The 144,179-nt window shown below is 42.9% G+C and overlaps 1 protein-coding gene across 3 annotated transcripts; it reads right to left on the reverse strand.

The window, feature by feature from the left end:
* Positions 1–7,866: 7,866 nt before the first annotated feature.
* COG2 (component of oligomeric golgi complex 2) lies at positions 7,867–73,563 on the reverse strand. Of its 3 annotated transcripts, none has more exons than XM_066605330.1 (18): positions 73,447–73,563; positions 63,189–63,350; positions 56,630–56,689; positions 54,751–54,831; positions 49,530–49,627; positions 46,869–46,977; positions 45,648–45,827; positions 39,039–39,163; positions 34,973–35,099; positions 32,548–32,687; positions 30,581–30,642; positions 29,418–29,569; positions 26,916–27,110; positions 25,538–25,610; positions 15,705–15,847; positions 13,974–14,113; positions 12,289–12,466; positions 7,867–10,317 (listed from the first exon to the last, which is right to left on the reverse strand). In XM_066605330.1, the coding sequence occupies exons 1-18, from the start codon at positions 73,516–73,518 to the stop codon at positions 10,222–10,224; spliced, it is 2,193 nt and encodes a 730-aa protein (XP_066461427.1). In that variant the 5' UTR covers positions 73,519–73,563; the 3' UTR covers positions 7,867–10,221. The 3 variants fall into 3 exon arrangements, with proteins under 3 accessions (XP_066461427.1, XP_066461419.1, XP_066461435.1); XM_066605322.1 differs by having other exon boundaries at positions 56,624–56,689; XM_066605338.1 differs by lacking the exons at positions 56,630–56,689; positions 63,189–63,350; positions 73,447–73,563 and having other exon boundaries at positions 49,530–49,629; positions 54,752–54,831.
* Between the last annotated feature and the right edge of the window lie 70,616 nt (positions 73,564–144,179).

Here is a 144,179-nt window from a genome sequence, read left to right on the forward strand (position 1 = left end):
ATGACAGTTTGCTGGGAGGCCATGAAAGCATATATGAGGGGAGTATATATACAACAAATTACTCAGGCAAAAAATAGACATAGAGAAACGGGACAAAAGGCTGCAGGAAAGTCTGAAAGAGACTGAGGCAAAATTTGTAAAAGAGGGCATCATAGCAACACTAAATATATGGAAAAAGGCCCAAGAAGCACTCAATAAATATTCATTGGAGACAGCGGCCACCAAGAATGGGTTCCGAAAACAGTCATACTATGAGGAGGGGGAAAGAACGGGACATACGTAGCAGTTATAGCCCGAGCACACAATAGCTCTACCTATATTATAGAACTAAAAAATACACAGGGCAATATTGTCAGGGATACACCCTCCATAAGGGAGACTGCCCGGGAATTTTACTCCTCCCTGTACTCCTCCAGATTGGATAAATCAGCGGAACAGATTGAGGGGTATTAAGCAGGAATAACAACACATAAACTGACAGAAGAACAGAAGGAGTTTCTTGACGCACCACTGGATCTGGAAGACATGCAAGAGGCAGTAAAGGATATGCAAAACAACAAGGCCCCTGGGGAAGACGGCTTCCCGATAGATTATAAGCAGTACGCGGACATTTTGGTGCCGCGTCTCCTAGACACAGTGGTTGAGGCAGAGAAGCAAGGTGAATTACCGCAGACAATGAGAAAGGCAAAGATAACAATCTTACTAAAACCAGAAAAGGACCCCCTGTTGATGGACTCATATAGGCCAATCTCGCTATTGAATGCAGATGTTAAAATAATAGCTAAGGTCCTGGCAAATCGACTATCCAAGGTGGTATCCACTTTGGTGCACTCAGACCAGAGTGGGTTTAGACCGGCGAGATCAACGGCAGCGAATATCTGTAGATTATTTCTAAATTTGCAAATACCAGTAGATAACCCCGGAGATAGAATAATATGCTCCTTAGATGCGGCTAAGGCATTTGATAGTGTCGAGTGGCAATACCTGTGGAAAGTATTAGAAAAAATGGGATGTGGCCCAGCGTTTGTGCGTTTGGTAAAACTGCTATATACGGGGGTAGGGGCGGATGTGTTCATCAACGGGGGGTCCTCAGATGCGCTCCCACTGTACAGGGGAACAAGACAGGAGTGCCCGCTATCACCACTTCTGTTTGCTCTGGCAATAGAGCCCCTTGCATGCAGAATACGAGCCCATCAGGGAATAGTGGGCTTCCAAAGAGGAAATATGGAAGAAAAAATTGCTCTATACGCAGACGATATACTGCTATTTCTGGGGGATGCAAAAAAGTCTTTGGAAGTTACTATGCAAAGAATAACCCAAATACTAGAAGAAGGGGGAATGAAAACTTTCGAACAACTAAGACAGAATCACAATATACCCAACAGCGAATTTTATAGATATCTACGGCTTAGGCACGCCCTTCAAGCGGAAATGGGCACAGCGGAAGTAACAGTGACAACAAATATAGTAGCAGACATAATAGGAAATGCTAACACCACGGCTGGGAAAATATCACAATTATACTGCTATGTACAGGACACAGTGAACGCACGTAACCCGATTCTGACCAAAGCAAAATGGGAGGCAGACATTGGCCCTATTGAGGAGTCGCACTGGGAGGAAATCCTACAAATGATACCTAGATTATCTCTGAGCGAATCGCACAGACTGTCACAATTATTTCTCATAGAGTGTACCGTACTCCGGTTTTGTTACACAGTATAGGAATAAGAACCTCTCCTGTATGTGCGCGATGCAAGACCCACACGGCAGACCTAATCCATATGCTGTGGCGATGCCCAAAGCTGCACAGATATTGGGCTGAAATACGAGATACAATAAACACAGTATTTGGTATAGCCATGGATTTCACACCGTTTGTGTGTATATTAGGCTATACACAGGACCTAGCGTTAGATGAACACGAGAAACTGGCGGTAGCCAGACTGTTATTTCTGGCTAGAAAAACAATAACTCAGCACTGGTTGGATGAGGCCCCACCCACATTAAGCGAATTCAAAAGCAAAGTTAACCAGATCCTCTCATGGGAAAAAAATATATATGCCAAACGCAAGACCAGCCAAAAATATTATGACATATGGCTAAGATGGATACACGCCCAGAGCCAAATAGTGAGCTATGGAACAAATATATAGAGTGTGGTATGGAAAGCCGTGTGGGTCGGCATTTGCAAATCAAGGATCTAATTCAGGAACAGAGGGGTAGAAATAAAAAGACTCAAAAAAGAAGTCATGTGCCATAAACAAGGTTTATTAAACAAGAAAAAGACGAACAAAACAATGATTTAATGAAAATAAATCAGAATGGGCACTATGTAGAGGCAGGAAATGCGTAGTACGGAGGGAGAGAGAGAGACCAAATAACTGACAGAGATGTCTATCTGCCCACTGAATGCAACAAGATTAACTTTATCTGTACCAGAATGATGAAAGAAAGGAAAACAAGAAGAAGAATACTATGGATGTTAAAATGAACACTTACTGTGGAAACCCTCATTAACGGTTATTACGCAGTTAAAATACGAGATAGTCTCTAGATTTTCACATTCTTTTTATACTGCGGACTGAAAGTTGGGAGAGAGACCTTGGGGGGGGAAACAGTTATGTGCAATGATGTTGTGTGATATGCTTAAAGTATGGAAGGAAAAAGTTGAAAATGTTTAATGAAAAAAGCATTTAATAATAAAAAAAAAAAAAAAACTGGACAGAATCACAAGGGTGGAGGGACACTTGGGGAATACTGACCACAATATAATTAATTTCCAGTTGTCATTCAATAGGAAGCCTTATCAGGGAGGGACAAAACAACTAAACTTTAGTAAAGCAAAATTTGATCAGCTCAGAACTACTATCAGCAACATTAATTGGGACAACATCCTCAAAAATAATAGTACAGGTGACAAATGGGCGAAGCTTAAAAACATCCTAAGTACCTCATGTGAGCAATTCATACTAATTAAAAATAAAAGAATTACAAGTAGAAGGAAACCAATGTGACTCGACAAGAAGGGGCTATAAGCAAAAAAAGAAAGTGCTTTAACTACTAAAACAAGAAGGCAGTGAAGAAGTGCTAAAACATACAGGGAGAAAAACAAATTCTGAAAGGAAAAGATAAAAACTGCAAAGGAGGAGGCAGAAAGACTGATTACCAAAGAGAGGCATACACTCAAGGATTCTAAGGGAACTAAGTGATAGACAGACCGCTATTATATTTAGGGACACTATCGAGACCGGGGTTGTACCACTGGACTGGCGTGTTGCCAATATGGTTTCAATATACAAAAAGGGGTCAAGAAGGGAGCCTGGTAACTACAGGCGGGAAAGTCTTACTCCAATAATTGGAAAAATGTTTGAGGGTTTCTGAGAGTATTCTATCCTGGAATACCTCAAGGAAAACAACGGTATAACTCCTCATCAGCATGGGTTTACGATGGGTCGATCATGCCAGATCAATTTGATCAGCTTTTTCAATGAATTAAGTTCTAGGCTAGATCTGGGAGAGTCTATTGATCTTGTATATCTGGATTTTTCTAAAGCATTTAACACCGTGCCCCATAATCGGCTGATCTATAAATGAGACAACCTGGCCTGGAAGAAAACGTGTGTAGTTGGGTAAAGAACTGGCTCGGAGATAGAAAGCAGAGGGTGGTAATGAATGGTTTGTACTCGGATTGGGCCACTGTTGTTAGTGGGGTGCCAAAGTGTTCAGGATTAGGCCCCATTATATTCAATGTATTTATCAATTACCTGGGACTGCACTGTAAAATATCGATATTTGCAGACAATACAAAATTATACAAGATAATTATTACAATGGAGGACAATGTACTGCTGCAAATGGACCTAGATAAATTGGGGGCTTGGGTAGAAAAATGGCAAATGAAGTTCAATATTGATAAATGTAAGGTAATGCACATGGGCATGAGAAACGGATGTCACCAATATACACTAAATGATGTACTGTTAGGGAAAAGTGATACAGAAAGAGACCTGGGGGTACTAGTTGACTGTAGACTTAACTGGAGCAATCAATGCCAGTCAGCGGCTGCAAAAGGAAATAGTCTTGAGGGACATTAGCCCCTTAACGACACAGCCCTTTTCTTTCCATTTTCGTCTTTTCCTCCCCTTTTAAAAAATCATAACTCCTTTATTTATCCATCAACGTCGCTATATGAGGGCTTGTTTTTTGTGAGATGAATTGTATTTTTTAATGGTGCTATTTAATGTAACAATGTACTAAAAAATTCTGAAAAAATTCTAAGTGGAGTGAAATGAAAAAAAAAACCCCAACATTCCGCCATCTTTCAGTGCGTCTTGTTTATACGGCGCACAATCTGCAACAAAAGCGACATAAGTTCATTCTATGGGTCAGTATGATTGCTACGATACCAAACTTGTATCGTTTTTTTTGTTACTGTACTATTTTTTTTTTTTCAAAGACATTTAATTTTTTCTTATTATTTTCTGTGGTCATCTTGTGCACGCAATAACTTTTTATTTTTCCGTCGAGGTAGTTGAGCAAGGGCTCATTTTTGCGGGATGTCCTGTAGTTTCCGGAAAATGTTGCAGTGCTTGATTTATAAATGGAATGAGAGGACTGGAATACCCAGAGAGGCTAACAAAATTGGAATTATTCACCCTGAAAAAAAGATGATTAAGGGGCGACCAAATAACTATGTATAAATACATTAGGGGACAATACACGGATCCTTCCCATGATCTGTTTATTGAATGGTTGTGATTGGTTAATCCAGCGCCAGCTTTCATTGGCTGATGCGGCGCTGGATTAACAATCAGAGCATTAGCTTGCTGGAGGTGGGGTATTCAAGCCCCGCTTCCAGAAAGAAATGCTCTGTCGGTGTGAGGGAGGGCGAGGCAGCCTGCAGCAGCACCGCAGACCATCTCGAAGACCGGAACGCCAGCGGTAGGTGAGTATTAGACTTCCCCCCCGATTCTCAGCTTGCGAGCTTCTTAACTTACGAGCAGACTCGTAACCCAAGTTTTTGCTCCTAAATCAGAGCAAAAATTCAGGAGAGAGCCTGCTCGCAAGCTGAGGCATTCACAAGATGAGGTAACACTGTACATTGTAGAACATTAAAAATATATTTGATTTTTTTCATTACACCTAATCCCCAAAGTGCATTGGTAGTGCTAGACTAACAATGCACTATAGCAGTTCTCTGACTGGCCAGAGCTGCTCACATGAACAGTGCTGGAAATCAGAGAGCAGTGTGAAATGGGTATTTAAACTACAGCCAAAAAAAGGGCCTGGAGCCAGCGGATCATAGGGATTGAAGAGAACAGCTGCAGGTAATGCTCGTATACCCCCTCTGGTTCAGGGACAGAATTTTGGACTCACCATTTTCATCCTAAAAACATCCTATAGCAGCTTTGACTTTTCCTTTGACAAAGCCCCAAAATAACCTTTTTATTGCGTTTGGCCTCTCTTGCAAGCCTCATTCCATTATTAGGTTTAGTCTATCTGACATTTGACCTGCAGTTTCTGCACACAGTGTTATATTCTTTAGATATCCCCCGCCCCTCTTTTCCATTTGATAAACATATTTTTCTTCCTTTTTAGCATGTGTTTAAATTCTATGTTCATCCATCTTGGTTTCTTTAAATGCTTCCCATTCCTCCTCCTTTTAGGGATTGTTAATGATTGTGCTGAGAATCTCCTTTTGCTAAATTTCCCAACCTTCTTGGACATTTCTGCCCTTAAGAACATCCATCCATTGAATCCTTTCTACCCTCTTTCTAAGGGCTTATTCACAAAAGAGTATATCGGCCCCGTTTTCATGGCCGGACAATATACGCGACCATCTTAAGCATTGGATTCCAATGCATCAGTTCAGATGGCCGATTTTCGGGAGCATAAGAATGGTTGGCCGGAAAAGATAGCGCATACTGTGTGCAATCCATTCAGCCGTTTTTATGCCGTCCGGAAAAGATAGCTCTGGAACTATCTTCCGGCCGGAATACGTCAACTGGTCCCATAGACTCTTATGGGAGCTGCTGATAAATGGAGGTGGGAGCCCCTTGCTTGCTGTTGGCAAAGGGAGGGAGCAGGACAGGAGATTACCATACTAGCTCCCGCCCCATCTCACTGCAGACAGATGGCAAGGGGTGGAAGGAGGGCAGGAAGGGGGAGGGAGTTTAGCAGAGCTAAGCTCTCTCCCCGCCCAACAGTATCCCAGGCTCGTATATTTGCAGCATCCGGGCCATCTGAACGAGCGTATAAACGGGAGATACAGCCGTGACTTGGTCACGGCTGTTTCTCGTTCATGTGATTTTCGGCTGCGCTGCGGCCGTGACGCGAACGACTGAAAATCGCAGGGCCTGTGTGAAGGAGCCCTGAGTTTAGAAAAATCTGTCTTCCTGATATCCAACATTGAGGTCTGAGTCTTCTCAGGTCTTCCTCCCCTTGTTATCCAAAATTCAAGGATAGCATAATCACTGTCTCCTAAGGTCCTAGCCGCTCTTACTTCCTCAACCATTCCCTCCCTGTTGGTAATGGGCCTTTTACACAAGATGATTATCGTTCAAAGTTAGTTCAGACAAACAAAAATAAGAGTAAATTGTCCCGGGTAAATACAAAAAAAAAAATCTATATTCCGGGGTATAGTCAAGCAGTCCAGGTCCATATACGGGATATCACTTATGATATTCCGTTTTGAAGTCTTGACATTGGTTGCAATGGCCAAGTGGATAATCAACCAATTCAGCCAATGTAAATACAGACCAGTCAGGAGTAAGCAGATAATGTGTGAGGGGACTATCCAGCCTTTTGTTGTGTAAAAAAAAATACTTTGCCCAAAAAAACAACATTGCAGCCCATATCAAGTTTCCCTGAGACCATCTGAATGTTTCACAATGGTTTTGGGAAAACGATCTATAGACATATTAACATGAATGCACAATGCATTTATTGGAAGATGAGGAACACTGCACACCAACACCAAAACCTAAACCCCAAGCATGGTAGAGACATCATCATGTTTTGAGGCTGCTTTGCTGCCTTAGGGGCCTAGTCACCTTGAAATTGATGAAGAAATAAATTTGAAGGTGTTTCTAAGCATTTTACAGGAAAATGTAAGGGCAGCAGTCCATGACCTCAAGCTAAAGGTTTTTTTATGTTACACTGAAGGCCCCCTGTCCACGGGCGTTGCGGTATCCTGCGGAGAATCTCAGCCGCGGGAGCCGCCACCTGGAAGCAGGAGCCGGCAGACGGTTCTCCGCTGGTCAGCCTATCTGACAGATAGGCTGACCGCGAAGAATAGGGGCAATTCGCAGCATGATTCTCCGCTCGTGGATACGGGGCCGGCGCTTTCTATAACAAAGCTATGGAAAGCTTCAGCCCGCGTGATTCGCCAGCGATCGACCGCCCGCGAAATTACAGCCGTGGACAGGGGGCCTAACTAATGCTCTGCATTTTTTTTTGTTTTGGATGGCGTGGGGGTGTGGGGTGCTTGGTTTTATATATAGCAGGCCACTAAGGTACACTGCAATGGATTGGCATAATGAACCTTTTGTCCCTGCAGTTGACAGTCATGATAGGTCAATGTGTCACAGATCATGAGGGCTCTTCTTTCCATACTTCTTTTTTAGACCAACTTGTGACTGTCCACTGAACTCTGCTCAGACAGCTCCTATACATATTGTGCAGACATGGCAGCACCTTAAGCTTCTGTAAAGCTTTCACACAGTTTGGGGCAGCTCTAGTCCATCACTAGGCTCCCACAGTTCTGATCTCCATGTTGGCAGTGATGATAGAGGTGACACAGTTTTCTGGGCAGCAGGTGGCTTCTCAGTCTCAGAGAAAATGAAAACTGATCTGGCTCCATAGTAAGTGGAATAAAAATGCATCTTTATTGGAGACAATTAAAATCCAAAGAAAATTGATTTCATACATACGTTTCAGACAGAACAAACGTCCTTCATTGCACCGTTTCTAGACAACCACCATATTTAAAGCAATGAACCACCAATCAGATGTTATAGCACATCACAGCGGATAAAGAAAATCCCATCCCCGTCGTTCATATCCTAGAACACATTATTGACATTTCTGCTTGGAGTAGTCGCAACATCTCAATTAATGTATTTCTCTATTTCACGTGATTGTTGCCTGGCTATGCAGGATCCATGCTTTGGAGTAGGTGGATATGCCCAGGACTGCTGAGCTGGTTGCCCTTTCGCTTCTCTGTCTTTAACTTTGAACTCATTGGCAATCCCCTGGTACTTCCTGTACAGCGCTATAGCCCTCACCTCCTTTGGCACAAAAATGCAATTGGTGCCATTACAAAGGATAGGAGCAACATATAATGCATGCAAGTGGCTCCTATGTTTTGTAGTGCTCCGATCTCAAAGCTACGGCAAAGGTATAATTAGGTTATATTCAAACTAGCGCTCTTTTTTTAACTAATGTAGTTTTAATTAAAACGGAAATCAGAAAAGGGAAATTAAATGGAAAGCATCTGTAAGCTTTCCACTTACATTCGTTTTTCAGCATTTAGGTTCAAACCTCATCGAAAGAAACATTAACTTGCATTGAACCTACAACTCCAGCACTACAAGGCAGCAGTGCTAACAACTGAGCCATTGCACATGTTCTCTCATTGTCAGAGAAAGAGAAGAGCAATATGAATAAACACAAAGAGAACATAAAAACCAATACAGGCATCACGCTTGGTCAGCAATGCAAGGTAACAGTTCTAAGGACTAAGCACATACAAACAAACAGAACATACAAAGTCCATGCTGATGTTGTCTTTGGTCAACAGTGGTAATGACTAGGCTACTATGCTTTTTCTTTCCTCTCCTTTTTCTTCCTCCTCTTCCAGAAAAGGAGAAAGTGAAGGAGAAGGAGGTGAATGAGGAGGAGAATAATATCTTCTCCGGAGAAGGAAGAAGCTTGATGGCTGAGTGGCCAGCACTATTGCCATATAACACTGGAGTTCCAGGTTCATGTCTGACTATGGACAATATTTACATGAAAAATGTATGATGTATGTGCCCTTCTTTGATAAATCTGTCATCATTGCCATTAACTTTCATACTGGTTAAAATGATAGCACTTTTTTTTCTACTAAGGTCTGTATAGTGTAGGAATATAACAGTAGGGTATCATACAGGGTCTGTATAGAGTATGAATTAAACTTTTTTTTTCGCCCACTTGTATAAATTGTGACACAAGGTGCACACACCATTAGATTCTAATGCAAACAATGATAAATATGTCACACAGTAGATAAAACACTATTCGGGCATAAAATGGGACAAAAAACCCCGCAAACATACATTGGTAAATGTGGGCTAAAATGTCAGATTTCTCAGCAGGTATTTACTTATCTATTCACAGCACATGTCCACATATCACTGTAAAAAAGTGAAAATAACAAAAATGATTAAATTAAATTTATTTGTGCAATTTCCAAAAAGACTAGCATACAGATGAATATTTTATCACACACAAACATGAACCCAAAGGGGTTACAAATCAATTGTTTTATGATATCAACAGGATTTGCCACAACATATCTAACGGATGTGGATACCACTGCTGGGACTTACACCAATCCCTAGATTTAGGCTGCCCTCCCTACTGTTCCTGGCAGAGAGCGGACCACATATTCACAGTCACTATCAATTACAGTAAATGGGGATATATCCTCTAAACAGTAACAGATCATCATTCATGGTCCATTACATTAAGTTTACTTTCAAGAGTGCAACCAATATAACATCTGTGTACAGAAAAAAAAACTATACACTGTACAAGACTAATCCCTGCTGCTACAAACTGACAGCCAGTTTCAGACTAGCGTATTAGTGGGTGCATGTATGCTCCCATAATACAGATAAGTGACTCAGCCTGACCCGAAGTCAGAGCATCATGAACCAGGATACTCCGAGTTCTGGTCAGTTGACTCAGGGTTGGGCTGGGACACTCGTCTGTTTTACGGGTCCATAAATGTGTTTGTAATAATAATAATAATCTTTATTTGTATAGCGCCAACTTATTCCGCAGCGCTTAATGTTTGTAATACACTCATGTGAAAAAAGCCTTAAAGATCTCATTTGGTAATACAAATCATATCAGTCCTGTGATTAGAGACCCCAGAAAAATAGATAACCAGTTAAGTACCAGATAAAAAAATATGTAAACAGTTCATTGTAGTTTTGCATTTAAATATTTGCTTTATTCCATTATGATTTGCTCCCTGGCAGCTTGAATCAACTCTACAAGATCAGCAAAACCTTTTAAATCGTCTGTACGAAGTCCAAAATTCTGAATCTAAAATGGGAAAAACAGAGGAAAAATACAAGATTAACATGAATAGAAGTAAACCTTATAAAAAAAACGAAGCAATCAATGACACTTCCTATAACGCGAGGCAGCATATGTTTCTGCTGTGTATAGAAAAATACTGCAGCTGAAGAATGCTGTTATTTTTGCTGCTGGTTAACAGCGGTTACATGGGAAAAGAGATTAAGTCAAAGCATACCTAAACTATCTGATGAGTTTTCAGAATAGGTTGTTCTGTGTGTATGTGAGCAATAATGGTATTTCTGACCATTATATAACTAGCATTCTGCCTTTTTTAAGCAATTTTCCCCTTCTGTATGTGGTTTCTATTGTTCGTTTTCCCTGAACACAGCTCAACTAGGAATAAAGACTCGCTGCTATAATGTACCCATATACAGTGCACACACAGGAGGAGATCCTGCTCACCTATGTCTCACACACTTAAAAGCAGCAGCAACATGGAGAACATGTGATTAGTATGTGATTTGCCACACTGCGCTAGTAATAAAGAGACTTTATAGGAAGCAAGGAAGCCTTTGTCAGCATTGAGAGCAGATTTTCCAAATAGCTTGTCCACAGTGATGCGGTTCTCAAGCTTTGACTTTAAACCTTGGAAAAATTAGTCTTTTGTCTGAATGCATTTTTTGCAAGGTGATCACTCAGGCTTCATAACTTCATTTGAAAATGCCTTCTCCTACAAATGGAAGGCTTCCCTTGTGCCTCGTTTGCAAAAAGGGATGAATCCGTATTTCAAGTATTCATTTGAATGTTCATTTGGTGTCCACTAAGACTACAACTCCCAGAGAGCTACACAAGTGAAAGTTTGAAGCGGTTCCAGCCAATCAGTGGCATTATCAAATATAGCAGGTTAACCTATGCTTATGCTATAGGTTATCCAGTGTTATGAAGTGTGATTGATCTGTAGTAGAGTCATGGAGTTATAAAAGTCATACATTATATGATAAGAGGCGCACAGGCTGCACACAACTCCCATTACTTGTAAATGATTCATATGAAAATAATTGCCTCGGTTTTCACCGATTGTTTTCAAATGGATTATCGACGAAAACCGAAGTAGAAAAATGCAGTTACTAGACAAAAAAAAAAATCAACAAAGCAAACACAGAATGCCCCACTACCGCCTCCTTTATGTTCCAATGCCTCCTTGCTGTCCCTTTTTGTTCCACCACTTCCTTGAGAAGTAAAAACGCCCCCCAGGAGGCAATAATGCCCACATTGAGAACCACTGTTCTAGATCACTGAACAGCCGATATAGTTAAGAAAAGATGCGGCATGTATTTTTTTGCAGCAAAAATGTAGTAATGTAATATTTCCACGGTGCCCAATCATATTAACGGGCTACCATTAAATGCATGGCTTTGCCAATTCTTTCGACTCATTTAATTAATATTTGCCTAGAAAACAATTTTAATAAATTACCCCTGAACCGACCACTTCACCCTGTAGTGCCCACGTATGTATTTGAGTGACAATAAAAAAAAAAATGCTGAAAAAATATATTTATTTTTGTTCAAAATTATTTAATGTGATGAAGTGGATGAATAGAGTATTAGGAGGGCGCTCCTGACGGAATCCAATGCACAATACAAATACCGGAGTATAAAATGAGTTGAACTTACCCGGTGAATAGTGAGGCCTACAGAGACCCCACTATCCCCTCCATATCCAAGTAGGCTTATAACAAATTATATTTCTATACTGCAACAATAAATACCACGTCTTCACCAATCCAGGGGGGGCTAGGTCCGGAGAGCTGCTGATATTATGGGTCCTATTGTAAGATAGGACCCACTGTAAAAGGTGTAATGAAGGGTTGCACGTGAGTGCAAAAAAATGTATCAGCGCTTCTTACAGAGACTATGGTAGCAAAAAAAAAATAAATTTTTTTTATAATTTCATTATAATGTGATGAAGTGATGTAAAACATAATTTGCATACCTGATTAGCAAAATACTCCACATCCAGAGCTAACTGAAGCCTGATTTTGTTGTCATCGCTCATTCCACTGTTGGTAGTATTGCTAGACATTGTAGTTTTTCGTGCTTGCTTGAGTCTTTTCAGACTTTCCTCCATTCTTTTAACAGAATTGAGAACATCAGACACAGTCTCGTAATACCTGTAAAGCACAAGTGATCTATTGTCAGTTAATGCTGTCAGTACAGATAAAAGACTGTATAAACAAACAGTACATGTGATAAGGCCCATTTAGACACAACGATAATCGCTCAAAAGACATTGCTCAAGCGACTTTTAAGCGATCATCGTTGTGTCATTTACAGCGCAAGATGATCGCTCAAGATGAGCGATCACCTTGCGCTGCCAGATGGGGATGCAGAAGACAAGCGGGGTGTCTTCTGCATCTAGCTGTTCCCCCGCTCCGAGCGCCGGCTGTTATACAGCCGAGCGCTCCTAGCGGAGGATGCAGAATATAAGCGGGGTGTCCCCGCTTGTCTTTTGCATACAGCTGTTCCCCGCTGGGACCGCCTGGCTGTTATACAGCCGAGTGCTCCCAGTAGAGGATCCAGAAAACAAGCTGGACCGCTCTGTTCTTCATACCCAGCCCGTTATCAGGAAGCGGGATACAGCTGAAACAATAGTATCAGCTATATCCCACTGTGAATTCCTGATAAGGCCGATCGTCGTTTTTCAGCACACTGAAAGACAACGATGAGCGACGGGAGGACGAAAACTGCACGATTATCGCTTAAAAGATGGCTTTTGAGCAAATTTTGAGTGATAATCGTTGTGTCTAAATGGGCCTATAGACCTGTACATTCATAACTTACTGGAAGATTTGCCCCATCATAACTAAAGGCTTGTTTACAACCCTGAAGGATTAATTCTGTTCTAAAGTTCCTTTAAGCCTTTCTACCTAGTTGTTTGATTTTATGAATTAAATATCTACAAGCAGAAGGGGTAGAGGCAATGAGAAAAGCGTGAGTTCTTAGGTATGTTGAAGTCCTCAAAAGTAAAGGAAAAATAAAATCTCCTTTAGTTTGAGAAGGCCACTAGTCTCTTTACTGGGCTATTACAGTCCTATAGGGTATTAGTAATTACATTAACTGCTATGATATACCATAGGGGTAAAACACAATCAAAGAAAAGGAAGTAAAGAAATTATTGTCAACCATACCTTTGGAAAAAAATTATATGCATTAAAACTGAAGCAAATAATGTTGCGAAATCTGCAACAGTCTCATCTGCAAAACAAAGCCTGGGCCAGAAAATGAGTGGCAGAGGCAATTTCATGAGTCTAACGGCTTGTTCCCACAGGTATATGCAGGTTTCGATTGCATAAATACACTGCATATAATCGTAATTATCTACCTTTTTGGTCACTTCTGTGGGTTTTTGTGCGTGGAAATACGCTGTGACAGACTCTCACTTCTGTGGGACTGGTAGGTCAGGGGAACATTGTAACATCCAGCCAAGTGCAGATGGGCCTGGTTGATGATAGGCCAATGATGGGCCACAATAAGTCTCATCACAGTGAGTCGCTCAGAAATGTCGTTAGCTTCAGTTCTGGAGAAAGCCTGCTGCTTGATTGAACTCTCACATATGTACTTAAGTATTTGGTCACAAAATTGTTGTCTTACAAACATTTTATGTACTTGTGCACTCACTTGTGTATACATTCGGAGAGGGCTCCTTTCAGCCATTCTTGTCTGGTTTCTAATTTTACTTCATTTTTATATTGTTGTTGAAGTAGGCACAGAGGCTTAAGAGCATTGTCCACATAGGACGACGCTTTTGTAGGCACCTCCTGAGAAAACAATGATAACAATGTACATTTTTCGCACAATCACTACATTATATATATATATATATATATATATATATATATATATATATTTTTTTTTTTTCTTTTAAATTAACTTTTTTCAATGTTTTGAAGGAGATCTAGCAGAAGAAAATGAATACCACAGTGTGCAATAAAATCAATCTCTCTCGCTTATGTGTCGTGGATGAAAGCTATTCCTTATATATGCTGGATGGCCTGTGGTAGATTGAGGTTTGTATGCCATTCTAATGGTAAATACACGGCTCCCCTTCATACTTTGCTAGGAGTAAAGATGTCTCTTGTCCACGCGTAAGCAGTTTTTCCCCACCTATCTTGCAACTTAAGGTGTTTTGTCATCACAAGAAATAAAGCTCTTTTTGTGACACTTCCTTGACAAATTCTTATGGATGGATCGGCATATTCTGAATTAAGCCTGATGAAGGGGCATTACACAGCCTGTCACCATCTTTTTGCAGCCCTCCCCTTCCTGTTAAATTACAACCTGGAATTAAAAGGATTTTTTTTATGGGAAGTTTGATTTATTTAAGCAGACTGTCACCATCTTTCTGCAGCCCTCACTGAGAACACCATGATCACACTGCTTGCAGTGACATGTCCCATGTTTATTAGTAACAGCCAGACAGAGGACGAGTCTTGCATATTCATGAGCTACAGGCTAGCCACACCCACCTGTCCTCCAGCTAATGGTTGGCGGCTATCACTATGCAGGCTAATAAGCAGAGAGCTGTCAATCATTGGCTGGAGGGTAGAGTAAGTGTAGCTAGCCTGCAACTCATGAATATCCAGGTCCATGTCAAGTAGTCCTCTATGCATTTGCTGCTACCGATAAAAGGCAAGTTCCTCACAAACTCCTGCACAGATATATACAGCAGACCTATCACTCCAACCAGTGTGACTGTCTACTGTGTGCTGTCCTCAGATAGGGATGCAAAAAGATGGCGACAGAGGCTCTTTAACATTACTGAGATTTTTTCTGACTAACACGGTACCACGCTATTTTTGCTCTATATCAAGTATAGAAAATTCATAGAATTCATTTAAAACACAGTGTGTCAGTTTTCCATGAAAGCAGTTCTCGGGACAGTTCATAAAACTGTTTCTTAACAAAAAAAGGCAACATTTCCTATTCAGATTAGTGTTAGGACTCATACACACAGACAAGTCATATTTTACCGTTATGCCGTCACTTTATGAAATGTTGGACAACTTTAAGGTTACCATGCGCACTAAGTGTTGGTCCAACCCACCAATAAAGTGTATGCATATTTATGGTAGAGTTGGGACGAATAGCTGTTGGACAAAAGTTCGGATGACAGCTAAAGCGACCCTAAAAACATACCCTTCGCTTCCAAGTAAGATAATTCCTGAAAATAGTTACACAAGATGCTATTTCAATCCACCCATATTATTGTAATTTAACATTGATTGTAATTTAAAAAACACAAAAACGGTAAGAGATGCTCATGTTCCTTTTGAAATTTGTCGATTTGGAAAGTGATCCTTTCAGAGATCCTGGAAGTGTAACATTATACAAAAAAGCCGAGATACTAACTTTGTTGGTTCTTCTGTAAAGCCTAGGGACTTCCAGAACACTTTTAAAGTAAACCAAGCATGATTCTCCAAGGTCCACGGAGATTTTATTATTTATGGTTGACAGAGATGCTGATAAAGAACTGGATATGTCCTCCAGTGCTCCTAGAAACACAAATTACAAAAAGTGGTTCAGTATTTAACAGGTTAAATGAAATATTATTCTTCTACCAAAAATATCTATATTCTAGTTTACCAGTGAAGAAGGATGTTACAATCTATTTTGTAGCAGAACAAGAATTTATTGTAACTCATAGAAAGTAATGCTGCAATTCCATCCCCAGGTTAATGGGAACACTGCCCAATCATGGGGATCAGAGAAGTTATGTGGTAGCTCTATTGAAGAATGGTGTCTCCATGGATCAAACTTGTAGTTCCAGTATATCCCACAGAAGCTCGATTGGATTAAGATCTGGGTAATTTAGAATTCAAGTCAATGCCTTCAACCCTTCAGTGACCGACCTATTTTGAACCTTAAAGAGCAAGCAATGTTTTGCTTTCACATTGTTACGTTACAAGAGCCCTAACATTTCCATATGAGGCCTTTTCCCGGGAGACGAGTTGTATTGCTTAATGGTACCACTTTGTACATAGTTAAATTTTAAGTTTTTTTTGTGAGGGACGGGAGAAGGATAGAAAAAACAACTCAGTTTTTGTTTTTTTAGTTTTTATTTTACGGGGTTCACCATACAGTATAAATTAAATGCTACCTTTATTCTGCTGATCAATACAATTACGGTGATACCAAAATTATACTGATTTGTTTTCATAAAGTGTAATTACTTTTCTACAATGAAAAGACACAAAACAATTTTGTTGTGATGGTGGAAAGGACAGAAAATTAAGATAAAGTTCAATAATAAGATTTATTTAAAAAAAAAAAAAAAAAAAGACAAGACACAAAAAAATGTAATTTGCCTCACTATATTCCAAGACCCATAACTCACTAATAGAGTTATGTGAGTTATTGACTTTGCTGGATGAGTTGCAGATTCTATTGGTATCATTTTGGGACAATTGAGATTTTTTGATTGGCTTTCAACAAAGCAAAATAAAAAAAAAACCTGCTAAATGAAAAACGAATACTTTTTGGTATAACTTACCGTAAAATCTCTTTCTCGTCACGTTCATTGGGGGACAGAGCCAGACCATGGGATATAGCCACTGCCACTAGGTGACACTAAGCAAAAGTGTTAGCTCCTCCCACCAGGCTATATCACCCCTGCAGGCACTCAGCTAATTAGTTTGTATGCAAGCAGTAGGAACAGCCAGTGGGAGTACACAAATAATTATTTACACTTTAACGTAAACCAAGGAAAGACATACCAGTCTTCTGGATATATATCTCGTCATCTGTGACCCGAGACCAAAGGGCCCCGCCCTGCTACAAAGAAATTAATCCTTGGGAGGGTGCTGTGTCCCCCAATGAACGTGACGAGAAAGAGATTTTACGGTAAGTTATACCAAAAATATTCGTTTCCCATCCGTATCATTGGGGGACCCAGCCAGACCATGGGAAGTACAAAAGCAGTCCTGGAAATAAAAGGGTGGGAATTCCCAGAAAAAAAAGGTCCCAGTAGTCAGGGGGCTGCCGCCTGTAGAACCCTTCTACCCAGGGCAGCGTCCGCTGACGCATATGTATGGACCGTATAGAATTTTGCAAATGTATGCAGGGACGTCCAAGTGGCTGCCCTACATACCTATAATGTTGAGGCTCCATGCTGAACCGCCCAGGAAGCCCCCACCGCCCTTGTAGAGTGGGCCGTTATCCGGAATGTTTGCTAGTGAAAAAACGCATGAGATGTATACGGCGGTCTTCACACCAGCTGAAAAAAGCATCTCCATACGCGATAATAAATTCTCGATGATGTCGGCTTCCTGGCTTGGACCATAATTCGGATAACTGCTTCCGAGAATACCCGTTTTTTTTTTGTTTTCAATACCGTGTTGTCAACGGTCAGGCCGTCAAACGAAATGACTTTGGATTCGAGTGGAAGATTGGTCCTTGTGATAGTAGGTCCTCCCGTTCTAGGAGTGGCCACGGAGCGTCGGCCAACATTTCGATTATGTCTGGATACCTCGGCCAATCCGGAGCGACCAGGATTGCTGGTCCTCCTTCCCTCTTGATCTTCTTCAATATCCTCGGAATGAGTGGAAGAGGAGGAAACACGTATGGTAGTCTGAACCCTGCCCACGAGACCAGTAGGGCGTCCACTGAGGATCTCTTGAGCGTGCCACGAAAGGGAGAACCCTGTAATTTAGTCTGGAAGCCATCATATCCACGTCCGGGGTGCCCCAGCGCTGACATATCGCTTGAAAGACCTCCGGATGCAGCTGCCATTTGCCGGGGTCCACTGTCTTTCGACTGAGAAAATCTGCTACTCAGTTTTCTACCCCCGGGATGTGAACTGCCGATATAGACTGTAGATATTTCTCCGCCCAGCTGAGTATGCTGGATACCTCTGTCATTGTTCTCGCACTTCTTGTGCCCCCCTGCCGGTTGATGTATGCCACTGCCGTGGCATTGTCTGTCTGGACTTTCACATCCTTTCTGTTGAGCCGTGGATGGAAAAACTGCAGTGCTCGCCAGATGGCTCGCAGCTCCAAGACGTTTATCGGTAGCCTTGCCTCATCTTGTGACCACCTCCCCTGGGTGGAGTGTCCCTCCAAAGTTCCGCCCCAGCCGTAACAACTGGCCTCCGTGGTCAGTATCCTCCACTGTCCTGGAAACAGTGACCGACCCCCTTGGATTCTCCTGAGACTCGTCCACCATCTCAGGGCAAGGCGAACCTTTGGTGTTATGGAGATTCGCTGGTCTAACGTCCACTGCGACCTGTTCCAGTGTGCCAGAATGAAATGCTGGAACTCCCTGGAATGAAACTGTGCGAATGGTATGGCCTCGAAGGAGGCTACCATCATGCCCAGTACTCTCATGCAATACCTGATGGTCGTTTGCCTCCCCTGAAGTAGCGGGCGCACCTTGTTTACTAGTGTTACTGCTTTCGCTTGCGGCAGGCGAATCTGGTGCTTCTTGGTGTTGAACACCATCCCCAGTAATTCCAACTGTTGGGTTGGTACTAGACAGGATTTCTCGTGGTTTATGACCCAACCGAATTCCTCCAAAGTCTAAAGTGTGATTCTCAGGCTCTCTAGATTGCCTTCCTGGTCTGGAGCCTTCACCAGTATGTCATCCAGGTAAGGGATGGCTATCACCCCCCTTGTATGGAGTAGTGCCATTACCGCTGCCAGCACCTTAGTAAAGACTCTAGGGGCTGTCGAGAGCCCGAATGGCAGCGCTACAAATTGGTAATGGCTCCCCTGGACCTCGAAGCGTAAAAACTGCTGGTGAGAGTCGCGAATTGGAATATGCAGGTACGCATCCCTGATATCCACTGACGCCAGGAACTCCCCCGGTTCCATAGACGTTATTACCGACTTGAGGGACTCCATCTTGAAATGTCTTGCTTTGACGTAATGATTTAGCCTTCGTAAGTCGAGGACCAGTCTGACTCTGCCATCCTTCTTGGGAACTATGAAGAGATTCGAATAAAAACCCCTTCCGTGCTGACACCCTGGCACCGGCACCACTACTCCCTGCGCCAACAGTTGTTTTATTGCCTGGCGCAGCTGTGTTGCCTTTCCTGGGTCCTTCGGTATCCTGGATCTGATAAAATGTTCCCGTGGACATGTTGCAAATTCGATGGCGTACCCTCGTGAGACGACCTCCTGTACCCAGGCGTCGGTCACGCGGGCTAACCATACATTCTGGAACCCTAAGAGCCTGCCCCCCACCCTGTGAATAGCGGGTGGGGAAAGACCCTCAAACTGATACCCCCGTCCTTGCGCCCCTAGGTGCCTTGGAGCGAGCTCACCAGGCTGGCCTGGTCTTAACGGCAGGATTCTTTCTCTGCTCTGCTGGGGCCCTCTTAGACTGTGTCCTGATGTGGGCCGGGATGTAACCTGTCGAAAGGAATGAAAAACGGATTCCTTCCTAGGTGGCGCCATTCTTGCGCCCGTAACATCCTTAATTATATCGTCGAGTTTTGGGCCAAACAATCTCTTGTCTGACAGTGATGACACTGCGGACGCTTCCTTCTCCTCCAGACCGCTACTACCCCCCGAAAAACCTTGCGGAGGCTGATCTTGGTCTGCAGTTTGAGGTGTTGAGAAGCATGAGGCCAGTGAGGGATCCGATCTAACCGGCCTCCCTGTATGCCGAGACTGCTTAGAAGCTTCCCTGGACCTATGATACGTCCGGGATGCTTCCCTGGAACCAAGAGGAGCGTGAAAAGACTCTCTAGATTGCTGCGACCTAGAAGATCTGGACGACCTTCTGTACTGACAAGACCTGTGAGAAACCCCTTCAGAGCTGCGGGATCTCCGCCTTTTGCACGACCCTCCCCGAAAACGCTCCGGGGAAGACACCTCCGAATTGGATTCTAATCGGCGCAATATTGCAGCCGACGATCTGGCTAGTCCTGACACTGCTGCGGCCAGTGATCTAGCCCATTCAGGCTCAGTTACCTGCTCTACAGGGGAGGCGGGGGCACCGGGGTCCCTGGAGCTGATCGCACTGGGTTACAGGCTACACAGCGGAGTTCCGCCTGACCGCTTGGGAACTTAGCGTTGCATAACGTGCACGCATAGTATTTCGCCCTCCCCATAGCCTGACTGGAACCCTCTGGTCTAGGGTCAGACATGAAGCAATCCACACCTATAGATAACCGCAAGGGAGTGGTGGGAATAGGGGTAGGGTGTCTCCGTGTACTGCTGAGAGAGAGTACCCGCAGGGGGAAGCAAACACAGGGGAGAGCTGCCTTGGCTGGGCTTACCCCGTCCTGCTGTTGTCCTGGCCCAGCTGAAGCTTCTGGGTCCTGGCGGCCTTCTCTGTGGTAAACACGCTGGAAGCTGCCGCCGCTGGAGACTGGTGCTGCTGGCCGACGGGTGCTGCTGGCCGACGGGTGCTGCTGCCGCTGACTGGAGCTTGCTGATTGTAGAACAAGCTGCACTGCCAGGAAGTGCTTGCAGTTTGGAGAGAAAAAGCTGCCGCAGTAAGTGCCAATGGCAAGAAGTGGAGCTGCTCACTAGTTCCTTGTGTGACGCATCACAGGAAGTGCTAGGTGCACCACACTAATGCGTCCCCGCAGCCGGCGCCCCGCAGCTCACTCTGCAGCCTGCACCTTGTCCCACAGCAGTGATCCACTGCCCACGGCCGCAGCAGTCACCCACGGTCGCCCGCAACCATACATTCCTGTGGGCGAGCATCCACCCCCTCCCAGCCTTGGCCGGTAAGCACCCAGCCCCCCTTGTTCAGCAGTGTCTCTGTATAGAGAGGGGAGAGGGGGAGGGGGGAAGGGCATAACCCCATATGCACTGAACTAGGCAGAGGAGAGAGGGGGAGATAGGTAAAGAGAAGGAGTGAATGCACCTGAACTCCTTTCCCAGGACCTTCCAAGGTGGTGGGGGTCCTCTGAAGGGGTTCCTGGCAGCCGACCGCAGACTTGGAGGGAGGCTTGAAGTTCCGTTCCCTTCTCCCTGATACGCTCCCTTCTCTCCATCTGCGTTCCAGCAATGTTCCCCCCTGCGCTCGCCGTCCGAGAGGGGCGCTGCTCCAGAGGGGGAACCCTATTGCTGGCGGGCCAACGACGCCAATGCACATAGGCAGGGTCGTGCCACCTTTTCTTCGCTGGGTAGGGCGCCGCAGAGTGGTGGAGACACCATCTGCCTGCGCCCTCCCCGGGAGTACAGGAAAGCCAGGGAAAAGCCCCGACTCCCCGTATGCCTGCCATAAAGTCCTCCTGGACCTGACCTGTCTGCCTCCTTGCAGACACTAAGCTAAAAACTAATTAGCTGAGTGCCTGCAGGGGTGATATAGCCTGGTGGGAGGAGCTAACACTTTTGCTTAGTGTCGCCTCCTGGTGGCAGTGGCTATATCCCATGGTCTGGCTGGGTCCCCCAATGATACGGACGAGAAACAGCAATTTTGGCTTTTTTTATGGTATTAACTAGTGGTGTAATAGTATGCCAACTTTATTCTTTGAGTGAATAGGATTTGTAAAAGCCCATTCTCCACGCAATAAAATAACTAACCAGCACATACTCACCTCTCCCCCCTTTGACTGAGTAGAAAAAAGAGGTTCCCAGCAGCACAGCATATATCCTCACATAGAGCCAGGCAAAACAGTGTGCAAAAGCCAGTCAGGAAGCCTAAACCAGAGAGGCTCCAAGGGTGCAGTCAGGAATAAGGAAATAGTGACTGGCAGCATTCAGCAATGTAGAAAAATACAAGATTTATTTCCCCATTACAAAAATTACGGCAACGTTTCGGTCGTAATAGACCTTCCTCAAGGCTTGAGGAAGGTCTATTACGACCGAAACGTTGCCGTAATTTTTGTAATGGGGAAATAAATCTTGTATTTTTCTACATTGCTGAATGCTGCCAGTCACTATTTCCTTATTCCTGACTCTCCCCCCTTTGACGTCACGTTTATAGGCTGTCCCAGCCCATTTATGGGATGTCACAGGCTGCTGCAGCCAATGGCTGAGCTTAGTGATTGCTGAGCTCGGTCATTAGCTGGAGCTGCCTGTAATGTTCTGTAGACAGGCGACACTGTAGCCTGTAAACAAATGCCTGAACAAAGGGCCGTGCAGCGGCACGGGACATAATGGGGAGTAGGGAGAGGTGGTATAGGCTTGTTGGTTATTTTACTGTATAGGGAACAGGGTTTTAACAAAAAAAAGGAAAAAAAAACAACTACTCAGACAAGCTCTCTAACCTGCTAGTAAAGAAACAGCAAAGGATACATACAAGAAAGAGGGGATTGCAAGAATAAGTAAAGATCATAAAAGGGTAATGTGAAAAACTATACAAATGTTTATTAACAATAATGAACCAGATACTGTATAAACTCGAGTATAAGCCTAGTTTTTCAGCACATTTTTTTGTGCTGAAAAAGCCGCCCTTGGCTTATACTCGAGTCAGGGAAAGGTTAAAAAAACCTCCATACTCACCTCACAGCCGACATTTGTGTCTCCGGCAGCGGTGCTGCAGGCTGCTTGAATTCTTTCCGCTGTCATTCCCCACCGTCCTCCTTGCTCGGCTCTGTTATCCCCCGCTGTCAGCGCTGTGTAAGTAAGAGCTGTGATTGGATCGAGCGTCAGCCAATCACAGCCTGTGCTCGATCATTCACAGCCAATCAAGCTTTTAGAATTCTCCCCGCTGTCATCTCCCTGCTCGGCTTTCAAATCCCCTGCCGTCAGTGCTGTGTCAGCAAGCACTGTAATTGGATCGAGCGCCAGTTGTGATTGGCTGGCGCTCAATCCAATCACAGCACTTACTTACACAGTACTAAGCCAAGCAGAAAAGACGGTGGGGGATGACAGCAGGGAGAATTCAAGCAGCTTGCCGCACAGACACAGACCCGGCTGGAAGGTGAGTATGGTTTTTTTTTACCTAGTATATACTCGAGTATAGCTCAGCTTATACTCGAGTCAATAAGTTTTACCAGTTTTTTGTGGTGAAAATTATTGTCTTGGCTTATACTCAGGTCGGCTAATACTTGAGTATATACGGTAATCAAAAATATTTTAAAACATTTAAAAAGTACCTGTAGGTACATCCAAAAGGACCAGGGGTACAAACTGAAAAATAGGCAGCAAATAGACCCAGAGGTCTGCTGATAAAGCTGCACTTTTGCAGTAATACACGTCTGGAAGTCTCACACCATCCTCTTTCAGCCACTACATAACCTCTACCTAGTGATATGCCTTTTATTGGTCTCTCCTAGGGTCAGAGCCTATCTACCGATGTCTGAATATTGCATAGCGGCTATTACCATGTTATAGAGGGATGTTTGTATGGTGTCTGTTCGCTGCCTATTTTTCAGTCTATACCCTTGCTATTTTGGATGAACCTATGGGTACTATTAAAATGTAATATTTTTTGGGGTCTTTGTGGCTTACAATATTATATATAAAACACAAAATCTGTTTGTTTGTGTCTTTGTGTAAAATGTTTCATGAGCGTTCTTCAGCACCAGGCGATGAATACTGGTGTAATTAAAAATCCAAAACTCACCGACTTCCCCTGTAATTTTTGTTGCCAATAGCAACCAATCACAGATCAACTTTCGTTTGTTACACAGCTGAGATTAAATGGAAGCTGCGCTGTGATTCGTTGCCCTTTCTTATACTGCTGAGGTAAAATAAAAGCTGCGCTGTGATTGGTGGGTATTTTTTTTTCTTTCATTTATTACACAGCTGAGGTAAATTTAAAGGGGTTGTCTCGCGAAAGCAAGTGGGGTTATACACTTCTGTATGACCATATTAATGCACTTTGTAATATACATCGTGCATTAAATATGAGCCATACAGAAGTTATTCACTTACCTTCCCTACGCTGGCGTGCCCGTCTCCATGGCTCCGTCTAACTTCAGCGTCTAATCGCCCGACTAGACGCGCTTGCGCAGAAGGGTCTTCTGCCTTCGGCTCGGCAGCAGCGGCGTTCTGGCTCCGCCCCTTCTACGCGTCATCGCGTAGCTCCGCCCCGTCACGTGTGCCGATTCCAGCCAATCAGGAGGCTGTAATAGGCACGCGTGATGGGGCGGAGCTATGCGATGACGCGTAGAAGGGGGCGGAGACAGAATGCCGCTGCTGCCAGGCAGACCCGAAGGCAGAGGACCCTTCTGCGCAAGCGCGTCTAATCGGGCGATTAGACGCTGAAGTTAAACGGAGCCATGGAGACGGGCACGCCAGCGCAGGGAAGGTAAGTGAATAACTTCTGTATGGCTCATATTTAATGCACGATGTACATTACAAAGTGCATTAATATGGCCATACAGAAGTGTATAACCCCACTTGCTTTCGCGAGACAACCCCTTTAAAGGGGTTGTCCCGAGGCAGCAAGTGGGTCTATACACTTCTGCATGGCCATAATAATGCACTTTGTAATGTACATTGTGCATTAATTATGAGCCATACAGAAGTTATAAAAAGTTTTATACTTACCTGCTCCGTTGCTGGCGTCCTCGTCTCCATGGTGCCGACTAATTTTCGCCCTCCGATGGCCAAATTAGCCGCGCTTGCGCAGTCCGGGTCTTCTTCTTTTCTGAATGGGGCTCCGTGTAGCTCCGCCCCGTCACGTGCCGATTCCAGCCAATCAGGAGGCTGGAATCGGCAATGGACCGCACAGAAGCCCTGCGGTCCATGAAGACAGAGGATCCCGGCGGCCATCTTCAGCAGGTGAGTATGAAGACGCCGGACCGCCGGGATTCAGGTAAGCGCTGTGCGGGTGGTTTTTTTAACCCCTGCATCGGGGTTGTCTCGCGCCGAACGGGGGGGGGGGGGGGGGGGGGGGGGGGGTTAAAAAAAAAAAAAACCCGTTTCGGCGCGGGACAACCCCTTTAAGTAGCAACTAATGACAATAATAAACATTTCAGTTAAAAGAAATAATACTGAAGATGATTGCGCGTAAGGTTGATGCGCCAACTGCGCAGCTCCTCATTATCAACTTTTTGACGATCAAATGTTCTGGGACCAATGGAAAATGGAGTAGTAAAGTCAGTTATTATGTAGAAGAGGGAAATAAGTTTGAAAGCCCAATTTTCAACAACCAATCCCCCCTAGGTATATCCCCTAGTTGTCAATAGACATATATGGTATATTTTGTCTTGTGGCTACGGTAGCTGTGTACTTGCAAACAGATTTCAATAATTAAATACAACTGTAAACCACAACCTAGGAAATAATACATACACAGAACAGTACATTAAGATATGGGTAGGAAAATCACCTTACCTTTAATTATTTCGATATTCTTAAATCCAGTTGAACTAAGTTTTACTTTAATTACATCAACTAATTCGGGTAACTGGAAAAGGAAAAAAAATACATAAAATGTCACTTGTTTTTTGTGATGCTGCTCTCTGCAATATCTAATAAACTGTGATAGTACGAACACGAAGGACGAAATAAAGCGGTTTTAGGCTTTAAAAATTGATTTCAATAAATAGGAAAAATATTGACAGTTTCCAATATACACACAAAATAGGTCTTTATTTTTTTTTTTAAAGTGTCTAACAGCAAAACTGCCGCCTTGTCCGTAGCGACCAAAGTTCAACTTTCATTTTCTATAGTGCTGTGGAAACAGAAAGCTGCACTATAAAGGCTTACTATGGACAACAAGACCAGGTTTGTTGTTAGACAGTTCTGAAGAAATGAAGGACAAAGTTTCTCCTGTACTCCTAATGTCCTAACTACTATAGTAACACAGATAACATACTAAGGCCGACTTTTGCTGCAGAATCCGGGGAAAAAAAATCAGAAGTTTAAAAAAAAAAAAAAAAAAAAAAAAAAAAAAAAATCGATGCTGCGCATGTCTGACGCTGGCATGCCATGACCATCTACAGTACATTAAAGAAGAACAGTGACGCGTACTCAGGGTCATCGGCTGCATTGAGAGCCTGAATCTGCTGTGGGAACCTGCATGCAGAATCCGACTCTGCCATGTGCAGGCGGTCTTATGAGGTCTATAAACATTAGATAGCCGTTTGCTTAATGTAGAACTAAACTTTTTACAAACTTTTGAGATAGTGACATCTCAGAAGTTTTGATCAATGGTGGTCTGGGTGCTGAGATATCCAAAACTGCTAAAACGAGAGGGCAGAGGAGCTCAGATGAGTACTGTGCCCGTTTGACTATAATTTATTATTACGAGTGGTACATGGACTCGATAGACTCCGAGCAGTGATGAATGTAGCTGAATGGCACAGCACTCAGCTATGTGAACATACTCTAAAAATGCATGTTTTCTTATTGCTTGCACCCTGGTTGCCTGTAGTTTGAGACTCCAGATGCACTGCCACTGTGTGTGTTTTATGTATATAGTTCAGATTCCCATGATCTGAATGATGATTGGGCCATGTAAAAGGGTCTTTAGGACAGCTGGCAAAATCAGTCGACATCATTCGTCAATGAACAATCTTGCTTTGAAAGAATGTTCCTAGAATTATAGTTCGTCCGTCGCCAAAATAGAATTGAACCACAAGCTTGATCCAGTTTATAGACTTCCTTACCTTGATATGAAGTACATCTGTGTCAGACGCAACAGTAATCAACAACAAAATGATCATGTTTGAAGAAAAAAATACTATAATAGCCAATTGATTGTTCTCACCTGATCCATTATTTTATCGATATCTGCAACCATGAGAATTAGCTTATGCGTTGACATAAGGGAAGACTGGGCATCTGGTGCTGACCCAATCTGCTGGTCTTCAGATCTGAAAGGAGGGGGTATATCTCTGCTGCTGGTGGGCATCAAACTTTTACTCTCAGTTACATTACCTTCTGACGTGGCATAGATGGACAACTGTAAAATCACAATCAATCACTTAGGAAAGAGATATCTAGAAAGCTATATTTCAGATGTATTAGACCCTTTAAAAGACAGAGGCAGAGAGAAATTTTTGCATTAGGATAGCAAACAAAATTATCACCCTGGGCACAAATCTGCTCATAAGTGCAAACATACTACTGTTCGTGCATCTCATGAAATCAGTATATGTTGCAATATGAGCTATTTCCAGCAATTTGTAAAAAATAATGATAAAGTGGCTAACCCCCAAAATTTGTCTCAACCAGGGAATAGCTTTTAAAGGGAACCTGTCATGTTGTGCATGCAGCGCAATCTGTGGACACCATGTTATACAGCAGAGAGGGTGCAGCAGATTGAAATAATGTAGGGTTTTGTGCAAAAATGCTCTGGATTTGGAGATCCAGTGGGAGGTACTGTTCGTTAAAGGGGTTCTGTCAGCAAAAAAAAAATTATACTCACCTCCATCCTGCCCTGCATCACTTTATAGTCTAACCAGTGAAAACAGAGAAGTTAAAAAAACAAAGCATACTCACCTAATCCCGTTGTATTTCCTCCCTTTGTTGTTTACTTGCCGCATGAGAGGTTAACTCCCATGGCACCTGCACGCTAAACCTTCTATCTGTCTTCCTGTCAGCACTTCTCTCTCAGCGCTGACATACTTCCTGGTCTCGGAGCGATGTGGGGAGAGCGATGTAGACCCACCCACAGCAAGTCAGTGTAATGGGGCTGCATAGCCCTACCTCACGTCAGGAGACCAGGAGGACTACAGTATTAAATTTTACTGAAGAAATGGTAAAAATATGGATTTTCGGTATAACTTACCGCAAAATATCTTTCTCGTCACGTTCATTGGGGGACACAGCCAGACCTTGGGTATAGCTACTACCACTAGGAGGCGACACTAAGCAGAAAGTGTTAACTCCTCCCACTTAGCTATATCCCCCCTGCAGGCATCACGCTAATCAGTTTTGATATATATATTTGTTTAATTTCTTTTTAACAAACCTTTTAAAATCATGAAAAAGTAGCAAGTTTAAAACTTATCTTCTTGATGGCTTGCCTGGCAGCAAGCAGCGTACATTTATATTGGCCCTTTTTAAAAATGTTCCCGTCTCCCTCTTCCCGGCGTGCATGTGCACTCGAGTCAGGCAATCCTAACTCCGTCACCACTGACGTCTCTCGCATCGGCCCGTAATATGCAGGAGTCGATCGCGAGTGTGCATACGCGCCGGGAAGGGGAATGCATGCGCACTCGGCATTGGCTCCGGAGGTTAGACGCGGCCGGCGTAGGAGTGACGCGTTACGTGCCAACCAGTGACCCGGGTGGAAGTATTTGCTGTCCAGCAGTGGTCGAGGCAGTTGCGGAAGCTGGAACTTTTCCAGCTTCTGCACTACCTTATACAGCCTGCAAAGGGACATCGCAAGACGAGGTGGTGTCTGGTGAACGGCCCAACAAGGTTCAGGCGAGTATAGAATTATTATTTTTTTGGCGACAGAACCCCTTTAATGACCGTCTTCCCTGTAAGATACAGAGATAGGTGCCAATCACTGATAGCACCCCACACCACCACCGGTCTGCTGAACCCAGAATGAGTAGAGATTTAATTTCATAAATCACAAAGACAATACCGTATTTTCCGCCGTATAAGACGACTCCCTAACTGTTGACTTATACGCCAGGAATACGGTGTAGGAAAAAAAAAATCAATACTCACCTCCCGCGGTGCTGCTGCAGGCTGTCACGCCCTCCTCCACACCGACAGAGCATTGCTTTCGGGATGCGGGGCTTGATGTCATTGAATGGCTGTGATTGGCTAACACAGCTCGGGCTTTCATTGGCTGACGCCACGCTGAATTAGCCAATCAGAATATTAGCTTTCTGGAGACAGGGCATTCAAGCCCCGCATCCAGAAAGCAATGCTCTGTTGGCATGGAGGAGGGAGCGACAGCCTGCAGCAGATCATCGCAGAATGCGGCGGGAGGTGAGTATTAATTTTTTTTTTTTTATAGCTTATACCCGATGTATAAGACGACCCCCAACTTTAGACAAGATTTACCAGGGTTAAAAAGTTGTCTTATATGCCGGAAAATACGGTATATTGTTTTTGGCCAAAATTATACATCAATCTGCTGAATTGTAAAAAATTATCTGTAGACAACTGCTTATAGTCCAGATCTGCTGCATGTTAACAGCAAACATCATTGACCTGCACTCTACAGTTTATAAAAGGAAATTAAAAACATCCAAGATGACAGTGGTCATTAAATAAGAAATACTGGGGCACAATCATCATTACTCACTTCTTTAATAAATACACAATAACGTGACAGCAGTTGCAGGGTAAGTTTCCAGAAACGGTGAGCAAGTAATGGCAGATAGATGTGATCAGACCAGCATGAAGTTAGACAGGTCCACAAGACACTGGTAGCTCTGAGACAATATGCACTTTCAGCTGAAAAACAGAGACAACACAACATTAAATCATTTAACAGTTTATTCTATAATTAGCAAGAATAAGAATGCTATGGGCGATCGATAAAGAATAATACCTTTCCAATTTTAGGTCCACAGTAACTTTTGTTTAAACCCTTTCACATTCTGCACTGTCAATACCGACCACTACACCTAAGTCATGAGTCTAAAAATGGCCCCCAGGTTTACCATTGGCAGATATGTACTATGCCATGCTAATGACTTGGCCTAATAGAATATCTAGCAGTGATAAGCTAACAGGCACTAATGCTTTGGACACTGGGTAGAAGTAAAAATAAATCAAAATAAAAATGTAAACGCTGTGTTAAAGTAAAACATGCTAAAAAAATTTGAACCAAAATACCTCCTATGTAAAGATAAAGTTATGTGAGTAAAAAATATGCTTTTGTGCTATGAATGAATTTTGTGAAAACCTTAATTTTCTCCTGTAAACTCACGTGAAGCCGTACAAAGCCAGACTCTAAGCAAGCCCTAAGGTAAATAAATATCTAAAGAGCACTATGCTGCGCATGGCACTACATATGCGTTAGTTTCCCTGTGCTCAAAGTTATTCAATGACGGCTGATAAGTGCATTTGGTAACGTGCCTCTCTATTAGTAGCTATGTCGGGGGCGGGAAGTATGCCAGAGTATGACATCAGCACTGATTGTTGTATAGCGCCTACTTATTCGACAGCGCCTTCAGGTAATTGGTTTATTACCCCCCAGCAGCTGTACTCATTTACCAACCTCGGAAGGATGGAAGTCAACCTTGAGCTAGGTACCTGAACCGAGGGAGTGAACCTTCAGGTCGTGAGCGAGAGCCTAGGACTGCATACTGTTGCCTTAACACTCTGTGCCAAACGAGGCGCTCCTGATCATCTAGTAACTATAAATTAGGAAGCACATTTGTAAATGTAACAATAATGATAAAGTGGCCAATCCTTTGAAATGTGTGTCTGAACACCTGAAATGCAATATATGATATATACCTGAAGCTTCCTCTAGATGAGAAAGTAATGCAGATTCAAAGCTTCCTGCTATTTCTTTAAACCTAAAGGAGGAAAGCAAAATTATCTCTGAAATATTTGCCAAATACTTATGTCTGGGGCTTATTATTTTCCAAAAATGCAAGTGTAAAACACAGATATACAGCAATATATGTTCTAAATTCAAAATCGGTTATTAAGCTCTTGCATTTCACCAGTTTTATTTGTAACCTAAGAAAATGCAGTTCTGTTCACACTGTGCTCATGGTGCACAAAGGGATCCTATAGTCCTTATAAGTTCCTTTTTATGTGTCAGAGGGCAATGCAATGATTGTTCCTCAAATTTGGAAGTTGCCTGTAACACAGAAGGGGAGGGTCCGGGAATATGATTCTCAGACAGTCGTCCTTGTGTATAGTATGATCTAGTACCCTTGCAGTTTTTGTAGTTGCAGATTGTAGGTCACTACTAGAGCTACACGATTGCCAACAAACAAGAGGGCTATACGATCCCTAGGAAATTCACATGTTTCATGTCCAATTACCGGTTTCGGAGCATTTTTCTAGCCACGGACACAACATAGAACATATTAAAGTTACTATATTAAAAGGCAAATTCAAATCTCAACGCCATAGGATTTGGGAGTACAAATATATAACAATCTCTGAAACTCTCATCACAAGTTTAAACATTTCAAAATGTTTCATGGTAGAGTGGACTATATCAGAAATCTGGAACAGAGATAACACACAGGCCTGGTGACCCCCTAACATCAATTTAGAGACCATAAATCCCATCCATATCAATGGACTAATTTACTCCTCTGCTCCTCCTGTTCTGGTATTGTTTTAAGTGCTTCTTCTAAAGTATTCCATTTTGTCTTAAGGAAGAACCTTAAGTAGATTCAAAAGCTTGATGTATCATCATGTATTTTTGTTAGCCATTAAAATGTATCATATCTACAAGATTACTTGGTTTCACTTGCTGAGAACAGTCACATTTTGCTCTACTGGCTAAAACGGTACCAATTTTTTTTGTGTGTGTAAAACTGTTTATGATGACTAACCCAGTGTGTTCAACACCCAATTGTTTGCTGCCATCTGCTGGCCTATGGCTGAATTGTTTGTCAGAGTAACCTTGTCTTGCTGAGCAGTAACTGGCAATCTGTCACATATGACAAGCATGCCAGGCTCTGAAAAGGAAGAGATCTAATCAATAGTTAAAAACAAAAAGAAAGCGTAGTGAGTGGACCTGTTGGATGTAGGGCAAGCGATTGGTGGCTGAATCAGCACCTTTGACAGTGCCTTTGAATCAGTACTCAGCCTCCAGAGAGTGCTATTGTGATTCCAGTGTCCCTCGGACTAAGAGAAGGGTATCCCGCTGATAGCATTGTTTCAGCTGGTATTCCGCTCCGAGAACACAGCAGCACTTCAGCTGTCTTCTGCGTACCCCGCTCAGAGTGCTCAGCTGTATACCAGCTGAGTGCTCCAACAACACAGCAGCTGTATACAGAAGACAGCGCTCCAGCTGTCTTCTGCATACCCTGCTCGGAGAGCTCAGCTGGATACCAGCTGTATACAGAAGACAGCGCTCCTGCTGTCTTCTGCATACGAGAGCCTTCACTTACACACTAATAAGCTTATACAACACATTATATGTACCCCAGAGTGATACCATTAAAAATACAAATCGACCCATAAAAAACAAACCCTCATATGGCTGTGTCAAAGAGCTACAGCTCTTGCAAAGCAGCGATGATAATCACTAGGTCATTAAGCAAAAAAGTAGGCCCATCACTAAGGGGTTAATAAAGTCAACTAAAAAAGAAAAAGCACCACAGAGAGAAGATAAGGAGAAGACTATAAGAGCTGCTTCTACACAGATACTGACAGACATGGCGATGCTGCAAGTAGTAATACTGTGTGAGAAGAAACTAGTTTAATCATTAAACACTGAAAAGTCATCTGGTTACCTTATTTGGAAATACACTGGTAAATTCCATCTGTTATTAAAACTGTGGTAAGATGGATGTGCTCGTAATCGCTTTACACTTGCTTGGGACCCACACTGTCTTTCAAATTTTCTCAGAAAATCCATGCTAATATTATAGTTCTGAAAAAGACAAGGGAATAATAAAAGGTTAATGTCACACTTGTTATAAAATACAAGGGTGCCCCCCCCCCAATAGGAACCCATAGCGAATCAAATCCAGAAGGTCAGACACCCAGCAATCAGACAGTGATAGCATCCCGATATACAATGCTTTACATGAGAAGGTTACTTAGGGCATGTTCACATGTGCATTTTGCTGTGTATTTCATGCCAGAGTATCCTTACAATACACGTCCCATTGATTTGTACATTTACGTCCTGGAGCGTCGGGGTATGTATGAAGAAAGGTCGCGGGGTGACCGCTCTTCATACAGCGTGGGCGTCAGCTGTTTATTACATTGGCTGTCCATGTCTATTAACCCTTTAAATGCCGCTGTCAATTCTGACAGCAGCATTTAAATCCCCCGAACAATGTTCGGGGGTCCCGTACAGCCCCCCCCGCTGTGAGATCGGGGGAGCTGTGCAGGTGTCATGGCAGCCGGGGACCTTCTGAAAGGCCCCAGGGCTGTCTTAGCAGACTGCCTATCCAGCCATCCGCATGGGGTGGATTGATAGGCTGCCTGTCAAATTGCAGTATGACATAATGCTGTAGCATTACGTCATACTGCAGGAGCGATCAAAGTATCGCATGTTGTAGTCCCCCAGGGGGACTTAAAACTAAAGTAAAAAAAAGATTAAAGATTTTTTAATTGTAAAAAAAAAAAAAAAAAAAAAAAAAAAAAGGAATAAAAGTTTAAATCCCCCCCCCCTTTTGCCATATCTATAATTAAAACATCTAAATAATAAAATAAAAATATATATTTAGTATCGCCGCATCCGTAAAAGTCCGATCTATGAAAGTAGCACATTATTTACCCCGTATGGTAAACATTGTCTGAAAAAAATATATAAAGAACGCCAGAAATGCACTTTTTCAGTCACCCTGTCTCCCAGAAAAAACGCAATAAAAAGTGATCAAAAAGTCGCATGTATTCCAAATTGGTACTAACGGAAACTACAGGACATCCTGCAAAAAATGAGCCCTTGCTTAACTACGTCGATGGAAAAATAAAAAAAGTTATTGTGCGCGCAAGATGACCGCAGAAAATAATTGAAAAAAATGTAATGTCTTTGAAAATAAAAAATAGTATAGTAAAAAAAAACTCTACAAGTTTGGTATCGTAGTAATCGTACTGACCCGTAGAATAAAGTTATCATGTCGCTTTTATTGCAGTTTTTGTTCCGTAGAAACAAGACGCACTGAAAGATGGCGGAATGTCCCTTTTTTTTCAATTTACTCAACTTAGAATTTTTTAAAGGTTTTTCAGTACATTATATGGTACATTAAATAGCACCATTGAAAACTACAACTCGTCCTGCAAAAAACAAGCCTTTATACAGCAACATCGATGGATAAACAAAGGAGTTACGATTTTTTTAAGGGGGAGAAAAAACGAAAATGGAAAAAAAAGGGGGCCGCGTCATTAAGGGGTTAAAATACACGTCAAAAATAGTGACGTCATTTCTATTTTCAATTTCAGCATCGGATTTTGGCATTGCAAAGATATGGGACTTCAAAAATATGTGTCACCAGGTTTTGACATGTATTTTGCAGCGTGGAAGCGGAAAAACCTAAATGATTTTGGAAAAAAAAATTACAACATTTATAGCACATAGTAAATGCTGCAAAAAAAAATGGACAAAAACCAAAAACATATAATGGTAGAATTGATGTTTTTCACACTGCGATTTATTTCTCCTGCGTTTTATACGCAGTTTCCACTTGCAGTTCCAATGCAGCTTTGAATGGAAGAATAAAAGTCCATAGACTTTTACTGCCTCCATGCACCGGGTGTTACGCATGGGAAATTTGTGTGTGTAATACACGGTGACAATATGCCCGTGTGAATGAGCCCCAAGACTAGCAATCTTGCTCAAGTCTCTAGTAACAGTAAGCCGGGGAAAGTTGTGCCAAGTTTTTTTTTATAAGACACAGGCCTCTTTGGTTTGGAGCATCATTGGCTATCCGTGCACCAGTAGATTTGCGCTATAATTTATGACCATTTTAAGTATAACGTTTAATACATTTGTCAGGCCACAGGACACCCATTTCCTTTGCTAAGCCTGAGACAAGTGATGTGAGAAGAGCAAAAAAAGAAGAAAAGTTGCAAATTATGTCACACCTTTGGTACATGCAATAATTTGCAACTTTTTTTGCACCACAACCCTTTACTACTACTTTAATGCAATTTACTTGACTGCCAGATGCTGAAAAACACTTGCTGTACATCATGTAAAATAATGACCTGGTGAAAGATGTCAGGATTCCCAGGGTTGAAGAGGGAAGGCAGTCTTTCTTCTAATCCACAAGCGATCTCTGGCCAAACAGAATTCACTAAGAAGTCATATCCTGGGACCATGTCGGCTTTTTCACTAAAATACATGAGGTACAAAGCATCACAAGTCTGCATTTGAAAATTTGTCAATCAAAAATAAAACATTTTGTTGCAATATTTTACCTTCATAGAAGTTGTCCTACAAATGAAATCCCCCCTAAATACATTTCTTACGTAAAGATAACAATATTCTCCACACATCCCTGTTTATTGCACTTACAAGCTCCATTTGGATTTGTTCATTTTTTTAAATGCTTTTCATGGAGAATGCCATTAACCTCATGTAAGGAGTATATTATGTTTGCGTTAGGGGAGCTTTCTTGGCTGTTTAAGTGACTCTCAATTCATTCTCTACCTGGATGAAGCTATTCCGTTAGCTAACAAAAATGGCATTGGGGGAACTTCCACTTATCAGACATTTATGGCATATTCTGTGGATATGCCAAAAATGTCTAATATGAGAAAACCCCTCAGAGAGAGGATGTGCCACCTCTCATGACATGTCTATTTTAGTAAATTTGTTTATCCCTGAAATATAAAAATTCTGGAGCACCTTTGCTCAAAATTCTGCACTGTGACGTTGGCCTATTATTCCACCTAGAAAGTATGGAAAAAATGACAAGGTGTTACCAGTTGGGTCCCTACACAGTTAATGCTCTGTAATCAGTGCTTATGGTGCAGACAGTATAGGAACACACCCCTTTGACAAGAGAAATAAGAATGTACAGTATAATGCAGGTGCTCTAAGAAAAGATGTGCAAGAATTACTTCATAGCAAATACAAATACTGCATTTATCAATATCTTTTTGTGTGCAGTCTGCTATAGATGCTGATGGGGCCCCGGGGTGTTATGCCAGTGTGGCGCATTGGTGATACAGGGCAATCCACTGCTTTGCCAGTATGAGTTGTGCCTCTGTATAGTGTGGCACACCTATCAATGGCTGGCATGCTTGGTATCGGTTCACATGACTATTTTGTTTGCAGTCACCCCTCCCCCAATCTGGTTTGAGGTGTGTGGCTGCATTTTAGTTTGCACTGAACAAATTGCTCCTGCTTATTGCAATCTGGCTCTGCATGCTACTAGGGAACATGGTGATTGGACCTGCCCTGCAGTTTTTCTGTGAGTTATGTGTTTGTACATTTTTTTCTCTCACCTCTGTGATTTGCATTGAAAATTAGATTAATTTACCGAATTTATAAACTTCCAGCTGTGCAAAAAAAGCAATCAAACAAGATTCATTTAAATAGCTCAACACAATTAATATAACAAATGCTTTCTTCAAATTCAACACAAAATGACACTGACTATTGCAATCTGAAACCTATTCAAGCCCCTGATATAAGAGTCCCACCTAAGAGCACACATTTCCAAATCAGGAGTTGTCTCGAGCACACCTGATACAACTAATCAAGGGCTTCATAAGTTGCATTTGGTGTGCTTGAGATAAAACATCAAATACCTGAGCTGGCTGGGACTGATTGTGACATTTAATTGCATTTTAGAAATATGGCCAAATTAAGAATGGTCCAGAAAGTTAAGGGAAGAGATTACTGCCTTGCATAAACAAGGAAAAGGATACAAAAAGATAGAAAGGCACTGAATGTTGCCAGAGATACACTTGGAAGCATAGTTCACAAGTTAAAAGTTAAAGGAAGCCTGGCTACACTACCTGGACGTGGCAGAAAGAGGAAGCCACCACCAGATTCCTGAGGAGGCAGGTAATTAAAAACCCTCAAGTGACTGTAAAAGACCTGTAGCAAGATTTGGTGGCAGCTGACACCGAGTTTTCCGTTTGCCCGAACTCGAAGACCTACACCTCTACTGATTCAAAAACATAAAGAATTTGGATCCAATAAGCTCAAAGCCATATAACTAAGCCACAGAAGTGTGGGGATTCTGTTCTGTGAAGTAATGAAATAAAACAAACTTTTCAGGCCTATGGATCAGTGGAATGTCTGGAGGAGGAAGAATGAATATGCTGAGCATTATACCCTGCCTACAGTGAAGACTGGTATCGGTTCTGGGATGCTCTGGAGATGCTTAGCTTTATCTGGCAATGGAAACCTACAGCTAAAGCTTGGGTGTCATCAGACTTTGCAACGGGACAATAATCCCAAGCATACTTTGAAGTCCACCAAAGTAAAAAAAAAGGGTCCTTTACGAAGTACTAAAGACGCTTGTCATGAAGGGGTTGAATAATACTGAGACTACAGTAATCATTAAAAGCTGCATTTTGTGTTGGATTAGGAGAAACCACTTGTTCTATTAGTTGTCTGGAGCTACTTAAATTGTTCTCGTTTTTTTATTTTTTTTTTTGTCAAACAGCTGAAAGTTTTTAGATTGACAAAATGGCTTAGATGGCTCGGGCAGCATTGACTAACATCGGATGTATTTAAGAAGTGATTCTCAAGTTCCCATTTTCACATTTCTCCTCTTGAAACAAAAGTACCCAAATATGATACTCCAAGAGCAAATGTGCTCTATGATTAATATTGTTCATGTTATCCCTCCACCTGGGAAGATCTAGATTTAGACATGTACATGTGATCAGTCTCTTTGCACACTGCCTGCTCGTCCCCTACTTTCGCCCCCTGTCCTCATGTGCCAGATCTTCAAGTACATGGCAATTCTCTCCTTAGGAAACCCAAACATTCCTCAATAACTTACATTTTTGTATGGTTTCCTATAAAAATTAGTATGCAAATGGGAGGTGTCATTATGCCTCGACAGTGCCACCGATAAGGGAGCTTTCCAACAAGTCAATGTCCGTCTTTTCAACAGACCTTGTAACATGAATGTAACATATAAACCAAAACCAGAATGAAAATATAACTATGTACAGACAGGCTGTTTTAGCCCCTCATCAGTATAAAGTAGGTTTCTGGATGAGACGTCAGTCGGGTGCGGTACAGTTTCTCAAAATATACTCTAGACTAGTGTAAGTCCAACTGTAAAATATTGCCTTAAAGGGTCCATGTTGGTATGATTTAGATATTGGAGAATAACTCCACTGATTAGTATAGATTCATTAGGATGCACAGTGAAAGGAGGGGAGGAATATTTTTCACTTACATTTTGAATGCTTATATAAGAGAAAAAAAACTGTAAATACAGGGGCCTACAGAAAAGCAATTTATTGTACATTTTTTACTGCTATGCTGAGATTATTTCTATTGATAGGTCCTGCAGCTAATAACCATACACATGAAATGGTTTGGCTGACAGTTATCTCCCTCAGCCTCCCCAATAATCATCCAGGCTCAGACTGGCCAAGTGTGTAAGTCAATTCAACATGTCTGAGTTCTCGAGATTGGGTCTTATGTTGCTGGTATATGTTACCAAAATCAGTGGTGTCAACCAACAATTATCTAAGACAGTCAATAATAATCGCATCAAAAAGATCTAGTTATAGGATAGCAAGGTAAAGGCTGGTTTACACGGGCCGATGATTGCTCAACCGACAGTGAGTGACAGCTTTGAGCGATCATTTTGCATAAACTATTAAGTAGCTTCTCAGCTACTTAATAGCAATTAAGTGTGCAAATGTAGCCTTCACTGAATGCAGTTAATAGCCCGAGGCTATTATCTGCGCTCAGATCCTTTTTTTCTCCACGGGGAAACAATGCTATCAGCACTCCCCGTGGAGAACTGCTGATAAGGCTGAAGGACGATTTTTAGGTTGGACTGAATTTAACGATCAGCTAGCAGTGCACCCAACGTGCACGAAACGTGCACGATGGGCGCGCATTTAGACGCAACGATTATCGCTAAAACGATCGCCTTTTAGCGATTTTTTTTTTAGTGATCATCGGCTCGTGTAAATGGGCTTTAAGTCAAGGTGCAACAAACTAGAGAACTTCTAGGTATGTCAGTTTGATGCTCAGATCAACCACATAGAGGTGTAATTTAAATGACACAACAAAGATGATAGATTACTTTCCACAATAGTCAGTGCATGGCGATTGTAAATGTACCTTGATATGGCTCCTCCTGTTACTTCTCTTAGAAGTCGACAATGGTGGGGAACAAACTCTAGAAGTTTGTTATACATAATCTGGAGTCCATTGGGATGGGACCGTACATACTGCTCCACTATAACCTGCAAAATAAAGAAATATTTTAGCTATATAACTAATAAGTAGTGCGCTCAGACCAAATCTACAGGAAAATAATGAAATATATATCACCCAAGCAAAGACTGCTCATGCAACTCTTTGAATGATACCTTTTGGTTTGTCTTGGAAGTAAACATGGAATTAATGCAAAACATTGGGCATATGTAAATCCTCAAACAAAGCTAGCGGAACATAATTTTTTATGCAGTTGGTCTAATTCTAGACAACTAGAAGAGTGGAATGTACAATGACAACTGCTGCTGATTTTAAGGTTAAGTAAAAGCCCTTTTACACCAGCTGAATTGTTCAGATTCCCGTGATCCTTGTTGTTCAGTGTAAATGTATGCCCTGACGGAATGGCGAATGAAAGTTCATGCATGCAGAAAACTGAATGACGGATCAGCCGTGTGAATAGGCAGCAATTTAGTCATGCATGGACTGCTTACTTACTGTGAATGGTGGTGGGCGAGCCAGAATGATCCCTGGCCCGCTCCACCTCCATTGACTAGCGATGCTCGTTCCTGTGCCCGACTGATTGTCATATGTAAAAGGACCCCAGGCCATGCTTCTTGTAAAACAGAATCTGACTTGAACATTAAAGGGGTATTCCAGTTGTACAAAGTTGCTGTCAAATAAAAGATACAGTGATCCCTCGCTATATAGCGGTTCAATGGTTGCAACTTCAGTGCACAGCGGATTTTAGATAGACCATATATAATTCTGTTTTTGCTGAGATTTTCGCTATATTGCGGAATTTTGAGGTACATCTAGGAAATACAGGACGCCACTAGCGCTTGCGAGATTGTACACTGCATGCTATTGGCTGATGGAATGTGTTCTTTATCCTGGGCGCTGATTGGCTCATTGATCGTAGCATCAGTCTGTTTGTTCATTTTTGCGATTGTTTGGCAGTTCACTCGACAGATTCACTTAAGGAAATAGAACGCCGCTACTTGGCGGATTTTTACGTATCGCAGGGGTCTCTGGAACATAACCCCTGCGATAGATGAGGGATCACTGTAATGAAAGTTATTAAAGTTTGTAGTGAATTTCTGCTATGGATTTTGTGTCTGCAGTTCTAAAAACCATTATCTTCTCCTGGCACTACAAAAGTGTTTATTCACAGGTCGCCCTAGATACAGTCTGTAGGGATCCTAGCGCTATGGGTCAGGATTGCTCATTAAGAACAACCAGGGACGGCCTTTGCTCTTCAGCTCTCAGGACTGGATTGCTGACCAATAGCAGGGTCACGCTTAGTGTGGACATGCACAGGAAGGAAGTACCAAGTGAGGAATTGTGCAAAATTAAGTTTCGAGCTGCACATAAGCAGAGATATAGTGCCCATCTTGGAAAATAGTAATGCGGGTAAAGATCAGAAACGAAGGGCAAGAAGGTAATGGCTGCTTGATTTATACCCATAACGAGTCATGCATAAACATGACACAAACACTTAATATCTGAACTTTTTGAAAATTCCCTTCACAACTGGAATACCCCTTTAAGGGCTATGAACATCTTTGACTAGGAATATATTATATAACAGAGGTACACCAAGTTTCAGGCTTCAATCTTCATCCATTTATTCATTCATTCATTCATTCATTCATTGACCCCTTAGAATACAGTTTGCAACCTGCTCCTAGCTTCCAAATCAACATCAAGTTACTTGGTTAATAAACCTATTGGATAACTTTAAGACCTTTACTGAAATGTTTCCTAATCATTAGGAGGGACTTGTATCCTACTCGTTAACCCCCCTTACATAGCTCTACAAGCTTTGGGGGCATTTTGTTATCCACTTAAATGCCAGTATTTCAGGCTTCCAATCATTTTTACAGTAGGGTTTAATTAAACATTTTGCATGGTTGTCTTCTGCAGCTCAGTTTCCTTCAATTTATCTTTACAAGTAAACCCAGCAGAAGTCTCAATAAGAGTTGGTCTGTGTGCTGGACTGCCGGCCCGGTTTATACCCCTCTCCCACATGTTATTAGTAGCTAATTTATCACCACAACAAAACTTAACTTTGGTCTGGTCATAAAACAACACATTGAATAATCTCCTATTGAGACTTAGACTGCAGTGTCTATATACAGCGATATGTAGAAGCTACAGAAGTGAAAGATGCAAAGTTTTTAATGAAACCCTATTGCTAAAATGATTGTGGATCTAAAATAATATTTCACAGAGTAGGCAGAGCAAAAAGTCTCCAAATTTAACTTGAGTAGCCCTTTCACAGTGGTGACTTGAATTAAAAAATATAATTTTTATTTTGAACTTTTTAAAAATGCACATATAGGGGCACAACACATAAAACAACAAAAACAAAAAAGTAAGTAAGGGGCGTGGTAAATACCATCCAACCACACCGTCACTAAAGATGGGCATCCAATTGTGCTGTGTGTGTGGGTGTTTGTGTGATCTGGTCACCGGCGACCACGAAGTTTTTGTCCTGCTTAAAGCCGGTAATGTATGAGGCAGGGGTATATTGGTACTTGGGGTTTGTAAGATTATCCCCAGTTGTTTTGGTCTTTTTTATTTATAAAGCCCACACACCGTAGATGGATGCAATTTTTAGTGATTTGAACGTTCGTTTCTTCACAATTCTTTTTTGCCCCCCCCCCCTTTTTTTCAAAGGAGGGTAGAGGTACCTGACCAATTCCTAAATGGATAGTCGGAATTGGCCTTGGCCGTAGGGATCATCTCCCGAGGTTGCTAGATATGTATGATGCCAACCTCCAGAGAGAGTCTCCCGGTTAGTATAGGACGGCCTCGCCTCTATAGATAAGGGTCGTAGTGTAAATACTTGACCCAAGCGTATTCGAATTTCCCTTTTTAGTATGCTGATTCTCGTATTTAATTGCTCGACGCGTTTCACCACTTCAATTCTCGTGGATCATCAGGAGCATTATAAATCGGGATTGAGTAGAGACAGTATAGATGATATCATGAGGTCACCAATAGACCAATTGATAAAGAAACGAATATCTTAATTTTTGGAGGGCCTGTTCATGCAGCAGGTTTCTCAAAGGATCGGGTCTAGCCTGGGTAGAAAGTTCGATACTCAAATTTCTCTTATTGACAAAAGCAATAATTTGAGATTTGCCAGAGATAGCGTATCCTAATGACCCAAATCAGCCTTGAATGCGAATGTCTGGCGTGGGGTGTTCAGGACTGATACGGGAATGTTCAAGCTGCTACTACTCACAGAAACATACCATAGGGATGCAGTATTATGCTGTGAGTAAAGTAGTATTGGAGCAATCCGTCTCTGTCCAGAGATTGGATAGCCGGTTCGTCCTATGCAATATGCATACTGGGACGCTAAGCCGGTATCGCAAGGGTTTTTGTGCCTGTGCTTATTCAGGACACATATCCCCAGGTGAGGAAAAGGAGAGAAGCACTAGCCCCCTGCTTCTCTATAGAGAACACCCCGTTCACCAATCTGCTGCTTCTTTAGCTATCACATAAACAGACTAGTGGTTTACTAGCCTGTTACGTGTAGGAGCTTATCTAACAGAACCCGCCCGAGTTTCTTTTCCCAGAGTGTCAGAATTGACAGAAGAAAAGGATGGATACAAGATGAAAATAACAAAAGTTGGTGTCCATAGCCCAGGTGGTAGGCTAGGGAATGAGCTCTGGATGCAAGGTGCTTGCCTTATATAGTGCAGTGCCCTCCTTCAAGAGGGTGTGATCAATTTGTCCACCTATCAAGATAGACTACGCCCCCTTGTGTACACATCATGTGGATGGGAAGGGCTCATTTGTTATTATTAGACTCCATGTAAACCCAGCACTGGATCGGGAGTCCTCAATGGTTACTGGAGTGTGGGTCCTCTGATGTTGTGGAAACGATCGTCCCTCAGGGCTCCTCTCCACTGGCGACGGCGATAATCGCTGCGAGAAAATCGCAATGCCAAGATCGCACCGCATCGCCGCAAGTTTGCGATTGCGCTGTGATGCGACGCGATATCCGCCCTGCCATTACGCTGTGTGTGCGAGAGAAAAACGCAAAACGCTGAAACTGGATCTAAAATAAATGCATTTAAAGGGGTTTTCTGAGTTTTTGCTATATAGTTTCGGGCCCTCTGTGCCAAAAACTATATACTCACAGTGGTGCTTGACCTACTACGCTTCTGTAGTCTGGTGCAATGGCATCTGACAAGTGATGTCACCAGGCCAGAAGACCCAGCGATATCCTTTAAACCTGTTAAATGTGCTTTTAATGTGGAAGCCCCCAGCAGGTTTAGGGGTCACTTATGGGTAAACAACTAGCTTCACTGCTAAAGAGCAAGTAAAAAATAAGCAGGAGGTCCCGAAGCGGTGGCAGTGAATCAGCACGGCAAACAGAGAGGTGAGTATTTGTGTTTTTTTCTTTTTTCATATACAACTTGTCCCCTCACTAAGAATGCTAAAAACATTTTTTTTTAAATTGCCTCCCTAAGGGCTAATGCCCACAGACGGATTATCGCTGCGGAATTCACGGCCATAGACATGCTGTGTTAAAAGATTCTTCCCTGCCCTCGAGCAGGAATCAGTTGCAATTTTCCGCTTGCGGGGGGGGGGGGGGGGGGGATAAAATCGCAGCATATTCTATTCTGTGTGTAAAATCGCAACTGCACATGCGCGCCGGCCAAGACACTCACCGTGGAACCAGACATGTGAGTATAGGGTCTCTCTAGGTTGCTGGGTCTGATTCCGCTGTGATATTTCCCAGCCGTGGGCATGAGGCCGAAGGTGTCTACAGCCTTTAATCTTCTAGTCCTTGAATTTACACTTGGAGAATTCAAAATCCTCAAGCAAAGAATTAAACATACTATTTTCAGGTCCATTCATTTTACCAAAGGTTAACTTATATATTTATTTCTTCACCATTCATTTGCTATGTCAGAGGCACAAACACTGGAAGAATCACACTCTCTGATCAGGCACCCGTCTCAACCTGAATCTCAATGTTTCCACAAGGAATGGGGCTGGCATTTAAGCAAACCTTTCTTATATTGTTTGAATGACTAAATGATGTCAGAGTCTGCTCGGGCAGCCTGTCTATACAAGCAGATACATCGTTGACTGGTTCAATTGAGAAATGTCAATCACATTCACTGTATAAGTGAATGAGAATAACTGAACAATCGGTATTTAAAACGAACGGTTAGTTAATGAGCCAACAATGATTTTTATGCCTGTATAAAAAGAGCAAAGAACGAAAAGTGAATGATTTAATGTTCATTGGCTACATTTACACTGAAGAATTATCATTCGTTTTCTTTCATTTGAACGATTTTTTGAATCGTTCCATGTACAAGGGCCTTTGATTCACTTCTATGGAAAAGAGGGAGATTGATGCTTTTGGCTATCTCACTCTGTCAGGTAGAAGTGACAGTGAATGGAGCGGTGGTTACACACTATTCACATGCTGGCGCCATTGTCAGGATCGTGAAAAGGCTGTCTGCTATAAGATCTGCAGGACAGACAAACCGCTGCATTTGCAGTGCAAGCTAAAGTCAACCTGTTTTGGCAAAAAGCTGTTCTCACAGTGCAGAATTTTTCCGCTCTGCCGCAGTGCAGAAATGTTGTTGCACCACGGTTTTTGAAGACGCAGCATGTCAATTCTTTGGACGTTTCTGCGGTGTGTTTTTGTCCATAAGCCCTAATGTAAGTAGCAAAAACCGCAGCTGAAAATGCTGGAAATACTGTAAAAGCACTGCAGATTATGCAACAATACCGCACATAATATGCAACAATAAATGCAATAACAAACTACGCTCGTCAGCGGTTTTGCCGCATAAGCGGAAATTCTGCGGAGTTTCCGCACAGAAACTCTGCAGCAAATCCACGGCAATTCTGCCTCGTGTGAACCCAGCCATAATGTAAAAAAAAATAATTTTATTTGTATGAAATGTGTGTGTTTATATACAGAGTTGTTCAAAAGCAATGGTGCAAAAGTAAAGAGCGCAGCTTTAATCAGATATTTAAGATGTATAGACCAGCAGGTGGCACTGTGCAGTCAACCTTCCATGAGCAGCTCTAACTCTGCATAGCCTAGTATATATAATATGGGAAGGTACTGTATTAAAATGAACAAAAATAAAGCCATTTTCTAGAGAAATATGAGCAGAGAAAAAAATGCTAGAAAATCACTACTAAAAGTATATAAAAAGCTGGTTCATTAGAAAAATGTAATATCTTTCGCTATCTGGTTTTAATTAGTTAAAATAAAAAGCATAGGTGATACATTGTTTTTAATGGTGGGCCGCTATTTATGAGCCAGTGCTGTGCGTTGTGTTGGGAGGAGTCAATCAAAAGGGCAAAAGTCTTGGATTGTTTTCTCATTCAACAAGTATCTGAATACTGAGCCCATGAGTGAGTGATGAGGTCCTGAACATTCAATAGCTAATACTATTAAGACCTCCAAACAGACTACTTGCAGTTCAGTATTTGTGATTCACTGAAGGTCAAACATAGACATACCTCATCAATATACGGTTTTACTAACACCTGGCCAACAAGTGCTTCCGCATCCTTTGTCTTGTCAATCGTGGCATATGTTCTCAAGCAGTGACGAATTATATCCACATTACAGGTCTGAAGGCCTTGCAACAAGAGACTTTCCAGAGAGCGCTGTAACATGCATGTGATTCCAGCAATACGCTTCAAGACAGGAAGGCAAACAAAAAAATATGTTAAAGAAAAACATTTCGTGAAGGATTAAAAAGATTGTTAGTGTTTTATGGCAGATTGCACTCACAAAATATCCAAATTACTAAAAAACTGTTGCTTTACTTAACATCATTATTTCAGGATTGAGTTCACCAATATCCACTGATCAAAAAAATTAAGGGAACACGTCTGATCTGTATGATCTCCATCACCTCCATGTCTGTCACGTGCTGAGTGTGAATATGTTCTCACATGTGAAGAGAACTGAATGCCAACTGTGGACCTTCCAAATTGGGTACTATCTATGCCAATCGATCTGCACAGTACTGGGCTATGAGCACAGGAGAAAGTAACTGTCTGTGGCCAACACCTGCAAGACCATTAGCTTTGGGGAAGGGGGGATGTCTCGCTGTTGCCTCTCCAGTGCACCTGTTACTTTCATTTCTACCAAGGCGGTTGAAACTGATTCACAATCACTCATGCTTCCCTGAAGTTAAAATCACTTGTGGTTATGCTGGGTATAATATATACCGTGTTTCCCCAAAAATAAAACCCTATCTTAAAGCATTAGGTCTTATTTTTGTGGAATGTCTTATTTTACTTACCTTGCAGCGGTTGTCCGGGTCCTTTACAGCTGGGTTCCTCCAGCTCTTAGCTAATCACAGCCATTGTGTTGATTCAGCGAGTGTTGCATTGATTGGCTGAGAGCAGTGCTCACTGATCAGAGCCATCGCTTCCTGGAGGCAGGATTTATGAACCCCACGGCCAGGAAGTGATGTTCAGTCGGCAGTCGAGGAGTGTATGACGTGCCGCGGCACTACGGAAGTTTGGAGACCAGCGGGAGGAACCCGTACTGCGCCTGCTGGGTAATGTATTTTTAATTTTTTTTATAGGTATTCTAATTAAAACAGAACATGATCACATAATATTTAACTATACTATTCTTCAAAAATAAAATTAACAAAAAGAGAATTAAATCTCAGCAATATATATATAATAATGTAGACAACCAATCTTATGTGATATACTTACAGGTCTCACTTTATCTAGAAGAGGCATGCCTTTACTTTGAACAGCATGGAACTGTAACTGATTAAATTCTGTTGCAATCCTCTCCAAGATCTGCCCAGTTAGCAATGTGCTTTAATAAGATAAAATTAGGAAAAAAGACAGTTAAGTCTAATTACATGACTGCTATAAAGTTGTTTTAAGACACCATCATTTGTTCTGTCTTTTCTTTGAGACAAGAATAGAGATGAGTGAACCTACTCGGCCACGCCCCTTTTTCGCCCGAGCGCAGCGATTTTCGAATACTTCCGTACTCCGGCGAAAAGATTGAGGGGCGCCGTGGGCGAGTGGGGGGGGGGGGGGGGGAGAGGGAGAGAGAGAGGACTCCCCCCTGTTCCCCGCTGCTACCCCCCGCACTGCCTTGCCTCCCCCCGAATCTTTTCACCCGAGTACGAAAGCACTCGAAAATCGCGGTGCTCGATCGAGTAATTACTCGAAACGAGTAGGTTCGCTCATCTCTAGACAAGAACATTTTTCTTGCTTGCATTGTTTTATTACAATGTAAGACAACCTTGCTAATAAAAATTAATGGCATATAGTATAAAGACAAACCATCACCTTTACTACATTAAATCTGTAAATCAACAGGTTGTTCCAGTGATAAAATGATTTACCAAAGGTTTGGGAATTTAAGGATTAACCTCTTCAGTGGCAGGTTTATTATTACCATGTCATGCCTCACAGGGCAGGTTTTTTTAAATGAGTCAACAATGCAATTAAATTTCGCAAGTATTTATTAAGGAATGCAACAATCAAATTGCAACATTTTCTTGTAATGAAAGAATACATTATAATAATTTAGCAAAATAAAAATAAAAGAATTCATAATTTTAGCTAAATCAATCAAGAAATTTCAGCACTAGAGCTGTCCACGGAAATCTTCTGGGGTTTAACTGCATGGTCAGTGCAGCAGGCCCAGGAGATTTTCCGGGTGTGCCAGTAAAGGGGTTAAAGCAGAATTCCAGGCTTCCCCTTACTAAAGCTGACCACAGAGATAAGCTGTTTGGTTGGCAATGCTACAGTCACATTAGAAAAGAATAGGGGCAATAGCAGGAACATTATTTCATATGATACAAATGATTGCATCCTTGGAAATACCTTTTCAGTTAAGGCCCTTTCCTGTTAAACTCATTCAAGACCAGAGATTTCTTTGGCTTTCCAGGTTTGTATTTTCATCCCTACCTTCCAAAAGTCACAACTTTATTTTCCGTTGACATAGCTGTATGACCTCTTGTTTTTGGTAGGCCAAGTTGTATTTTTTAATGCCACCGATTTATGTATCATGTAATGTACTAAAAAAGCTTTAAAAAATTTTGTGGCAAAAAAAAAAAAAACAACAAAAAAAACCAATAGCAGCGTTTTACGCTTACGGCCATGTGAGCCCAGCTCAAGGAGCAGAAGTTTAGCGCTCAGCTCATGTTGCCAACTTTACAATTTCGAAAAGTTAGGGTGGTTTCACACGGGTGAGAAAATCGTGCGATTTTTCACATGACGCGAGAGTCAGTAAAAAAGCAGATTATGAAACCAAATTGATTTTCAATGGTGTCCTTCCAATCTGCGATGTTATCACTGATGTGAGGTTGACAGAACAAAAAAATTGCGGCAAGGTCTAGCTTTCTGCGATGTGCGATTTTTTATCTCCCATGTTTCCCTATGGAGCCTCCTTTTTATTGCATCGCAATGCAACAAGCCTACATTGCGGTATGATAGGACTTTCTAATGTTAAAATCACATTGACTTTTGCTAAAAAAAAATTGTGAGCAGCAGTAATGATTTTGTGAGAAAAAGCAGCGCTGATGCTCAAAAATCGTAGGAAAAAAAGACGCAATGTTGCTGTGATTTTCTCGCAGCAAAATCGTGATCACCCGTGTGAAACTAACCTTACAGGTCCATTAATATGGCAGGTGCAAATTAAAAGCCTGCACCAGCCTCCACTGTTCAGTTGCATGCACAGAAATACACTAGGCTTTTCAAAGTGTACATTTACCTGTACAGGCGTTCTTGCAACCTCTGCAATTGGACGATGAATTTTATATGTATATTGTAATACGTTGGTGGTTAGTCACTCACTGGATCGTCATCTCCAAGGCAAGATGGTAGGCACACATGTATGAAGTCAGTCCAACACAATGTATTTCTCTTTAAATCTAGCATCCACCAGCCTTTATTGCTTTACACAGCACAGCAATGTCCACACTGTATATCATATTTATCATATTTCATAGTACACAGGTAAGTGTACTATGATGGGCCCCCAAGCTCTGACCCCTCAGAAGATCTGTGCAAATGATCTGCACATATTGGGTAAATGAAAGTCTACCAATTCCTGCTCGCTGTATTCCCTGTATACTACAATGGAAACAGGGCCACACACAAATTAAATCACTTTTCTATCCAAATATATAGAGAACACAGCAACAAAGAATTTGTGAACTAAGATCAAGTGATCAGGTAATATGTACATGTACCTGTACAGTGCGCCCCCAGAATGTATTTTACTGGAGGGGCCTGGGCACACTAGTCCAACACTATCTTGGAGAACTCTAAATCTTATTAATGTAAGGCCTTATTGTATAGTTGGTACAAAGCCATAGTACACCCATGTGCGTGAGCCCCAACCCTCACCTGTTCAGCTCTGCATTTTCTTTACGGTTCTGGGAGTTCAAAATGTTTTCAATCTTCTCAACAGAACGGATGACATGAATCATCCTTAGTACACACATCTGAAACACGGAAAAATTCATTAGATCAGGATGCATTACTTGGATTATGTAATAGTACTTAAAGGGGCAGTGGGGAGATGCAATAGATATTAAAAAAAAAACCACAACACTCACCCCCTGCTACTGTGCTGCTCCCTCTCTGGTCTTCTATTTACTTCCGTGACAGTGGCCATGATTTTTTTTCACTCACGTGACCACTGTAGCCAATAGAAAGCCATCAGTGATGTCCCGTAACCCGCTGCTTGCTTCTATATTAGAGGCCCATGTGACAGGTTCACGGGATGTCACCGGATCTTCTGATCCGGGTCCGATTCTGCGGCTCCTAATCCCGGGATTAGCGAGCCAGGTAGACGAGATTTAGCAAAAAGCGGGGCAGCCAATCCATTGCGGCAAAGCCGGGTGGAAACGGACATGCGGCACGGAATTCAATTCCATGGCACGGCATTTTTTTTTTCCGCTGTGGCCTCACTATGCGGAATGCCGGCGGCCGAACCATTCCAAAACCCATGGTGAAATGCAGCGAGTTTTGAAAATGCGGCTCTCCCATGGAAATCTTGTGGCTTTTCGGTGCGGCCAAGCGGTGAGATTTTCGCAGGATTTCCGTTCTGTGTGAATCCAGCCTAACCGTGATGTCACAGCAGCAATGGAAGGTGTCAATGTACTCTTATGAATGACATTAAACAGGTCTAGATAAAACCCAGTTATCATAACTAGAAGAGCAGCCCTGGTGACCTGTGATATTGGAATTTTGCTAAACTCTTATAATAGACTGACTTCCATTTTTCAAACAGATTTACAACAAATGAAGGCAGATAACACTGAATTACAATACTGACGATAGGGGACGGACACAGCTCCTCTTCTTCCTTGTAAGACCAATCTGTAGATTCATTTTCCACAGATGTGACAGCTACAATGCATGTACCACAGTGCCAGTGTACTTGCAACAGTGTCCATAAAGCACAGAGTCACAAAGAAATGTAAATTAGGCTTTCCATCTGTCCAACCTACCTCTAAACAATGAAGGATACACATCAAGTAATTTCTTTATCACAAGACCTCCCCAATACTTCTCTATGAGCCCAGCATTTGCTACATTCTTGTTTAAAAAGTGTCATATGTTCCTCCACTGGTATATTCATAGCGCTGTAGACCCTATATGAAATGTTTCATTGTACTGCACACCGTATTTCTAGAATACTTATTTTTTTAACCTTGTGTTTCTACTTCTTCAGAGACAGCTGTGCATTTCTCCCCAATTTTACCTCAAACTTTCTTTCACTATATTTTCCCTTATATGTTATATGGATGGGCACCTTCCCACCCCTTTTACCAAGGAGCAGAATTCACATTGTTCAGATGCAATGACTAAAGACTGGTTTACACGGGCAGATGATCTTTCAAAGATCGCTCAAACGAAAGTTTAAGTGACAGCTTTGAGCGATCATTTTGCATAAAGTATTAAGTAGCTACTTAAGAGCAATTAAGTGTGCAAATGAAGCCTTGCCTGAAAGGCCTTAATAGCCAAGGGCTCTGTGCTCAGATCCTTTGTTCTCCACTGGGAAACAATGCTATCAACACTCCCTATTGAGAACTTCTCATAAGACTGAAAGACGATTTTTAGGTTGGACTGAAATGTAATGATCAGTTAGCAGTGCCCGAAAAGCACCAGTGGGCGGGCGTTTAGACGCGCTGATGATCGCAGATTAGCGACTTTTTAGCGATCATTGGCTTGTGTAAATGGGCCTTTAGTTTACCACCACCTTATTTCATTTATCTGCATAAAGTACAAATGGAAATCACTGAATGGCTGTGATTGGCTCACCGAGTGCTGGCTGTGATTGGCTGCTGGCGCTCGATTAGCCAATCACAGCGTTCACTTTGCTGGAGGCAGGGTATTCAAAGCCCAGGCACCAGCAGAAGCTCAGCCGTGAGATGAGGAGGATGAAGTTTACTGCAGCGCCTCTGTCAGAGACCATCGGGAGGCATCTGGAAGCTGCGCACCAGGTGAGTATTCATTTTTCACTTTAGCTAGGTCCTATTTTCGGGGGATGCCTTATATTTCAAGCCTCCCACGAACACCCGATAGGTCTTACTATCAGAGTAGGACCTATTTTCTGGGTAGTAGGTAGTAGGAGACATTCCAGAAACTCGCAAATGTGTTACCCCCTTAACACTATAGGACGTACAGTTGCATCTTGCAAGTGCGGGATATGTATGAAAGGGGATCGCAGGTCAATTCCACTCTATACAATGTGAGTGTCGGCTGTTTCTAACAGCTGACACCCACCAGCAACAGCTCCGAAAAGTATTGCTGCTGATCAGAGCAGTTAACACATTAAATGCCCGATCGCTGTTCGGGAGTCCCACACTGCCCCCCCCCCCTCCCCCGCAATAAGATCCTCAGAAAAGTCTGTGGCCTAGCTTGACAGATTGCCTGTCAAATTGCGGTATAATGTAATGCTATTCTGTTATATCATACTGCAGGAGCAATCAAAGCATCGCAAGTTCTTGTCCCCTATGGGGACTTAAAAAAAAAAACAAACCGTAAAAATTTGTATAAAAAAGTTTCATTAATTATTACAAAAATAAAATCTAATAAACGTTTAAAAAAAAGAAGCACTTTGCCACATTTGTAATAAAACAAAAAAACATATTTGGTATTGCTGTGTCCATAAAAGTGTGATCTATCAAAGTGATAGAAATAGGGTGGAGAATACTTGATGTGGTAGGCCAATTAATAGATTCGGCCTCCACAATGCCATGGCTATGATTGGTTCATGCAGTGCTGCATTGATTGGCTGAGCAGCGCTCGAGAACCAATCACAGCTATCGCATTGGTTCATCCAATTAATGCAGCGTTCAATGAACCAAAGCGATGGCTGTGATTGGGTGTGCAGTGCTCGAGAACTAATCAATGCAGCGCTGGATGAACCAATCAGAGCAATCGCTTCCTAGAGGCGGGATTTATGAATCCCGTAACCAGGAAGCAATTTTTTGTGGGCGGCCAAGGACTGCAGCAGAATTCCTGGAGGAGCTCCGGAGAGCAGCGGGAGAAACGTGCACCGAGCCTCCTAGGTAAGTATATTAAGACATTCTTCGAAAATAAGACCTAGTGCCTCTTTTGGGGCAAAAATTACTATAAGACAGGGTCGGTCTAATTTTCAGGGAAACACTGTATATTAATCAGAAAAATAACATAACTGGAATTTGAAGCTAATGGGATAAGAGACAAGCTGTTTTTTTTTGGGGGGGGGGGGGGGGGGTCGAACATGATTTGATGCTCGATACTCGAACGAGCATCAAGCTTGGCAGAGTATGTTCGCATAACTCTATATAATTCCCTTTTTATTTATTTCAAGAATTAGGGTGCCTTCAGATTTGCGATACCGCTTTATTTAATGTCAATGTCAATAGGACTTTCTAATGTTAACAACACATCGCACAAAAAACGCAAGTTTATGCTTTGTGATTTTTGTGCGATGCACTTTTACCATTAGAAAGTTCTATCGACATGTACGTTAAAAAAACACAGCAATATCGCGATTGCAAGTGTGAAGGCCCCTGAGGAAATTTTTCAGGTCTGCAAATTACCTGGTCAAAATCTATCCTCTATGTAGTAGTCCAAATTACAGAAACTCCCACCTAATGAAACTATTTTCTCTACTGATGGTTTTAAATATCTTGGAATTAATATATACAACAAGCCTACCAAATGTGTCTCCCTCAATACAATGTTAAAATATAAAACAATTAAAAAAAAAAAAAAGTCTATAATTGATACTTTAATTTGTGTGAGAAAAGGGGCCACACTAAAACAAAAAATGTCTCAGAAAAAGAAGGTGTACTGGGTCTGCCAATTTGGTTAATGTTGAAACTTTTTAGTTTTAATAAATCCCCCAGATTAAAGGGGTTTTCCAGTGAAATACTATTGATGACCTATCCTCAGGATAGGCCATCAATAGTTGAGTGGCTGAGGTCCGTCGCCTAGGCCCCCGACTGATCAGCTAAGTGGTCGCAGGCTGTCAGCGCTGCAAATATACAGAGGTTGGAGTGGAAGCATCCACGCTGACCTCCGTATAGTGGCCAGCACTTGTAATTGCAGGTATGGATCTAATTGAAATCAATGGGAGCAGTGCCTGTAGTTACAAGCGCCGGCCACTATGAGGAGGTCGACACAGAGGCGTCCGCTCCAAACTCTGTGTATTTGTGACGCTGACAGCATGTGCCTGCTCAGCTGATCGGTCGGATTCCTGAGTGACGGACCCCCAGCCGATCAACTATTGATGACCTATCCTGAAAAACCCCTTTAAACATTAGAATCCGTTTAACTGAAATGTAAAAAGTTCAAGGACTATGTGAACTGTGCATGGATTAGTAATTTGCTGGAAGTGGATTAAAGCAACCTTCCGGTTTTGGGACAAAATTTTGTCCTAAAACCAGAGAGGGAGTTCTTCTCTGCCAGCAGTCCATTGACTGGTTTCGGGTGCACTTTTTAGCTATCCAAGATGCAATCTTTAAACTACCTAATCCCCACAGTGCACTGGTAAAGTTAGACTACCAATACATGATAGCTGCTCTGACTGGCCATGGCTGCTCACATGATCAGTGCTATCCAATCAAAGGACATTGCAGTGCATGCATTAAATAAGTAGTAAACTACAGTGACCATCCTGGACAATCAGAAAGGCTCCCTGAACAAGCAGATTGCAGGAAGAGCAGGTTATCTTATCACAAGCCAACCTCGTACATCAATTATCTAAAGCCGGAAGTCCCTTATACGAAGTCATTGCACGAAGGCCAGCTCCTAATTAAGTAAGATAGCCAATGTGAAAAAAGTGATTTGCAATTCTGCTAGTTATCCAAAAAGGACATTTTCAAGCTGAAAATCCCTCTAAAGAGCTGGCCACTAGGGGTCGTCTTTCCTTCTAAAATGCTGTATTGTGTTGGCCAGAAACAGTGTTATTCTTTATGTACATACGCAACAGCTTATTCTAAAAAGGCAAAAAGTAAAAAACGGAGGTATCATTTCAATACTATGCAGGCGCTATGCACACTTATGCTACAAAAACACACATTTAACCAGCACTATGGAGAAATTACCATCAGGGATATGTACTTGCCTTTTTTTTCCGTACATCATCTTGTTTAGCCAGATGCTCATCCACTGCACTAATGCTGTCATTAACAGATGTTTTGAGGCTCTGTGAATAGGAAATAGAGTACAACATTTACCAGCAAGGCTTCTTTTTTATCTGGTTTAACCCCTAAACGACCTAAACACATATCCATGGACATTAGCTTATGTATTTTGTCTTGGGATCAAAACTATTGCCACCTCCATTGGGAAGTGCATTCTTTTTTGTTTACTTGTGAACTATCCTCTCCTAGGTTACCAGTAGGTGATAGATGGGGGTCCCAATGGCAAGGAGGAATTGCAGGTGCTGACTTCACTCCCATTGAAATCATTGGGATATCCACGCACTTCCTCCCCTGACCACTGATGACAATGTCCAGCTGGCCTCACTGGACAGTGGTCCTGATGGTCAGCTGATGGACGAGTGGTGGATCCCTGTCCGTCAACTACTGATGATGTATTCATAGGATCAGTTCAAATGAGCCCAGACAGCCCCTTTAACTGTCAGAACACTTTGAAAGAAAAGACACTGAAATGACAAGTGCCCTCTCTTAAGGCCCTTTTACATTGGGCGGGTGTCAGGTAAACGATGCCAGACACTCGTCCATGTGTAAACTTGCTCCCGTGCTGTTACACAGGAGCAAGTATCATTAGATTGCTCATAGTGCGGCCAGCAAGGGGGCAAGACATCTGGGGGAGTGTTCTCTTTCCGCTCTTCCCCTGCCCGCGGGGTTTTGAACAGCTACTAACAATAATCGTCCTGTGTAAAAGGGCCATTAGACTGGCTCCAAATTTATACAAGACAACCAGCTTAGATCTAGGGTTAATTATATTTTGACACTTAAAATTGAAGTGAATGGAAGCCGTACGATCCGTGGCCCGTCTGCAATTGAATTGAGGACAGGCCGCGGATTCCATAGGAAAGCAGGAGTTAAAAAAAACAAACGAACAAACAAAAACCTCCAGTGCGCATGTGCGGCGCCGTGCCAGCCGGCACTTCCGCACACATACGCAGTGAAGAAAATAGAAGACCCGGACAGGTAAACAGTGTCCTCGGCCGTGAGCAGGGTCGGATTCCGCTGCGGCATCCCGCATGTGGAATCCTATCCGTATAACAAAATGGAGATAAGTGTGTGCATACATGTATAAGGAGCACATTCGTTTCCCAGAAAAAAAATAAGACAAACATAATCAGGAGACTGCATCTTTTATGCTAAAGTTTGAACTGACTTCATTTCTGAACTCTGTTGCTGAAGTAAGCCTGTTTTAAGTTGCTGCTTACCTGCACTTGGGTGGTGGGGGGAGATATACTTAGCTCTCATACTCCTGAAGGATGGCAGTTCCCCAGCTCCAGCAGCCTTCCCCTGTGACATTGCCTACTCCCATGGGTAGGGGATGCGGACCCTTCGCACCATTTGGGGGGCTCTCGCTGGCGGGCCACATGCAAATATATATGATCCGGATGTGGTACTTTCTCTTCTGAGGCGGGCCGGGCAGTAACAATCTGGACAGTACCGGGCTGTTCGCCCTCCTCTATCCTTCGGTTTTGACGGGGAGAGACCTGCCTCACCGTTTAGCCCTGGCCCTTTCTTCTACCCTAGCGGGCGCGACCGTCCTCCTGAGAGACACTAAGCTAAAAACTGATTAGCCTGGTGTCGGCAGGGAGGGATATAGCCAGTGGGCGGAGCTAACACTTTTATGCTTAGTGTCGCCTCCTAGTTGCAGAAGCTATATCCCAAGGTCTTTGCTGTATCCCCCAATGACACGAGCGAGAAATACTTTTTAATTTTCCCTTTTCTGAAGTCAAATAAGAGTAACTACACAGGATGACAAAACTATAACAAATAGTGCACACATACCAATACCTCCTCTTTCAGTTGTCCCAGTGGTACAGTGAGTTGACTCAATGCCTTATCCATTCCAACCTGTACAAGAGAAAGGAAAGAGCTCTGAATTACAAGTAAGACCAAACTCATTTGTTTTTAGATACAAGTATGTTATCCCCCTATGCACGGCTTGCAATACAGTAACATTAACAGTACTTCTAACATGTCCTAACCCCTGAACAGTGACTAAGGGCTCGCTCACATCAGCGCTAGGGGACTCCCTTTTCTTACTCGATTTGGGGAGAAGTAAAAACAGAAACCCCCTGGTCGAACGGCTCTGTGTTATGACGGAACCCAACAGCACCCCATTGACTATAATGGGGTTCAGTTCAATTTCCGTCGAGCAGTCTGTCATTTTGCCGGAATTCACAGATGAAATAGCGCTGCTTGTTTTCTAGTGGAAAATGACCTTTTTCATGGAATTCTAGCATTTAGACCAAGTTCTCAGCCTGTGCCAAACAGTCCCTGCACTCTACTTCTTACCCCATTGAGACAATTCACTTTTTGTAGACACGATCTTTTAATTCTTCGATCACCACCTGCTGTTGTGCACCTTTTCCTGCCATGATCGGTCTGGCTTCTTAGACCTCGTCAAAAGTGTAAATGTATTTATGCAGAATTACTATTTTCCATTACTTTGCGGGTGACTAAGCAGTGCTTGCTATATGGTGGATTTTTCAGTTTTTATCTTTCTGAAAAACTGCAGCCAGATGTTTTCTAGGAATTAACAGCGAATCATAAGAAGGTCTACACAAACAGCATTTAGGTTTGTGGCATTTTTTCGGTGTTTTTGCGTCCAGTGAAGTTATTTTTCCAGAATGCACAGTGCATTTTGGTGCTTTTCACTATACCTTCAAAAACAATAATGTAAATGTAAAAATGCCCATTCAAATTTTTAAAGCTTTTTCACTGCGGGTTTTACACGCAAAAAAGAAAGCCTGTCTGAACTCCGTCTTAAGAATCTTCACGTGCATTTTTTGATGTGTTTTTTCATAGAAGTAACAGGAAAATGAACATGTAAAAAAACCTTTAGATACGACAGCTGCTCAGCTAGTAACTGGATTAAAAATGTACTGTCAGCCAATGAAGAGAAAATATGTCGTAACACGCCATTCGCCACTTCAGGCTGTATCATGCTTCATGCATGCAGCTTTATTTTGCTGCTGGGTATAAGGCCTTGTTCACATGGGCGACAAAGTCACACGATTTTGTAGCGTTGCTACAATGCTACAAATCGCATGTATGAGAAGCCCATGCTTTCCTATGCTACAAAACGAGACAAAAACCTCACGGGTCCCGCTATATGCACGCGACTTTTGAGGTTTTGTAGTCCATGTTTCCCTATGGAGCCTTCCTCTCTCTTGCATCGCATGAAAATGTGATTTTCGTGCGTCGCGATGCAACTTTGACGGTAGGAAATCCTACCGTCAAAGCCCAAGCTAAGCCCTGGCTGCAAAAAAAAAAATACACATACATCAATTGGTTCACTCACTGCCATTCATCGAGCGCTGGCTGTGGTTGGCTAAGCGTCAGCCAATCACAGCCAGCGCTTCCAGGAGGCGGGGATTTTTGAATCCCCAGCCAGAAGAGGAGATCACTGCTGGGAAACCGGGGAGAAGATGCGGCCAGGCTGACAACTCGGGACAGGTGATGCATGTGTGTTTTGTTGTTTTTTCTTATTCAGCTACGGCTTATTTTCGGGGAAGGGCTTATATTTCAAGCCTCCCCCGAAATACCTCGCAAATGGTGCTACAAAGTCGCCGTGATATCGCACGGACCAGTGATGCGATATCGCTGAGATTTTATCGCAACGATGCCGTGTCGCCCGTGTAATTGAGGCATAAGGCCTCCTTCATGCGGGTGACAATGTCGCCTTGCTACAAATCGCATGTATGAGAAGTCCATGCTTTCCTATGGGTTACTTTACACATGAGATGTTTTGTAGCATGCAACAATCCGACACAAAAACCTCACAAGTCCGGCGACATGCCGGCGATACGCGTGGTTTTGTAGCCCATGTTTTCCTATGGACCCTTCCTCCCTGTTGCATCGCATGAAAATGTGATTTTCGTGTAGTGCGATACAGCTTTGACAGTAGGAAATCCTACTGTAAAAGGTGTAATCTAAGCCCTAGCTGCAGGGAAAAAAAAAAAAAAGACATACATCACCTTAGAAGCGCTCTCCACCGCAGCTTCTCCCCAGGTCCCAGCACTGCTACTTTTCTTCATCTTCTGGTCAAGGATTGAAAAATCCCCGCCTCCTGAAAGCGTTGGCTATGATTGGCTGACGCTTAGCCAATCACAGCATGTGCTCGATGAATGGCAGTGATTGAACCATTCACAGCCATTCATCGAGCACTGGCTGAGATTGGCTAAGCGTCAGCCAATCACAGCCTGCGCTTACAGCAGCCAAGGATTTTTTATTCCCCGTCCAGAAGATGAAGAAGATGATCAGTGCCGGGACTCGGGGAGAAGCTGCAGAGGTGTCCTGGACAGCATGGGAGAGGTGATGTATACTTTTTTTTTCTTCAGTTACAGCTTATTTTTGGGGTAGGGCTTATATTTCAAGCCCCCCTAGACAATCTTCGCATGTGATGCTACAAAATCGCGGTATTGCCGCGAGAAGACACAGCAATATCGCACGGTGCAGCGAACTGCACATTTTGGAGCGGGCGTCCGCCTCTGGATTCCGCAGCAAATACTGCCCATAGTATGCAATGCAAAAATAAGTCTTCATTCACACGAGCAGAAACCAATAGCAGTTTACACTTTCGGAAGAAAATTACAGCATTCCCCAATTTCCTGTGGATTCTGCATAGATGGTTTTCATTGAAGTCATGGGATTAATACGGTATTTGGTATAAGTAGGTTGCTGAACTTCTCCCTGGGCAATACGTCAGAATGCTGCTCCTCGCTCTTGATGTATGCTCCCGGCAAATACTGAGGAAAAGTCTTGGTGGCCTCGAAACGCATATATATGATGGTTATACAATAAAATGAAGCATAAAAATGGGTTTTCTAGGCAACGTCAGCTGTTAGTGCCAAGCTACACCAGAGTCAGGGTGGAAACTGCTGCTCCGACCCTTGTGTACTCACCGGCGCTCGTAATTGCATGCACTGCTCTTGTTGGAAAACCCCTTTAAGCAAAATTATCCTTGTGTACTCATGTATGTCCGCAGGCTGTGATTCATACACAATTTTTTTTAAACCTTATTAGTATCTGTTGTCGAAGGTTGTGACGGTCACTTGGGGTTGGTTGCACCTGTTGCACAGAGAACTCTGTTATAAAGGACTAAGTCTAAGAAGGATATAGTCCACACGTCCTTTTTTCTCATTCGGGTTGCACCACCCTCTTTTTTTGTACTGTCCACATGCTGCTGCAGAAGCTCTGCTCCTACTATGACAAGGAGGGCAAACAGCTATTTCTGTATCACCATACAGGGACATGGCCGTGGGGACAGTGATTGAGCATGTGTGTCCACCAGCAATCAATTTAATAGGTGTACTCAATTATATGCTTTTAATACCAGGTGGCATCATACTAAGTAAATCTCATAACAAATTAGTTTTCCAGTCAGCAAAAACTATTGATAACCTACTGCAGCGATGAGTTTATCACCAGGCCTGCTGTCAGTGCAGTGAGATCAGCCATCATCATAGGGATCACTGTACCTGGCTTCACTCTCAGTGAAATCAATGGGCTGAAGTGGCTACTACACTTCTACATCCAGCCCTGGTGTTGGAGGGGAAACTGACAGAAGTATAGTAGCCAGATTCAGCTCATATTGATTTCAATGGGAGTGAAACCAGCAATGGCACTTCCGCCTCCATCCCCTATGATGATGCCTGGCCCCGCTGCACTGACAGCAAGCCAGGCGATCAACTCATAGCCGGAGTTCCTAAGCGGCTGGTCCCCGGCAAGTAACTATGGGAAACCTATCCTGAGTATACGTCATCAATAATTTTTGTCTGGAAAACTTTTAGGTAATTTGTTAACAGCATGTTAATGGGAATCATTGTTTAGTTTGTATGATTGCAAAGAATATGAAATTTAAGGTAACTGTCTAGTCAGAAGATCAAAATTATTTTGTGAGTCAGAACATTTAGGGGATGATTACCTGCTATTTCTTTTCCTCAGATCTTGCTACTTCGCTACTTTTTAGCTGATCTCCATTAAGGCAGAGTAGTGATTTGTTATAATAATTAATCTACATAGGTAGTCTGACTCCACCGCCCCACCCCCAATCTCGTCATTGGTTCAGGCTATTTCTCTCTCCCTCCCCTCTTGCAGCTCTGTCTCCTCCAATTGGTTGCCGTGTATAAAACACACGTATATCAAAGCTCACTAAGAAGTCAGTATATGAAGAGCTGATGTCCATTACAGCAAGGGCAGAATTATAATAAAGCACTAAGCCATCAATGAGAGAAAGATGGACATCAGGTAATTGCCACAGATGTACTGAGGAAACGGAGGGACAACCCCTTTAAGACGGTCCTCAGGACAAGAGCTACAGAATGCATTCCTTACTTTTGATGTGTGTTTGGGGTCCATAGCATTTTTTTCAAAATCACAGCATGCTCTGTGTCTGGTATTTTTTCCTGGCATTTTGCTATAGGCTTTTCTATAGGAAATAAAATACCACCCAAAAAAGGTTGCTAAAAAAATTTACGTTTTTTATGGCAGTTATTTGAGCCAAAGCCAGAAATGGATTTAGGAGAAAGGAAAAGTCCTTCCTTTATCCTCGTAGTTCCCATATCTTTTGGATTGACTTCTGGCTTTAACTAAAAAAAACAATTCTGAAAATTGTCACAAAAACCGTTAGTGAAATCACCCTAAGGTTAGGTTCCATTGGGGCATAAATGCAGTGGAATTTCCACAAGAAAAAACCATAGCACTTACAATACAAGCCACGTGGATGGAATTTACCAAATTTCATCTACGCAGCACAGATCAATTCTGTGCAGAATTAGCATACACTGCAAATTTTAAATCTATGTCAGGAGTGGTAACATCCCTCCTTAGGGAGAGCACCAAGAAGGTGAGTGAGGAGACTTAGAAGGCCATCCATGTTTCTCTGGGTAATATGCAAATGAGGGAGATGGAATATTACCTCTGCAGCACCACCTATTGGGTGGCAGCATTCCTAAGATTTTAGGGATAGCTGCCATCCAATAAGTGGCGCTGCAGAGGTATTGTTACATGTTCCTCATTTGCATTTTTAAATCTGCGGCATGTCAATTGTTTGCTGGGGATCTGACCCTTTGCAATGGAAATAAATCTATGCCACATCCACACCAGTAGGTGCATATTCTGATCCTCTGAATTAGCAGCGAATTTTCCACTCAGGGAAAACCTGCAGTGAATACAACCTGGGTTACCATATCCTAAGGGGGCGTCCAGACAGGGCAGATTTGTTGCAGAATTTCCATACGGACCCTCCACACCGAAATTCCACGACATTAATAGTAGCAGCTAAGTGGAAGAGATTTTGAAAATATCCTCCACAAGCTGTGAAAATAATCTGCACAATACCCATACGTAAATTGACACGTGGTGTGAAATTCAATTCCGCAGCATGTTAATTTTATTGCCGGTTTCACTGTGGAATTCACTTCTTTTCAATGAGGGTGTGAATTTGGCACAGGAATAAGCAATAAAACCCGCAACAGTTTGGCGGTTTTCGGCTGCTGATCTGCAGAGAATACCCACTGCGGACAGTCTGCTACAAATCAGCCCCCGTGTGGACCAGCCTAAGAGTGATTTCACACACAAGAACACTACTGTAGCTTTTAATACAGCTTTGTGAGACAAAGCTAGAAGTGGATCAAGTGGGAATACGAAGTATAAGCACTGTATAACTTCAGTCCTCATATTTCCCATTCGTCTTGAATCCACTTCTGGCTTTGCCTCAAAGAAACTGCCTCCAAACCTGTGGTATTATGCAAACAAAAGTGCTTCGCATGAAGTCACGCTAATCAGATGTGGAGAGATGCGAAATCAGATGGAAGAACACTATTTTTTTCCATCTGGGCGATGCGCTTTTCAGCCTGCTGATAAAAATGTAACTTGAGGAAGGCAAAGGCTAAACTTATGTCCAATGTCCATGGGTGGGTCGGATTTCGCATGTGGGAGCCCGCAGCGGAATCCAACCCTGCCAACGGCCAAGGACCCTGCTTACCTGTCTGGGTCTTGTATTTTCTACACTGAGGTTGCATGTGGAAGCGCCAGGCGGCACGCATTTGCAGTACATATTTTTATTTTCTTTAAACTCCTGCTTTCCCGCGGAATCCAATGGAAGCCGTCCATGCGGGAACCACACTGAAATGGAGCATGCTGCGATTTGATTTCTGCATCCAAAGATCCGCAAATCTAATTTGCATTCCTCAATTCAGGCATGTGCAGACGGCCATGTTTCCCTATGAGTGGCTTGATTTGCGGATCTTCTGAACATCAAACCTGCCTAACAGGTAATGTGAGCAATTATGGATGGGTTAAGACTACTAAATATTTACTGAGACAAATAAAAATTAAATTGTACCAAATTTGTAGAAAGGTTCACAAAGTCTGCATAGTCCTTATTGATTAGCTCAACCATGGCAGTTTTGAGGAGACGATAATAAATCTCAAGATCATCTCGAAGATCTTCCAGCTGCACACGCTTTCTACAATCCGACACAAAGTGGTCAACATCAAATGAGTCCTGTCGAGAGAAACAAATATATGTATGTTACATGATTCCAGGATCACTGAAAAGTTATACATTAGAAATCTGCAATCTAAATAGGTATTCCCATCTTATTAAGTGATATCACACTACTAGAATATACCATCACTTTATGATCAGCTGGGGTCCAACCTCCGGGACCCAAACTATAGTGAATAGCCTATAAAGGGGCTGTAGCACTGCATCCCCTTCTCAGCAGAGCCCCAGTCACGTACTGAACGAGGAACTGCAGCACAACCTCATTGAGGTGTATAGGATCAGCTGCGTATTACACCACATAAAGTGACTGTATATATTGGGCAGTATGCTACCACTTTAAAACACTGGAAGACCACTTCAAACATACTGAATCTACTTTCTTTTTTTAATTGGACAGTGTACAAGGGGCGTTCATTAACCCCTTAGTGACCAAGCCTGTTTGCGCCTTAATGACCAGGCCAAACTTTGCAAATCTGACATGTGTCACTTTAACATGGAAAAACACCAGAAAGGTTTTGCATATCCAAGCGATTCTGACATTGTTTTTTCGCCACATGTTGTACTTCATTTAGGTGGAAAAAAAAGACCGATAGAATTTGTGTTTATTTATTAAAAGCGCCAAAATTGGGAAAATTTTGGAAACAAAAAAAACAAAAAAAAAAATCGGCATTTTTTCACATTTCCAACTGCAATATCTCAAATATGTGCAAAGATAATATAGAAATTTTTGCAAAGATAAATATTTCCATCCGTTTACTTTATTTTTGGCGCACATTGGAAAAACTTTTGTTTTTTTTTAACCATTTAGGAGACGTACAAATTTAACATTACTTTTCAGCATTTTGAGGAACACTTTGTTTTCCTACATCAAGCCAAGATTCCAAAGGCTCATAGGAGTCAAAATGATAGATACCCCCACAAGTGACCCCATTTTAAAAACTACACCCCTTAACGTATTCACTGAGGGGTGTTATGAGTATTTTAACCCCACAGTTTTTTTTCAGGAGTCAATGCAATTTAGAAGAGAAAAACTAAATTTTCATATTTTTGCAATATGTCATTTTAAAGACAGGACTTTTTCTATAGTACACATGAAAATGAGGATTTGCACCCCAGAATGGATACCCCTGTTTGTCCCGTGCTCAGAAATATACCCATTGTGGCCCTAGTATTACGTCTGTATGCACAATGGGGCCCAAAATGAAAGGAGCAACCGGTGGCTTTCGGAACAGAAATTTTGCTTGAAGGAGATTTAAACCCTATTGCACACTTGTAGAGCCATTGAGTGACCAAAACGATGGAGAACCCCCACAAGTGACCCCATTTTGAAAAGTAGACCCCTTAACGAATTTATCTAGGGGTACGATGACTTTTTTGACTTCACAGTTTTTGAATGAATCTAAGCCAAGCCGAAGGAAAAAAATTACGATTTTAATTTTTTTGGTAATTCTGTCATTTTAAAAGCAGTTTTTTTTGTACAGCACATATATGAATGAAGACTTGCACCCCAAAATGGATACCCCTGTTTGTCCTGTGCTCAGAAACATACCCATTGTGGCCCTAGTATTACGTCTGTATGCACAATGGGGCCCAAAATGAAAGGAGCAACCGGTGGCTTTCGGAACAGAAATTTTGCTTGAAGGAGATTTAGGCCCTATTGCACACTTGTAGAGCCCTTGAGTGACCAAAATGATGGAGAACCCCCACAAGTGACCCCATTTTGAAAAGTAGACCCCTTAACGAATTTATCTAGGGGTACGATGACTTTTTTGACTTCACAGTTTTTGAATGAATCTAAGCCAAGCCGAAGGAAAAAATTACAATTTTCATTTTTTTGGCAATTTTTTCAATTTAAAAAAGTTTTTTTTGTACAGTGTACATAGGAATGAAAACGTTCACCCCAAAATGAGTACCCCCGTTTGTCCCGTGTTTAGAAATATACCCATTGTGGCCCTAATCTACTTAAAGGAAACATGGCTAGGCCTATAATGGAAGGAGCACCCGTTGGATTTCAGGGTACAACTGAATAAATTCCAGGCCCCCTTGCCCACTTGTAGAGACATTGAGCGGCCAAAGGAAAAAGACCCCCCTCCAAATGACCCCATTTTGAAAACTAGACCCCTTAACAAATTCATCTAGGGGTGTATTGCGTATTTTGACCCCACAGTATTTGACTGAATCTAAGCAAAGCAGAAGGAAAAAATTACGATTTTCATTTTTTTGGCAATTTTGTCAATTTGAAAACTGTTTTTTTTGTACAGCACACATAGGAATGAAGACGTTCACCCCAAAATGGATAACCCCGTTTGGCCCGTGTTCAGAAACATACCCATTGTGGCCCTAAACTACTTACAGGACACATGGCTAGGCCCATAATGGAGGGAATGCCTGCTGGAATTCAGGGTACAACTGAATAAATTCAAGGCCCCATTGCCCACTTATACGGAAAAAAAATTGACTTCCTAAAAATAATCCCCCCCCCCACACACCATCCCCATTTTTTGGCATTCCCTAAATATTGGATAAAAGTAATAATATAAACCGCGTTTTATGTCCGAAGACAGGGGTAATTACGGAGGCTGGTTGGGTTCGGCACATGGGGCAAGAAAACCGGGTATTCCCCCTCCTCTCTCGCTTGGGGGTATTTTGTGACCTCAGCGGCGGGGATGGGGTGTAAAAAGTGGCGCTCTGTGAGTCTTCGTAAGCTTGATGAGGTGCGGCGGTCTCACACAGAAGGCGCTCAACAAACTGCTCCTGGAACTGCATGAAGGCGAGCGTTCCCGGGGCTTCTTGTAAATTACGTATTACAGGTAGCGGTCTGAATAATGCCGGGCTCACGCAGCCGTAGGTGGAATCCGCTTGCGGATGCCCGCAGCGGATCCCAGCTGTGACCCTGCATACGGACGCGTAATGTACTGCGCATAACTGCCTACTCACACAGGCGGTCATGCGCAGTACTTTTTTTTGCTTGTATTTCCCACACCGTCGCTTAGCGATGACGCGGGTACCCACAGCCCGTATACAAAGTAGTTGCGTATGGGCAGCGGGTATATCCACGACCATGGAGCACAATGGGCTCTATGTTGTGTATATCCGCGGTAAAATAGAACCTGCTGCGTTCTCTTTTCTGCGAGTGGATTACGAAATTCCAACCCACTAATGTGAGCGGAATTGTGTAATCCAATGCAATTGATCTGCGTATTAACGCGGATCAGACGCATGCGGAATCCGTAATTCGTATCCGGTCATGTGAGACCGGCCTAAGGTAGATCGTTACCTTTTTATCACATGACTGGGGACCGCTCAACGAGGCCCCCCGTCACTGCTCCAGGCTCTCGGCAACCAACGGAGAGTTTACGTTTCCTGGGCTCCCCGACTCCTGCGCATGTGTCCGGTGTTTTGCCGGCTGTCGCATGTGCAGAATCAGGGAAAGTTCACGGATGAGGATCGCGTCGGGGTGCAAATACGGAGGCCTCCGGTAAAAAGTTTCATGTCCTCTCACCAATCGCATCGGTGAGGGGAGATGAAACTAACTTTTTAAAAAAACTTTTACGTGATTGCCATTATCCATTGGATAACGGCGAACACGTGACCAGGAACCGCTCACCGCGGCCCCCCGTGAAATCTCCAGGCTCTCGGCTAAGTTTTGTAGCCAAGAGCAGGGAGATTTTAAGTTATTCTGACAATCCACGGCTTTTGCGCATGTGTCTGCCGCTTTGGCGATGGCCACATGCGCAGAAGCTGTGGTAAGGTCCGTGGATAAATCCGGGGGCCTTAGGTAAGTAATTTCTACCTCCCTCACGGACATGATCCGCGAGGGGAGATGAAATGTAAGCGTTTTAAACTTTTTTTTTAAACTTTTTTTACACTTTTTTAAAATTACTTTTTTAAACTTTTTTTTTACTTTAAATGATCACTGCTATCCATTGGATAACAGTGATCATCTCTGCAGTGACATCCCTCTGCTCCTGGCTACACATGGGATTTTAAATTTCCCGGGTCCTGAGCCTCTCTGTGCACGCGCCCGATGGCATGCGCAGAAGGGGACTCAGGTCCCGGAAGACCGGGACGCCGCTGAGGACCGGGGGTGAGTATTTTCACCTCCCCTCATGGATCCGATCCATGAGGGGAGGTGAAATTAAGCTGATTTTTAGTTTTTTACTATCCATTGTATAGCGGCGATCGCAGGTCCGGGGACCGCTCGTCGCGGTCCCTGGGGACATCTCCTGGTTCCCGGCTCCTGAAGGTATTTTAAACTCCCCGGGGTTCCCATTCTTCTGCGCACACGCGTGACGTCATTCGTCTGGCGCGCAAGCGCAGTAGAGCCGCACCGGGTCCCGGAGGACCCTTTCTCCGCGGCAGACATCGGGGAACCTGGGTGAGTATTTTCAGCTGCCCTGATGGATCCGATCCATCAGGGCAGCTGAATCTTTAACTTTTAAGGCACTTTTATTAACTTTTTTGCAATCGGCGCTATCCATTGGATAGCGCCGATCGCAATGCCGGGGGGGGGGGGCAGGGATGACAGCTCCATGCTGTCGGCTACCTGTGGGCACTGACAGCATGGAGCTGTCACATCCAGAGCCCACGGGGCTTTATTCTCTGCAGGAGACGTGTTTTTACGTCCTCAGAGAATAAAGCCCACTTGGGCAGGACGTAAAAACACTATGGGCTGGTCGTTAAGGGGTTAAGGATTTCCTCGGACCCACTTCTATTTATTGCAGGATGCTATAACTGCACATGTCTAATGATATAAGTCTCCATAGGCTATGTGCCAATTTGCAACTCTAAACTAATAACGGTCTTTCTTTTACAGGTGCTGAAGTAGTGCGAGGTCTGATGGGCCCAGTGGAATACAGAGCAGTCATCAGGTTCCTTTACTTGAAGGGCTGCATGCCATTTTGGAATATCATTACATAACCATCCATGACCATTCAAAAAGCAGGAATGAGTCGAATTCTCCCAGGCTCTTTTGACGATTTGCCATTAAAAGCAGGAGGACTTTTTAAGCAGACTGATCACACAGGAGGAAACCTGGGTTCATCACTAAGATCCGGAGACTGAAGTCCAGGTGATACAATGGAAGCATCCGGACTCACCACCTCCAAAGAAGGCATGTGCCCAACCCTCGGCAGGCAAGGCCATGCTCACAGTCTTTTGGAACCAGCACGTAGTCGTCTTGATGGATTTCCTAGTAAAGAGTACCATGATTACTGGGGCATAGTATGCTTCACTGCTGTAGAAATTGCGGGAGGCCATCAAAACCAAAAGCACGGCATGCGCACCAAAGGTATCCGCCTTCTGCAAGACAATGCCCCAGTTCACAACTCCCATGTAGTCCAGATGGAAGCATGCTGCTGCGGGTATGAAATTCTACCGCATCCACCTTATTCACCCGACCTCGCACCATCGGACTTCCACCTCTTTTTAACAATTAAGTCATTTTTGAAGGGCAAGCAGATGATGGGACTCTGATTTCCGAAGTCACAATGTGGCTTTTGAAGTAACCTGTCGACTTCTACAAGCGAGATGTATACAGTTGCATTAAAAAAAAATGGGTGAGATGCTTACTGTGTTTCCATAACTGTGCACTGTACCACAGTTCCTCTGGATGCTTTTCTGATGTGTCAAGCATGTCGAATCGGGTTGATGCCTCAATAATGTATGATTGGGAGATTTTAGATGTGTCAAATTTTCGCAATGGAACACCTTTGTTAATGCTACAGAATTTAATCTTGATCTTAGCTGCAAGGAGTTCATGATCACTGCCGCAGCTGGCGCCAAGAAAGGTTTTTATTGCAATGACTGAACTTCGCTAATGATGATTACACAGGATGTAATCAATCTGATTTTGATGGAGGCCATTGAGAGATGTCCAAATGTACAGTCGGTGTTTGGGTTGCATAAACTATGTGTTTGCTATCCTGAGCCGATTTTCTTGGCGATCACCAGCTTAATTTCTTTCACCAAGCCCAAATCTTCCTATGATGGTTACTTCTGGCTGGCTGCCGACTTTGGAATTAAAGTTGCCTATAATGTAAATGATGTCCTTCTTTGCCACCTTGTTTAGAGTTTTCTGGACGTCGGCATAAAAATCTTCAAAAGAATATCTACATTTGCTCCGTCGACTACATCGACCATGACAAGCTATGGCATGCTCTGCAAGAGCTGGGCATATAGGCACATCTAGGCAAGCTACAGTGTTTCCCCCGAAAATAAGACACTGTCTTATATTAATTTTTGCCTGAAAACAGCCAGTGTGTCTTATGCTCATCCCTCACTCTGGTCCCTGTGCTGCTGCAGTCCTCAGCGCTGACAGGATTCTCTTATCTCGGTAAAGGGGCTTTGAATACCCCGCCTCCGGTAAGCGCTGCGATTGGTTCATCGATACAATCACAGCGCTTACCGGAGCGGGCTATTCAAAGTCCTGTTACCAAAAGAAGAGAATCATGTCAGCGCTGAGAACTGCAGCCTGCAGCAGTGTGGGGAAGCACGAGGGACACAGACGTCAGCAGCTAAGTGAGTATAAGCAAGAAGGTAAAAAAAGCAATAATCACCTAGCCGCCGGCATCTGTGTCCCTCGCCCTGGTCTCCACGCTGCTGCAGTTCTCAGCACTGAATGGCTGTAAATGATTTTGAGTGCTGGCTTTGATTGGCTGGCGCTCGATCCATTCACAGTGCTCTCTTACCGGAGCTGGGGTATTCAAAGCCCCGTTTACAGAAGAGAATCCTGACAGCGCTGAGGACTGCAGCCTGCTACAGCACCAGAGACCAGCGTGAGAAACACAGATGCCGGTGGTTAGGTGAGTATTGCTTTTTTTTTAAGCTAGTGTAGCTAGGGCATATTTTCCTGGGGAGGGCTTATATTTCAAGCCCCCCTCCCCAAAAATAGGGGTAGGGCTTATTTTCGGGAAAACCTGTAATAAAATCACTTTATACCAATCAAGAAGCCACTGTGATAACACAGTATAGGGTCACAGATTGGTTTGGGATCAGCAATGACGTCTGACAGGGCTGCATCCTCACACCCTTCTTGTTTAACCTATATGCAGAAGTGATCATGTGGAAAATGGACCTAAATTAATTTGAAATCGGAGTGAAAATGGGTGGAAGAAACATGAACAATCGTTATGTGGATGGTACAACTCTGCTTGCAGAAACAGAAGCAGGTCTGAAGCAGCTGATATGTAAGATTAAATTCAGTTAGAAGCCCATTTTTTCACTTTCAGTTTTAAAGAAGACTAAAGCTATGACAACTGCAAAAAATTAGGCAATAGAATGCGTGTGACATAGAATGCGTGTGAGACTTCATCTTCCTTGGCTCAAAAATTGACCAGATTGGAGCATCTATGCTGGAGATAAAATGTAGGATAGCATTGGGGCGAAGCACGATGCTAAACATGGACAAAATCTGGTAAAGTAGGGATATCGGTATAGCAACTAAACACAGGATGGTGTAAACCACTGTTTCCACCATAGCCATGTATGGATGTGAAAGCTGGACTGCAAAAAAAGCTGATAGAAGGAGGATTGATGCGTTTGAGCTGTGGTGCTAGTGAAAGCTGCTGCATATACCCTGGACGGCGAGAGTAACAAACAGAGAAGTCCGGAATCGTATAAGCCCTGATATATCACTGGAGGGGAAGATGACCAGACTCAGACTCATGTATGTTGGCCATGTAATGCGAGCAGGGCCACTAGAAAAATCTATAATGCTTGGACAGATCAGTGGAAAAGAAGACCCGGCCGCCAAAGGACACGATGGCTGATACTGTCAGAGCTGATACTGGCATGGATATCACACAACTGAAAGAAGCAGTGCAAAACCGAAAAACATGGAGGGAGCTCGCCTTTAGGCCTTATTCACACGGGCCACAAAATCGCGCTACTTTGTAGCGCTACAAAAACGCATGTATGAGTAGCCGATGGTTTCCAATGGGTTCTTTCATGCTACAAAACATCTCCTATGTGAATGAACCCATTGGAAACCATGAGCTTCACTTACATGCGTTTTTGTAGCGCCATTTTGTAGCCCGTGTGAATAAGGCCTTAGGGTCACCGAGGGATGTGAACGACTAAACGGCTAACAACAAAAAGATGGCAGAAGTGTGTGACCCTAGGTGGCACCTATGTAGAGAAGGACTGATAACTGTGCCAAGTTTTGTTGCTCTCAGTCCACAGGAAGCGGGTCAGGGTAAATTTTTAATGAACGCCCTGACAACATGGTGCCCATCAGGTAAACACAACCATAAAGCCAACATGTAAAGAGCCTTTAGAAAAATGTAATATTTACTAATCAATGCTTTGTATACTGTACAGAGATGGAGCGATGGTGGGTACTGGTGTATCTTGTCGACGCCGGATGTTAGGGTTTGCCAGTTCTCAGTCGAAGGCAACGCCCCCAGTGGCTGATTGGCTGCCGCAGACTGCCTTCCTGAGCTCTGCAACGTCCCCAGTGGCTGATTGGCTGCCACAGACATTCCTTCCTGAGCTCTGCAACGCCCGCAGCGGCTGATTGGCTGCGCAGACGTGCCTTCCTAAGCTCTGCAATGCCCCTAGCGGCTGATTTGCTGCACAGACGTGCCCTTCTGAGCTCTGGCTGCTGCGTCATATTCCCGGCACTGAAGCTGCAGCCGCAACTTCAGCGAGCGCCGAGGTCTGCGATCTCCATTGGCTGACAGCTTGCTGCTGCGAGTGTCTCGCTTCCCGGCCGACCCTGCAGATATCAGTGTTGCCTCAGCGTTTCATACAGGACTGGCTCCAGCAGCAGTAGTAGCTGGTAGGGGTGGTCCCCTGTCAGTGAGGCAGAAGCGCACAGCGGGAAGAGTGGCAGCAGCGGGGTGTGCACCATGTGCCCTGGGGACAAGCTGCCCAGATGCTGTAGAGAAGCTGCAGTAAGCACTGCTACATCAGAGAGTAGAGCGTCGGCAGGCAAACAAACGCAAGTGCAGTAGGGGAGCTGAGTTGTTAGGAAACTCAGAGGGGCGTTAATAGGGCGGTAACGAGGTGTTAGCTGTCACTCTGCAGGTCTCCACCAATATTTCTAGTGGAGACAAGATACACCAGTACCCAGATGGTGGACTTTAGTTCCTATGAACAGGCACTGGGGGTTAGTAGGAACGTAAACCAGTATGGCAGCACAGTACAAGGAGTGCTGCGGATACCAGACCACTTCCAAGAATCCAGGGGGAACTGCAGGTGATCTGTTACCACTATATGTACTGTATGGTATAATAACAGGCTGTATGCACCGTGTGTGACATATTATATATATATATATATATATATATATTAAACAGTACAGTGTATGACAGGCAGTATATACTGTGTGTGACTATATATACACAGTATGGTGTGATGACAGGCGGTATACACTGTGTGACCTGTCACCACTATACATACAGTACAGTGTAATGACAGGCGGTATATACTGTGTGTGACTACATATATACAGCAAAGTGTGATGACAGGCAGTATATGCTGTGTGTGACCTGTCACCACATGCAGTACAGTGATGACAGGCGGTATATATTGTGTGTGACTATATATACAGTATGGTGTGATGACAGGCGGTATACACTGTGTGACCTGTCACCACTATACATGCAGTACAGTGTAATGACAGGAGGTATATACTGTGTGTGACTACATATAAACAGCACGGTGTGATGACAGGCGGTATACTGTGTGTGACTACATATATACAGCACAGTGTGATGACAGGCGGTATACACTGTGTGTGACTATATATACAGTACGGTGTGATGACAGGCGGTATACTGTGTGTGACTACATATATACAGCACAGTGTGATGACAGGCGGTATACACTGTGTGTGACCTGTCACCACTAAGCACACAGTACAGTGTAATGACAGGAGGTATATACTGTGTGTGACAACATATATACAGCACGGTGTGATGACAGGCGGTATATGCTTTGTGTGACCTGTCACAACTATATATACAGTATAGTGTGATGACAGGCGGTATACACTGTGTGTGACCTGTCACCACTTAACACAGTACAGTGTAATGACAGGCTCTGTACATGCACACAGGAGCTAGCACAATTATCAAACATCCGCTCCAACCTTCATGAACTCATCTTTATCGAAACACAAGGCGCTCGGGCTATGAGGCAGCTGCATTTTCATTCTCTCCATCACTCCCCGATGGTAAACTCTCGGTTGACGCGGCACTTCCGCCAACCTCAAGGATCTGATGACGCCAGATCATAGAGAGCGACGGGCTGACGAGAAACCCACAGATCTCAGCGCCACCTGGTGGGCGCCGAATGTTAGCTCAGCATAGAGCTAAGCTGAATAATGTGCAGTGCTTCTGAACTCGGCGCTTCCATGACTAATATCCGGCCTGCATGTTATCATGTCTTGCAGAGATTAATAACGTCCTTATTACTATTATTATTTTTTGTATGAATTCTGAAAAAGGTGATTAAGACTGAGATGTCTGTAAAGGCTGGACATTTATCTGTAGCCAGGGGGGATTGAGAACCTGCAGCTGCCCCATGTTGCATGTAGGACCAACCAGCAGCAATTTTCTGACCCCTGACTACTGAACACAAGTAGTCAGGGGTCAGAAACTGTCAGCTGCAGTGACATTCACTGCATAGCTTTCCGCAGTAAGGCCAATTTTTCATTTGCGAGCGCGATATAGGGCTGTAAAACTTGGCCTGATATCGTGATCTGGAACGTGCGATTTTCTCGCGGATACGAGGCGTTTTGTGTCGAAAAGCCTCGCTTCACTTCAGGGAATTGGCGATCCTCCAACGCAACACAATGGGAAACCTTTCATTGCACTCCTGGGCACCTCAAACGCCATGTAATGTTTTTGTTGCCCCAATTGAAAACTATGGAAGAGGCGTTCCAAGGGAACATGCAAACATAGGACATGGAACGATTCTTGTTTACTTGTTTACTGCGATAGAATGTTGGGGTGGGGGAGGCAAGAAAAGAAATCACAAATTTTCATGACCGCATTCAAAGCAATGGTGTTTATATTCGTGCGTCTCGCAATGCACAAATCTCATGCGATTTTCTCTGCCGTGTGAAACCCCACAGGCATGGTTTGATAGGCATTCTACTATGACAGCCCTGGGACCTTTCAGAAGGCCCTCGGCTACGATGACACCCACACGGCAACCCGCATTCTCATCGTGGAGGGCCACACGGGACCCTGGAACATCAGTCAGGGGATTCAAATAGTGCTGTCAGAATGGAAGGCAGCATTTAAAGTGTTAACAGCTCTGATGAGCCGCGCGGCTTATCAGAGCTGTGGCTGGTGGGTGCCGTCTGTAAGAAACAGCCGGCACTTGTGATGTATGGAGCGAGATCGCTCCACAATCTCCATTCATACCCCTGCACTGTAGGATGTAACTGTACGTCCTATGGCGTTAAGGGGTTAAAGTGTCTCCTATCTCTAATCCATTAAGCCTCCATGATCTAAATTAACATCATAGACTGGCTTGTCTTAAAGGGGTCTTGTCATTAAAGAAAACCCTGTCCACAGCCGGGCTCTTCCTAAAATTACAAATGAGGATTTACTCAACTCTCCTGGGGCCCCGAGACACAGCTAACAGGCGCACGCTGGCATTGGTGGCAATTTATGGGAAGACAGGCTGGTCGGAAGCATGTAACTGCTGTGGCCAATTAGAGGCCACTCCTGGCATTGTGGCGACCAGGAGTAATAATGTCAGGAGCACCGACTGTAACACTTCGGCTTTGAATTGGCCGCAGCAGTCACATGCTTCCGCCCAGCCCGTCTACCCGGAAATCACCACCAATGCCAGCGCCAGCTGTTAGCTGCATTCCAGGGCACCTGGCGAGGTGAGTATACCTTTGTTTTTTTAGGCAGGGCCCAGGTGGGGTACGGGGTTTTGTTTGAATGACCAAACTACTTTAAGGACTTATTCTCACACCACCACTCAGTAATAATTCCCTTCATGGCCTCCCTAAAGGGGTTTTCTGGGACGTTAAAAGAAACCTTTACAGGGTTTAAATAAATAGAAATTGAATACTCCCCTATCCCCACCTCTCCCAGCGCCACCACCCTGCTGCCAGCCACACGGAACTTGAAGAAAGTGGCAGGCGGTCACCTGGTGTTCATTGTGCACGTGACCGCTCAGCCACTCACAGGCTTCAACGGCTATAGAAGATCTACCACTGCGGCCTTTGAGTGCCTGAGGGGTCACGTGCACAAGGAACGGCACATGACAGCCCCCCACTACTACCTGGTATCGGGCAGGGGGCACCAGGGGTGCAGCCCTGGACGGGGAGCGGCCAGGATAGCTGAGTATTCAATTTACATTTATTTTAACTGTGCATACGTTTTTCTTTTAATGTCCCTGAAAACCCCTTTTAAATAATAATGCCCCTGTTGGTGCCGTTCAGTAGTAATAATGCCTCTCCTGGCCGGCATTCAATAATAATGCCCTCAGGGCCCCCATTTAATAATAATAATAATAATAATAATGACCCGCATTCTCCTATTTAGTAATATTGCCCCTCGTGGCCCCCTTCTAATAATAATTCCCCTCATGGCCGCCTTCTAGTAATAATGCCCCTCTTGCCTCACCATGCCCATGATATCCACTAAAATAAAAAAAAAACACATACTCATCTGTCTCTCCTGGCCACTACAGTCCATGATAACTTTCGCTTCTTACAATCACATGATCGCTACATGCAGTCCTTGGCTTCACCAATGCTAAGGCCAGAGACTGGATGTAGTGGTTATCTGATCCTGCAACGCGGAAGTCATCATGGGACCTGTGCGTCATGGACTGCAGTGGCTGGAAGGAGAAACAAAAGTGAGTATGTGTTTTTTATTTTTTGCACTTCTTCAGTCAAATTTAAAAAGTGTGCCCTAGCATCGGTCCCAGGCCCCAATAGACCCGCCTGGTTAGTACAATGGTCAGTGCGCCCCTGGAAGTAGCCACTAAAATGGCCACTTGATTCTATAGTTTGTGAAACCTTTAGGGTTGCCACCTTTTTCACCAAAAAATACCAACCAGGGTTAAAAAAAGATTGTAAATTGGGGCTATAGCCTCAAGAGCAACCAGAGGATTTTTTTTACATTTTAATTTTCTCAACTTGTGGTCACATGACTAGCAGCTCTGAGTGTTTCCAGAGATCTGCAGCTGGTGAAGAGTAGATCTGGAGGAACTCCTGGGACTGGAAAAGCTGTTGAGCTTCTGAGGCGATAGGAGGCCCAGGGTATTTCTGGGATGGAAGAGGTGATGTGAAAAGCACGTGGCAGGGCTCTATGGGAGGCTTGTGGAGGTGCACTGTGCGTTTCTGTGGTGAGGGGGAATTAAAAAGCACATAGGGGCTGTAGGAAACTTTTGGGGGCGCACTTTAGTCTACTCCATTCTGGACCCCGCTGATCTTCAGTCACTTCCTTGAACTGACCATGTGGGAGAAACAGCAGACTGTTGGAACAGGGACAGGAGCAGCCAAAATTTGTTACTGGGTCACAGTTTTTAGTATAGTTAATTTCTGGTGTCCTGGGCCACAGTTGTAGATGAATTAGAATAGGGGGTCTAGGACAGAACCATGGGAGACACCAATACCGAGAGAGCAAGGCAAGGATGTGGTGTGCAAGTGGGAGACCTTAAATATGTGGTCAGTGAGGTATGAAGAGATTTAGGAAAGGGTCTAGTTTGTGATGCCAAGAGAGAAGAAAGTTTGGAACAGGAGGGAATGCTCGACTGTGGCAAAGGGAGAGGAGGAGCACAGAGTACTGTTTTGAGACTTTTGTGGTTAGTAGACCGTTGGCTACTTTGGTTAGGGCAGTTTGCATAGAGTGGTGAGGTCAGAAACCAGAATGCTGTTGGTCAAATAGTGAGTTGGATGAGTGGTAGGGGGAACATTTAATGTGAAGATTCTGTTTTACAAAACTTTGAAACAAAAGGGAACCGTGATATTGGATGGTAGCTGGACAGAGAGGAAGGATCAAGGGATGGTTTTTGATGATGGGTTTGATCAATGCATGTTTAAAGGACAAAGGGAAAATGGCAGTAGTTAGTGGGATGTTGGGTCAAGCGCACAAGTAGTGAGCTGTTATATGGAGAGTAGGATGAAGAAGCAGGTTTAGTGTGGCAGGGTGGGGGAGAGGACAGAGTAGCTGCAGAGTGGTTGCAGGAAGTATAGTTTGAAGTTTTCTCTAATATTTTCAATCTTGTCTTTGAAATGTGTAGCAAAGTTCGGTGGAGATGACAAATGTGGGGGGCATCAGGGGATAAAGAAGGGAGTTGAATGTGTTAAATGATTCTTTGGCATTGTGGGAGAGGGATGATAAGAAAGTAGTGAAGTAGTGCCATTTTGTAGAGGCAAGTGCAGAATTAAGATTGAGGGCAGCCTGTTTGTACGTTGTGAAATTATCCTTGGAGTGGGTTCCCTTCCAACACCTTTGACCCAGGACATTTACCGGTGGGCTTTTTGCTAATTTCTATGTAGTTTTATGGCAGCGCAACCTGCACCGTATACGAGCTGTTTTAATAGGACTTCCCAAGCCGTTTATTAGCCAAACAAACAGGTAGACACCAGCAGAAGTAAGAGTCCAATTATGCAGGGTTTATTTAGACATTCAAGTAACATCAGTTTATCAGCTACCAGGCTTGTAGATTTCCCTGCATAGCTCCAAAGTCGGGTGAGGTCTGACACATATGTTTCTAACACTACGCAGGACAGCTCTCTGATGTCGGAGGCTGTTATGCATTTGTTTGTATGTTCTGTATATCTATGTTCTGCATATCATGCATATTCAGAACAGCCTCTGACATTGGAGAGCTGTCCTGCATACTGTTAGAAATGTGTTATACTCATTGTATGAAATGATAGTTTACCTCTGTATGGCACTGTATTACAGAGATAGATAGATGGATATCTACTAGAGATGAGCGAACCTAATCGGCCACGCCCCTTTTTCACCCGAGCGCCGCGATTTTCGAGTACTTCCGTACTCGGGCGAAATGATTCGGGGGGCGCCGTGGGTGAGTGGGGGGTTGCAGCGGGGAGTGGGGGGGAGAGGGAGAGGGTTACCCCTGTTCCCCGCTGCTACCCCTCGCTCCACCACGCCTCCCCCTTCCCCCCGGCGCCCCCCGAATCTTTTCACCCGCGTACGGAAGTACTCGAAAATCGCGGTGCTCGATCGAGTAATTACTCAAAACGAGTACGTTCGCTCATCTCTAATATCTACCTATCATTGGAGAAATTAGAAATGAATAGTCTTATTATAGAACTGTGTCTTATATCAATATACATATACGTATTCACAGGATTATTACAAATGATCTTTCTGATGTGAAACACTCATAACTTATGTTTAATTTAAAAAAAATACAAATAAAATCATTATTACGGTTCATTTTTATGTATTTCTGTTTAGTATTTCCAAAGAATCCACAATGTGTTTTCCCACCAAAAATAAATAAGAGCTAGTGAGGATGTGGGTAGCAGGGAAATTGGATTGGAAAGGGTTAAAGTGATGAGGGGTGGAGGGGAGCTTAACATTTGCACCCAGGCGCATGAGTCTTTAGCTATTCCCCCTGAGAATAATGTGTATTTATAGCTCGTTTGATGCACCCATGATCCTATTTGCCTTTGCAGCAGCTGCCTGACACTGGTTGCTTCAGTTAAAGGGGTTGTCCCGAGGCAAAAGTGACATTTTTTTTTCTGCCCAGTCCCCCTTCTAAATCAAACATTACAATGTACACGTGTAAAGAAGGTTTAAAGAAGGTTTCTACTCACCATTCTAGCATTTCATCAACCTATAAAACTTCTTCCAAAGATGGCCGCCGGTCCTTTCCCAGGGATGCACCGCGGTTTTCTCCCATGGTGCACCGCGGGTCTTCTCCCATGGTGCACCGTGGGCTCTGTGCGGTCCATTGCCGATTCCAGCCTCCTGATGGCTGGAATCGGCACACGTGACAGGGGCGGAGCTACGCGATGATGCGTAGAAGGGGGCGGAGCCAGAACACCGCTCGTGCCCGGACCGACCAGAAGGGAGAAGACCCTTCTGCGCAAGCGCGTCTAATCGGGCGATTAGACGCTGAAATTAGACGGAGCCATGGAGACGGGGACGCCAGCAACGGAGCAGGTAAGTGAATAACTTCTGTATGGCTCATATTTAATGCACGATGTATATTACAAAGTGCATTAATATGGCCATACAGAAGTATAACCCCACTTGCTTTCGCGAGACAACCCCTTTAAGTTTACAGTTAGCTAAAATCTCCAAGTCCTTTTTCATGTAAGTTTTGCCTAGTATTTTCCCATTTAGCATGTAATGGTGACATGTATTTTCCCTGCCCATGCGCATAAACCTTATTTTTATCAGTGTTAAATCTCATTTGCAAATTTTCTGCCAAACCTTCCAAATTATCCAGATATTCTTGCAAACACATTCTGTCCTTTTGTGTTAATTACCTTACATAGTTTTGTATCATCTGCAAATATTGGTATACTGTACAATCCTTCTACAAGATCATTAACCCTTTCCAATCCACTGTCTGACCTCTGAAGACATTATGATTTAAGGCTGTACAGCTCCGATGTTGGAAGACATTCGTCGGGGTTCTCTTACTGTATATTGCCAGCCTCTCTGCTGTCAGAGCCTATCCAACGTGTCACCTCATGCAGTACTGGCTTTAGCCAGCACATAGCTCCATTGTATAATGGAAAACCAGGATACAAATTGGAATGGAAAGGGTTAATAACTGTATTTAAAACAGTAGGGCCCAATACTGCCCCCTGTGGTACCCCACTAATAACGGTGACCCAATCAGAGTATGTACCATTTATGACCCCCCTCTGAGAGTCAGTTACTTACCCACTTACACGTTTTCTCACCTAGACCAAGCATTCTCATTTTATATGCCAACCTTTTATGCGGCACAGTATGAAAAATCGAGATATATGACATTCAATGACTCTTCCTGGCCGAGTCTCAATTTATCCCCTCGTAGAAGCTAATCAGATTACTTTAACAGGAGCGACCCCTTATAAACCCATGCTGATATGAAGTTATACAGCTATTTTCATTAAGGTGCTCCAGGATAGCACCTTTTAGAAACACTTCCAACATTTTACCCACAATAGAAGTTAGACCTAAAGGCCTATAAGTTTCAGGTTCACTTTTTGACTCATTTTTGAATGCTGGCACCACATTTGTTATGTGCCAATGCTGTGGACAGCCCCCATCACTATATAGTCCTTAAATATAGTATAAGAAACAATGGTATATCTATCACATTATTTAATTGCCTTAGATCCCAGGGGATAACAGTGTACATAGGTGCTACGTTGCTCCCCATTGTTGTCCTGAACAGCAGCAAAAAGAACTCGTCCTTAAATAGTCATTTCTAGTCAGGACTAGATCCAGGAGATCCATGATCAACAGGTTTTCAGCCAGAGAATACATCTTACTAGTTTCCATACAATTCATATGTGTCATAATCCCATGTGGAATACTAGTGTATAGGTTTCTAATGTCCATAGTGACCAGAAGAGATCCTTCTGTCCACTCCTTCACTGCAAACATTTTGTTAATGACGTCTGTAGTGTCCTGCTGTGCTACGAGGACTTATAAGCTATTGTTTCTCTGTTATCAGCCCAAAGGCCGAAGCATAGTATATATTGTTATGTATCTCAAATCTTTTCCTGTGTGATACCAAGCCAAAATACACTGTGTAATCACGTACCAGGAACAGCAGTTGGAATTCACTCCAGTTTACCCGCTCCCCACCTCTGTTGTAATAAGTGTCCCATATAGATAACTAATGAACAGAGTGTAATTGGATACGAGGCTGCAGCTTCCCCCACTGCCCCCTTGGTCTGACTCTGTTTCTATCCATGTATTTGTATGTACATAGCGGGTATAAGAAATAAGATGAACCAATAAGTGTTAGCTTTTAATAAGCCTGCCTACCTAATATTTAAAGCTATGTCTGTGATGTAAGAGCTAGTCTGAGAATTGTAAACTCAAGTGTCCTTCAGACTCAACATTCGTGTCGACACACAATAAATCATTGTTCTTTTCCTACGTCCCTGGGTATGCATCAGAAGTCGGATCATATATCACTGCAAGAATGAGGCAAATAAGGAAGAGCATACATTACCCAGAGGAGCATGCATGGCCTTATAACTCTCCTCACTCACCTCCTTGGTGTCTCCACACCCCTTCTATGTGCTCTCCTTTTGGAGAGACAATGACCCTCTCGACCCACGTAAGAATAAGGTAAATGGTCTAAGTAATTTATCTAGAAAACGCGCTGCAAGCTGAAAAAAATCTGTGCCCGATACTATGGGGCGGCTTGGGGAAGCTGTGAGAGACTTGTGTATCTTAGGTGTATATAAAACAGTAATACCATATGTCTGTGGAGCTGTATTTTGGGAAATAACCCAATTCATAATCGCATTGGTGGTTAACTCTGTTAAGACCCTGAAGGTTTGCCCAATAGTCGGTGGGAAACTGAAGTATCATTCAATTGAGACATGGTTTCAAGCCCATTTTTATCCTTATCTTGGATGACAATAATGGTTTAATGATGATTAATTTATCACCACGTAAAGTGACAATGGCATCCCTCTGTAATCTAGACATATTATGTCTAAACCTACTAGAACTAGATCTATTGTGTCAGTATATCCCTGTGTACAATAGAGATGTAATACTCCACAAAATGGTTTCAGTTCTGTGGACAGAGCTTACTCACTGGTTTGCAGACTGCGATTACTTCTTGGAATACCGACCCTTCAAGATTTGAGTAGTACAGCCATGATGGCTTGTCTATTTCAAGATGAGCCTTCAAATATCAGCCTTCTAACCCTTTAGTGACCAAGCCTGTTTGCGCCTTAATGACCAGGTCAAATTTCCAATGACCAGGCCAAATTTCCAACCTGGAAATCTGACATGTGTCACTTTAACATAGAATAACTCTGTAAAGGTTTTGCATATCCAAGTGTATCTGACATTATTTTTTGCCACATATTGTACTTCATTTAGGTGGTAAAAATAGTCCAATAGAATTTGTGTATATTTATTAAAAGTGCCAAAATTGGGAAAAGGGTTAAAAAATTGTAATTTTTAATTGCAATATCTCAAATATGTGCAAACGTACTGTACAAATTTTTGATAAGATATATATTTCCATCTGTTTACTTTATTCTGGACGCACATTTGAAAAACCTTCGGAATTTTTTAACCATTTAGGAGACATACAAATTTAACATTACTTATCAACTTTTTGAGTAACACTTTGTTTTCCTACACCAAACCAACATTGCAAAGGCTCATATGTGTCAGAATGCTAGATATCCCCACAAATGACCCCATTTTAAAAACTACACCCCTTAATGCAGTGGTGGCGAACCTATGGCACGAGTACCAGAGGTGGCACGCAGAGCCCTCCCTACTGGCACGCGCCCCATCGGCCGCTCACCACTTGTGAATACCAGCAGGGGCCGCGGCTCCCCTGCCGGCATTCACAAACGGCACTGCTAGCCGCGCTGATCCCGGCACACACTGACTTCAGTGTGCAGCAGGAATCCCTGTCCCCCCTGCCCCGACGTCTCCTACTACTTGGTTCCGCCGGGAGGGGGGAGGCGTCCAGCAGCGTGTGTGTCAGAGTGTGTGCCGGGAGCATATTAACACTTTCTTCCCCACTTCTGCAGCAATCAGCAATTCCCAGCAACCTGACTGGTTGTTTGGGTTGGCTGATTCACCAAACAACCAATGCGGTTGCTGGGAATTACTTATTGAGGCAGAAGTGGGTAAGAAAAAGTTAATATGCATGCCGGGACTATCGCTGGCCAGAAGAGGAGCATCAGCTTCCAGGAGGAGGGGGAGGAGGAGGAGAAGGTAAGTATGTGGGTCTCAGGAGGGGCACTGTGGGGTGTCACTACTGCACTGGGGGGCCACTGTGGGGTGTCACTACTGCACTGGGGGGCCACTGTGGGGTGTCACTACTGCACTGGGGGGTCGCTTGGGGGTGTCACTACTGCACTGGGGGGCCGCTGGGGGTGTCATTATTGCACTGGGGGGCCACTGGGGGGTATCACTATTGCACTGGGGGGTGTCACTACTGGGGAGGCCGCTGGGGGGGTGTCACTACTGCACTGGGGGGCCGCTGGGGGGTGTCACTACTGCACTGGGGGGCCGCTGCGGGGTGTCCCTACTGCACTGGGGGCCGCTGGGGGTCACTAATCACTGTGGGGTGGGGGACACTATTACCGCTGGGGCCGCTGTGGGGTGGGGGTCACTATCACTGCTGGAGCCGCTGTAGGGGTCACTATCACCGCTGGGGCCGCTGTGGGGGTCACTATTACCGCTGGGGCCGCTGTGATGTGGGCGTCACTATTATCGCTGGGGGGTGGGGGGCACTATTACCGCTGGAGGAGTAGGGGTCACTATTACCGCTAGGGCCGCTGTGGGGTGGGGGTCACTATTACCGCTGGGGCCGCTGTGGGGTGGGGGTCACTATTACCGCTGGGGCCGCTGTGGGGTGGGGGTCACTATTAACCCTGGGGCTGCTGGGGGGGTGTCACTATTACCGCTGGGGGGTGGGGGTCACTATTACCGCTGGGGCTGCTGTGTGGTGGGGGTCACTATTATTTCTGTGGCGGGTCACTATTACTGCTGGGGTTGCTGTGGGGTGGGGGTCACTATTAACCCTGGGGCTGCTGGGGGGGGTCACTATTACCGCTGGGGGGTGAGGGTCACTATTACCGTTGGGGCTGCTGTGTGGTGGGGGTCACTATTATTTCTGTGGGGGGTCACTATTACTGCTGGGGCTGCTGTGGGGTGGGGGTCACTATTACCGCTGGGGGGTGGAGGGCACTATTATCGCCGAGGCTGCTGTGTGGTGGGGGTCACTATTATCACTGTGGAGGGTCACTATTACGGCTGGGGCCGCTGTGATGTGGGGGTCACTATTACTGCTGGGGCCGCTGTGATGTGGGGGTCACTATTACCACTGGGGCTGCTGGGGGGTGTCACTATTACCGCTGGGGTATGTTTACATGTGGCGGAAATGGGCAGGGCTGGTTCAAAATAGACAGCGTGCAGATTTTGACTACTTTTTGGATGCGGAAATGCTGCAGAATTTTCCACAGAAATTTCCGCTGAGGATATTCTGCAGTATTTCCACATCCAAAAAGCAGTCAGAATCTGCACTCTGTCTGTTTTGAAGCGGCCCTGTCCTTTTTAGAACGACAGGGGTAAAATCATACGTCGTGATAAGCCCCGCCCCCTGGTGTGTTGGCACTTTGCGATAAATAAGTGGGTTTTAGGTTGCAGTTTGGGCACTCGGTCTCTAAAAGGTTCGCCATCACTGCCTTAATATATTCACTTTCATGAGTATGTTGACCCAATAGTTTTTTTTCAGGAGTAAATGCAATTTAGAAGAGAAAAAATAAAATTTCACATTTTTGCAAATACGTCATTTTAAAGGCAGGGTTTTTTTTGCTATAGTGCACATGAAAATGATAATTTACACCCCAAAATACCCGTTTGTCCTGTATTCAGAAACATACCCAATGTGACCCTAATCTTATGTCTGTATGAAAGGAGTAGCCGATGGCTTTCAGAACAGAGATTTTGCTTGAAGGTGTTTCAGGCCCTATAGTACACTTGTAGAGCCCTTGAGCAGCCAAAACGATATAGAACCCTCACAAATGACCCCATTTTGAAAACAAGACCCCTTTACGAATTCATCTAGGGGTGTACTGCATATTTTGGCCCAACAGTTTTTAAATGAATCTAAATAAAACAAAAGGAAACAAATTACGATTTTTTTTGGCAATGTTGTCATTTTAAAAACACTTTTTTGTACAGCACACATATAAATGAAGACTTGCACCCCAAAATGGATACCCCTGTTTATCCTGTGTTCATAAACATACCCCTTGTGGCCCTAATCTACTTATAGGACACATGGCTAGGTCTATAATAGGGGAAACGTCCATTGGATTTCAGGGCACAACTGAATAAATTCTAGGTCTGATTGCTCAGTTATGCAGAAAAAAAATGGACTCCCCAAAAATAATCCACCCACCCCCATCTTTTGGCGTTCAGCCAATTCTAAGATAAGCAATAATGTAAACAGTGTGGTATATCCGAAGACAGGTGTAATTAGGGAGGCCTGGTGAGAATGGGCACATGGGGCAATAAAATCAGGTATCCCTCCTCCTCTCATGCTTTTTTGGGGTGTATTTTGTGACCTCAGCGGCAGGGTGGGGTGTAAAAAGTGGCGCTCTGTGAGGCTTTGTAAGCTCACTGAGGTACGGCGGTCTCACACAGAAGGCGCTCAACAAGCTGCTCTTGGAACTGCAGGAAAGCGAGTGTTCCCGGGGCTTCTTGTAAATTACATATTACAAGTAGCAGTCTGAATAAAACCAGGTTCACACGGTCACATGTGTGGATCTACCTGCGGAGGCCCGCAGTGATCCCAGCTGTGAGCCTGGCCGCATAATGTATTGCGCATAACTGCGTACTTACACAGGCGGTCATGCACAGTACACCTTGTTTGTTTATATTTTCCTCACGGTCGCTTAGCGATGCCACGGGTACCCGCAGCCTGTATACAATGTAGTTGCATATGGGCTGCGGGTATATCCACGACCATAGAGCACAATGGGCTCTATGTTGCGAATATCCATGGTAAAATAGAACATGCTGCATTCTGTTTTCTGCAAGTAAATTATGTAATTCCGACCCTAGTATGAGCGGAATTGTGTAATCCAATGCATTTGATTGATCCCCGTATTACCGCAGATCAAATGCATGCAGAATCCGCAATTTCTATCCAGTCGTGTGAGACCGGCCTAAGGTAGATTGCTGACTTTTTATCACGTGACCAGGGACTGCTCAACAGGCCACCAGTCACTGCTCTAGGCTCTCGCCAACCATTGGTCGCTGAGAGCAAGGAGATTTAAAATTTCCTGAGCTCCCTGGCTCCTGCGCATATGTCTGGCATTTTTCCGGTGGGGGCATGCACAGGAGTCAGGGAAGGTCCATGGAGGATGATTGCATCGGGGTTCAAATGCTTTGAGCCGGCTACCTGACACTGATAGTCGGGATATAACCATACGCACTAGACAAGGAAAAGGAACAGTTTTAGTAACCCCTTAGTAACCAGCCAATAGTGTTTTTACGTCCTCGCTAAGTGGGCATTAATCCCTGAGGACGTAAAAACATGCATCCTGCGGAAATTAAAGCCACGTGGGCTGAGGACGTGACAGCTCCATGCTGTTGGTGCCTGGAACAAGCTGACAACATGGAGCTGTGATGGGGGTCCACGGGGAGCCCCACCCCCACCTCCCGGCAATGCGATCGGTGCTATCCATTGGATAGCACCACGTGATTGCATTAAAGTGCAAAAAAGTTTATATAATTTGAAACACCCTAAATATACCAGAAGTGTAGATTTTGCTAACAGTTTTATATACATTTACATAGGGTGTCCCTAGTGAGTACGGAGGAAGATGTCTATGTGCCTTGAAATGCATTTACATGCTGGTTTTATTAATAAATTAAGATTGTTTTGGCAATTATCCTAGTTCGATAATTTATGTCTGAAGGTTGCACCACATTCACCCCTCTGAAAGAAAGTTTTTTTCTTGTCTGCTATGTTATACGTTTAGTCGTTTACCCTTTGGGTATAATGTTATATAGGGTGGGCTGCAGGTTCAAAAAACAGAAATACTTTTTCATTATATCCTTAAAACCAAGTTCCTACCTTCCATTTTTAATTTATTCACTTGTGCTGCTTCACCTTTTTTTCTCATATTTTTTTACACTTTAATTGTTAATAGTAATGACCTTACTGATCTGCAATCTACTTTCTTGGATTTTATTTGGAAACGAGTACAAATTCCAAAGCAGAGAGGAGGCATCTCATAAAAAATAAGGAAATATAATTGAGCATGCATGATAAGATATATGTTAGGATACAGCAGTGTCTGATTTAATGTTCCAAGTGGCATTATGGCTAGATGATTTCATGCAGCATGTGTCCGGGATCTTGTTCTGCACAGGTGCTGTTCATTTTGTGTGCTGTCTTTTGTCTGCAGGTCTGTTTTCCCTATAGCCAAGATCATTGGATACCTGTGCTTTTATCTTGCACAGCCTATCAGTGCTTTTGGAGATGTATTTAACCCCTTCCTGCTCCAGGACGTAAATTTACATCCTGGAGCGTCGGGGTATGTATGCTGACAGGTCGCGGGGTGACCTCTCTGCATAAAGTGCGGGCGTCAGCTGTTTACTACATCTGACACCCGCGGCTATTAACCCTTTAAATGCCGCTGTCAATCCTGAGAGATCGGGGGAGCCGTGCAGGTGTCATGGCTACCGGGGGCCTTCTGAAAGGCCGCAGGGCTGCCTTGAGAGGCTGCCTATCAAGCCATCCCTGTGGGGTGGCTCTATAGGCTGCCTGTCAGAATGCAGTATAACGTAATGCTATAACATTACGTCATACTGCAGGAGCGATCAAAGTATCGCATATTGTAGTCCCCCAGGGGGACTTAAAAGTAAAGTGAAAAAAAGAGCAATAAAGTTTTTTTAATTGTAAAAAAAAAAAGTAATAAAAGTTTAAATCACCCCCCTTTTGCCATATCTATAATTAAAGAGTCTAAATAATAAAATAAAAATACATATTTGGTATCGCCGCGTCTGTAAAAGTCCGATCTATCAAAGTAGTGCATTATTTACCCCGCACGGTGAACGTCGTCCAAAAAAAAAAAAAAGAACGCCAGAAATGCACTTTTTCAGTCACCCTGTCTCCCAGAAAAAATGCAATAAAAAGCGATCAAAAAGTCGTACGTATTCCGAATTAGTACTATCGTAAACTACAGGACATCCCGCAAAAAATGAGCTATCGCTGAACTATGTTAACGGAAAATTTAAAAAGTTATTGCGCACACAAGATGACCGCAGAAAATAATTGAAAAAATTAAATGTCTTTGAAAAAAAAAGAGTAGTATAGTAAAAAAAAACTATACAAGTTTGGTATCATAGTAATCGTACTGAGTCTGACCCATATAATAAAGTTATCATGTTGTTTTTGTTGCAGTTTGTGTGCCGTAGAAACAAGACGCACTGAAACATGGCAGAATGTTTTTTTTTTATTTTGCTCCACTTTTTTAAAGTTTTTCAGTACATTATATGGTTCATTAAATAGCACCATTGAAAAATACAACTCGTCCCGCAAAAAACAAGCCCTCATTTTTCTAAGGGGTGGAGGAAAAAATTAAAATGGAAAAAAAGGGCCGTGTCATGAAGGGATTAAGCTAGCATTTTCCCTTCTGAAGCACCAGCATTACTTTCTTTGTGGTTGTGCTCTGGTTATCCTGCCTCACCTGGGTATTTGTTTCTCAGCTTTAGACACAGACTTGGTGACTCGGCTTATCCTTTTTGGTTTACCCCATGCCACTCTATCTTAGCTGATACCTGGATCTCGGACTCGGGTACTTCATCTGACTATGGCTCTGTATATCTCCTAGGATCTGACTTCTCCCTCCAGTTACTAACTTAGCTTGCCTAACTACATGTATGGTTAGTTTCTTCCATACGTGAAGGTATAAGTAGGGAATCGATTTAAGTTCCTAATATCAGGGTTACCCTTGTCAGGGTGAGAGCTCCATGTATGTAGAAGTAGTTGGGGATTTCTAGGGAATTTATAGGAAGGGACCACATAGTTGTACTTGCTGTTCTAGCTATACCTTCATTCATTTCTGGACATAATTCAGAGCAATACCTGAACAGAGTGATTCTGAAGTCCAGACCCATCCCCAAACAATAGATAAATAGCAGTACAAACCATGTAAATAATGACTTAGAGAAGTGAATTATTATGTCCTTACCCTTTAAGAAGAGCAAGAACTAGAGATGAGCGAGCGTACTCACTAAGGCAAACTACTCAAGCGAGTAGTGCCTTATGCGAGTACCTGCCCGCTCGTCTCTAAAGATTCGGGAGAGAGGGGAGGAACGTGGGGGAAATCTCTCTCTCACTCTTCCCCCCTCCCTGCTCCTCCCTGCTCACTCCCACAACTCAACGCTCTTCCCCGCTGGCACCCAAATCTTTAGAGAAGAGTGGGCGGGTACTCGCATAAGGCACTACTCGCTCGAGTAGTTTGCCTTAGCGAGTACGCTCGCTCATCTCCAACAAGAACGCAGCATTTCCCCATTCAATTGAAGAACATGATATTAAATGTCCCTATATGTACTGTATCTGCGCAACATCAATTGTAGTTACAAAAATAACTATTTAAATTAAAATTTTCTACTTTGGAAAATACATAACGTTTTGAAAATATCAGATTTTCCAATAAGCTTACTAATACATGTGGTAGCATGTCGGTGAATAATGCATAGTTGCAGTCAAAGTACTGGTACAATAACAGTGGCAGTAAATAACAGCTAGTAACAGTGACAGTAGAATAAGTGAGTAGCTGAGTAATAATTCAAATAAGATAAAGTAGAAGGATTATTTAAAAGGGCAAGACAGTTGTGGGAGAGGATGGGAGATAATGAGATGAGTATAATGTTGACTCTGGGTAAGACATATTAGAAAGCTCTTGTAGGGACCAGTAATTTTCAGAATGACTGGAATAATAATTATGTGAGGAAGGACCTACTGTGGCAGGATGGAAGCATTATTATTTGGGGAGGCAAATAGGTCTATGACCGCAAAGAGCGCTGGAACACAAAGACAATGCCGATCTTGGGGAAGGTCATAAATATGAGCTGCCAGCGCTGCTGCTGTGGACTCCCACTGATCTTCATGGTTTACTTTGAGGATCATGGGCAGAGCCTCCAACTCCACATTGTGCTGTCTATCCATGTAGTGACTGCTTTTTCATGAACCTTGTCTGCTGTTAACCATGCAGGAAGAACGAATATGCTTACTTGATTGTTCAGACATAGATGAACTTGGGTTTTCAGAATGGTCCCTTGCATTTGAAGGACCTGGCTGAGGTTCACCATCCAATTCTTTAATTGGCCATTGTTTGGGAAGTTGACAATGGCTCAATTCTTGCAACATGCATATCTTCTTTTGATGTATATCGTCATCTTGTGAAGGAATATTGCTTTCCAATGTAAATATTTCAAACAGATATTGTATTATTCATACACTGAGACACATTGACACCAGTATAAATTGACTCTTAAAGTTGTATGGCCACCATTAATATTGTTATGTTTTGGCTCTATTAACATTTGCTAGCAGATGCAGCAACATTTCTAGGAATAAGTATTATGCACTGTACATGTCACCAATTACTTATATATCATCCTTACAAATATATACAATGATCTACATACTTCACTATGCAACTATCAGTATATCAGACAATGTTTTCTATCATTGAACACTTAACTATAGTATACAATTTGGTATTGTTAAAAAGTGTATTTGTAGTTGCACATTGTTAATATTATAAACACCAATGGCAGTAAAAATACACGCTGTAGGTTAAAATTAGATGTGTTAAATGATCGCTTTCTAAATGACCAAAACATGAATACTAAATGATGCTATTACACATGCTGAATGATCATGTATATTTTTTTAATAAATGCATGGTTTTTATGAAAAGCACAAAAGTTCAACTACACTTCTTAAAGTTACATGCCAGTAACTCAGGCTTATGTATTTTGCCTGTGGCATACAATATTCGAAAATTATGACATACAGTATTTGATCATTCAGCTAATCAAACATGAACAAAAATTGATTGTTCAACAGATTATTTGAATGTCATCAGTGTATCCAAATAAATATTTTAAAAATTATATTGTTTTCTTCTTCTCGTTAAGAAAAGTTATTTTTTAAATATTATATGCATAAATGTGATATGAAATGGCTATTTTATTTTTTTAAAGATTGTTAGAAAAAAAACCCTAAAATTACCTTTACAGTTGTTTTCCTTTTAGGTATCCAAGAAGCCAGGGAAACATCATTATTATCCCTGCATTCATTGAGGACAGTAATGTTCCAAACTGCCTGAAGTTGAACGCACTGTCTTCAGAGAAATGACAACTGGTTGGAAAGATAATTGCGTAATAGGCCTCGCAATAATTGAAGTCATAGCGTGTTCAATGTAACAAATAATTTCACACAATGTCAACATACCTACAGAATAAGTCATATTATTTCGGTTATGTGACTTCAAAGTGACAGTCATGAAAGCTTGGAAGATGCAAAGAATAAACGTACCCCCATAGTTTAGGACTTGTCAACAGGAACCTCTGGAGATGATAATATGCATATTTTTTCCATGATGCAAATGAGTTACTTTTTTCAAAATCTGGAAGATTTTTTCTGAATCTGTCCCGCACAGAACGCCCTCATTTTTTTTCTTTTTTTTTTCTGTATGAAAAATACTAAAAAATATGTTTGACATATAAACTAAAAGTTACATAGACATAGCATAGACATACCAAATTTGACTACATATACAATGTAACATAATGTTACAATATCATGTAACATTATGATCTTGCAAATGTTTATGATACATAATGTAAATAAATGGATAAAATATGTAAAATGAGGTTCCTTCCACAGAGTAACAATAGGAAACAATTTGTTAAAATGTCAGCTTACACAGCATTTCGTGATTTATATAAATGAGCTGATTACCATGATTTCCCCATCCACAATTATAGTATGTCAAAAATAGAGATTAAACTCGAAAATAGTCTAAAAGTTGGGAAAAAGATTTGATTTTTAGACTAAGTCACCCAGCCGTAAGTTTCTATTCTTTAGCCTCTGTTTACTGTGATACTTGGTACATTCTGTCCCTGCTTTGTTGTACCTTGTATTAATTGTCACTATCTACCAACTCTTTGTACAGAATTGTGCATTTGTGGTATTGTATTTCTTGTACTAGAGTTTATTGCAACAACTTTAAAAATACATAAACAACGTGTTGATTGATTCATTGGGAAGCAAATTATCTCCCCTGCTCTCCCCATAAACAGTTCCACCAAGTACCTGTTTATTCATTTAGGGATAATCTTAGAAGATAATCACCTGGCAGGACAAAAATCAGGTATAGTTCAATTAAACTCCAATTTCATTAAATCTTCAGGGCTAAAATTCTGTGCTGCTTAATATCATGAGATGTGATGAGAATATATACATGGTAAATGTTGAAGGTATGAGTCAGTAATGCTACTATAATTAGACAGTGTTTCTTTGTTCTATATTTTCCTTACCAATTGGTTGATACGCTCATAATTTCATAAAAAAGGGGCATAGAATAAAGTTTCCTGTTGAGGGTGAGAGTCACATTAGTGGGTGTTGACTGTCTACATCATCCTTGTATTGTATTTTTTCATTCTGCTTTGTACAAGAGGCACCCAGAGAAGCGTACATTGTCTTTTCTATATCTTGCATTGTTGCTCCAGATGGAGATGTGCTAATATATATGCTGTCAAATGCAAATTTGTATCTATTTGCAGTATGCTTGAAAAATAATCTATTTATGTTTTCTGTGGCGAAAAACAGTAGAGGAAAAGGGAACCCCTGCTATAGGAATCAGTAAAGAGCCACATACAGATAAGATGCACAATAAATCATAATGTATATGAAGGTGTCATGAATCTCCCCCGGCAACAAATATCAGGAGGAAAAAAGGATCTGACATACTGGATTTTAAAATGTCTGAGCCTTTATTGCCTCTGGAGATAAGTCACTGCCATTCTAGTCTGGCAATGACATATTCTCCTGTCCCCATTGAAAATCTCATGGACAGGAATGATAAGACAAATGAAGCATTGTTGGTGCTTGCCCAGAAGACGACTGGCGCATCAATTGACAATGACACACAGGCTGGTGCAAGAAAAAACTTAAGCCCCATTTACACACAATGATTATTGCTCAAAATTCATTCAAATGATGGCTTTTGAGTGATAATTGTTGCATGTAAATGCTTCCATCTCTCACTCTTCGGCTGAACAATGATTTTTAGGAGAGCATAAAATCCATCTTTCAGCCGAAGAGAGAGCAGAAACCGCATGCTGTGTTCTCTATGGGAGAAGCTGATTACATTGTATTCAGCTGACAGCCCGTGACAGCCCATGTGAAGACAATGCAGCTGAGTGCAAAGTCCAAACCACATGTTGGGTTTTGCAAACAGCTGCTGAAGGCTCATTTACATGCAAATAAAGCTGATAAATTGGCAATAGATTTTGGCTTTTTTGTTTGGGTACATTGTATGACCCTATATAGATAAAGTGCTAATGGCCATTAGTGCCCATTAGTATTTTATGTAAAATAATTGCTAGAACTGTCAATCTTTCAATCATTTTAAAGATTGTCTTTGCGTATAAATGAGCCTTTACTCCAGAGGCTCAAGCTTGGTGTTTACACATTACAGGGTACGGTTTTTGATGATTACAGTATATACAGTGCAAAGCCTTTTCTGAGGCACAAACTCTTGGTGGTTAAGATGTGCAAACTATAAGTGACAGTAGTGACAAATATGGAACACTCTGACTGCACTTGTCAGCAGAGCACTTTCTAGGGAATTTGGTCTATAGGGCAAACGACATAAAAGCTGCATAATTTAGATACATTTAATGTTTTTTACTTTTATGCAAATCTTCAAGGCAAATTTAAACCAAGCTCACTTCCCTCAACTATTGCTACAGAATAGTCTATTTTTTTTTCTGGCAGCTCTCTTTCAATAGATAAAATAGCTAGAGCTGATAACCTAACTTCAGACATGGTAGAATGCAAGTATGTCTATTAGTATTAACTTGCCAAAGGTTCTTTCAGAACTTGGAATTATAATTGGAATAGTTAAGAAAATTCTTATTGCAATGCATATGTTTGGGAACAGCTCATGGGAATATATATGGGTATATTGTATGTGTTGTAGAACTTCAAGGGTTATGATAGAATCTTTGCTTAGAATTGCTTAAATATGTTGTAGCTCTTCACAGAACTATATGCCGTTTATGTCATATTGCAGAGTAGTATCTTCGACAGTTAGACGTAATGTTTGCTTCAAGTCCTCGCATAGATCGATAAGCTTGTCTTTAACTGGCAAATCCTTCATATTATATAGAAACCCCCAGTGCTTATTATGTACTGATAACTGAGAAAAATGACTCTCTAATGATATAGTCATGTTGTCTATTAGTGGGTAAAAGACAGACTTCATATAATGCTGTTCTGATTCTGTAACAGGTTCATCTTGACTTTCATACTTAAAAAAATCTCTTTTTACTTGGTCTTTTTGTTACACTAAATTGTGTTTCAATGCCCAAATTCAGAGTGATTTCTGATGCAGTTACTTTTGAATAAGTATAGCCTGATAACTGATAAATTGTACTTTTTATGTAAAAAATTAAGTAAATCGCTGCAACAAGTTAGTTCCATATCTCTAGAATGCATTGCCTTGTTGGCTAATTTACCTGAAATACAGCATCATACCAAATGACCATTGTTAAGAGGAAACTAAAGTCTTGTAACAGATGGGATATAGACGCAACTTCTGATGTGAGTTTTGGATCGCCAATGCTTCCTTCTAGATCCTTAAGAGCTTCATGAATCTCATGATACTGGTAACAGACAGCTTTCAGGCTTCCCACTCTGCATTTTCATTGTGTTGCACATACTTTCTTAAATATTAGATGTTTTACCTGGTCACTTATAATACACCATCTTTTTTGAAGATGAAGCAAAAAGAGTGTACAGTCTTTGAAGAGTGCCAAAGGGGTTCACAGACTTAACTGATGATTTGTATGCACCTGCCACCACAAGATTCAAGCTGAGGCAACCACAAGGATTAAAATATGCTCAAAGGTATTAAAGTAATTTGAAGACTTTTATTCATACTAATCATATTGGCCACGTTATCATACCCTTGAACTCTACAGTTGTTCAAATCCAGACCACATGGCGATATTTTGTCAAAGACGAGATTAATCCCCCACCAGATGTGCAATTTGTAGAATGGTTTCCAATGAAATGCTAACCAATTTATAGTTTTTCTGAAATATCTACAAATGGTAGTGCTCAATATGGCTAATAGCTTTGGTGCAATCCAAAATAATTGAGACATATTTTGCATTTTTTACCTCTAATACATAAAATTTATATTCTCATTTTGAATAAGATTGTCAAGATGTTGAATCAGACCATGAAAGTTCCTATTATTCAGATTATTGAATGACCCATGAAAAGGCAAATTGTTTGCCAAACAAATGAGTAGCTCCTATAATTCTTTTTAAAACATCTCTAATATTTACTTCTCTGATTTATCTGAATTTGTTAATGTTTGTCAATGTCTTGGTCTTTTTAGGTTTTCTTCTGCATGAATCCACTTCTCATGGCTATGAAAATGGGCAGGAGATTCATGCTTTGCTAGGCATTCTCCGATATGCTGCCATGTATTAATGCTTTCAGTTCCAAATTTGGACTTTGGGTTGGGGTCAAACAACTTACAGCAAAAGCTGTATAGTCTGTCAGTAGACAAGGAATATTGTACCCATCGCCTAGGTACCTGTTCTTTATTTGTTAAAGCTAGAAAGCCATGAAAAGTTTTGAAAAATGACGTTTACTGTGATCCTTTGAATAAATAAAATTGGCAGGCTGTAGAGACTACTTCCTTGCAATACAATAATGTCTCTTAGGGCTAATTCACATGACTGTGATTTTGGCACTTGTTACGAGCAAGATGCATGGCTGGGTGACAGGCGATGAATGGAGTCAATGAAAGTACATGGACTTTAATTGATCTATTTCCATTGGCGTGTAAGCACTGAGTGTAGAAATGCATGTGAAAAAAATCGCAGCATGCATTACATCACCGTGCATCACGCAGTGTGAGCCCTATTCTTTTTTTAAATGGGCAGCATATGCAATGCACTACATTGCATATGGCAACGATACATACGCAACCCCGCTATGAAACAGAGTGGGGAGTTAAAAAGAAAAAAAATGCAAAAGTCACACTGTACATGACTGCGTGTGTGAGATACGCGGTCATGCTCAGTGTACTCACTGCCATACGCGGTCTCTGCCAGCTCACACAGACCATTAAAACGCTAACCCACACAGCATAACCTAACTCTGCTGTGTATTATTTGAGGCCACAAATGTTATATCTTTGTATGTAGTCAAACTATCACAATGTTCACTCAGCAACAGGAATTCCCAAGGCTGCAGTTGTTTCATCGTCATGCTCAGACACACTGATGTTCGTAGACATCCACTGTTCACACTCTGTAGGACATAGTAATTGCAAATCTTGAAATGCTTCTGTAGATGCTGCAAAAGACTGTATTGTCTGTGTGTTTCTTTTCAGACTGTAAAACATCTAAACAAACCTTGTCTTGAACAATATTATTCATATCATATTCTTGTTGAATATTCATATCTGCAGTTGATATAGACTGTATAATTGTAATTGATAACACTAGGGAACACAAGTTTTGGTGACCGAGAGGTTAGAATGTTTTTTGAGTATTTTGGGGTCATAGATTCTGAAAATCACATTAGTTTTTCTCCATCAAGTTTGCTTATCAAGATATGACATATGTCCAGATATGTATACATATTGTATTGTATATGTAATGACTATGAATAAAAAGCTGAAGGTAAGATAAATACCAAGAAACCTAGAACAAAACAAAAGTTTTTTCATTGAGACATGTCGCTGAAACTACATTTCTATAATTTCCTATGATGAGATATTCCTGGACATCCGCATGTTTCAACAGTAGCCTGTCATCATATGCGTGTCCCATCGTCCACACAGTACTGTTCTTCCACGGTCCTTATTTCCTGGTGAAATAAGGACCCTGTTCATCACTTACATCAAAAAGACTATCTGGAATTTTATCCAAAATGACTTTGCAGGTCATAAAATTTGATCCTCATGTTACAACTGTTAGGGACTCTGAGTTTGGACCCACTGTGCTAACCAACCAGCCTAGCTTTTGGACTAGACCTGGTGCTGCTGGTAGCTGACCCCAGTTGCAAGGCAAACTCAGACCAGGAATCTTGCCTTAAGCAAATCAGGAAGATGGGAAGACACCTGCCTAAAAGCAGGGTAGGCATCCTGATAAGAACAGCCCCACGCTGAAATCTCGGGGCTAACTAACAGGACACAGGGATGAAGTACTGAACATAGGGTCCACAGAACACAGAATAGGACTGACTTACTACAGAGATGGGAACAATGCAGAGACTCGAAGTAAATGGCCAACGCACACAGGCAAAAGCTCAAGGCAAAGAGCATGCAGAATAAACAGATACAAGAACAGAATAAAACAGACAAAACAATCCTTCGATGGGTAACCTAGATATACTGAATGTCTGAGACAAACACACATCAATACTGAGGCAAAGAGGGAGGATTCCCAGCTCCCTTAAATAGGAAGGTGATTGCCATTTAAGCTAAATCTATGCTAAGAGCACTGAGCAGGGTTAACTAGTGCAATGCTGGTAGAAAGTAGAAAAAGTACATTTATACAAAAGGAGCAGAGTGATGCCCGAGTCAGCCTGGAACAGTAAGAGGGCAGCAGACATGGGTAGCAGACCTAACAACAACCAAGTGCTCAAAAGCAGAAGTAAGAATTTTCTCCACAAGTTCACTGTAGCTTGCGGACTTGTAGTTCACAAGGAAATGCTTTACAATCATACAAAACAACGAACACACATGCCTCAGAGTTGTCCACTGAATCTTGCAAACGCTGGTCTTTCATGAGTTTTCAGATTTGTGGCCCATTGAATTTACCTGCTTTCAGCTTCTCATGCTCATAGCAGGACATTTTCCACATTTGTAGCTGAAACACGTTCCATTTCTATCTATATGAATTGTTTCATCAAACCAAGTTTGATGTGTAGCGGTGACAATATGTACCATATGTAGTAATAGTAAGCAAATGCTAGCGGGAAATAAAGTAAATATAACAAAAGGAGATAATGACATCAGGAATATCTCAAAAACTAGAGCTCCTAAAACGAAATGGATAGTATTTTCGCAATCAGTGGACCAAAATACCCAGATTAAGGTCCAAAATTCCAGGCACCATGAGAAAAATGTTTTTGCTCCCCAGTGTAATCGTTCATCTTTTTTGTAAAAGCAAATTGCTTTGGCAGCTTTCTCAGCTTCAAATTTTTGTTGCTTTCCTTTCTTTCTGTTTTGTGCTCCCGAAGTTTTTGGTTGTACTATTTGCATTGCTTTTAAAGAAAAGAAACTGTAGGTAATAGGGATGAGCGAGTATACTCGCTAAGGCACTACTCGCTCGAGTAATGTGCTTTAGCCGAGTATCTTCCTGCTCGTCCCTGAAGATTCGGGTGCCGCTGCAGCTGACAGGTGAGTCGCGGCGGGGAGCAGGGGAGAGCGGGCGGGAGAAAGGGAGAGAGAGATCTCCCCTCCCTTCCTCCCCGCTCTTCCCCGCAGCTCCCCACCCCGCGCCGGCCCCCGAATCTTCAGGGACGAGCAGGGAGATACTCGGCTAAAGCACATTACTCGATCGAGTAGTGCCTTAGCGAGTATACCTACTCATCCCTAGTAGGTAACTGAAGATGTATAGGCACCTTCTTGTTTTTAATCTTACAAAGACATCTGTACAATTTTACTTTTATTCTTACGGATGATGGTGCACATTTGTTACTGATGTTGCACCAGACTTCTGACACTACTTTGGTAAAAATCAATATTGACTTTATTACTATTGATTTGCACCAAAAAAATGGATGTTACGCCTCTAACTCCACATTTTTTAAACATATGTAGAAAAAGGGGTTGTGGTTTGCAGCTTATCTTTATACTGCTTAATGAGGATGATCTGTACCTAGCCTGTAGGCAAGCGTCATGCTATTTCTAAATAAAAAGTGTGTGTAGCTAAACATGTGATATTTCTTACTGTGCAAGTGCTGCGTTCCAGACCAGTCGCCCAGTTGTCATAGTCCAATTTAAGAGTCATCGATTTCTTGATGCAGAGCAAGCACCTGTGTATAAAAGATAGGAAACATCATGTGGTTGAAAGGGTGAATTCACACCAGTTTAGGGGTTCTGTCTAATTGCTTAGTTTTTAGAGAAGAGAAACTGAAGTAAAACTGCAATAAACTGATCATTTTTTTCTGCATTGGTTTCAATGGGTATTCTAAAAACTGAATGCTTTCCATTTACTTCATTTTTTTGACTGGAACAAAGACACAGTCTGCTGTGCTATTTGTTCCAGTGAAAGTAATGAAGCAAAATGGAACTGAAGCAAAGTAGAGTATAGGCTGCTTTCACATCTGCAGCAGGAATTCTGTTTTCCTGGTCCATTTGGGGAGCAGGAAAGGGGAATCCCCTGGCCGAACGAGTCTATCTTATGACGGGACAGAATAGCACCAAACGAACCCCATTGACTAGCTGCTCAGCATTTTACTGAAAGAATAAATGCTGCATGCAGCTCTATTTCTTCCAGCGTTTTGTGCCGGGTCTGTGACAGAACCATCGACTGGAGGTTCCAATGCAGATGTGAAGGCAGCTTTTTTGAAAACCCATTGAAATCAATGGGGGAAAAAAACTGATCAGTTTATTTCAGTTCTACTTAGGTTTCTCTACTCCAGAAACAGAGCAGAAAAATAACCCTAACGCAGGTGTGAATTCAGCACCCTGCTACCCCATTTACTGAACTAGCTCTACCGTTCTGGAAATCTGCCCCAGTGGTTGTGTTAAGCCCCACTTCTTTTGGCCAGTGATGAGGTCAGCCAGGGGAGGGTCAAAGAGGCACTTCAGGTGCCACAGAGAAGAGGCCCCTTTGCTGACCAGTTACACTGCCTCAGAGGGGGGAGAGTACAGAGGCGTTCTGAGTGCTAAGAAGGAGGCTCTGCCTCCCCTGTGAGGCAGCAGTGACTAAGCTAGGGCATCATGACTGTGAAAATACAGGCCCTGTAGTAAGGAATAGTGGAGAGCTAAGTCCCAGCCCCGAACATTCGAGAACATTTTCGGTGCCAAGCAGGTGCTCTGTAAAAAACAGAAGCTGTGTCACAGTTGGGTGACGCAGCACAAAGTGGCTGTGACAACAACAGCAGCCTGCAGAGAGATGCTTAAAGTGGCAGAGGCCATGTGAAAAGGGACCGGTGAGTGGGACCTTATCACCATACTGGGGAGCGAACAGGAAGCTGGCAGTAGGAGGCTGGCTGTGGTGGAGAGAGGTGGCGCTAGGCACATCTGCAGCATCAAGAGCCAAACAGCTGGATCACCAAGGCGAATGACGACGCATAGTGTAGAAGGAGAGGGAGTCTCCCTTCCCACACAGTTCTGAGTCCAAGAAGTAGATTACAGCACCATGAAGCAGGCAGGGATCAAGCTACTGGACGCATAAAACTAGTCACCAACAATTTTGTGAGCGCGAACTGTCGGGACAATGACAGACAGCTGCGGACTGGGTGAGTCTTTCCCAAAATGCACTGTAGTGAAGTAGGGTTTTTGATGCACTCTTTATAGTTAATCGGTGGGATGATTATGTGAAATGGTTTGTACCTGGATGGCAGGGCACTTAGTGGCAGGCGCCAATAAGAAATTATGTGAGAAAGGAGGGATGAAATGCATACTGAATGCTTATGGAGATACCCTTTTACATCTATGGTGTGTTGAGTCTCCTATGTTCATATTATGCTCCAGATCTCTGTAATTTCAGTAGGCCAAGTTATAAAGACTGATACATAGTTACAAGTATTATTAGTTACGAGTGACGTCCGATTAACAAAGTGTCTTGTTATTCTGAAATACATATACAGATGCAGTAGGTGTGATTATCTTGTCATCTGGCGTGCTAGAATGCTCATTTTGTCATGCTAAGAGTGTTAGAGCACCTCCTATCGCATTACAGTCCCTGGTTTGTCTGTAGTTTATATTATGGCCAGCAGATGGCAATGTTTGAACTTGTAATTCTGCAGTGTGATTATTAGCACATTGACCTCTGTTGACTGCTGTTGAGAAAGGCTCAAATACTAGGCAGTGCTGTGGCATAATGCTATTTTCTCTACCTGCTGTATTGGCTAGTTGAGTTCCAATCCTGGTTGGGAAAGAGGATATGTAAATATATTATTATTGTCATTGATATGTATGAAATAATAGACTACAATGGTTCTAGTGAGTTGGTGGTGTCACAGTGGTAGATTGCCTGCTGCTCTGTGTGACATCTGGGTTCAATTACTAGCAGAGTTGTTCATTTTTCCTACGACCAACATACAGTAATTACATGTGATAAGTACAGAATATGCTATGGAGTTAGGTAGAGATTCTGTAGGGATAGATTACCTGCCTGTGATGCTTGCAGTCAGAGTTTGCTTCTAGCCACAGGCTGGATGTGTGTCTGTGTGGAGTCTGAATGTGGCCTGATACAATATAATTATATAACGTGGGGGATATTTTAATTATTTTTATGAATGAAGGCTGTTTCCGTGATGTCAGTCTTGGATCTGTGTGGGGGCTGGCATGTCTTTCACTAGGATTTGCTTGTGTAAAATGTATTGATTGATCGGTCGGATACATGTAGTGCATTCATTCACAAAAAAGGTTTTGGCTGCTATCGGGCCGTGAAAAGAAATAAAAAATTGCTTGCGGCTCCATTGATTTTAATGGGTTAGTGTCTGCTCAGTTACAAGCTTGGACAGAACTCCCATTTAAAAAAAAATTGTCAATGTGAATGGGCCCCTTTTAAAAGTGATCATTCAAAGTGGCAGGTCATTAAGTGACAGATGTGTGGCATAACCATTATGGTCGCAGGGAGTACGACATTGACTATGCCCAGAGTGGAAGAGGGTCTGTCTGAGTCTCCAGACAGGTAATGTATTCAAATGTCCTTAGGAGGCAGATGTATTTGAAAATTATGTAAGAGCAGGAAGCCATCAGCTGCCTCTTACTCTGCCAGAGCTTCAGGCATTCAGAAGATGTCAAGTGGCATGAGGATGTCACTGCATCGCGCCATTTGTGCTGAGCTGTGAATCACCATCAGGTGAAATGACCTGGTGGCTCATAGCGAAAACATCCTGCAAAGTTGAGTCATGACTAGAAGAAATCTGCATGGTGGTGCGGACATAGGGTTGCCACTTTTGTCAGCAAAAAATACCAGCCAAGGCAAAAAGGGGGCATGGTTAGGGACGTGGATTAACAGAATTTATAATTTTTCCTCTGTCATGTAACCCAGAAATGTATGAACATCAGGGCATTGGCTGCTGGCAACCTCATAAATGTGCACAAGTGTTTTGTGACCCAATAACAAAACTCAGGATTTCTACCACCAAGATAATTTATATTTATTCTGTAAGACCACCTTTATAACAAATAGTATACTAGGCCACCCCTCTAGTGTGTCAGGACTCGAACCCGTGACCTTCTGTGCTCTGGGCTCCCCCCAGTGAGCTGTCTAGCCTATTAGACAGCTCCCCTGCTAAACCTTGTCCATGTTCCTTGGTCCTGCACCTTCCTGATTAGCTTCAGCCTGCTTCCTGGTCTAGCATCTCCCATCCTTGTGTGATTATTGTGCTCCCAGTCTGTAGTCAAGTTCCTCTTCTTCCTGCTCCTCCTTTTACAAATAGCTAGTTCTGTGTACTGACCTCTGGCTTCCCCTGATCACTCTACCAACCTGCATGGGTAGCAATAAGAGGCTCTGAACCTGCAACTGATCGTTACACTGAGAGTGAGTTACAGTGCTTGATGCTATGCTTGCTGCCCAGCCGGAGGTGCTCACACCAGGTAATTATTTTTTAACTACTATTAATATGGCTGATAATAAATAAATACCAGCACTGGCATCTAGAGTACCAGCCAGGTGGCAACCCTACAATATGTGGATTGAACAGAGAAGAAATGTGACTTCAGTTAGAGAGGACATAAGTACACTGTAATCACTTATATGGTTTGGAGATCCCCTATGTAGAGCTGGTGGTAAGGTGTGCTGCTGGGATCTGATATTCTACCTGGGTTTCCAGCAGCGCAGTCCCACAGGTGTGGGCTGATTCAGCTGTCTGGGTGTGGATTTCTCCAGCCAGCCAATCACCATCGGTATGCTGCTCATATATACCAGCTCCTCTGCTAGAGGCTGCTGGGCTTTCCACTGTTTGTTCAGTGTGTTCAATGCAAACAGTGTCATGTTCCTGTGTGTCTGTGCAGGGTGCTGGAAATGATGTGCAGACATTCCTGTTCAGGGTGCATTGTGTTTGGTGTTGTATACAAATCCCTGGCATGTTGGTGTGAGCTGCGTTCAGCCCTGCTCTGTTTCATTTGTCATCTATATCTAGGTAGGTCCCTAGGTTCCAGCACAGGGCGTTGCTGTCTGGATGATCGCCCCTCATGCAGACAGGTTTCATATGGAATTTGTCTCATTAGAGTAGGGATCCACGAAACAACAAGTAACCTTGAAGTGGGCTCGCAGGCTTCAGTATCTAGGCCAAAATACGAACCAATACCTCACATCATATCTATTTACATCTGTTTATGCATACGGGTATGCTTGGTTGTGTTTTGGGCGTTTGTCAGTCAGTGTGTTATGTCTGTCTGTGAGTTACGTCCACTGTGAGTGATGTAACAGAATATACACGTACTCAGGTAGCAGTGATTAGTGAAACAGCGGAGATAACTAAAAAAGATTTAAAAAATCAAAACATGTATGTTCAAGTCATGGATGAGTTTAGGACATGTTCAGGCCTCTTGCAGTGCACATGGATGAGTGTCCGTGTACATTGCGATACGAGCTCGCCTGACTGTCTTGGCTAGAATAATAAAGCCTAAAGATTTAATTCACTGGTGCTGCACTTTAGGATGCAACACTACATTAAATGGGAAAGAGCGGGAGAGAGGAAGGCTAATAAATGTGTCCATCTTCAAACAGCCACAAGATGTCAGCATGTCCAGATGCAAACTTTATTCCATCCCAAACACATACAGAGTAGTGAGATTTCTGTCCCTTTTTAAAGCTATTGAAGTTTGAAACTATTTTCAAGCTTTTTCTTCCTTCTGGGTGGTGAGTAGGATTATTGAGGGGGTATCTGATGCTGCCTTATTGCTAAATTTTGGGCTAAGAAATATGTGTCAGTAAATCTCTACAATATCTGACAAGCCCAGCTCTTTGGAACCACTTTGTACACCATTCCCTGACTGCATTTTCAAAAGAGGCTAGAAGACTGGATCCTGGCCATATTTAAAAGCGCAGGCTCTCTGAGACCTAGGGGCAGATTTGGAAACCAAAGTGGCCCTATGTGGTAGATGGGTCCAAATTAGTAGCAAGTAGGCAGGGGTCAGCAAACTGCCAGTAGCGCCCACAAAGGTGGTAGGAGGGGAGAAGCCTATGCGGCTTGCATACCTCACTGCAGCAAACTTTATATGAAGCACAGAACATGTTGGAACTGGAGATATACGTTAAGGCACTGCCTATTTCTAACTTGTTAAAAGAAGTCTGTCACCTATTTTTTGGGCTATGAACCGAATGTTAGATACCTTTTTTTGTTTGTAGTGTGGCTCCACTGTCCAGATATCAGTCTTTGTTTATCCCACACCATATGCAAATTAGTGGTTGACCATCCAATGGGCAGTCCACCACTGCCTGCGGTCCGGGCTCTCTTGTTCCCCAGTGTTTGAAAAAACATCCCTTTACAGCCTTAGGCCTCATGTCCATGGGCAAAAGAAGAATTAAAATCCGCAGCGGATTTTAACTCTTCTCCTGCCCGCGGATCCGCATCCCATAGGGATGCATTGACCACCCGCGGGTAGATAAATACCCGCGGATGGTCAATAAAAGTGATTTTAAAAAAAATGGAGCATGAAAAAATCTGGACCATGCTCCATTTTCGTGCGGGTCTCCTGCGGGGACGGCTCCAGCAGGCTTCTATTGAAGCCTATGGAAGCCGTCCGGATCCTAAAATAAGAATATACCCACCTGCTCCGGATCTTCCCTTCGCCGCGGCTTCATCTTCTCTCTGTCGCGGAGGGATCTTTTTTCTGCGGGCCGGCGCAACCGACGTGCCATGCACATCCGCCGGGCCGAAGAAAGAAGATCCGGCCGCGACGGAGAGAAGATAAAGCCGCGAAGAAGGGAAGATCCGGAGCGTGCGAGAGGTGAGTTAATTCTTATTTTAAGCGCTCATGTCCGTGGGGCAGGAGGGACCCGCTACGGATTCCGTAGCGGGCCTGATTTTCCCCGTGGACATGAGGCCTTAGTACGTCTCCAGCTCCATCCACTAGAGGCAACATACGTTCCACTGACGATGGCGCATTTGTGTGATGTCAGTCCTGACCAAGAAGTGCTCACAGCACATGCGCCTGCTCTCTTAGTGCAGTGATGGTGTAATGGGGCATTTTTTCAAACACTGGGGAAGGAGAGAGCCTGGACCTCGGGTAGCAGTGGACCACCCATGGGACGGTCAACCTCTAATTTGCATATGGCACAGAATAAACATAAAGACTGATATATGGACAGTGGAGTTATGCTGAAAAGAAAAAAGGCATTCATTACAACAATGAACATCATAGACTGGCTTGTCTTTAGTTTCTATAACAGACATTTATGTTGTGGGTCCTGTGAGAGCATCATCACTGCGACAATCCTATGTTGACTGATAGCTGGGCTTTTGCTGTAATGGCCAAGATCAGAGAAAACTCTGATCCCTGTCATTTAACTCCCTAGATACCATGGTCAATAGCAACCATGGCATCTAGGTCATTAGACAGAAGGATGAGAGGAAAAAAGAGGGAGCAAGCAAAAATCTATATACCGATGTTTTGGTTTGAGATTTTTGTTTTGTTTTTCTCCTCCCTTATTCTATACTTTCCTGGGTACCCGATACAGAATGCGTGCAGTACAAAGCTTGCATCATTAGTCTGTATGCATAAAAATCCATTTTGGAGATTTTCTTTGAAGTCAGATTCCTTGTTAATGGATCAACCTGCATAAGACTGATATGGTAGCTATCCTCTCCATAGCAAAAAATGAGAGGGTACTGCAGTGTGTTGTATGATCTATGCGTTTCTGTCACTTGCTGCAACTGACTGTTGTGTTTTTCCAAAATAATGTCCCGTTGGCCAATCTCATCCCCAGCAATGACTATGGGTACTTCATCACTTGTTGGCGCATTGAAACATCCTTTATGTTGACCAGAAGGTGTTTTGTCCACCCGAATAACTACTTTAAATGCATCATGGGGCATTCGCTGTAGCGCTGATTTAAAACTACCAATATAGCTGATATTCTCGTGCAGCGATAAGACAATATCTTCCCTAGTGGCTGGGATGTTCTTCAGCGTCGGTCGGCTTGCTGCTGTTCGTCCCCCATAAAATAGATCTGCAGGAACTTGTGTTCCTCATTTGATTCGGGTAGTAGTGAACCAACAGAATGCTAAATTTGCCCTTGGACTTTAAACGTTGACCAAAATCCGCCGTCGCTCAATTCCTTTGCACGCTAAATGATGTCATTTGAAAACATGAGTTGAACTTTCTCATATTTTCCAGGAAATGTTTAGATCCGAAAGATGACCCTGACATAAGAGTCTCCAGTGGTTTAGGAGGAGTTCTAAGCGTTGATAGTAAAACCTTTCTGCCACAGCAACATAGTCCAGGGGTCTCCTTGGGCCACTTTAGAGCATTGCAATATGAACATGGTTTGTTCATTAGGCCAATAGAAAGCTGGGGATGACACTCATAGTTATTGCTTGCATTGTACCTAAAAGCTTCCCCCTCCAAGAATTTCCAAGCTGTTCTTCTCAAAATTGAGTGTCTCTCTCGGCCTGAAGAATGTCGAGCATACTTCGCTTCGTCAGTTTCTACAATTCTAGCCGCTTGTTGCTTGCGTTGATTCTCGAGTCGGCCGTTAGTTTGCTCTGACGTCTCAGCTAGTCGAGCGGCAGCTTGTCAAGTGCGTTGATTCTCGAGTCGGGTGTTAGTTTGCTCCGATGCTGCAGCTACTTAAGCGCCTGCTACTTTAAGTGCGGCTGTTGTCCTTCTGCCCAAACAGGTCCTTCACTTGCTTGGCATCTTATATCTAAAATACTAAATATGTTTGTTTGTGTTGTATATAAAATCCTCCCTTCTGGCCCGATTTGAGTAAAATTTGGCATTTTTTTTTGCCAATAGCAACCAATCATAGCTTAGGTTTCATTTGTTATTCTGGTAAGGTAAAATGAAAACTGCGCTGTCATTGGTTGCTATTAGAGTTGAGCTAACGTACTCTGCCGAGCTTGATGCTCGTTCGAGTATTCGCATACTCAATGGTGCTCGCTACTCCCCACCGCTGACGTGTCAGATTTGACCCCTCCCCGCTGCGCAAGCCAACGCTAGTTTGAGAGAGAAAGAAAGAGAGAGAGAGAAAAAAAAAAGCTCAGCAACCGGCGGGTCACATACAAAAATGCTTGAGTCTCCCATTAAAGTCAATGGGGTTTATTACTCGAATGGAGCTCTTGAATTTTACGAAAAGCTCGACTCGAATAACGAGGACCCGAGCATTTTGGTGCTCTCTCATCTCTAGTTGCTATATATTATACTGCTGAGTTAAAATAAAAGCTGTCCTGTGACTGGTTGCTGTGGTCAACAGTTTTCGATCCTTAGTACTGAGATAAAACGAAAGCTGCTCTCTGATTGGTTGCTATGGGCCCCCAAAACTGTTTTTTACTGTTTGTTGATTTACTGTTAGACCGTTTTGATCAATGAGGGCCGGTGTTCAACTTGCTCCATGTATTCCTGTCTGGGGACATATCATTTTTGCAAACTGTTATCCACACGGACATCCAAGGCAGAATTAGGAAGGACAAAATGGGCAAATGATTGGTGGCTCCACCAAGGTTAGACTGGGGCTAAAAAGCAGTCCTGAAACACAAATGTTCAACGCTCAGTATGACTCTTCTAGTGGGAATTACTTGTTGGAAATAACCAGGAATACTAAATCGAGTACGTAGAATCCATTGGTGAAAGCAAATTTGGGGGTTGCTGCATTAAAATTCAAGTAAAGGCAAAAAAATCCAAATAAGGTTGCCAAGACAACAAAATTTCCATTTTTTTTTCAGCCTATAACCTTCTCCGGGTCGAGATTATACTGTGTGCAAAATTTCATGTCAATCGGTCGTACAGTTTGTGCATGATGCTCCCACAAACAAACATACATTGACAAATAGAAGAAGATATGGGAGTGAGATTGATGGGTTCTTGATAAGTCTGAGAGGGTGCAGCCAGTCCATAAAACATCACACCTTCCAAGGAGGATGAGCATGAGATAAATGTAAGAAAAAAATGTGGCTGTAGGCGCAAACCCTTTTTACTCAAAGAGGCATGAGACGTGTTTTTTAAGCTCAACTCTTCTGTTTTTATTAAAAATTAATCCAGCACATAATAATAAATGCACTTTGGGGCCAATGTGCTGCTTCCTCAGTATTTTAGCTGGGGACACACAGTCAGCATTGGTGTGTTCTCTTTGTAGAGGAGTGAAGCCCCCCCCAGCTAAAATACTGAGGAAGCGGCCCATTGGCCCCAAAATGCATCTATTATTATATGCTGGATTCATTTTTAATAAAAGGAGTTGAGCTAAAAAACACGTCTCGTGCCTCTGTGAGTAAAAAAGGATTGCGCCTACAACCACATTTTCCCCCCTACATTTATTTCACGTTAGACAGGAGGATACTCCCTCTGTCCCCATCAGCTCCCCACAAATGCAATTGTGGGATGCCGACGGGTAACCATGGCAGCCAGAGGCCTAGGAGAGGCCCGCAGGCATGCCATAGCTATATACATATTGGGCTGATCCAGGTATATATATATATATATATATATATATATACAGAGAGAGAGAGAGAGATAACCGGAAGCAAAAGATATGAGTATATGGGGTGATTGTCACCAAAAACACCCCTAGCGCTCCAGGTACTGCACAGTAATGGGAATAGGAAGAAAACACACTTCGCAGGGACGACAACAAAAGGTTATTCAGAATTTGGGTGGACCAGTACTGGTGCCAAAGTAAAAAAAGTCTTTAGTTTTTCAAAAGCATCCTGCGCCCCTGAAGACCACGAATATGATTTGGTTTTCTTTGTGAGCGAGGTAATAGGTAAGATGATTTTTGAGAAGTTTTTTATGAATCTTCTATAAAAATTTGCAAATCCTTTAAAGCATTGAACATCTTTTAAATTTCTCAGAATGGGCCAATCAACCACAGCTTTAATTTTACTGGGATCCATTCACACACCATCTGGGGAGATGATATATCCAGGAAAATGCATCCAGGTTGGTTCAAACTCACATTTTTCCAGTTTGATATAGAGATGATTCTTCTGAAGACGTTCCAAGACCAGCCGGACATGCATGCAATGTTTTTCCAAGCAGTCAGAAAATATAAGAATATCATCGAGGTAAGCATTAAAAAAATGATCCAACACATCTCGCAATACATCATTAATGAAATGCTGAAAGGTGGCAGGAGCATTGCAAAGACCGAAAGGCATAACCAGGTATTCAAAATGTCCATATCTAGTTTTAAAGGCAGTCTTCCACTCATCCCCCTGCCGAACCCGGATAAGATTTTAGGCTCCTCTTAGATCCAGTTTTTTTTTAAAAAGAAACGCTTATTGGGTATTCTCATACAAATAAATACAAGTATGCAAAGAAAAAGACATCAGCAGTATTTTGTGAATTTCAATAATCAAAACTTGTAAACCCTTTCTGTCCTTTATCTATATTGTGACAAGTCGAGGTACACTCGCCTCTGGATCGCCATCCACACGGTCAGTAAGTGGCACACCTTGCACAAAAATATGCTCCAGCAGTCTGAAGTTTCTTTAAATCAGGCTCCTGCCAGCCTTTATTCACAGCACATCAAACAACTCATACACAGTCCAAATAAGCAATAGGGTTTACAACTAGAGATGAGCGAGCACCAAAATGCTCGGGTGCTCAGTACTAGAGTTGAACTTTTCGTAATGCTCGAGAGCTCGTTTCGAGTAATGAAGCCCAGTGAAGTCAATGGGGGACTCAAGCATTTTTCAAGCTGACCGATGTTCCGCATGGGGGAGGTTGTGTGAAACATCTGAAAACATCAGAAAGTCATGGAAACACCACAGAAACTGATAGAAAACGGCAGGGGCAGCATGCATGGGTGCATCTGAGGCACCCTGGTCCCACTATTAAGCCAAATTGGGGGCAAGAGCCAGGCGGTCACCCCTCCCCTAACAATTTAGTTGGGACAGACCATCATTAGCAAGGCACACGCGCTGGCACATCTTAGCTAAGCACCACACTAGCTGCAACCAAGGAAATCACTGCCTGTGGGTGACACCACTGCCTCTTCTCCTGGGTTACATGCTGGCATTGCTGTCCAACCCCCTGCACAAGCCTGCGTCCACAGTGCACACAAAATTTTCCCTGCGGAGTGTTCAGCTGCCCTCATGCCACATGCTAGCTTCATAGCCACATCACCCTCATGTCTATTTATAAGTGCATCTACGATGAGGAGGAGCCAGAGACACACACTGCAGAGGGTTGGCAGAGCCAGGCAGCGACCCTCTTTGAAAGTGTGGGCGATAGCCCACAATGCTGATGAGAATTGATGATATATTGACGTACGATCATAATTCCAATCCCGTGCCACCTCCGTCACAAAATTGTCAGGAGAAGCAAACGTGGGCATAAAGGGGACTTAGATGCCAGTACTTCTACACATCTCCACAATGCAGCAGCGCATACTAACACCAAAGATTGGTTTGAAGCAGGAGGTGTTGCAAAAGTAGCCACCACAGGTGGACAATGACCCTGTGAAGGTCTCATTAAATCAGTTACGCTTCCTGTGAATGCTCCAATCTAGTATGTCGGATAACTGTGGTAATTTGTAGCACGAGTGATAATAAATGAGAGGCAAGCAGCATGGGTACCCTCTGCAGTGTGGGCAGCAGTTTCTTCCCCCTCCTCCTCCTCCTCCTCCTCCAAAACGCACTGAGATATAGACGTGAGGGTGGTCTGGCTATCAAGTGACATACTGTCATCCCTCGTGTCCTGTTCCAACCACAAAGCGTCGGCCTTTATGCTTAGCAACGAAGTTCTCAGCAGGCAAAGCAGCGGGATGGTAACGCTAATGATGGTCGCTTCACTGCTCACCATTTGGGTAGACTCCTCAAAGTTTCTGAGGACCTGGCAGATGTCTGCCATCCATGCCCACTCCTCGGTAAAGAACTGCGAAGGCTAACTACCACTCCGCCGCCCATGTTGCAGCTGGTATTCCACAATTGCTTTACGCTGCTTGTACAGCCTGGCCAACATGTGCAGCATAGAATTCCAGAGTGTGGGCACGTTGCACAGCAGTCGGTGCTTTGGCAGCTGAAACCGACATTGCAGTATCCTGAGGGTGGCAGCATCCGTGCTGGACTTACTTAAATGTGCGCACACGCGGCGCACCTTGCCGAGCAGGTCAGACAAGTGGGGGTAGTTTTTCAGAAACCGCTGAACCACCAGATTAAAGATGTGGGCCAGGCATGGCACGTGTGTGAGGCTGCCAAACTGCAGAGCTGCCACCAGGTTACGGCTGTTGTCACACATGACCATGCCCGGTTGGAGGCTCAGCGGCAAAAGCCAGAGGTTGGTCTGCTCTGTCAAACCCTGTAACAGCTCGGGGGCCATGTGCCTCTTGTCACCTAAGCTGACTGTTTTAGCACAGCTTGCTGATGCTTGCCCCCTACTGTGCTGCCGCGCCGCACGCTACCGACTGCTGGCGATGTCCTCACACTTCTTAATTGAGAGGTGGAGGTGGCGGAGGAGAAGGAAAGGGGGGGCTTTGAAGGAGGTGGCATAATATGCCGCAGATACCAGCACCGAGGTAGGACCCGCTATTCTGGGTGTGGGTAGCACGTGAGTGGTCCCAGCCTCCACCAAGTTCACTCAATGTGCCGTCAGGGAGATATAGTGTTCCTGCCCGCCAGTACTTGTCCACGTGTCCGTTGTTAAGTGGACCTTCCCAGTAACTGCATTGGTGGGGGGACAGTTAATGTTGCGGGAGATGTGCTGGTGAAGGGCGGGGACGGCACACCGGGAAAAATAGTGGCGACTGGGGACTGAGTAGCGTGGGACCGCCGCCGCCATCATGTTTTTGAAAGCCTGTATGGCAGCATCTCCAGGCTGATTAATTTGGCAATGTGCACGCTTAAAGCTTGTGCCTGCGGTTGGGTCATGGCATATTTCCGCTTTCGCTCCAACGCTTGTGTTAGCAACAGCTGAACGCTGCGCTGAGAGACATTGCTGAATGGAGTGGAGGACCGTGGAGGTGAGGGTGTGGGCGCAGGCCGGGAGGCGCTCGTGCCTGCGTCCTGGGAGGGGGATTGGATCTGTGTGGCAGGTTGTGGCACAGGGGAAGAGGCAGTGGTGTGACCTGGAGGCGGTGAAAGAAAGAACCCCCTAGGAAACCCTGAATCCAAAATTGGATTGCAAAGGGTTAAGGATAGAGCAGAGCCCAAATAACCCCACTGTACAGCGCTGAGAACTGGGGCTAATTCACCACACACAGAGACTTGTAGATACAGAAGGCTCGATGCTGTGACCGGAAAAAATTAACCCGCTGTCTTGACCTGATACCTAGGGGTCATTTACCGCTCACAGAGACTTGTAGATAAGAGAGGCTGTATGGAGTGGCAGAAAACTATAAAGCCAGTGGATAGTGCTGCTAAGTGCGTCTACTTCACCGCACCCAAGGAAAGGGTATTGTGAGACACTCTGCACAGTGGCAGAAAGCTATAAAGCCAGTGGATAGTGCTAATAACTGCAGCTACTTCACCGCACCCAAGGAAAGGGTATTGTAAGACGCTCTGCACAGTGACAGAAAGCTATAAAGCCAGTGGATAGTGCTGCTAACTGCGGCTACCTCAACCCCCCCAAGGAAAGGGTATTGTGAGTCGCTCTGCACAGGGGCAGAAAACTATAAAGCCAGTAGATAGTGCTAATAACTGCAGCTACTTCACCGCACCCAAGGAAAGGGTATTGTGAGATGCTCTCCACAGTGGCAGAAAGCTGGAAAGCCAGTGGATAGTGCTAATAACTGTGGCTACTTCAACGCACCCAAGGAAAGGGTATTGTGAGACGCTTTGCACAGGGGCAGAAAGCTATAAAGCCAGTGGATAGTGCTGATAACTGCAGCTACCTCAACCACCCCCAAGAAAAGGGTATTGTGAGATGCTCTGCACAGTGGCAGAAAGCTGTAAAGCCAGTGGATAGTGCTAATAAATGCGGCTACTTCATCGCACCCAAGGAAAGGGTATTGTGAGATGCTCTGCACAGGGGCAGAAAACTATAAAGCCAGTGGATAGTGCTAATTACTGCGGCTACTTCACCGCACCCAAGGAAAGGATATTGTGAGACGCTCTACACAGTGGCAGAAAGCTATAAAGCCAGTGGATAGTGCTGCTAACTGCGGCTACTTCACCCAACGCAGAGAACGTTATCTGTGAAATGCTCTGCAGGGGCTGAGGAAATATTAGAGTACTGTTTAGTGATGAGACCTCTGCCTAATGCACTACACACATAGATCGGTATAGCTGAAATGCTCTGCAGTGGCCCAGGAAATATTAGAGTACTGTGTTTAGCGATAAGACCTGTGCCTAATACACAGCACAAAGAGAATGCTATAGCTGTAAAGGTCTGCAGTGGGCCAGGAAAAATTAGCGTACTGCTTAGCGGTGATAACTATGCCTCATACACTGCACACAGAGATCGGTATAACTGAAATGGACTGCAGTGGGCCAGGAAAAATTTGCGTACTGCTTAGCGGTGAGAACTCTGCCTAATACACGGCACACAGAGAACGGTATAGCTGTAATGCTCTGCAGTGGCCCAGGAAAAAATAGCGTACTGCTTAGCAGTGAAAACTCTGCCTAATACACTGCACACAGAGAACGGTATAACTGAAATGGTCTGCAGTGGCCCAGGAAAAATTAGCGTACTGCTTAGCGGTGAGAACTCTGCCTAATACACTGCACACAGAGAATGGTATAGCTGTAATGCTCTGCAGTGGCCCAGGAAAAATTAGTGTACTGCTTAGTGGTGAAAACTCTACCTAATACACTGCACACAGAGAACGGTATAGCTGTAATGCTCTGCAGTGGCATAAGAAAAATTAGCGTACTGCTTAGTGGTGAAAACTCTGCCTAATACACTGCACACAGAGAACGGTATAACTGAAATGGTCTAGATGCTTAAAAAAAAATGGTGCACTACTGCTCCCAGCCAGCCACAACAGTAATGCACACAATGAGGAGTAGCCCTAAGAAGGACCATTGGGGTTCTTGAAGAGAGAATCCTACTTGATCCCGCCAACCACTCACTGCTGTTGGCGGCCAGAGGGCTGGCACGTCATAGCAGGAAGTGGTAATGCCTTCCCCGCATGTTTATTGGCTAAAAAATGGCGCTAAACATGCGGGGAAGGGAAATTAAATTTTCTCGAGTACCGCGTGTTGCTCGACTCGAGTACCGAGCATCTCGAGTAGCCTAATACTCGAACGAGTATTAAGCTCAGACGAGTGTGTTCGCTCATCTCTATTTACAACCCACAGGGTCCTGTCACTAACCCCTCCTGGGGTGTCTGGAGTGCGTCTTCCTCTGTCAGACAGGGTGACATACCCAGCTGGTCCGCACCGAACCTCAGGCTCCAAGTCCCTGATGCGGCTCCCTTCACCGCCTCTCTGGCTCTCTCAGCCAGCATCTCTCTGGCTCCCTCAGCCAATGTCTCTCTGACTTGGGTGTGAATCCAGGGTTGTCGTCCCTGTCGGACTCGGGCCTTTGCTGGTCCCCACTGGACCCCAGCTTGCAGCCTGTCCTGCACTGCCAAGCTGTAACTTCCCCCTGGTTCTGGCAGGAACTAGCTCTTTTGTAGCCATTTTCTGCTACACCATCAGGTGTTAACCCTTACTTCTCCTTTTGCAGGAGTCAGAATGCCTATCTAGCACTCTCTGCAGGCTAGTCTGACACTGCCCTGCTACAGTATATATAAAAGCAAAAGCCCTCACTGACTGACTCATTCACTCACTCACTGACTCACCACTAATTCTCTAACTTCCCGGTGTCATACAAACATGAAATTAGGCATGACCATTCTTTAGGTCTTAAATAGGAAAAGTAAAGGGGTCGCAACTTGATTATTCAATTCTAAGTGCAAAAGTAAGTGACCCCCTATATAATGTAAATATTAACACACATCTGTACTTCACAAATTATAAAATTTGGCACGAGCACTCTTTAGGTCATAAATAGGAAAAGTAAAGGGGTCATAACTTGATTATTCAATCCTAAGTACAAAGTAAGTAACCCCCTGTATAATGTAAACTAGCTGATATACCTGGCCTCGCTGAAGTTAATTTGATACAGGTGTTTACATGTTGTTTGCACAGAAATTTTATGAAGTTAAGGTTCCTTTAGAGTAACTGAGGAATAACATATGTATACACATAAAGGAGCATTAGATTCTCCTCAGGCTGCATGCACATACTGCAGAATGTGCCACTCCTGCCAGTCTCCTCATTTAGGACCCAAAGAATGCTTGCGCCAAATTTCATGCTTGTACAACACAGAGAAGTTACATTACATAGGGGTGCACTTACTTTAGCAATTAGCATTGAATAATTGAGTTGTGACCCCTTTACTTTTCCTATTTAGGACCTAAAGAATGCTCCTGCCAAATTTCATGTTTGTATGACATCAGGAAGTTAGAGAATTAGTGGCGAGCCAGTCAGTGAGTGAGGGCTTTCACCTAGATAGGTATATATTAACGCACAAATGTGAAATTTGGCACTCTGGCATTATTTAGGTCATAAATAGAAAAAGTAAAGGGATCGCAAGTTGATTATTCAATTTTAAGTGCAAAAGTAAGTCAACCCCTTTGTTATGTAACTTCCCGGTGTTGTAAAGACATGAAATTTGGCACAACCATTCTTTAAAGACTAGCTAGGAAAAGTAAAGGGGTTGCAACTTGATTATTAAATTTTGAGTACAAAACTAAGTGAGCCCCCATGTTATGTACCTAATCTAATTTTCTAACTATCCGGTGTCATACTGATTTGAAATTAGGCACGGTCCTTTAGGTCGTTAATAGGAAAAGTAAGGGGGTCACAACCTGATTACTCAATTCTAAGTGCGAAATTATTCAACCTCCAATGTAATGTAACTAATAACACACATCTGAACTGCACAAACATGAACTTTTCCACGACCATTCTTTACATTCTAATATGTAATAAGTAATAATGAGGAGAATCTAACACTCCTCTATGTGTATATACTGAGGAGAATCTACCTCACCTCTCTATGTATATATTGAGGAGAATCTAACGCTCCTCTATGTGTATATAATAAGGTGAATCTAACTGACCTCTGTGTGCATATACTGAGGAGACTCTAACAATCCTCTATTTGTATATACTGAGGGCAGTATACCACCCCTCTATGTGTATATACTGAGGAGAATATAACTGAGCCAAAGTAAGGAGTCCTGTGAGATTTTTTTATCAACTAATTTATTGATAGGAAGTAGAGATGAGCGAGTATACTCGCTAAGGCTAACTACTCGAGCGAGTAGTGCCTTAGCCGAGTATCCTCCCGCTCGTCTCTAAAGATTCGGGGGCTGGCGGCGGGGAGCGGCAGGGGAGAGCGGGGAGGAACGGAGGGGAGATCTCTCTCTCCCTCTCTCCCCCCTGCTCCCCCCTGCTCACCGCCACAACTCACCTGTTACCTGTGTTGGCAGCCAAATATTTACAGATGAGCGGGAGGATACTTGGCTAAGGCACTACTCGCTCGAGTAGTTAGCCTTAGCGAGTATACTCGCTCATCTCTAATAGGAAGACAAACAGGCAACAACATAGAGGGAAAAAACTATGGAGTGCAATGCATTTCGGAGCAAAGTGGGCTCCTTTTTCAAGCACAAATCTGATGGTCTGTGTTAGGGAAATTCAAAGCATTCCTTATATGCTGCTGGGCTCCAAATTAAAGTGATATGACCGGTCATGAGAATGCAGGGACACACAGAGATGGTGGTATCTGTGTAGCATTCTGGTTTATTCTCTCATATACTCAATCTTTATAGGATTTTACAAAGCAAGTGGCTTCTTTGCTGTTACCTGCTCGTTTACCTTGGTAACAGGGTAGGCCTCCAACCTGAAAAGACAATAACAACAACAAGCACATATTCGTTCTTCCCAACACGTGGGAGCTGAATGTAGTCAATTTGCAATCTCTGAAATGGGTAGAGTGGCCTAGGCAGGTGTTTTTCTGTCAACTTTACCTTCTGTCCTGAGTTGCTTATGGCACAGATCATGCAAGACTGGACAAATGATGCAGCAGCTACAGAAAACCCAGGAGCCACCCGACCTCGTTCAAGCATTGACATCATTGCTGCTTTTGATAAGTGCATCTTTCCATGGATCAGCTGAGCCATCATGGGATACAGGAACCATGGTAGGCACATTCTGTTGACTGTTCGCTAAACGCCGCCCTGTCCTGCTGCTCCCATTTTTAGTCCATTTGTCCGTTTCTTCCTTGCTGGCTTGTAACTGTAAAGTCCTTTGCATATCAATATCCAAATTTTTATCAATGTCCAAATTTTTATCAATGTCCAAAGTTTTGTCAATGTCCAAAGTTTTTGTCTCTGACTTATGCTGTCAGTATCTTCTTTTCTTCTTTCTTCCACAGCTTGAGGGCCGCTGCCTTTGCTGTGCTTTCTGTGAGGGCATTGCCTCTTGCTTCTTCAGTGTAGGAATTGGTGTGAGGTCTCCACTTTGTCAGGTAGAAGTAGGGCCTCCATGAGACTCTGCACCGCTGCAACATTCTTAATTGTCTGTCCTGCTGAGGTAAGAAACTGTCTGGCTTTCCATATTGGGTTGTATTCATGAGCTATGCCAAATGCATACCGGGAATCAGTGTAAATGTTTGCCATCTTAGCTTCTGCCACTCTACACGCCTCATTGAGGGCCTTCAGTTCCCCTTCTTGTGCTGAGACATGCAAAGGCAGAGCTTCTGCTTTTAGGACATCTTGCTGTATGACCACTGCATATCCGGTGTGGAGTTGTCCATCCTCACCCTGGTACCATCTACAAAAAGCTCAAAATATGCATTGTCAACAGGGGTTCCAGTAACTGTTTTTAAAACCTGAATTTTCTTGTTGCATCAATGCTAGACAATCATGCTGATATTCTATTTCAAATAGATCAGCATCTTGTTGCAAAAAATGTAAAAATAGCTGATCTGCAATACCTAGATCACTTATGCCTCCCCCATTTGAACCGGGATACTCAATTGGAAAAAGAGTAGCCGGGTTCAAGGTAATACAACATTGAAAAGAAATATTGGAGTGGGGGGCATGAAAAGAGCACATTGTAGCCGGATCTGACAAGCCAGAGATAAGTGCTTGGGTTGCACTTGCGCGGGTATGCTCTGGATGTCATGAGGGGTGAGGACCACTAGGGGCTTGTCCAATACCAACTCAGAAGATTTGTCAACCATTGCCTGTACTACTGCTGCCACCGCACAAACACAAGAGGGAGATCCTCGAGCCACTGGATCCAGTCTCATGGAGTAGTATCCAAGTGGCTGTGGTTGTCCTCTGTGCTTTTATGTCAATACTGCCGTTGAATGGCCAGAAAGTTCCGTACAGAAAAGAATAAAGGGTAAAGTGTAGTTGGGAATACCCAAGGCTGGAGAGATGAGAATGGAGAGTTTTAGAGTATAAAAGTTGTCTGTTGCTTCAGGGGTGAAAGAGAAAGGGATAATTGAAAGAAAGTCATAGAGTGGTTGCATAAGAAAGGAAGCAGAGTGGATCCATAGGCGGCAGTATGAAATAAGGCCCAAAAAGGTGCGGAGTTTGGCAACGGATGTAGGCATGGGTATGGCCTGGACTGCAGCCTCTCGTTCCTCTGTCAGATATCTAGTTCCTTAGGCTAAGCAATGACCCAGAAAAACAATCTTTGTTTTGCAGAATTGGAGTTTGTCTTTGGAGGCTTTACAGCCATTTTCTGCAAGAAAAATTAATAGTTAAATTGTGGCCTGTTGGCAGGCCTCCAAATCATCAGCACCCAGCACCTACATGCGGTAGGTGTCTGGCTGACCCTTCAGCATCTTTTCTTGACTGCGGAATAAGTTGGCGCTATACAAATAAAGATTATTATTATTATTATTGACTGGAAAAAGAGGGGTGTTTGCTGGAGAACGTCACCCACTTGTTCCCCAACACATTTTTTTGTGGGGAAACTAAGGGGATACTGTTTGACCCAGAAGTGTGTATCCTGGCTTCAGAGTTACCACCATAGGGGGTACATCCAAATACTCTACAAACATCTATCCACATTGGAAATGTGATATCCTTTAAGCAAATTCGTTATTAATCTGATCCTGCCTGCAATGTCTCATCAAATTTGAGAGACAAACAAAAACTTTTCCTGATTGCCCAAGATTCTCACCCCCTCCTTTGTGGACAAGAGAGGGATGGCCCATTACATACTTTTACATCATCTAGCTCCGCCCCTTCAATTCTGGCCATTTGCATGTTTCTTCATGCTTTCATTTAAAATTCACAATCTTCAAATTCACATCACAAACAAGTAAAGTCTTATACAGAGGGGGGAGAAAAACTTTTATCCCCAGTCAATACCTGCATCACATATTTTACATTCATCACAGCCTAAACACAGGTCATTAACTCTCATCCATCCATGCGGTCAAGTCTGTCTCTCTCATATTAATATTACCTCCACAGAAAGGCTATATTATACACACATCCAACCAATCACAGAACTGACATTTACACAAAGAACAGCAAGAATATACCTTAAGATTCCAATATGTTTTCTATTCTTAAAACAGTATAATTCACTTAATTCATTACAAGTTTCTTATTTCATTAACGTTTGGCTTCCTTCTCTTTCTATGACTGTGAATTGGTCCAAGAATGACAGCCCCCACCTTTTCTAACTAACTCTGACTGTTATCTCTCTGTGAAACAGCATAATAGCTAAGATATTAGAAAGCAGCCAAAATATTCAAACTTTAAACAATATTAATCATTAGTAATTACAAGAGGTATATTTCTCTGAGAATATGAAACACAGACTGAACAAAGTTGTTTTAGTGCAATGGCAGGGAATAGTTAAACACAGAAAAGAAAACATGCTAGGAGCTTCTAACTGCGCAACATTTTCTGCATTTTTAACCCTTGTATTCTTAAAAGCCCCCACAGATGTGAATGGGGTATAACTTTCTTACACTTGTATGAAGGAGACTAAAACATACAACAAAGATTAGATTACCTAACATCAAGATATACAAGACAAACAGTAGTGGTTATTTGTCACATAATTGTCCACAGATTCTGCATGAACTTGCTTAATGTCACAGGGGAACACAGACTATAAAAGAATTCCCTTTCTCTGATAATTTACACTTGCCTTAATCCATCTGTCTATCATACTTTTATCCAACCTTCATGACTATCTCTGAATATTTCCCAAACTTGCTGGTCTAAGACTCCATTCTCCCTAAATTCTAAACACCTGCTTTTCTCAACAACTTACTACATTCACTCCCCACGGCTAACTTGCTTTCTCTATCTTTTACTATTTCTCTAGCTGTTTTCCACATAGGCATACTCCTTGCCCTGTACGTTTCCCATGTTGTCTGTTCTTAGTGCCCTCTTATCCCTTCCCTGACTCTATTTTTCCTGTTTTACAAAAGAAGATTTTCCCAGGAGCTACTATTTAAAGTTAGTCCTGTTCTACCTAGGCTCCTCGCAACCCAAAGGTTGTACCTATATAGAGGTCAGTAAGGGGGTTCCAGGGCTCACTACTGCCCCTTTAGACCCTTTCTGCAAACCAGTTCTAATGCTGGGAGTCTAATGCTCCTGGTTACTGATACCCGGCCTGCTCTTACAATTTAGTACATCTTTTACCTACTGCTTCCTTGCAGTCTTACATACCTTATCCTCTTTACCAGCAATATTGCCCATGGCTGGCGGCTTATGTACACCAAGAGGCTTATTGTTTTAAACAGTCATACACGTAAAACAATCCCCTGGCCGTTGAAAATGCAGGGGGCCATGTCCAGACTCATTGCCCATGGCAGCAGGAACTCCTTACAGCTTTGCTGATCTGATAGTTCTATTAACATGGGACAGAAAGATTTATATTTGCATCGTAGAGGTCAGGTTTCACAGATCAGTTCCGCTCATCTCAGCCACTCACTCATACGCAAACAATCACGCAATAAAGACAAAACATAAGCATTCTGGGGTTCATTTTAGTTTTTGCTTCCCCTACTCTTCAAGCCTTCACCCTTCTTCCCTCCGCCTCTACTACTTCTCTTATACCTATAAGAGGCTTCCCCTTTCATTGTCTTCCTCAGTTTTACACCGTGCCCAGGGATTCCTAAACTTATAGTTTTTTCCCTTTATTATGGCTTCCTCGGTTTTACACCATGCCATTCATTATTATGGGTTTTTCGGTTTTTACACCGTGCCATTCATTATTATGGCTTTCTCGGTTTTACACCGTGCCATTCATTATTATGGCTTCCTCAGTTTTACACTGTGCCATTTATTATTATGGTTTCCTTGGTTTTTACACCGTGCCACTCAGAGGATGGTTGAAGGGTTAAATGGGACTTTCCCCATATGTTACAGGCTAACCATAGGACGAAACAAAACCAGAAACAAGAACATGCAAACCTGTTACCACCTAGACAGCATACTCAGCCTGTAGGTTCTTGGACTCAAGGTATTACAAGGAAGTATGCACACCTACCCTCAGATCTTGATAAAGTTCAACCAGGAAACACAGATAAGATTGGCAAGATAATGTCTTACCGTACAGCGTTGTTTTTCAATCTGTGGTTCCAAGTTGCTCTCCTCCATGATCCGAGAGTCAGGGTACAATGATCATCCTTCTGTCATCTCAAGACCCTCAGCTGGGTGCTAGTTTGTTAGGGATATTCAAAGTATTCCTTATATGCTGCTGGGCTCCAAATTAAAGTGATATGACCGGTCATGAGAATGCAGGGACACACAGAAATGGTGGTATCTGTGTAGCATTCTGGTTTATTCTCTCATATACTTAATCTTTATAAGATTTTACAAAGCGAGTGGCTTTATGCCAAATACAATTAAAATTAATATGCACATATAGTGATTTAAAACATATCAGCTTCTTATCAATATGTCCTGCTCTCTGCAGGTATTAGTCTGGAGATACATTCCTGTAAGCTCGTTAGTAAGTTTCGGCAAGAAATATCTAAAGACAAGAACAGGACAAAAACCTTCTGATATTCCAATTAATATTTCCAGGTCAATTATTCAAACTGAAATCTAACATATTTCTAGGTGAAAGTTGAAAACCATACAAATATATATATATATATGTATATATATATATATGTGTGTGTATTATAGCAGACAAGAAAATGCAAAAAGAGACAACATGGAGTCTTTGTAGTCCATCTTTAAGAGCGGCAGCCCTTACAGTCTGATTTGCTGGCAATGCATTCAATACACAGGAGCAATTATCTTTTATAAGAAGAGCAGACAAGTTGAGGAGCTTGACTAGAGGCTGGAAGCACAATAAGCATGTGAGGAGGCAGGGCCAGGGCCTGATTTATATAGGGAGACTACCTAGGGAAAACACAGGGTGGAGCTAGTCAGGGAATCACAGGAATATGGAACTAGGAACAAGGGCAAGGATTTGTATGGGAGCTATCCAGAGGACTGATAGTTCCATCAGAAGCGCAGCCTGGAGAATGGGAGCTCTCAGGTTTGAGTCCTGACCCCATATATGCTGCAATAATGTCTCTCATAGGCTCCCATTCAGTAATAATGACCCATACAGGCCCCCACTCATTAATAACGCCCCGTATTGCCCACCATTCAGTAATAATGCAATTCATAGGCATTTCTATATATTCCCTTTTTCATTAGTTGTAAAATTGATATTAGTGTAGGGAATCACAAGAGGATGAGAACCCTTAATGCAGGCTTGTGAGTTTATGTACTTTGGCTACAGTATTAACCAATACCTCATATATATATCTGTATTTATCAGTACGTATCAGTAACATGCAGTGCGACTTTGAACTCTGGGGGAGCAAGGGGGCCAGTGCCAGTGTGGTTCACCTATATGGCGTTAATAGGTTGTAAGCCACATACTATGTGGCCTGATACCCTTTGTATGCTATATCTGTGTGCAAGTATAGTACTAAGCAACCACCCCTTTTAGTATAAGGAAGGTGTGTGAGTGGTTCTTCATTAGGACTTTGCATCTGAGTGGTGGCTCCTCCATTAAGCAGTTTGGCTGTCTACATGTTGTGGGATGTGGTGCTTCTATCTGCCCTATTGTGTTAGTACATTGGTAAGTATATGGTCATTTTCTATGATTTTTTTCCCCTATATTCCCTTTTTCAGTGACTCTCATAGGCCCCCACTCACTAATAATGCCTCTCACAGGCCCCCCTCAGAAATAATGGTTCATTTAGGCCCTATTTAGTAATAATGCCCCTCACAGTCCCGTACTAACAATGGCCCTCATAGGCCTCAGTCCCCATTCAGTAATAATGCTCCTGTTACCTTTGTGTGGGCAACTAAGCACTGGGCCCGCACGAACGTCACCCAAAGACACTGTTACCATGTGGTGGTTGCTTGTCCTCCCAGGGCGCCGGTGTGTGGGGTCCCGTGCGTCCCCCTGGCTTTGTTGTTCGGCTGCCCAGGGTGCGGGTGCCTGGCCGGTGTGGTGCTGGTGGTGCGTGGTGCCGGGCGCGCACGCACCTGTGAGTGCAGCTGCCGTGCATGAACTCCTTTTATTATGTTCTGTTGGGAGTTGGCTGTCTCCCTCTCTCTGCCCCTGGGCGGAGGCTTTTGTTTAAAGGTCGGGCAGTGACTTACAATCACTGCCAGTTATTGGTTTCCCTCTGTGTGCTAGCTAGTTTGCCTCTGTTGGTCTCCTGCTTCTGTCAGCTTGTCTGCTATACCTTGCTATTATCCGCCAGGTTTTTCCATCTGCCTCAGTTCTGCTTAGTATTGTTCGTGTTGATTATTTACATCTGTCTTTTCTGTCGGTATTCTACCCTTTACATCCAGGTACGCTAGCGTCCCTTTTTCGGTCCCTAGTTAGAGTAGGGACCGCCGCCCAGTTGCCCGCCTGGGGTTAGCGAGGAGTGGAGGCAAGCAGGGGTTGAGGGTGAGATCTAGGGCACCCGGGCTGGCTTATCAGTATACCGTAACAGACACAGGTTAGGGGAAACTGACCCTGAGCTGCAGGGAAGATGACTTGGACCTACCTATAAGCAGAGCGATCGCTTCTATAAAGGCGGACCCATGCTGGAACCTCAGCCCTGCTCTCCCTGAAAGGGTGATACTCGCAACCAGGTGGAGCTGACACATTAAATGCACAAACTCAGAAACCACACAACCTCACACACTAAAGCAGATTGTAAAGCTGAATATAAAAGTGGGGGATTAGTTCGTACATTGGCCAATGAACTTAAGCTGCAAGGCTGTGACAAGGCTCCTCGTGTCTTGCAGTCCCTACACTAGCACGACACCAGATCAGGCAGCACAGGACACAATTCACACAGCCTGGAACCCAAACACAACAGAACACACTGCAAGCTGCAAAGCAAGATGACAAGACACTACTCACACAGCAAGCTTCAAGCTGATCAGACACTAACACAGGCAGACAAGACTGAGGAGATACAGCTTCCTCTAGCAGAGGGGCAGGAGTATATATATATATATATATATATATATATATATATATATACACACACACCCAGACCCAGGGAATTGGCTGCACAGAGCTAACCACACCCAACAGCCAAATTAACCTCTAACTGTGTAGGTATGCTCCTGGAACCCTCTAGAACAACAAACTCCAGCAGCACAATCTATCAGCTCCCTTATTCACCCATGTGTAAAAATTTCTCTCATAGGCCCCAGCCCCCCACTCAGTAACATTGCCCTCTCATAGGGCCCAGCCCCCCATTCAGTAGCAGTGCCCCACATAGGCCCTAGCCCCGAATCAGCAATAATGTCCCTCATGGCCCCAGCCCCTCACTCAGTAACAGGGCCCTTCATAGGCCCCTCACTCAGTAACACTGCCCCTCATAGGGCCCAGCCCCTCACTCAGTAACAGTGCCCTCAGAGGGCCCAGCGCCTCACTAAGTAAAAGGGCCCCTCATAAGCCCCAGCCCCCCACCCAGTAACAGTGCCCCACATAGGCCCCAGCACTGACTCAGCAATAATGCCCCTCATAGGCCCCAGCCAGTCACTCAGTAACAGTGCCCTTTTATAGATAGTAAAATAAAAAGTTATATTCACCTGTGTAGCTCCTTCTGCTCTGCAATGCAATCAGAACCCACAGGATTCCCTACTGGTTGACTTCTAAGCAGAGCAATCATGTGATCACTGGGGCTAGTTACCAGCTGCATCAATCATGTGCACTTGTCACATTATTGTTCTACATGGAAGTCACTGAGTGAGCTGTGAAAGCATGGACTGCAGAGGCCGGTAGTAAGAGGAGTATCACAGGTAAGTATAACAGTTTTTTTTTTACATCTCAGCAAATAGATTTTAAAAAATGTCAGCCCATCTACCCCCCGACTGGCCCACTGGGAATTTTCCTCGGGGGTTCAATGGTCAAACTGCCTCTGCTTTGACCCCTGTGGTTTTGTCTTTACTACTCCCCTTCCTCTACTGTTCCACAACCACACCCTATCTCTTAAAGGGATAATACTAGGATCATAATGGTGGCGCAGTGGCTTCGATGTACAAAAACAGTTCTATTCATCCAATATGTCATTGTCAATTTTGCACCAACTTATTAACCCTGCTCTGACTCCATTTTAAACGTTTGTGTACCTTTTGTTGCTACTGGAGTCAACCTTTAGTAGTTCTAATGCTTATGCGTACTACTTACATTTTCCACATCAGAATTCGGTTGCGGGATGTGTGTGAAGATCAATGAAAGTGTAGTGGCCCAGTACATGCATGTAGTTGGTGGAGGAGAACGTGTGAGCAGGGGGCTGAAGCTCTGAAGCTACTACCCGAGCAGAGCCTCAGGCCTATCTGTCTATGGGATATTTCCCCGCTGGGGAGTTCAGAGCCTGTTTTTTGGAGTCGGCGGTGGTGATTGCATATCCCCCTCCTCATACCTACCGCAGTTATCAGAACAAGTGAGGAGCAAGTCACCAAGACTGTTGAGTGTGACTGGGACTGAGAAAGAGAAGGTTGTAATGAGAAATAAAAGGGTATGTCGTGTGTTCCCCTACGTGTAAGGAGTATATTCCCCCAGAGTTCGTCCATTATTTAACTGAGACTAAGGATGTTCATATGTCGGGAGGAAAATAAAAGACTTCTACATACAAATGTGTTGGAGATTTTGAGGAAGGTAAAAGACAAACATGCTTGAGTTGTTATGCCTAAGACTATTGTAATGCCGTGTTTTTGAAAAATCAAAGTGGAATATGTGAGCAAAGCAAAACCATGTGCCTCCAGTTTAAAACTACTTCTTTGACTGTGGACTCTGTTATTTGGTTCGGGTGTTCAATCACTTGAAAGAGGCACTGGCGTGACATGGACAAACAGATAGCAAATTCAAATCAGCATGGTTGGTGTGACTGGGCCCTGTTTGTGGCTGGGCTAGCATTGCTTTGGATTCATCCAGAGGGAATGGTAGAGCCACCCGTGACACATCAGGTTTTTCCCCGGTGTCGCCCCTGGCCAAAGGACTGACCCTGCCTGCTACACCTCTAATGCGTGAAAACAGTGCTCATGTGAATGAGGCCTTACATAGTTACATGCAATGGACCAGGCAAGGTATGAGTGTGACATTTCTGAGGCAAAGGGCTGCCAGCAGGTTGGTCCCAATGTCCCACATGACCTTGCCTGGCTTCAGATTATGCGAGGTCAGCCATGTATCAACCTTAGCCTGTACAGCTGTCAACAGTTTGCAGTGTGGCTGTGCTCCCCTAGACATGTGAGTTTTAGCATAGTTTGGTGCCGTTTCCCATGTGCAGTACTGTATGAAGGCCGGGTTTTGTCACAAACGGATATCTGTGGCAATGGGAAGGGTGTTGAAAGATCGCAGAAAGAGGTGAAAGAAGAGAAGGAGGAAGAGGCGGGTGTAGAATGTCCCGTAAGTCTTGGAGGTACCATGAAATACGGGCCACCCCGTTTGGCTTTATGTCCCACCTAAAGGCATTGACCCAGTGTGCTGTTAAGGATATGTAAAGCCCCTGGCCATGCTTGCTGGACCACATGTCCATGGTTAGGTGCAACCTGCGGCTGACAGCCATCTGCAATGCCGCGGACATGTTAGCACTCACATGGCGGTGCAGGACAGGGACAGCTTTTTAGGCAGTGAAATGGCAGTGGGGAATCTGGTACTTCTGGATTAGCAGTAAGTATCATGTTGTAGAAGGTGTCTGTGTCTACTAGCCTGGAGGGTAGCATTTTCCTCGCCACCAGCTGTGCTATAATTGCATTCAAGCTCTGTGCTATTTTTTTACATTGCCAAAGCTGGGGGATGAATTGCTGGCTGCTGATATGAGCTGTGTTGGAACATGAAGTAGATGTCAATGTAGGTGAAGGTGGTAGTGATGGTGGCGACTCAACTTCTTTCTTTCTGTTTTCCACTCCTAGCTCTGAAGCATGCAGCCTGATTGTCTCCAACTGACCCTAGGCTGAGGAGTTTAGAAAGGCAGCACACCTAAACAAATACCACTCTCAGTGGGGGTGCAACAAATATGTAGCAATGCAAGCTTCACCAGAGTCCAGACTTCAATGGTCTCAAAAAGAGCAATCCATAAATGAGAAAGAAGCAGTACAGCAGAGAAAAATCTTCACAGCATCATCTTTAAAAGTAGAAAATACTCATCTTTATTGAGACATCCAAGATAAAAATGGCAGAGCTTTCTCCTAGGCTGAGGAGTTTCCCTGTTTGAGAGGGCAGGCGCGGACAAGATAGCCTGGCGCTCCACAGTACATGCACAGATTGTTTGAGTATCTGAGCATGCACTCCGCCTTTGTTAGTCTGAGCCAATCAACCTGCATGGGTGCAGGGTCACTAGAGAAGAGGGTAGTAGGTGGAGCAGAAAGCAGTCTCTGGAACCTAGGAGCCAAACGGATCGACCTCCTCTCTTGGTTAGCCTCCTTAGACCTCTCCTGGAACCAAAGGTCAATTCTCATGGCCAGAGAGATCAGTGCATCCAGCGAGGTTGTTACCTCACGACCAGCCAACTCATCCTTCATGCGCCCTGCCAAACCCATCCAGAATGTCATTACCAGGGCCTAATTATTCCAACCCAGCTCCAAAGCCAGGGTTCAAACCTGAATGGCAGATTGACCCACAGTGAGATTATTCTGACGAAGATATAGTAAGGTGGAGGCATGTGGAAATAGTATGACTGGGCTTGTCAAAGACCCTCTGAAAGGTCTCTACAAATGCAGTGAGGTCATTAGCCAATGGATCATCACTCTTCCAGAGAGGATTGATCCAGGCCAACTCCTGTCTGGAAAGATGAGACATGATGAATGCTATTGTGGCGTGATCTGTGGGAAACATGTGCGACAGAAGCTTGAAATGAAAAGTACATTGATTAATGAAACCACGGCATTGTTTGGGATCACCTTCATAGTGTAGCGCAGACGAACGCGGAAACTGCCTGTGGGTGTGGTGCATCCTTGCCTTCCCTCTTTCCTACCATCTGCCTGTCTGTTTTCCTCTGAGAATCCGATCTCTCACTTCTCAGTAAGTTCCCCATGACTCACTACCAGCCTTGTACTATTTTTTTATGTATCTTATAGGTATGGCGTAATGGCTCTAGCACCCTATTAATATCACATTTACAGTCAAGAAGACTCTCGAACAGTGCCAGCACACTTTACTCCAAGTTACCTACTTACATCCCTCGGGTACGTTTGGGTCAAGCCACTTGAACACCTTACCCTTCACTATTACCTTCTTTTACGGGAAGAGAGCAGTCGGATATCCCTTCCTTTGATTTCAGAATAACTTTATTAACAGCTACATGAAGAACAGACATAATAGTAGACCCCAAATTACCAACACTGCGATTCATTCTTCCATTCAGAGAAAACTGCACATTATATCTCTTTAACAAGTTCTTTGACTCTGACTTTAAAATGTATATAACTCACCTCAAGGAGGGACAGAACATGAAATGTAAGAATAAGCTTCTTACCTATGCAGTTGCATATGGTCTGTCCGTCCCAGAGTCAAACTCCCCTTCGTCTAGGTCCAGAAGACATATAGACGATGCCTGAGTCGCTATTCGGAAGCCAAATTTCTGTTTGCGCAACTGTGCTGTAGGATACAATATGGGTGCCTAATTGGGTGTGGTTGGTATGAACTCAGAACACTCACAACACACAAGATGTGTTTCAGGAATGACTCTACTACTTTATTATCAGGCATCGGTTTTACAGTAGAATGCAAATGGTTATATGCCAAGGTTTAGCAGACATGCACATTGCAAAGTGCTTCATCATTCTTGCATAACTGGTCATCTTCCAGACATGAAGTGATCATGGGCTGATAAGTCCTATCTCTAGGCAGAGTTTGCTGTTATCACGATCTAACCCCGGTCCTGTGGACATGTATCCTGGCATCCTGAGGAATAAGAGAGACTGCTAAGATATACATTTATTCACTCACACAATGTACACTCAACACCCATTGAATGGCAGTTAATTCAGCATAAAATGTGGCATGTGAGTAATTGGATTTCATTGTAAAGTCTAATTACACACATGCCACATTTATAGTACATTTACTACAGCAATGGTGAACACAGCATTATGATATGCATAATGTTAAAGGGGTATTCCCATCAGAACAAGTTATGCTCTATTCATAAGATAGGAGCTAACTTGCAGATTGGTGAGGGTACAAGAAATTACCCTCAGTGGGTCGGAAAGATATTGGCAGCAGTGACCACTTCATTCACTTCACTCGGCTCTTCTCGACAGGTAGTGTTGAAGATAATTGAGTGGTTGTGGGCCATGCATCTGCCTGTGCTCCAGCGACTGGAAATAGTTAGCGGATCAACAGTTTTATATTGTTCACAAGCAAAATTGTATAGTGCACTGTTAAGTTTAAAACTTAATAAAAAATCATAATATACTTGAAGAAATAGGACTTAATTCACCATATACAGATAATACTTAGAGGGACCTATTGAAACATAAATATATATAAGCAATAAATATTTTTTTTAAGTAGCATGTCACTAGATTATACATAGGGTTATGATGAGGATACACTGTAATATATAAAATGAATAAGTAAATAGATAAATGAGTATGTTCAAGTTTATACAGCCAACATATGGGAAGGAAGCAGAAGGAGTTTAACCCAAGATTTAGATAGCCCCTCCAGAGGGGGTAACGAGATTAGCACCATAATATTCTTAATAATGATATTAGCTAAAAGTACAAGATGTTATTTATTACAGCACATGGTGGATTTTTTGGACTGTTAAACACCCCCAACTCAAACATACGGCAGCCACATTATACATTATTGGTATCTATGGGTTATGATACCAATCCTTTAGATGACAGCTATCTGATATTGGGTTCCTGATGAGTCAACACCTGACAGAAACGCGTTGAACCAATTTATATTTGAGAACCGAACCAATTTATATTTGAGAACCTATCCTAATCGGTGTCCGGGTTTCCTGTACAACATTTTTTCTAGTCATCCATCTGTTTCTAATCAGGGTATTTACCCAGGGTAAAAAACCTTTATGTGCTTGGAAGTTTATGAATCACTGACCATCATCTGGTCATTAGCCCCAAATCAAGTCCAGTAGGGCCTTTATCGGTACTGGTCTACCTGGCCGTACCTAGATTAAGTGACATCCAATATTCAGCATATGGTCACTGGACATTGTTGGTGACCACGAATACACTGCGTTACCGGCTCCCTGACAGGTTACAACTGATCATAGGGCTTTTTTTCATATAACTTCAATCCCTGGCTTGATATTGAGCCTGTGTTTAGTCTTTGTGCTTTGTTCTTGTATGTGATGTCGTGTCACTGAGGCACCAAAACGTTTTTAATATTGTTTAAATAAATTCCCTCTTTTTTTTTTGAAGAATTTCGGGGCTTGGGTTTCCACACGCTTCTTAATTTCTATGCTCTCCATGTTTAACACAAGTTTTAACTGTTGAATTGTATCATTTATCCCCGGGGCTTTGGATAGCAACCAATTGTTCAATTGACATCGTTAGGATGATGTGGGACATTATGGCTTTTCTCGCCTGATCTGGCAATTGGTGAAGTACAAAAATTTGTGGAGTTAACTGGAGGTTTTGACCTCCCACGTCCTGTATCAATTTTTGGGTTCCCAAAAGTTTTTAATCTTAGGATGCTTACTTCTGTATATCTTCTTTGAAATGCTAATAAAAAATTGTTATTAAAAAAATAAAGTTAGGAATTTTTTATAGATTGAAACCAAAAATAAAATAAATATAAAATAATTTATCCTAAAATAGGTTACCCAAAATGTAAAACTTTAAAATGTATAGATATAAATGTAAATATAAATATAGAATTCTTGGGGTGTACAAATGAATTAAAAAAATCTTAAATCTTTTCTAAAACCTTATATAGTTCTTTGTGTGTAAGTGTGCTCAATCCAAAATATTACTTTTGTACTTAATCCCTGAGGGATTCTCTCCAGTGCGGTCAAACACATACCCTGGGGATCACTATCATGGTGGCTAAGAAAATGCCCACAGACAACATGCTTCGTGAAACTCCTCTAGATATTCAAGCGATGCTGATTTGCCCGGGTTCACAGTGTAAGGGTGGTTCAGCCAACACATCTCATTCCACAAGTACATTCCAGCAAGTAGATAATGTAGCTAGAACCACAATTCATAAAGTCTATCAGGGATTTTGGTTTACTGTCCTGTCTCAATTTCATTCCAGTTATGATTTACATAACTAGGAGGGAATCCTCTCATAGAGTGTCTGTCTCAATTTCCTTCCAGTTATGATTTACATAACTAGGAGGGAATCCTCTCATAGAGTGTCTCAATTTTTGCTCAAAATATTCTTCAATAGGGAATGTTGGGAGTTATATTGAGTTATAAAAGTTATTTTTTTTAATTATTTTAAGCCTTGCTTGATCTTAATAGACTTGCCACTTAACCTTCCTCCTCCACTTGTTTAAAATCTCGGATTGATGATTAAAATCCTGATCAGACATACAGTTCCTTCTTATTCTCTTAAATTGGTCATATGGAATATTTATCTTCCCCTTTTTAACCCATTCCAATCCAGTCTGACTTCTGAAGACATTACGATTTAAGGCTGTACAGCTCCGATGTTGGAAGACATCAATCAGGGTTCTCTTACTGTATACTGCCAGCCTCTCTGCTGTCGGAGCCTATCCAACATGTCACCTCATGCAGTACTGGCTCCAGCCAGCATATAGCGCCGTTGTATAACGGCAGAAAAAGGTAAGCCCCCTAGGATAACCAGGATACAAACTGGATTGGAAAGGGTTAACATGGCAACTTTAAAATGCCAAAGGATTGTTTACTGAGTCTACTGATTGAGTTCTGGTGTATATATCTGTTTTCTGGAAATACATAGATTGAGATCTAGAAATATAATGTTAGTGGGATCAATAGTGTCTAGGCCCTGGTCATCCAAGTCATTCTTATTGAAAATTTGAATAATAAATTCCAATTTGTATTTACTTCCATCCCATATAAATAAAAGGTCTTTTATAAAGCTTTTGTAGAATATGATTCAGGGGTCATTAATCTGTTTTTCAAAGGCCCCCATACACAAATTTGCATTTGCATAGCTAGGCGCAAATCTCATTCCCATGTCAGTCCCCTTATTTTGTAGTTAAAATTGATTGTTAGAAGTAAAATAATTATTGTAAAGGATGAATTTAATAGCATCTAAAATAAACTTTCTTTTGTTGTTTAGGCATAAGAGGTTCATAGTTTAGAAAATATCTAACTGTGTGTAGCCCCTTGTGATGTGGAATACTCGTATATACTGACTTCACATCAAGAGTCACCCATAGGAACGATTCCCTACATTCAATTTCCTTCATTAGGGATAGGAGGTGTCCCATATCCCTCAGGTAGCCAGCAGATAGATCACGAATCTCTGAGAGTGGTTGTCGACGTACTCTGAGGGATTACTGGTGACAGAAACTTTCACTGCAATAATTGGCTGGCCAGGGGGGTGCATGATGGACTTATGAATATTTTGTAAGAAGTAAAAATAAGGTACTTTTGGATTCTTTTGACAAATAAAATTTATCTTATGTTTGGTGCAATTCTAAGAGAATGCTCTATCTACAAATTTAAGCAGTTTCTTTGATCTGTGCTGAAGGGTTACTACAAACAGTTTTATAATACTCAGAATTCCCCAAGATTCTCATGGCTTCTGCATTATAAAAAATACAATTTATAATAACTATTCTTTCTCCCTTATCGGCACTCTTTTCAACAATATCATTTAAAGAAAGTCTCTTCACCATCTCAAATTGTCTACAATTTAGATTTTGGTGAAAGCTAATACTATATCTGGACATCTTCTTAAAATGCTTTATAACTTTGTTATAGAAGGTTTCAATAAAGGGACCGCTACTTTCTGTCAATTACTAAAGATAATTACCTCACCCACCTTGTACAGAACCCAACTAGGGGGATGTCAATTTTGGACTTAATATTAACCAATAGACCTGACAGAATAACAGGAGTGCAGAATGGGGAGCACCTGGAAATAATGACCATAATATAATAATTTTCAACTTGTTCTTCAAAAGAGAGTTTTATAGGGAAGCTGCAGAAATAGTAAACTTTAAGAAGGTCAAGTCCTATCAGCTTAGTGATGCCCTTACCCTTATTGACTAGGATAATGTCCCCAAAAATAAGAGTACAAACAATACGTTTAAAAACATCCTAATTACTTTACAGGAATAAAATTTGAGAAAGCCAATATGGCTTGATAAAGATGTAAAGGGGGCAATAAACAGAAAAAAACACACATTTAAACTACTAAAACAAGAAGGCAGTGAAGAAGCACTAAAAGCCTATAAGGAAAGAAATAAATAATGTAAAAATCAGATAAAAGCAGCAAGGATGGAGACAGAGAAACTTCTTGTCGAATAGAGAGTAAAACTAACCCTAAACTGTTCTTTAACTATATAAATAGTAAAAAGATTAATACTGAAAGTGTTGGCCCTTTATCCTCTTCCCGCTCCGTGACATACCGGTACGTCATATGATACGGTATGATATGGTACGGTATGTATGAAGAGAGGTTGCGGGCTGCCTTACCAGACTGCCTATCAAGCCATCCCCATGGGGTGGCTTAATAGACTGCCTGTGAAAAAGCAGTATGACGTAATGCTATAGCATTACATCATACTGCAGGAGCGATCAAAGCATCGCATGTTAAAGTCCACCAGGGGGACTTCAAAGTAATGTAAAAAAAAAAATCAATAAAGTTTTTTTAATTGTAAAAAAAAAAGTTGTAAAAGTTTAAATTACCCCCCTTTTGCCATATCTATTATTAAAAAATCTAAATCATACAATAAAAATATGTATATGGTATCGCCGCGTCTGTAAAATTCCGAACTACCAAAGTAGCGCATTATTTTTGCCGCCCGGTGAACGTTGTCCAAAAAATAAAATAAAGAACGCCAGAAATGCACTTTTTTAGTCTCCCAGAAAAAACGCAATAAAAAGCGATCAAAAAGTCGTATGTATTCCAAATTGGTACTACCAGAAACTACAGAACATCCCGCAAAAAATGAGCCCTTGCTTAACTACGTCAACGGAAAAATAAAAAAGTTATTGTGCACACAAAATGACCACAGAAAATCATGGAAAAAAAATAAATGTCTTTAAAAAAAAAAAAAAGAGTAGTATAGTAAAAAAAAACGATACAAGTTTGGTATTGTAGCAATCGTACTGACCCATAGAATAAAGTTATCATGTTGCTTTTGTTGCCGTTTGTGTGCCGTAGAAACAAGACGCACTAAAAGATGGCGAAATGTCGTTTTTTCATTTTACTCCACTTAGAATTTTTAAAAAGTTTTTCAGTACATTGTATGGTACTTTAAATAGCACCATTGAAAAATACAACTCGTCCCGCAAAAACAAGCCCACATACAGTGACGTCGATGGATAAATAAAGGAATTACGAATTTTTTGAAGGGGGGAGGAAAAAACGAAAAAGGAAAAAGAAAAAGGGGCCGCGTCATTAAGGGGTTAATAAAGATTGTAGGATAAATAGTAGAGGGCAATAAGGAGAGAACAACTCTACTGAATAGCTTTTTCTCCAGTGTACAGATAGCCCCCTACTTGCGAATGTTCAACTTACAAACTTCGCAAGATGCGAACAATCTGTCCTGCACAGTATAATGTAATTTTATGGCATTACATCATTCTGTGCAGGGACCGGACAGACTTCTATCAAGCCTGTCCGGTCAGATCACGGGACGTTGTGCAGTTGCTAGGCAGCCGCGGGCCTTCTGAAAGCCGTGTGCTTGATAGGCGCTCTGCATAGGCAGCCCTGGGGCCTTTTAGAAGGCCCCCTGCTGCCTAGCAACCACACAGCGTCCCGCGATCTTAACGCGGGACACTGTACAGAACCCCCAAATGTCGAGTGCTGGCTGTTCTTACAGGAGACACCCGGTTGCAGCAGTTCTGACGAGCCGCGCGTTGGAACTGTTAACGCTTTAAATACCGCTGTCTATTCTGACAGCGGCATTTAAAGTTATAACAGTTCCAATGAGCGCCGAGGCTCATCGGAACTGGTGCTGCTAGGTGCCGGCTGTAAGAACAGCCTGCACCCAATGTTGTATGGAGCGGGATCCACCCGCGAGCCCCTCCATACATTCATTTGTTCGGACATACGAACAAATGTACTTGCGAACAGGCACCTGGTATGGAACCTGTTCGCAAGTAGGGGAGTATCTATATTCACAGAGGAAAATGAAATTTCAGATGAGATGCAGAGTGATGATGTAAACTCTCCAATAAATGTTACCAGTGTAACCCAGGAAGAAGTACAGGGCCGTCTTAAAAAGATTAAAATAGACAAATTGCTGGGTGGCATGCTCCCCTGCCTTTTAAGGGAAATAAGTAATATGATACAAAGACTCTTGTTTCTTATATTTAAGAACTCTAAAGTGGGTCCGTTCCACTGGATTGGCGCATAGCCAATAGGGTGCCGATGTTCAAAAGGGGTGAAAAAGTGAACCTGGAAACTACAAGCTAGTAAGTCTTACTTCTGTTGTGGGTAAAATGTTTGAAGGAATTCTAAGGGATGCTATCCTGGAGTACCTCAAGGAAAATGGCTGTATAACTCCGTATCTGCCTGGGTTTATGAGAGACCGCTCCTGTCTAACCAACCGGATCAGTTTCTATGAGGAGCTGAGTTCTACACTGGACTAGGGAGAGTCATTGGATCTTGTGTAGCTGGACTTTTCCAAAGCATTTGATACTGTGCCGCATAAAAGGTTGGTATATAAAATGAGAATGCTTAGTCTGGGTGAGAATGTGTATAAGTGAGTAAGTAACTGGTCAGTGATAGAAAGCAGAGGAGGGGTAGTGGGGTAGCACAATGATTGGTGTTGGGCCCTATTCTTTTCAATAAATTTATTAATGACCGGGTAGAAGGATTGTGCAGTAAAATATCAATATTTGCAGATGACACAAAACTATGTAAAGATATTTACACGAGAGGATGCAAGGAGATTGCAAAGGATCTGGATAAGTTGGGGGCTTGGGCAGAAAAGTGGCAAATGAGATTTAACACTGATAAATGTAAAGTTATCCACATGGGCAGAGGACATGCATAACAGCATCACACACTAAATGGGAAACCACTGGGAAACACTGACATGGAAAAGGACTTGGGGGTTTTGGTTAACTGTAAGCTTACCAGTGTCATGCAGCTGCTGCCAAGGCAAATAGGATCATGGGGTGCATTAGAAGAGGTATAGGGGCACATGACAAAAACATTGTTCTATCTCTTTACAAGTCACTGGTTAGAACACAGATAGAATATCGTGTACAGTTTTGAGCACCAGTACTCAAGTAGGTCATATCAGAGCTTGAGCGGTACAAAGACGGACAACTAAAGCAATAAACGGAAAGGATGGACTACAATGCCCAGAGAGGTTATCAAAATTGGGATTATTTAGTTTAGAAAAAAGATGGCTGAGGGGCGACCTAATAACTATGTATAAATATATCAGGGGTCAATACACAGATCTCTCTCATCATCTATTTATACCAAGGACTGTGACTGTAACAAGGGGGCATCCTCTACATCTAAAGCAAAGAAGGTTTCTACACCAATATAGAATGGGGTTCATTATTGTAAAAGCAGTGAGACTATAGAACTCTCTTCCTGAGGATGTGGTGATGCCAAATTAGATTTCAAGAGGGGCCGGGACATCTTTGTTGAGTGATACAATATTATATGTTATAATTAGAGATGAGCGAATGTACTTGTCCGAGTAATGTGCTTTATCCGAGTACCTCCCCGCTCGTCCTGAAAGATTCGGGGAGCGCCGCTGCTGACAGGTGAGTTGCGGCGGGGAGCAGGGGAGAGCGGGCGGGAGAGAAGGAGAGAGAGATCTCCCCTCCGTTCCTCCCCGCTCTCCCCTGCAGCTCCCCGCTCCGCGGCGCTCCCCGAATCTTTCAGGACGAGCGGGGAGGTACTCGGATAAAGCACATTACTCGGACGAGTAGTGCTTTACCGAGTACATTCGCTCATCTCTAGTTATAATCATTAATAACCTCAAAAGGGTTGCTGATCCAGGGATTATTCTTATTGCCATATTAGAGTCAAGAAGGAATTTTTTCCCCTAAATGGAAATTTTCTTTTTTGCTCTCTTCTGGATCAACATTGGGTGTTAATAGGCTGGACTGGAGGGACATATGTTGATTTTCAGCCATATGTACTATGTGACTTTCAGTGGGGTAAAATTAACTGGGTGGATTGAGGTTGGCTGTGATGGGTTGGTTCCACAAAGTCTCCATAGTATCCTCCCTTTCTATATGCAAACTTGTGGTTGGATGAATCAAATCACCTGGTGAGTTTTGGATTAAGCTAGATGGACATTCCAGTTTCTTTAAAACAAAATATCTAGTTAAAGTTAGTTTCCTGATGAACCTATTGAAGTCAACATAAAGATTAAATAAATTAGTGCCTTTAGAAGGAATAAAGGACAAGCCTTTGCTTAATATTTCAACCTCCCTCCTATTTAAATGGTAGTTGGAGAGGTTGAAGATACCCAATTTAGCTGCATTCTCATTCCCAAGTAGGCTTTCCTCGGGTTTGCTTGTTTTACTTTATTTGCTAAATCATCGCCCTGCCCACTTCCCTCCTCTTCTCTTCCTGCCCTTTTTTGGCATTGGTTGGGTCTGTTAAAAGTGGAGAAAATAATTGCATCATTTTTGATGACCCCATACGCAGTGAGTGACTGGCAGGCAAAGATTTCAATCTTGAGCATAGATAGAGGGAGGAGGACAGCGTTGGTCTGGTTTTGGGCATAAAAGGTATTGGCCCTGTGTTGAATGACACTGGGCCTTTGTCCAAAAAAGAAACAGAAATGTAAGAGGAGGGGATAAAGAAATGTTGAACTCCAATTGTAGATATAGAGTTATTAGGGTAGGGCACTGGTTTAGATTTAGTGGATACTGTGGGTGGTGGGGTTATCTTGTGTATAGCATTTAGTGTAACAAGATTTAATCTGGGCTGTCACATCTGAGGATTTCAGTGCAGTGGCAGGAAGATTTGAGGCTGCGGAATGCATAACGGGCTTAGAAATGATGAGTCACTACTAGTTTAGTATATTTAATTGTTTGGGAGGAACTTTTTTGGTATTTACTGCTTGTATATTCTTACATGTTCCCTGCCCAAGGAGAAGAAATGGAGGGTTTACGGATGGATAATCACTGTTCTGACAGACTCAGATTGTGCTTGCTAGATTTCTTATATTCTTATGGGAAAAAAGTTTATTATTATAATCATAGAGGTCTCTTTGTTCTTTTTACATTTTTCTAAAAATAATGTCCAGTTCTAGAGAATTAGTATAATTTAAAACCTATAAAATGCTATCAGTTTCACCATTCTCTACCAAATCTACAAGTCTATTTAGATACATTTTGGTAAGTGATTGGCATTTCTCTATTAACTTTTCAAGCATTAGATTAAAAAATGTGTTTAACATTAAGTTCCATTTGTCTGAAAAAGAAGCATCATTGGGAAATGCAGATTTCATTGGTACTCTCCATCCCCTAGGGGCGAGGTTGTTGATTTTATAAATTTCTAGAAATAACTAGTTCAGTGTGTGTCTCCATAATGACTCTGTTCATTACTTGATCACAAGTGTCGGATTATCAATATTTGTAGATTAGCATTCTCCAGTCAGAGTACCCCAAGTCCATGTGCTTATACTACTCACTAGTGTAGTCAATTTTAAGCTTTTTACTTTGTTACCCAGGTCCTTCCTGAGGGACTTTAGTAATCTTCCTACAAGGGTACACCATTCAGTCTTTATCCTTCTGACTTCAGATTGCTCAGCCTGACAAACTAAAGCACCAGATTCCCCCATAGGAACCCGTGAGTAAACGAAATTTTAAAAACAGGGGCAGTGCTCCAGAGGTCCAAAACAGGGATTAAAATTATATGAAGATAACTCACCCAGTGTGAATGGCCTATGGGCCAGGGCCAGGGATGGCTGTCACACCTTGAACCAAGGTGGAAATCAGAAAAAAGGAAAATATAAACAGACGAAAACAATCACAGAAAGCGATCATATACTTACTGATATAGTGATACAAGAGGGCAGGTATAAGCACCACATCCCAAACATGCAGACAGACAGACTTTCTGTGATTTTTTTTTTGTTTATATTTTCCTTTTCTGTGATTTTGATTGATTTTAGTGTAGAGACTCACAAGGAAATGAGGACCCTTTCCATGAACTTGTGAGTATCTGTATTTTGGCCAAAATATTAACCAATAACTTGTATTTATCAGTATTTATCAGTAATATGCATTGCGACAGTAATATGTATTGAACACTGGGGGAGTTCAGGGTGCCAGTGCCAGTGTGGTTCACCTATGGGGTGCAGGGCAGCCCGCAAGATTCAAATATAGCGTCATTAATAGGTTGTAAGCCTGCTTGGTGCACTACACGTACCATATGAACTGACACCCTTTATATGCCTTTTTGTGAACGAATAGTACTAAGCAGCCACCACTCTCAATATAAGGAAGGTGTGTGAGTGGCTGTTCATCAGTACCTTGCACCTGTGCTATTTGGCAGTCTGGCTGTCTGCATGTTGAGGGATGTGGTGCTATTGCCTGTCATCTTGTATCAGTATCTCAGTAAGTATATGGCCTCTTACTGTTATTTTTTTTAATCCAAAATGACATTGAAATCAAAATAAATCCACTTTTGGTTCGACCCCCTCATCCTACTTGGGACATCCAACGCTAAAGAGTTTCTTCGGAACTCTGTGGGTGGGAACCTTCCCAGATGAGTGTAGAAATAAACAAAATTAAAGAAGAGGAAAAAAGTTCCAGAAGCTCTAGAGGTTTTGTATGAGTAGATGACACATTTTCAAAGAAAAGTGGCATGCAGAGAAGAGCAATGGCACTAATGTTTTGGAGAGGGAATGGGGTTCCAGGATCAAGAAACCCCCTAAATCCCAGATGAGCTTTAAGTCAATCAATTGGAAAGATGAAGTCCACGACCCCAGATTCTGAATTGGACACTATTTTATTACTAAAATATACATACAGAAATAAGAGTGGTGCAACGCATTTTAAAAGAAGTTTCCTCCTTATCTAGCACAGAGGAAAGGAAAAGAGCACTTAATTTATAAAGTACATAGTCTTTATTAGTGGATATAGGGAAGTGGGTTATAATCTCCCACCAAAATGCTCATCTGGGTGTGTACTTGCCTGCCAAGTTGACTGTGGCGAAACGCAGACAGTAATGATGCTTACATACATCTCCTGGAGCGCATAAACTTGCGCCCCATCGACTGAAAGATCAAAGGAGCCGCCAATTCTCCCGCTGAAGCTTCAGTTATGGCGTGTGGTTTTCCACCATTTCTGCATTTGGTGCTGCCAAAAGGATGATACCTATCTGCGTCGCTTGTTCCTGTACTCCAGCAACGGGAAATGGTTTGGCAGATCAACAGTGTTATATTGCCTATAAGTAAAATTATATAGTGCACTGTTAAGTTTTAAAAACTAAATTAAACATTCATAATATGCTTGAAGAAATAGGACAAAGGTCAGTCTCACACAACCGGATTTGAATTGCGGATCCTGAGATCGTATCCGCGTGGATGATCCGTGGTAAAACATCGGCATTGAGAGGCATGTATTTACTGCGGATTCCGCACGGACCCTGCGTACAGGATATATCTGTATTGCGGATGACCACAGAAGCTTGCAGGCAGTCTTGTAGAGTACAGGTTTTCTTTTTTTTTTGTTTATATTTCCTGCAGTCCCTACACAAAGAAATTGCAACCCAACCTGAAGCCCATATGCAATATCTTTGTGTATTGGCTGCAGGTACCCACGTTGTCACTAAGCGACGATGCAGGAAATACAAACAAAAAAAAGAAGGCCTGTATCACGCATAACTGCCTGTGAGCCTCCATGGTGAGCTGCAATACAGGTAAGGGATGTATATAGGGTCACCAGCCAGGCTTACAGATGGAATCTGCTGCTGGTCTCCCACATGCGGAATCCGACATGATTGTGTGAGCCCAGCCTAATACTCTTGTGCAGCAATACCACAGCCTACCAACTAACTCACCACACACAAGCAAATCCCCCCTCCCACCTCTATGGAATCCAATGTAAAAGAAAACTTCTCTAATCTCTTTACATGATGATCTGCTATTCAGCCTCCATATTCACTCTTGAATTTCCTTCATTTCTCTACATCGAGACAACCAGTTTTGGTCATACCTGTCTTTTTTTTTTTGCCCATTACCTCTTGCGGTCATATCTCTGTCCCTCAGACAGTCACTGTCCGACTCATGACCTCTATAGCGGTCATGCCTCTTGGTCCCCAGTACTGTGGCAGCTTGCTTACCCATCTTAGATGGCCAGTTAGACCATTCCCAGAATGGGCTTACAATGGGGACTTCCTAGAAGTCTTTTAATCCATTGCTTCTGGAATTATCAAAACAGCCTGGCAGTTGGGTATGCCTCACTGTAGTCTCACACAATCTTGTTACACATCTACAAAACAAAGAGGCACAGCAATACCAATGCAATGTACGTAAATCCAGCACATATCAATCTTACAAGAACTCAGATTCATCAGACAAAAGATATTTCTTCATAATCTAGGAGTCGGTATGTCAGGACAAACAGGGTTATTGAGAAACAGCCAGTACTTTTCTTAGCTCTGCAGTGTGACAAACCTCACGAAAAAAGGGGTAATGTGAGGGCATTCCTTGTACAAACTATTCTATCTTTTCAACAGGGTGCATGATACACTTTAATAAGATATATTAGATCATAATTTTATATAACTAGGAGAAGCACAACATGTAAATTTAAAACTGTGAGTGTCTCCAAATTCTGCAATGACATCACCATGGGAACATATTGGACTGTTATATGTAACTTTAAGAATCTTTCGATCCTACTTGTATAACAAACAATCAAACACTACAAACATAGTACGGAAATTGTCTATTCATTCGCACAAAGTACACTGATTTATAATTCGGCAAGGGAAATAGAAACAGAGGACTGTATATTTTCTCAAATTGCTAAAACTGCATTTGGTAGCACTCCCACATGCAAGTCGAACTTGTTGCAGTGTCCCAGAGTCCCTTCATCCCAGACTCTACCGTCATCATAAATAAACGGTTGGACAGCGCACACTGTAGTTTTTTTGAATGCTCTTAAAATTTATTTGGACAGTTCAGATGTTTACATTAGGCAATGTTTCAGGCTCAACGCCCTTTATCAAGCATATGAAGAAACATGAAATATAAGGGCTTGTTAATTACAAAATTCGGCCTGGATATGGCTAAGATCCAAAAATGAGTCATACAGTCAAAAAAAGTCCTGTAATATGGTATGAAGAGGGGACCTCTTACAGATATGATACTTTTTAATGGCTAACCAAAAAAAGATGTTACAGCAAGCCTTCGATTATACTTAGGATTCTAAGCCTGACAAAGAATCCCAAGTAGATCTTAAAGCATGCTGTAACATTATTCCTTTTTGTTAACATTTAAAAGGAATCATATCTACAAGATTACTTTGTTTCTGTCACTGAGAACAATCACATTTTACTCTACTGGCTAACAAAGTATCAAACTTTTTTCTTTTTCCCACTATAGTGAAATCGATTCAGCCCATCTGCCTAAATAGGTTACAGTGGTGTGAGTAGTCACCCTGCTTAGTACATTCTTTGAACATCAGGGTCTTCTTCCTTGAGGGGAAAATTTGTCTGCAAGGAACCCCCTGGGTATGTTCACAGTGCAATCGTTGACCACCGAGCAGATAAGAAGAGCGTGGACAAGGAGGATGCCAGAAAGCAAGCATTTTCCTCTGACTACTTGGTACAGAAAACAAGTCTGTACCCAGTAGTCAGAGAAAAAGGCCAAAGCCAAAAGATATACAGAAAGCAAAATCAAGTATATAGCAAGGTCAGAACTAGGAGGACAATATGGCACAGCAGGCAGCAATTGAAGTTAGGCAGTCTGAAGAAGTCTAGATCTGTATAAGTGTAGTGACCTAGAACAGT

This window comes from Eleutherodactylus coqui, chromosome 1 (genome assembly GCF_035609145.1).
Source record: "Eleutherodactylus coqui strain aEleCoq1 chromosome 1, aEleCoq1.hap1, whole genome shotgun sequence".
In the NCBI taxonomy this organism is placed as follows: domain Eukaryota; kingdom Metazoa; phylum Chordata; class Amphibia; order Anura; family Eleutherodactylidae; genus Eleutherodactylus; species Eleutherodactylus coqui.

What these genes read in the sequence shown, in the direction of transcription:
- COG2 (XM_066605322.1), bottom strand. Translation starts at nt 73,518, where the DNA reads ATGGAGAGAATGAAAATGCAGCTGCCTCATAGCCCGAGCGCCTTGTGT. An exon ending in TGAACCTTTCTACAAATTTG is followed by an intron (nt 56,690 to 63,188) that starts GTACAATTTAAT and finishes TCTCTTGTACAG; the next exon opens with GTTGGAATGGATAAGGCATT. An exon ending in TTTACAGAAGAACCAACAAA is followed by an intron (nt 14,114 to 15,704) that starts GTTAGTATCTCG and finishes TTGTTTTCTCAG; the next exon opens with GAGGTGCCTACAAAAGCGTC.